This window comes from Schistocerca nitens, chromosome 5, assembly GCF_023898315.1.
Source record: "Schistocerca nitens isolate TAMUIC-IGC-003100 chromosome 5, iqSchNite1.1, whole genome shotgun sequence".
Lineage (NCBI taxonomy): Eukaryota > Metazoa > Arthropoda > Insecta > Orthoptera > Acrididae > Schistocerca > Schistocerca nitens.
This window is the reverse complement of record NC_064618.1, coordinates 553,182,617-553,326,795: the sequence shown is the minus strand read 5'-3', so window position 1 is coordinate 553,326,795 and position 144,179 is coordinate 553,182,617. Positions and strand designations below refer to the sequence as shown.

The following is a 144,179-nucleotide window of genomic DNA, read 5'->3' as shown; positions in this document are numbered from 1 at the left end:
TAACCACAAAATTCAGATACAAATAGCACATACAAGGTGTACATAAAGTCCGAGAATACTTTCAATTATTTATTACATAAGAATCAAGCATTGTACAGATATCATACGTATGTCATTTTGAAGATAAACCCTGAAAGTTGTTTTTCACGTACACTGCCACAGCATAGTTTGGTAATTTACCGATAGTCAGCGCTAGTCGCGAACATGGCGAGTTCAGGTGCAGAGCGAGCTTTCTGTGTTCTGGAGTTCCACAAAAACAAGTGTGCTACAGCTGTTCGTCAGATGTTTAGAACCAAGTACGGTAAGAAGCCACTAACAAGGAAGGCCATTTACCACTGGCACAACGAATTCGTTACGACGGGTTGCTTGTGCCCGGCAAAGAGAAGCGGATGTCCCAGAGTGAGTGAAGTGAATGTGGAGCACGTATAAGAGACATTCATAAGGAGCCCAAAGAAATCGGTGTGTCGTGCATCCCATGAACTCGAAATGGCTCCAGTGACAGTGTGGAAAGTCCTGTGACAGAAGCTGTCTATGAAACCATTCAAATTGGAGCTAGTGAACAAGCTCAATGACGACGACAAAGACAAGCGTTTTGAGTTTTGTTCGCAGTTGCAACAATTGAATGAGGATGGGGAATGGCATTGTTGACCGCTTAATTTTTAGCGACAAAGTCACTTGTCATACTAATGGCAAAGTGAACAGGCATAACTGTCGAATGGGTACAAAGCATCCACATGAATGCACTGAATTTGAACGTGATTCCCCAAAGGTAAATGTCTTTTGTGCCTCGTCACGTCGAAAGCTGTATGGGACATTCTTCTTCACCGAGAGCACTGTCACTGGATATTCGTACTTGGACATGTTGCAGCAATGGTTGTTGCCTCAAATGCAATCAGACTCTCCGTCCATCTTTCACCAGTATGGGGCTCCACCCCATTTTCATAGTGAAGTTCGTGGGTACCTGAATACGGAGCTACCGCATCGATGGATCGCCGTGCTACAGAAGGGGACAGCTGTTTCATGAAATGGCCTCCCTGATCGCCAGATCTCACTCCGTGTGACTTTTTTCTGTGGGGATACATTAAAGACCTGGTGTATGTACCGCCTCTACCACCTGATGTAGCAGAGCTCCGGGAGAGAATACGGGAAGCGGCTGCCACAGTCGACGATGCCATGTGGGAAGGGTGTGGCAAGAATTCGATTAGCCTACCATATTGACGTCTGCCGGGTCACTCTCGCATATCAAATGTTCGTAAAAAAAAAAAAAAAAAAAAAAAAAAAATCAGAGCTTCTCTTTAAAATGCAGAATATATGACATCTGATCAATGTTTAGTTCTTGTGCAGTAAATAATTGAAAGTGTTCCCTTAATTTATGTACACCCTGTATTTACTAACAAAAGCAGCGTACACGTGAGAAGCATCAACAAAGTCTGGGCTAATAGTCAGAGAGTTTTGTATAAGGTTCTGGTGTATTGCCAGCGATGATGTTTGTCGATACATTGTTCCCACAAGAATACAGACCATCGTTGCTGACCTACCCACTATATCCCTGAAGGTGGAGCTCCCAGTGACTAGCAAATCCACCCTCTTAAAATTTTCAGGGAAATCTCTGATCTAAAAGATGAGGTATCCTGTACTGGTGCAAATGTGGTCTCCGCAATAGGCAAGACCTCAAATTTGCTTTTAAGCTATACGAGGATATCCACGCCACCAGTAACCACTTTCGCTATCTGCCAGCACATTCACAACCTTGCCACTGTCCGCCATTCGCACTCAGGCGCTGAGACATCAGGGATCCCAGGTAACAGAGACGTTCAAAGTGCCACAGCTTTCGCTGCAGGTGCCTCAACGTCATCGCAGATCAAATCAAAGTATTTTATCTGTTGAATGTGATCAAGCAGTTTATAATTGTTCCCGGACCGTGGCAAATTCCTTCTGTATCTTTATACAACAGGCATTTCCTAGCCTTCTTTTATTGCATTCAACTCATCTGTGTACAAGGAAAAATGGACCAATAAATGAAGCCATCGCTACATGCAACCTAATTACTGTTGCTATCTGATGTAAGTTAACTCGGCAATGACTGAAACACAAGTACTGCACTGTTCGCTTATTCAGGTTGAGTTAGGCGAATGTGGGACTTAGGCAGTGTGTGAAACTATATGGCGGAAGTCAGACAACACTACACAGAGACTCGCAAAATACGCAGACAGCTAGAGATATCAAAAGGTCTACCAATATAGACAATATAAACGTCTACTGATTACTTTTGAATGGAATGTGTAGAATGTGGACTTGGACCAGACGCTTGATATCACTACAGTATGTCAACTGACGCAACAGTAACACTCGCGGAACACGGCTGCACCCTTATCTACTACTTGACCAGCATCTACCACTACTGCCATGCCAACAATTATTAAGATAATTTCGAATTTCATTAACATTGTGTGAACTTCCTCACATTAAGTATTGTTTGACAAACAATCCAGGTACTGTACTATAACATAAGCTTGGATAATATGGATTATGGAAATAGTGCAAGACAAGGCGAGTTTTGGAAACTTCACCTGAATTTATGGTGTATTAGCTTGGTGATAAAATGAGTTTAGGAACAGTTTTTTTGGTACAGATTAAGCCATAACACAAAAATTATATCTAAAGTTACGTCGGAAGGGGGTTGCTGCCTAGCCGTACTAAATCCGCAACTGGATGTTCGACCAGCCGCTATCTAGTCGTCATGACTATTCATAAAAGGACATGCTGATCATTTGGGATCTATCGATGCCTCTTTGGAGATGATTTAGAAGGAAATAAACCGTAGCTACCATGTGTAAGTACGTTACCTCATCATCTGTGAATGCGAAGTTTTATCACACAAGAGTCGCTATACAATCTTCCATAACAGCGATGGAACAATTCGGAAAATTAGTCGACTACACAAACAGAAACGTTAACAAACTCAACGTTGGGCAGCCGAATATCAAATGCGTTTTGTTTACCGCTGAATCAGATACGACATTTTTGAAGGATATCTTACATTGCTACAGATCAACATTTGTTTAATTATCTACTCTCTTCTACAGTGCCATTTTACAACGTTTCAATAACTTTGTTTTGTTGGGCACAGCTGTTGCACCACATTGATTGCAGCCATGTAAACAGTGTGTCTGCTCTTTAAACTCTGCAGAGAGCATCTTGTCCGACGGTGTCATAACGTTTGAGGCAGTGTAATAAGTGTTGTTATTTTAAGTGAAGTGATGGGTTCTGCAGAAATAAGGTACGCGTATTCCTTACAATTTTAGTATAAACTATGAAGTGTATATAGCTGTTCAACAACCCAAAAAGTGAGCGCGGAGTGGAATGTAATAATAGTAGGTTACTCAATGGCGTCTGCTAGCAGACTTTAAACGGTATGTGTGTTCAGTTCTTATTTTGGCTGTATCGCTGATCATGATGCAATGAGTCAATAACATTGACCTTCGTAGATTACTTTATGAAGTGCGTGAATCTATTTTAACTGCAGATTACATGACTGAAACTAATTTTCATACGTACGTAACATAAACAGTACAGTCTACTACTACTACTACTACTAAACGCTTCCCATGAATATGTTTTCAAAATTTGTGTATGCTATATATCAGTCGAATACCTCGATAGTCGTAATTTACCTTTATTCGTGATTGTTTGTGATGCTTGTTGAATTATTGTCGGTAACTGCTGTGTTACGTGTAATTAACCATTGAAGTAGTACACACACCAGTACCTGCTTTAGACGTTTCAAGTTTAATTGCAGTTAGTTAACTATTGAAGAAAGTATACACACCGGTACCTGCTTTTGACGTTTGAAGTTTAATTATTTTGCCCTTTGTTGTCAGGATATCACTTATAGTCACGCTGGTACATAAATATCTTCTAATTAATTCTTTATCAGTCTTAATCAGTTGTTAGATTCCGACATTTCTAAAAGTTGTAGTCGTCCAAAAAAGGGTTCGTCGTCATAGAATAGTGGTATTCTTAGATTGTGACAGTACGAGACTGCTTATTACCTGGGTTATCTTGAAATCGAGCTGGGTTCATTTTTTATCTTCGAGAAACTACAGAAATTTATAGAAAAATTGTTGTCACAGAAACATCCAATAAGAATGCGCCGAAAGCAATTCTGTATGAAATTTTGCCTTGGTTCCCTAAAGTGACTGATCTTAGTACCATTGCGAGAATTACACAGGGAAACAAACTTGTCGGTGAAATATAGATACGCGTGTTTGGTAGTGCCATCTATGTTTATGTATTTTTATAGCAATGGTGTGTCAAGAACTCATGAGAATTGTAATTTCATATGGATGTTTTTGGCTCCTCTTGGGTCCTTATCTTGCTATCTTACAATCGCATCCCATGTTAATGATTTTGATATTGTTCTGTACGTGTTCTCAACCTTTATTTTAAAAATAAATTTTTCTGTAACTTTGGCACATATATTTTACTTTTGTACTGCTATTTGCATCACAGAGAATAAAATTAAAAATATAAAAGAGCTGATGATCCTGCTGAGAAGTCATAATCTGTTTTGTATGTTAAGAATTTTTGTTACCATGACATCTCCTCATGTTTAGAACCGAGGAAGTATTATCAAATTTTCTGTAGTTTTCTTAGAAAGGCAAAGTCTTCTATTAAATTACATGAAAAATTTTAAAATGTGAAACTTTAGGCTTTAAAGCAGACTGACAGACCATGCAAACAAAATAATCACTCTGCCATAAGAGTTACATTTCTATGCAGGCAGGCCTTAGGTAATGAGAAGGCTAAAAATTACTATTTTTAAGTTCTATGTGTATTGCCATTTCTGTCTGAGGTTGAAGTTATATTCGACACATGTTGCAATGTAAAATAATTTATAAGCTAGTTAACAAATAATTGTGACTGATAGTGGTCCTGGATGCGTCTGTTTATAATTATTCTATATTTTTAGCATCAGTGTGCCTTGATGTTGCTTTCCTTGTTTGAAAGGGAAAATGGGAGGAAAGAAAGAAAACCAAAAGCTAGAGATTCTTTCACATATTTCATCAAAATTTTGTATTTAGTCGAGCCCAGTGCCCTTTGTTTTTTATTTGTCATCAGTGATTAGATCCCTAATTTTGTCATAACTATTAAATGAGTAGATTTATAATTGTGTGTGTGTGTGTGTGTGTGTGTGTGTGTGTGTGTGTGTGTGTGTGTGTAAATGCTAGAATATAAATCCACAAGTACAGGGTTCAAACATTAGTGGATTCTGAGATTTTTTGTGTTTGGCAATGTGAAAAACTCAGAGTTGCTCTTGGGTTCAAAGTCCATTTTAAACTGTATGTCTCCTTATAGATGGATGGGTAAATCAGTTTGAAGATTGATCCGTGACTAGTAAAGAACTGTGCTGTTCAAATTGTTAGAGTGCTGTTAATCTGTGCACTATTTCATGTGTACCTTGCTTTATGTACGGAAACCTAAGTCCACTTCATTGTATCAATAATTTCACAACAAAGTTAATGTGGTGTACAGTTGTGGTCAGTTACAGATTCAGTATGGAACAAGAACCACTGTGCTGTTCTTCATATACACAATGATTTGAAAAATAATGAATAAGCTGCAATTTGATAACTTAATTCTGATTGGAGTATCTTGTTTGTTTGGTAGTTATATACTAACTGTGATTGTGAAAGCCTGCAGTGCAGTTTAAAAAAGTGGGACAGTGTCAGAGTATGGATTCAGAGGTCTTGAATTCAGTCCCTCATCAATCCTGGAATTTTTATGTCACTTACATCTTTTGCCTATTCAGTGGGTGTTAGTATGAAAAATGCTGAGGAGTGGTGTGGTTTAGAATTCATGTGAAACTGTAAACTCCCTCATAACTAGCTAGGGAAGTTAGTTTGGAGGTTGGAGGAAGGCAGTGGCATACCATCCTCAATAGTTTCATGTCAAATAACTTTTGTAGCATTCAAACCAACCTTGGAATTGATAACTGCTTTATCTTGTAACATAAAGGAGCAAATATAAGGGTTTCCAACTACAGGTCTTTGTCATTGACTCTTCTAGATCCTTTGAATAAATGGGTGGATGACAGACTACAAATCTAAACATTTTGGGTTTAATTCTCAGCCAATCCTAAGATTTTTCTTCCGTCTGGCAATGATTTGCTTATGTGAAAAATGCTGAGTTGCATGATGATTCAGAGTCCATGCTAAACTGTAGATATCCATGTAATTGGCAGTGTGAGTCAGATCAGTGTTTTGTGGATGACAGAAACATACCACCTCAAACATGACCAACCTCAGTAAAGCTCTACCACATCCAAATCAACTATCAGGGTGAGGAAAGACATACTTCCTTTTTTTTTAACTTGCTTGTAGCAGTCTCTGCCCCTCCCCACTTCTCTCTCCCTTTTTCTCTTTTCAATAAAAGATATTAACTGATCTTTCATACCACATTATTTGATTCATTTCAAATGTGCATGCTTTTGATTGTAGTCATTTGGTACAGTGATGTTGGAAAATTATGCTTGACATCTTCATGGATGTCAAATGTGTAGGCTATGTTGCGCAGCTTAGTGCTGCAACTTATCCCAATGGCTGTTGTACTGGTCTAAAATCTGCAAAACATTGAGTAATGAAAACTGAGAATTACATTGCAAGTGAATGCAGAAAATACTTACTGAAAAATGTGTTTTGGATTTTCTTGTTTACAAGCCACTGAAACATTGATAGAGTTGCTTGCGTAAGAGTCTTTGAAAAGTGGGTAGAGTTTGCTTGTTTACGAGCCACTGTAACAGGGATAACCAGCTCAACACTGACAAACAAATAAAAAAAATCACAATTGGATGTGAAACTTCATAAGTTTCAAAAATTTATTTGTAGATTAAAGAAAGATGAAGAAAAGAGAAAATATACACCTATGCGAAAGAGGAAAAAAGAGAAAAACAAGCACACGAGGATTGAATCCCGGTCAGACCACGTTAATTTCAGTCTGCGTTTTGCGTAGCCTGCACCTCTCAGTGAAATGAAGATTTACTACAAATGACACGTGGTTCGGATACCAAATTACACAGCAGGTCCCCATTCCCTCGTTGGATTACTGGTGTAGATTAGGGGCACACAATTTGCCGAAGGTGGTGTACATTGCTCATCGGCGTGTAATGTCCAATACTTCATTCAAAAGCTTAGTAAGTTATTGTCTGTTTCTGAGTGCTTGTCTGATGCTCACTGTCTTATTTTTTGTAACATGTGATTTATCCCTTGTATATAATTTAATTATTGTTAGCCTACAGTTTTTGGGTGTTCTGTCCTCCTCAGCGGAAAACGTTTCGTTATTCACATACATTGACCTACTCCCTGCTGAAGCTTTGTTTGCTTTAGATCACTATGATGAAAGAGTATTGTTTACAGTTTCTGTAATCCTCTGTTCAGCCATCCAGATTTAGTAATCTGTAGTTTCTCTAATTCTTTAAATACAAATTTCTGTATGGTGCCTTTGTAATAGATACAGACTATTTCCTTCCACTGTGCTTTTTACGTCTGAGTGTGTGCTGTGTCCCTCACATTTCAGCAAGAAAAAAGTATCTGGATTTTTAAAAAATTTGTTTTATTATTATGTCACCAAAAAGGTCATTTATGAAACTTGAACTTACCAAATGTAAATGTAATTGAAAATGACCGTTGCTGTATACAAGCAACACACCAACTATAGTGTAGATACTTCAATGTGGCAGTTAGCCATAAATGTAAACAAATGAGAAAATAAACTGCCACTGGGAGAGCAGTGGTGTGGGGTGGTTGCTGAAGCCCCACCTCACTCTTGCAATGCTTGCAGTCTCCACCTGGAATTTGTACTTACGTGAAAGTAGAACTGACTGAGGGTCACAGGCATTGCTGATCTTTCTGAGTGTAATGGGACTTGTACTCAAACCCCATGGTAGACCAGTACTAGTCTCTGTACTCATTTCAGATCGAAGAAAGAAAACAATAAGCAACACACAACACAAAGTGAGGGGGAATACGTGCAACATTTGGAAATGGCTGCCATGCAATTGGTTGCTGAGTAATAATAGTCTACAAATATAAAGCCACACAATTCAGGACAGTGCTGCAATATCAATGCAGCTAAAGAAATAATTTCTATTAAGTTTGACTGCACTACTTGTTGTGTTGTAGGTAGCAAATATATCATCATCATGATCATAATCTACTGCCTGCTATATAGAGGCCTCCTTTAGATTACTACTTGTTTAACAATTCTCAGGTAGCATATATGCACCCATAAATTAAATTAATTGAAAAGAAAGTAATGGCATTGATGATTTAATCGGTGAAACACAATTCATGAAATTAAAGCAATGAAAGTTGCTCCCTTCATAAATACTGAACTTGCAATGTTACAGGTTGAGTAAAAATCTGTACCTTATCTGGGTTTGAATCCCAGTCTGCTATGAATTTCATTTATCAGCAAATGTGCATCCATGTTGCTGCTGCAAGTTTTGTAATTTTATCTCCCACCTTCCGTTAGGTTGTTGCCTTGGTCTTTTCGTAGTACCTTGGAACCCAGAAAAGAACTTCTTTGAACATATACAATTCATTCACATTCCTTCTTATCATGTCCATCTTGCCAACATTATAATTACAGTTACGCTACCCGCCCAGATAGCCACACACGTTAAATCCCCCTATTTCCAGGATTCCTATGCATTCCATCCTTAATTTGAATCCGCACAGTACATCAATGATGGGCCTGTGTGCCGGCCAGCTTGGATGTGATTTTTGGATGGTGTTCCACATCCCAGAAGGTGAATACTGGGGTAGTACCCATGTCCTCCTACACAAACATTTAGAACACTTCCTTGCACTTGCCCATAGAATTTAATTTAGACACAGGTAAATGGCTATCATTGATCCCGTCCTGGGGAAAGAATAAGAGACTGGTGGCTGTTGACAGATATTCTCCTTAAACCCATAATCTGCATCTGTAGCAGAATAGTTATGTCTTCCACTCCAGTCTGTCCTTGATCTTTTTGTTTGTTTTTCCTTTCTCTGCAAGTAACTCAATAACATGTAATTTTGCAATGTTCGTGGGGAAACCCTTAGTTTTTCAGTGGATGTCATGTTAGTGTGTGTCTCACTGTTATAAATGAAAACTGTTAATCCATACTGACTTTAAACTTTCAGTTTCAGACAAATTGCAAGTTTACTGTAGAAAATTCTATTTAGCTTACCAAAAGCACTCCAGGAAATTTTTCTTTTGTGTATAGTTATTTTACTGTTTGTCTGGCAGTTTTCCTGAGCTGCCCTAAATACAAAAAATCATCAGTTAGTTGTGACTTAATTGTTGATTTTGCTTTCTGATATGTTGGCTCTTGATTATTTTAGTTTCATTATAATTTAAGTTCTTCCACTTGTTGAAGTTTGTCTGTGTTAAGAGGCAAACAGCACACTGGAAGAATCAGTTCCTTGTTTCTCCAGGGCTTTCGTTCCTACTGAGTTGGGCACTTCCTGAAAATCTGTGAATCTGAGGCAAAGTTGTAACCCCTGCTCGTTATGCTGTTGAACTATAATTTCATTCATTAGTTGCAAATGATTCAGTGAGCTTTATCCACATATAAAACTTTCTTATTAATTTGCATGATTAAAATCCAGCTTTTTTTCTGTGTGGTTGATGATAATTTTACTGAATACCTTGTGCATTACAGAGCAGATGCCAGTGGGGCTTTTACTTTTTATTCTTGCCTGTCTCCTTTTCAGTGAAGAATTCCACTTTCAGTACTGGTCCAGTTTTGAAGAATAACTTCTTCCACAGACACTTTGTAAATTATTTTGCAAGTTCCTTCCACTGGTTAACATTTTTCCTCCACTGTTAACTGTTTCTGTGGAAACACTTCATCTCTAGCCACCTTTCCTGTCTTAATACCGCAACCCACATTGTACATATCATGTGGCATTACTTCCAGAATGCTATTACTTTCATCATCATCTGTCTTTGTTGATGATTCATATTGTCAACATTACAAGCATTTGATGGAGCTCCATTTGATATTTTATTTTCTTTTGCTCGTTTTCTACTTAGACATTTTTTGTGTTTTGATATTTTTTTGTGTTTTCTACGTAGATATTTTTTTGCCTATGCCTGTATAATTGCAGTTTCCTGAGACACTGAATTTGGTGATTAGCTCCATCTTGTACACCTCACTGTTCTTAAAGACATTATGATGATCTACATTTATGATTTATTGCCTGATGAATTCGTTTGTTTGTAGCACTGTATTTACACAACTTTGTGATCTATAATCACTTTAAATTGTGAAGTGGTTTTGATAAGTTAAACATCTATACAGACCTATACAGTAGGACTGGTATATTTTGCATCCTAAAATACAAGCAAATCACAACTAACATAACACTTAATATTAACACTCTAAAATAGCTGTTGTCCTGATAATATCACAAATATTATATATATTGAGATCAAGACATGGTGAATTTTCTTCCACCCCTTATATCATCCATTATTATGAATTAAAAATTAGTGGATACTGAGCCTAAAGAAACTCGAACAATTTCTAGGTCATCTGAACCAGCCAGTACTGCCCGGTGGTGGCTTTGTTCCATAACACAGTGATGATGTGGCGTGTGATGACATACATGTGCATATAGACAGAGTACAGAACACTGGCGATATGGTCAGCAATGTAACCCAAGATCTAGGTTGTGCCATAAGGTGTCAGTTGTTTGTGAGTTGGCCAAGGGTTATTAAATGCTTCAGTCAGTCCTCATTATCTATATAGGTGCTCATCGTACTGTAAACTTAATTTCTTGAATAGGTTATAATAGAGGGAAACATTCCACGTAGGAAAAAGATATCTAAAAACAAAGATGATGTGACTTACCAAATGAAAGTGCTGGCAGGTCAACAGACACACAAACGAACACAAACATACACACAAAATTCAAGCTTTCGCAACAAACTGTTGCCTCATCAGGAAAGAGGGAAGGAGAGGGAAAGACGAAAGGATGTGGGTTTTAAGGGAGAGGGTAAGGAGTCATTCCAATCCCGGGAGCGGAAAGACTTACCTTGGGGGGAAAAAAGGACAGGTATACACTCGCACACACACACATATCCATCCACACATATACAGACACAAGCAGACATATTTAAAGTTTGGGCAGAGATGTCAGTCGAGGCGGAAGTGAAGAGGCAAAGATGATGTTGAATGGCAGGTGAGGTATGAGTGGCGGCAACTTGAAATTAGCGGAGATTGAGGCCTGGTGGGTAACGGGAAGAGAGGATATATTGAAGAGCAAGTTCCCATCTCCGGAGTTCGGATAGGTTGGTGTTGGTGGGAAGTATCCAGATAACCCGGACGGTGTAACACTGTGCCAAGATGTGCTGGGCTGGCCGTGCACCAAGGCATGTTTAGCCACAGGGTGATCCTCATTACCAACAAACACTGTCTGCCTGTGTCCATTCATGCGAATGGACAGTTTGTTGCTGGTCATTCCCACATAGAATGCAGGTAGTGATATTTCTTCAGCGAATACAATATTGAGTCAAATTTACCCCAAACTCTTTGTCTTTAAATATGTCTGCTTGTGTCTGTATATGTGTGGATGGATATGTGTGTGTGTGCGAGTGTATACCCGTCCTTTTTTCCCCCTAAGGTAAGTCTTTCCGCTCCCGGGATTGGAATGACTCCTTACCCTCTCCCTTAAAACCCACATCCTTTCGTCTTTCCCTCTCCTTCCCTCTTTCCTGATGAGGCAACAGTTTGTTGCGAAAGCTTGAATTTTGTGTGTATGTTTGTGTTCGTTTGTGTGTCTGTCGACCTGCCAGCACTTTCATTTGGTAAGTCACATCATCTTTGTTTTTAGATATAATTTCTTGAATAAGCGTACTTACCTTCTGTCAATGGAGAGTTATGGGAAGTGATTAAAAAGCTTCCTTCTGCAAATGAAGGATTCAGTTTAAACAAATTTTTGTGAATTACAAACTACTGTAGCGTGATTTCGAGATGAACAGTACACCATTCTTACACCTCTATGATGCAACATCTTTGGGATAATTATTGGAGAAGCAAATGCTAAATTTATGGAAAGCTTTAGTAAGTTGGATCTGTGGATATTCACAACAATCAGCTAATGGTGTAAAATATTTCATTACATTGCAGAAAACAGTAGTACCATTAGCAAGCAACATGATTTTGGGTGAACAGCTCACAGCTCCAGGTACAGGGTGATTCAAAATGAATGAAACAAAAAGAAAGTATTCATGTGGCTGCAGTAATGATTTTATTTCAGGAATACACATAGGGAGACTGAAAGGTTAACTCTCTCAGTTCCTATGGTCATCTATAGCTGTTTGATTTTGGCTCCTTTTGTGACATTGTGGATGTCTATCCACTACTGCATTTCTTGCCAGATGCATTGCGACTTAGACCAATCAATGGAGTTAACCACGCCGACTATCCGACGCCTTAGCTGCAGTAACTCCTGCGGAAATGGGTGTATGCAAACCATCTCTTTCACACATTTTCAAAAGAAAACGATCCATGTTTGTGTACAGTCAGATGACCGGTGGGGCCACAACGTGAATACCCATCGTATGATCCAGCATGACTGATCCAACACTGTTAAAATATTCATTGAGAGGTGACTACTTACGAGGTTATGCCAGTGTGGAAGATATCTGTCCTACTGTAAAATGAAGTCTGCTACTTCTTCTGTCAATTGAAGTAACAACCAGAGAGAAAGCATATTGAGGAAGGTTATGCTATTAACTGTGGGAACTGTGAAGAAGAAAGGACAAAAGACACTGTGTTTGGTTATGGTGCAGAAAAGTTAAGTCTCGGAGAATCACATTCATTTTCCCGAGAGGTGTACTGGTTTTGTGTACCGCATATTCTTGTGTTATGCTTGTTAACTTTGCCGCTTAAGTGAAATGTGGCTTTGTCAGAGAAAATAAGCGTCTCAGTGAAACCATCCATCTCCATCTGTGCTGCAAGACCAGTGCATAATTGTTTCTCTTTTGGTTTATTGTCTGGTTTTAGTACCTATAACTTGTGAATTCTGTAAGCAGACTGTTGAAGCTTGCACAATACGCACCACACTGTTGATTGCAACACATTTACTTCTGTGATGGTACGATGCATGGATTTTCTGGCACTTCTTTCATAGACCGTAAAAATGTTTTTCACAACTTCATTTGGGACTAATGGTTGTACTGTGGTTTTCTTCTTGCATATGCACCCTGTCTCCTCTCATTTAGCAATGTTGTGGTGGTGTGGTGCCACGTAAACCAACTTAGTCCAAAAATGTCTATTGATGATGTTTGTGCATCTTCTGTGACATTGTACGCCTTTTCTATCATAGATGCCACCATTTTGACCAATAACACCAGAAATGGACAACAGCAGCAGTTTTCCATGTTTGATTGTTGCCATTATAAATTTTGGAAGTTAACCTTTCAGTCTATACATGTATTTCAGGAATAAAGTCATTACTGCACTCACAGGAATACTTTCTTTTTGTCGCATTCATTTTGAATCATCTTGTACGTATGTTATTTCTGAAACGGAAAACAACAGAGAACCCAGAGCCCTGCTGTATAATCCGTGTCATAACTTCCGTAGTATACAAATAAGCTCCACAATGTGTTTTAGGTTATGGGTAGATATGATGATGACTATGCTTTTTGTATTCTTGGACTGGCTGTCACATCAGGTGGTATTATTATTATTATTATTATTATTATTATTACTGTTATATTTTATCACATACTCATTATTAACAAATTAAAGGTCTAAATTCCTGTTACACTTCTATGATTTTCCACTTTACTATTATGTTTTTTCTTACTGTTATAACTTGCAAAATTGCATGTGCTGCTCTTTTCATCCCATAATAATGTGATTTACTTCCAGTAGTTGTGTATCCCTATTCTTCTCTCTACAGCAGTTCCACTGATAATTTAGTCAGTGACAGATGATTACCATATGACCCACATATCCGCCTTTTCTTTTTCTTCTCATTACTTTATCTAATAACTTCCTTTGTAGCCTTCATTTGTACCACCACATTTCAAATTATTCTAGTTTCTCTGTTCCAGTTTTCCCCATTATCAGCATCCCCATTCATATAGGACTGTCTTCAAAACGCATTATTTCTGAAATAAACAAATAGTTTCTATTCTTGAATTATATTTATTGCTTTTGTCAGATTATTAAATCAGGTAAATATCCAGGAAAGAGTGATAAACTTTTTTAGGCCACACCAGTGTTGGTAAGCATAATGCTTGTAATGAATTTGAAATTGTTATAGAATAGCAGAATTTTAAGTGTTGAATGTAATCTGTGGCTTACAACACAGGAAAAAAGTTGTAGTTACTACCGTTGTTAATCATTTTCATTTGAAGTGATTTCTGACCAGAACAGAATTGGGTGTAGTTCATGTGAACTCTGCACTTATCTTCAGGAACATTTATTTCTGGGTTAATCAGTTTTGATATGGTCACAGATGATAAAACAAATGGCACCTTTTCTTCTTTTTATGACTTTGATCTGTCACCACCACACTCCCTACATCAAGCACCCATCAAAATCATGTGTAAAGGCTTCCATTAGTTCATCAAAAAGTGGGAATACATTTTTGTCAAGTGGAGTGTTTTCCGTCCACTCCTGATATGGAAGTGTAAACCACACAGAGCAAAAGTCATTGTTAGCTGTGCTCTGAGCATATATCAGCAGTGTAAACCATTCAGTCCAAAAACAGAGCAGCATTGCTGTAGGTGTAGTGATATGGTGAGAGACTAAGCACTACTTGTGGTAGGGAACAAGTGCCGAGGCTCTCGGCTTGCAGGCTTATATCCATGTTAGTGGACATGTGCTGCACTGGCCTCGTCCTCTGCATCCAAGCAGGACGACTCGTGTTAGTGACGTGCAGCATCTCCGATGCTTGCTGAAGACAGGGATACTAAATCCCTCCCCTTTAATTTGCATGTAAGGATTACAACAGCCATTTTTATGCAGTTTTCTGCCAGTGAACAGGGAAGTGTAGCTAAGCTGGTGCTGGTGCTTGTGTTTCAACGCTATGTAGCTGTATCAGTACTGGTGCGTAATGACAAGTCATGACACTAACACTACTAACAATGCAAATCCTGCAGCACACAGTCTGAACAACATCATTTATAAGTTGGGTACCTGCACGGTAAATAGTTTCTTATCTACACTGGCTCAAGTAGGGAGAGTATAGTAATAACCACTCTGGTCAGGAAACTTCTTCAAACTGTGTAAATTATTGCTAAAGCACTTCTCTTCCCCTTCCCCTGCCCTCCGACTGTCCAGACACTGCCATCGATGTTTTAGAGCCTTAGGTAATCGCTTTTTTGGATCCATCTGACATTTTATGTGACTGAAGCACCTCAATCCCATATTGTGATACATCCAATGCAAGCATCAACCATGAGCCCACCGTATACGATATCAGGCATTATGCTAATTTCAGACAATCTTTAAAGCATTGAAAAGTCTGCTGACATGCTGCCAGTCACTCAAATTTGATAGCTTCCCCCCCCTCCAACCTGATTCAATGAGTGTGTGGTTTGTGCTGCTTGCAGTATAAGCTGACTACAGTTGTTCGAAGTTAATTATCATGTTGACGCCATGTGTGGGTGTGATATCTTTGCTGCTGAAATATTTAACACTGAGGGCAAAAAAGCTGCAGTTGTGTAACTGACAACATAAGCCATTTTCCAAGAGTTTTGTGAGGAGATTAAAGGTTCCTAAGGTGTTTTGCTTGTGTCACCCCCATTACATGACATTGTGTAAGTAATTGGTGCACTGCGGACCTCCACAAATCAATTGCTCCAAGTATTTCTGAAATAGGACTGGCGTTAGCAGCCCCAAAAAGTAAGTGATTGTACTGGAACATATTAAATGATGTATTTAAGAGCAGTAAATGTTTTGATTCACTATCTTACAGAGGTTGCAGATATGCATTTTTAAATCAATTTTTGAATAATATTGGTTTCCAACTAATTTTTTTTAATATATCCTTTTGACACAGTATAGAATAGAGATAAATGTGCGATTGAATGTTGATAATTGCTTTAAAATTGTCACATACGTTTATAGACTCATCAGACTTTTTAGTGACAACCATTGTTTCCACCAATTGAGTAACTAATATGGGGAAACAGCATCTGGTTCCTAGAGATTTATGAGTCCAACCTAAACAGCATTTCTAACTGCAAGTAGTAGAGAGCAAGCTCTTTAAAATTTTGGTACTTTCAAAGGTGTCTTAGATATATGAGCAGTAAAGTTTTGTACACAACAAAGGACTGCTTCAAAAATCTCATTCTGTGTAGCAGAGAGAGACTCAATATTGCTGCATGACACTGTTTCAGATTCTAAGTTGAAATGGTCTACTATTTTTGAACCAAATAGGTAATAGTGTGCAAGCTGAAAATGTTAAGAATGTTAGGCAAGTCTAAAACTATGAATTTTAGTACACATTTGACGTTTATTGTACTTAGCTGTAAGTGACAATTTTCCATAGATAGGAACTGCCCGTTGGCGATAAGACATGACCTGCTGCTGAGCCCTTTGCAGCAGTGATGAGTCAAGCTGAGCTGCCGATATGTCTCTTCATTTATCAGTGACACGGCAGCTCCATTTTCTGGCTGGAACTTAGCTGACAGGCCCAAAATGGTGCTTGCTATACTGTGCACAGCTGATGTAACTGCATGGAGAGACATGCCTTTGCTGTGCTGTGCTGTTACTTGAGCCAGTATGCAGCTTGTTGCCACATAGCTGCCAGTGTCCATGTTTGCCACACACTCAGCTGAGAGCAGTGCAGACAGCTGTTTCGTGTATAACATTGGGTGCAGTCCAGGCATGAATGTAGCTTCACTGTTGTACATGCTCACGCTTCAGCATTGAGGTGAAAGGACATTTTTTTCTGCCCATTGAGTATTAAGAAAAGGTATACTGAACACTGAGGGGGATCGTTACGATCAGTATACTTAACTCTCTCTTGAGACGTCAGTGATTTGGACAACCATTAACTCTGATGAGTCAGAATAATCAGTTGGTTGCCACTCGCATCAATGACTGACTACTTTTGATATTTGAATTTCATTAGTCGCTGGGCTGTGAAATATATACTTTAAGAGCTATGAACACCTAGTCGTCTTCTCTACTGTGAAATAATCCTCTTCTACTTAAGAAATGCCTACAGCTCTAAGATCTGCATTGTCTTTAGAGCCTTTATTTACTATAAACTTTTTCTTGTTTTGGTCCATACTACCATCTCTCAAAATATGAAAAGCAAAGAGCTTGTAGTAGGAGAGATTTGTTTTACAGTCGGAAAGATTGTAGCTTTTAAGATATGCAATTTAGTGCCCACATTGACTGGACTTTTTTTGTTTCAAATGATCATTCCTGTCATATTCCTGAATATTGACCATTCCTCCTGGGACACCCTGTAGATTTCTTGGACCAAGTCAAGAACCATAAATGCTCCTTATTGTGTTTTATTAGTGGATTGTTCGAAACAAGATTGATTGCAAAATTAGCAACAGTGACTTACAAGAAAGTACTTGTTTTGCCTGTTTTCCAGATGACACTGCAGCTAATGCAGTGGCAAAAAATAAATATGCCAGGATATTAATTTGTCCTCCTTCACTTTGTGTTCCTGGTTTAGTTCTGTGATATCTTTTTGTTTACTAGCTTTTAAGATTTCTCTTTGTGAGATGAAGTTTTGTTAAGTGAACAGGTGTTCACCACAAAATTAATAATCTTCCACAGATTGACTATCAAGCTTCTCTGATGGGGTGAAAAACTGTAATGTTGCTGGGTTAATTGTATAGCTTTCAATGGAGGCTTTGTTGGGGGAAATAAACCTTTGTTGCTTTTATTCAAAACTTTATCAGTAGGCCTATATCCTTATATACTCTTTCTGCTGTTTGTTTTTCCTAGATGCACAAACTTTATTCACTTTGCTATATTGAACTTCTTCCAGTTTTGCTGTCCATCCAGTTGTTATTTTAAGTTTTATTAGCGTTTATTAGTTTTGTGTATGTAAGACGGCTGATCTGTGCCATAACAGCCTGTCCACCACAATCAATAATTTTTCTGAGCCTCTCTTAGCTTTAGCCAGAAGAATTATGGACATTTTAATTTACTTATGTTAAGATATCTTCAATGCCTTACTATCCTGAAAGTTGCTGTAATCAGTGATGAACTTAATCTCATCTTACACCCTTTTGACATGAACATGTGTTTCTTGATTTTTCTGCATTATTTGTTTCCATTTTGGTATTGTAATTGCACCATAAGTTATGCCCTCAACCTTTGCTTTTCTTTCTTATTCACACTCATTATCCAACTCACTGAATATGTTTGAGTTAGGTGATAGCATTAGTAAAGTGTTTTAAAAACCTATATAGACTTTTCTCTGCCTGTGTTTGTCAACTTCAGTTTTTTATTCTGTTTTTGGTTTTGACATTCTTTAACAATTTCCTTGTTTTCTCTTTATACGAACTTTTCTGCTAGTTACAAATCTGTTAAATTAATTGTTTTGATTAATATAAGCTTTTCTTTTTTAGGCTGCTTGGACTAGAGCTCCAGAACATCTTCACACAAAGATGTGATGGTTGCTGAATGCTTTTGCATAACATTATTGAGAAATGTTGTTGTCTAATGAAAAACCAGAGTTCTCAAACTCTGGTGAAACCAGCTCGTCAGTGGATGAACAGTTACTAGAGAATGTCAAGCCTAACCTCATAAGTCTAACTTCATCTGGTTCCTATTCAAGTAATCTTTTTTCTGATATGGGAAATCACAATGCTGATAATTCTCCAACAGATCTACAAAATATGGTGGAATTACAAAGTCTGGACGGCCATGGAATTTCTCTTAAGGATGTAGAAACTTCCTTAGATTCGTTTACTGTTATATTGGAGGAACCAATAAAATATTCACAGACTAGTTTAAATGGCAATGCAACCAATTCAAACATTTTGCAAAGTGGAGAGGGCTCGCACATTTGTGCATCTCCAAGTAGACAAAGGAAACACTCTGTCAATACTCCAGATCTTCTAGAAAACTGTTCACAAATATCAGCTGAACAAAGCAATGGTGGAAAAACTCGTGCTGAAACATTTAGATATCTGAAACGAAACTGGTCATCAGTTCAAGATTTATCAACTCTGCCTTTTTATTCGCAAAAAAATGAACCTGAATTCACATATTTAACACATAACCCATGCCAGTCATCTACAACAATTTCATCAGTTCAGAAGTCTAAAGATTCTGGTTTGCCACGCTCGCTGAGTTGTCTTAGTCTGGGGAGTGGTGTCAAACCATATGATCATGTTCAGAGCAAAGTAAGAGAGTACATCAGTCAGATAAAGAAAACTGAATCAGAAAGAAAGAAAAATATAGAAATCTCTTGCAGCAAGAGGGAAGATGGTAAATCTTTCCATAGTTCTATTCAGCAGGAACCTGAAGAGGATTTACGGCATATCATTTGCAAATTACAAGAAGAACTGAATGATAAAAATAACATAATATCACAAATACAAGAAAACTATGATGCACTGCTAATGAAGTATGCAGATGCAGAAAATAGAATTGACAGGTTAAGATTCAAGGTAATTGATTCATCTGTTGAAGAAATAAGATCCCATAGAACACAAGATGATTTCAGTATATGGAACAATGAACATAGCAAAAGCTCTTTAGTAAATCAGTCATATTCTGAAAGAGCTGGTTTTCATGATCGTAATTTACATTTGAGGCGAAATCTCTTCCAACGTTCATTTCTTTCAGGCAGTAGTAGTCTGCCTTCTGCTGCCAACATGAGACCAAATGGCCAAGAGAACTTTCTCAGAAACCTTAGTAATGATGCCAATTTCACACCTGAACTTAAGACGTCATCAGATTTCCTTGCAGTAAATAGAAGACTGCAGGAGGACATAGCTTTGCCATTTTTGGCCATTAGTACTCCCAATCATAGTTTCAGCAAGCCAGAATCGTCAGCAGAATTCCAACAATTGAGTTTGAGAGAAAGTGTTACAGAACTCGAAAACATGGAGGACAAAGCGTCAGTAAACTGTACAGAAGACTGTGTCATGAGAAGAGAAGAAGAAAATCTTTCTTCTGAAGATATTTTGCTGAACTCTCACATCCCACATAACTTGTCTTTGGGAGAGACTAAGAATGTAGTCAGGAGTGGTGACCAAGAGACAATTGCAAACATCTGCAGTGTTGTTTCTGACCGATTGAGGGAAACAAAGTCATTTTTCTCGAAAGATTTTTCTGATAGTGAGGAACACAAAGCAAGTTCCTCAGAGAACTCAATTTTAAAGGTATGTTATACAAGTCTTCTCACTGTAGATAGTAAATTATAAGCATTATCATATATGAAGTGAGTTTAGGAAACTGAACTTCATTCATGTAAATTCACTGACTTATAATGTGATCGTTTTCCTCTTTACATGGTAGTGTCCTGCAGGGTCTGCACACAGTTCCCAACTAGTTTTATGTCCTGTGTAATGGTGCATATTTGGTGTAAGAATTTGTGCTTATTTTTTTCTGTTGTCTCAGAGTATTTTCTTATGATGGTTATTCAAATGAGGATGTTAAGGAACTGTGCCTGTGCAAAGTCCAACAGATAGGGATTGGGACAAAAAATTATAAAATAACAATACTGAATGTGCAACAGCATTATTGTGATAACATCATTCAGGAATTTTTTTTAACACGGTTGCATTTTGTGTCGTTTGTCATTGAGGGATGTATTAAAGTTGGAAAACATCACTGCCACAAAACATGTGACTTGTGATGACTGTGCTTGTATTCATAAGACATACGGCAATGGATCCAAAGTAACTCATTTTATACTGCTCATCTGACAGTGGTGGCACAAATTTTGCATCAAGCTGGTACACTTTGAGATTTTTATCAAAATCAAATGAGCAGGTAACTTACAAGTTTTGAGCATGAAAGTACACATTCTCTTAACACCCTTGGTACCAGGTGACATTGATGGGTACCCAAGTTTCAGCTCATCTTACATAGAAAAACTGCTTTTGAACAGTTAATGTGTGCCTTAACACCGTGTCCAACTCACACCTCTCTCTATGGGCTGACTACAACTTATTGTAAGGCTTTATTAGAATCTCTATTAATTTGACACAATACTTCACAAAATCTTCTTCTTCTTCTTCTTCTTCTTCTTCTTCTTCTTCTTCTTCTTCTTCTTCCATTGGCATTACATCCCGGAATGGGACTTGGCCTCCTTGGTAATTTTCTGCCATTCCTCTCTGGACTTCGCCGTGGACCTACAGTTATGGCAAACGACTCTGGCAGCGTCCTCTCCAACCTCGTCGCTTCATCTCAACCTAGGTCATCCTCTTGCTCTTCTTCCTCCAGGTTCACTGCAGCAGGCTTTCCTTGCTGGACTTGTCTCATCAAGTCGCATTACATGTCCAGCCCATCTCAGTCTACCAGTTTTATGAACTTCACCATATCATCATCCTTATAGCAGTCATGAAGTTCGTCATTCCTTCACCTTCTGTAGGTCCCATTTTCATATACAGGTCCAAAAATCCTCCTCAATGTATTTCTTTCATGTGATCCCAGTTTGTTTTCACCCTGATTCGTAATTATCCATGTTTCTGAGCCATAAGTAACTACTGGGTGTATCAGTGTTTCATAAAATTGGCACTTAGTCCCTCGTGATATAAGCTTGGATTTAAAATGTCACAACATTCCAAAGTAGCATTGGTTAGAAGCACTTATGTGAGGCATAATTTCAGAAGCGCGCCACTCACTCAAATGTCATTCCATCAAGGGTTGTTGTGGGCTGAAAGGGTTGATTAGTGCCATTATACATATATTTCGTCTTTCCTTCTTTAATTCTCAGGCCCATCTTCTCTTCACTCAGTTTTAGAGCTGAAAATGCACTTTTTAGATCTCTAAGTGTTCTGCTCATTAAATTAAAGTCATCTGTTTATCCCAGTAGTTGTACAGACTTATAGTAGATAGTTCCTCTTGCCTGAATACCTGATTTGCGTACCACTTTTTCAAACACCAGGTAGAAAAGTAGGCAGGAAAGCCCATCTCCTTGCCTTAGCCCAGTTTGAGTGGGAAACTGAGGTAGTAGCCGTGACTGCACTCGCACAGTACACTGGGGATACTTTAAGGTGACCTCTATTAAATGCACCAATTTTCCAGGCACTCAAAATTCCCACATAAAGTTTGGCCTGGTTTATTGTCTCATATGCAGATCTAAAGTCAGTGAAAAGATGGTGCACACCAACATTGAATTCATTGGTCTTTTCTACTATTTGTCGGAGAGTAAATACCTGGTTTACAGTTGACTTTCCTGGTCTGAATCCACATTGATAGCTTCCAATAATATCTTCTGTTTTAGGTGGAAAGTCTACTAAACAGGTTATTTGATAGTACTTTATATATATAATATTTAAAAGTGTTATGCGTCTGTAGTCGCTGCATTCAAATAGAACTCCTTTCTTATGCACCAGACACATTATCCCTACATTCCATTCTTCCGGTAACTCTTCCTTTTCCCAGATGAGGCACACAGTCTTGTAGATCCCACAATTTAGCTCAACTCCTCCAGCTTTCAGTAGTTCAAATGTTATGTAGTCAGTCCCTGGTGCTTTATTGTTCTTCAGTCGGGCAAATGCTTTGTTCACTTCTCCTTGGGAAGGGGGAGTTACTATGTCATCATCTTCTGGAGCAACTGGGATATCTTCTACTTATACACAGGTTGATGTGCGGTTTAAATGCTCTTCTCTCACTATTAATTTTCTGATAAAATTTTCTAACATCATTTATTTTTACAATTGTCTCCAGTTCTTCAATCTGCTTTCTTTCCCATTCCCTTTTCTTTCTCTGATGCAGTTTCTTCTCTTTCCTTTTATCTTGATAATTTATCAAGCATTTTCCTGTATGCCAGATTTTTCTCCCGACTTATTCTCACACTCTTCATCAAACCAGGAATTCCTCGGTTGTTTTCCTTCTTTCCCTGGCAGATCTTCTGCTGCTTTAATGACTGCATCCCTGCAATTGTTCCATTCCTGATCCAGGTTATCACTTACACTTGCGGTGTATAATGCAAGATTCTCAGCAACCTTCTCAGAGTATGTTTTAGAGATGTCTTCATTTTTTAACTTTGATACCATATACTTACTTAGAAGTGTTCCTTTGACTTTTCTTGTATTGGATATTCGAGCTCTTAGTTTCGCAATTACAAGGTAGTGGTCTGAATCTACATTAACTCCTCTGTAAGTTCGTACATCTAGTAAGTTTGAGGAATGCCTGCCATCAATAATTACTTGATCAATTTGGTTGAAGGTACGCTGATCAGGGCTACACCATGTTGCTTTATGAACCCTTTTGTGTGGGAACATAGTGCTACCTACAGCCATGTTACGTAACAGTGCAAACTGAATGACTCTGTGGCCATTGTCATTTGTCTTATTGCTGGGAGGTAATGTTCTTCTTTACCTGTCTGTGCATTGAGGTCTCCAATAATTATTTTAGTGTTATACACAGAACATCTGTCATAAGTTCTCTCGAGATTCTCAAAGAAGGTGTCTTTATCCTGGTCATCTGATACTTCTGTGGGTGCATGTACATTGATCAATGAGTAGTTTGAGAATCGGATATTCAATCTCATATGTAAAATCCTAAATGTTATTCCAGTGAATCCACTCACTAGGTGTTTAAATTTTTATCTTACTGTGAACCCTGTACCACATTCATGGTGGCTCTCTGAACCATGGTTGAAAATTATCCAGCCTCCCATATCAAGCACTCCATCTCCAGTCCATCGTATTTCCTGTAGGGCAGTTATGCATGCCTTGGTTTTATCGAGTTCATATAGCAGTGACCTCTGGGCCCCTGCCCTATACAGTGATTGTACATTCAAGGTTCCAATAAATACATCATGTTTTCGTTTGCCTTTAACAGTGCCATATCGTCGTCTATAGATCTGTCCGGCTTCTTTACTCTGAGGTTTCTGAAACAAGAATTTTTTTTACGAGAGGGTGGTGTTAGCCGCTTGCCCAGCCCCCAACTTGGAGGACCAGGATTTGTATGAGGTTTACTCCTTCACTACGCCTATAGTGCCCTATGTTGTGGGACACACTTTGTCTGGCTCCTTTGTCAAGACCACTCCCGTTTGGGTGAGCCTGCCAGTGCCTATGCTACCTCCGACACAGCTCTTGGCTTCATCGGAGCACGCAAACCCTCCCGTCTGGCACTGAAGGTACCTTCGATAAGGTGGTGTCCCATGGAAAGGTTTCTTCTTCTAGGGTATTGATTCGATCATGCTAAAACAGTCTTGTCATCACATGACACTACACAACACTGCTATGTCATATCTCCAGTGAAAATGTGCTAGCTAAGTTTTGTGTGGGCAGCATAAATAGCCTACAAAGAATGCAGCTGTGTTGTATTATTTACTGTAATGTATAGCTATGATAGGAGGAAGGCAATGGCAAACCACCTCCACTAAAACCTTGCCTAGTACAGCAGTGCAGATCTCCCGCATCGTCCCTTACGCTCTGTCGAGGAGTATGGGGCTTCATCACCACCACCATAGCTATGATGATAATCTTGTGGCTGAAGTTCTCTTTTTGTCCAATTTTGCTTCCTAGTATACGACATGAAAAAATGGTTCTGTCTTAAGCAAACACAATTCTTCTTGTTTTAATACCAGTACATCAATAGGAGACATTTACCCACTTCAGTGGTTTGTTTTATTTACTTAGTATTACATATTGATGTTTGAGTGGGTGATATTTGCTGTACAACCATTATTTTTCTCCAGTTTGTCATATGCAGTTTTTACAGGGAATTTAAGGAGATGGGACCTGGATAAACTGAAAGAACCAGAGGTTGTAGAGAGTTTCAGGGAGAGCATAAGGGAACAATTGACAGGAATGGGGGAAAGAAATACAATAGAAGAAGAATGGGTAGCTCTGAGGGATGAAGTAGTGAAGGCAGCAGAGGATCAAGTAGGTAAAAAGACGAGGGCTAATAGAAATCCTTGGGTAACGGAAGAAATATTGAATTTAATTGATGAAAGGAGAAAATATAAAAATGCAGTAAATGAAGCAGGCAAAAGGGAATACAAACGTCTCAAAAATGAGATCGACAGAAAGTGCAAAATGGCTAAGCAGGGATGGCTAGAGGACAAATGTAAGGATGTAGAGGCTTGTCTCACTAGGGGTAAGATAGATACTGCCTACAGGAAAATTAAAGAGACCTTTGGAGAGAAGAGAACTACTTGTATGAATATCAAGAGCTTAGATGGCAAACCAGTTCTAAGCAAAGAAGGGAAGGCAGAAAGGTGGAAGGAGTATATAGAGGGTTTATACAAGGGTGATGTATTTGAGGACAGTATTATGGAAATGGAAGAGGATGTAGATGAAGATGAAATGGGAGATAAGATACTGCGTGAAGAGTTTGACAGAGCACTGAAAGACCTGAGTCGAAACAAGGCCCCGGGAGTAGACAACATTCCATTAGAACTACTGATGGCGTTGGGAGAGCCAGTCATGACAAAACTCTACCATCTGGTGAGCAAGATGTATGAGACAGGCGAAATACCCACAGACTTCAAGAAGAATATAATAATTCCAATACCAAAGAAAGCAGGTGTTGACAGATGTGAAAATTACCGAACTATCAGTTTAATAAGTCACAGCTGCAAAATACTAACGCGAATTCTTTACAGACGAATGGAAAAACTGGTAGAAGCGGACCTCGGGGAAGATCAGTTTGGATTCCGTAGAAATGTTGGAAAACGTGAGGCAATACTAACCTTACGACTTATCTTAGAAGAAAGATTAAGAAAAGGCAAACCTACGTTTCTAGCATTGGTAGACTTAGAGAAAGCTTTTGACAATGTTAACTGGAATACTCTCTTTCAAATTCTGAAGGTGGCAGGGGTAAAATACAGGGAGTGAAAGGCTATTTACAATTTGTACAGTAACCAGATGGCAGTTATAAGAGTCGAGGGGCATGAAAGGGAAGCAGTGGTTGGGAAAGGAGTGAGACAGGGTTGTAGCCTCTCCCCGATGTTATTCAATCTGTATATTGAGCAAGCAGTAAAGGAAACAAAACAAAAATTTGGAGTAGGTATTAAAATTCATGGAGAAGAAGTAAAAACTTTGAGGTTCGCCGATGACATTGTAATTCTGTCAGAGACAGCAAAGGACTTGGAAGAGCAGTTGAACGGAATCGATGGTGTCTTGAAGGGAGGATATAAGATGAACATCAACAAAAGCAAAACGAGGATAATGGAATGTAGTCAAATTAAATCGGGTGATGCTGAGGGGATTAGATTAGGAAATGAGACACTTAAAGTAGTAAAGGAGTTTTGCTATTTAGGGAGTAAAATAACTGATGATGGTCGAAGTAGAGAGGATATAAAATGTAGACTGGCAATGGCAAGGAAAGCGTTTCTGAAGAAGAGAAATTTGTTAAAATCGAGTATAGATTTAAGTGTCAGGAAGTCGTTTTTGAAAGTATTTGTATGGAGTGTAGCCATGTATGGAAGTGAAACATGGACGATAACCAGTTTGGACAAGAAGAGAATAGAAGCTTTCGAAATGTGGTGCTACAGAAGAATGCTGAGGATAAGGTGGGTAGATCACGTAACTAATGAGGAGGTATTGAATAGGATTGGGGAGAAGAGAAGTTTGTGGCACAACTTGACTAGAAGAAGGGATCGGTTGGTAGGACATGTTTTGAGGCATCAAGGGATCACAAATTTAGCATTGGAGGGCAGCGTGGAGGGTAAAAATCGTAGAGGGAGACCAAGAGATGAATACACTAAGCAGATTCAGAAGGATGTAGGTTGCAGTAGGTACTGGGAGATGAAGAAGCTTGCACAGGATAGAGTAGCATGGAGAGCTGCATCAAACCAGTCTCAGGACTGAAGACCACAACAACAACAACAACAACATTTTTTCTGCTTCACAGGGTGGTTGAACTACGCTTTGTAACACACACTGTTTGTCTAATGATAATGTTTTCCTTATTACAATAATTTGAGATACGAGTTCAGGAGTTTATCATTTTGGACACACCCCATAAATAATAGATCTGCGGTAGTTGGAAATTGTGGCACCTGGTGAAAAATGCCAAAAGATTATTTTGTATTTTTCATGTTTGTGTAATAGAATTTAATTGTATTGTATGTAAATTCAAAACCTGTGTACTGACCAATTATCATTAATCCTCATTGCAGGTAAAGCAGTGGCAGGAATCCTTACCACCACCAGAACTAATAGAGCCTAGTTGTTATGACACATTGCCAAATAACTGCTGTAACAGTATCAAAGAAACTTCTAAAAATGATTCTACAAGAAAAGCAAAAAGAGGAAACTCAAAGACAAAAAAACATTATGATACTGAATTTACTTGTCTGGAAGAAATGAAACTTCCTAAACCTGTTCCTCATCAGATTCCATTTGCCTTTACAGAACACAGAAAGGATTCTCCAAATGGTAAAAACTTGCTTACCAACAGATCATTCTCAAAAAATTTAATCACCAACATTGGTTTAAGTTACAAACAATTCTTTCGAAGTGAACCAGACCTACGACTGATTATGAACAAGTCCAGTGTCGACAATGAAGCAAAAAGTCACTTTGGAAACATTATGAAAATTAGTTCTCATAGAATGCCTACAAACACTACAACCAAGAAAACTGGAGCAAAGACAGTGCCTGGCACTTATTGTGAAATTAAGCCTCTTCGCGTTGAACCTTGTTATTGTTGGGATAAAAGTGCATTGGATTTAGAGAATGAGTCCCATTTGAAACACTGTGACAGTTCCATAATGTTGCAAGAGAATAACATTTCAGAACATACTGTACCTCACCTAAAACTTGGAGATTTCATGGATATAAAGATGGATGACTTGAAACAGAAAATGGATGTAAATGATATCCATAATAGCGACATACCATCTTTCGTGTACTCACCCAGTACTAGTATGTCGTCTACTGCAGTTTATTCTGGCTGTAAACATAAGGATGTAGGGAAAGATGTGAAAACTTTTGAGGATTCTTCAACTTCATACAAAAATATACAACGTAAATGTACCTCAGTTAACAAAAGACCACGTGGTACTGTGTGCTGTTCGAAAACAGACAGTAACCAGCACAAATCTGCTCAGAATGGATCTTGCCCATGTGTGTGTCAAATGGATAATTTGTGCCATGATTGTAAAAATATTGAACAACACAAGAAATATGTGTTGAGTACACCATATTGTGCAGCTAATAGTTTTTGGCATAACTGTTGCAGCCATGTTGTCCCAAAGCACAGCTGTGGGGTTAATACTGAGACTACTTTACATACCAGGATGCCAGAACACACATCACACAAGTATTCATTAGTTCATTCTTTCTGTAGCTGTGGTGTCAACACTGATAAGAGAGATCTTACAGACTCTGCAACATTTCATGTTGAATTTGTTTCCAGAGCGAATGACACTTCTCAGAAGAAGAAACATGATTCGGGTGATCATAATGGGGTTGTAGATAAAATCCACAATAATTTTAGCAATAAAGTGCTATTTGTGCAGCATTCTCCATCTGCGACAAAAATGAGGTGCGTAGTGGTAAAGAATAAAATTGCTATCATTGTGTGTTGATTTCACTTCCTGTGGTTAACTTTTTAAAACAAGTGTGTGCAGTTACAGCGTTTCAAGCATTATAACACTAGAATTTAAATTTAGCAGATCAAGTTACTTTTATTATGGAGTGTTCATAAAAATATTTTCTTGCAGCAATGAGCAGAGTCCTTCAGCTGTTGCAGCCATTACAGATCAGGTTGGTACTCAGTCTTCAGCATAAATTTCATATTCTTGTGAATTTTGATGTTAAAATTATTTTAATTTTGATAATATAATATGTGGCAGACACAAGATAATTATTCAGCAGCAAAAATGACTGACCAATGTGTTTACATGAGAATGATGTTTTGACGCGTACTGTTGAATCAGGAAAATTGCAAAGCCTTAAGAAAGATGTGATAGTAAACCTGTAAACTTAGGAAACAGTGATATTAGTATTCAATTCTACACTAAACAAAATACAGTACAAGCAAAAAAGGAATATAGTGATTACAATTGTCTAAATCTATTTAATGCATAGCATACCTCAATAAGAATTACAGACAATATAAAAGAAAGTACAAAATTTTCATCTTTGTGCAAGCATAGCAAATCAGAAACAAGCATATTTTTAAATCAAAATCTTTGACCCTTTGGATTGGCTGTATTAGATGTATCAACACTGCGTTATGCTCTTGGCTATATACATCTGCATTCCTCACACTTGTGGATTTCTGTTTATGGGGTTGAGGTAAAGACCTTATGTATGTGTAGCCTTTGCTAAAACCACTTTCAGAACTCAAAATACGCATTTGTAATATGTACATGCTGGTAACTCCATATTTGCCTCAGAATGTATAGCTGAAATTTCTTAGATATTTCCTGTGTGACCAAGGGGTATCATCATACAGTCTACACATAAAGTTTGCAAAATAAATATATAAAATAAAAAAAATGCATTTTTGTTTTCATATTCTGTAACTCTTATAATTTTATTACTGTGCATTAAATAGTTACAGCTATTTGTAATTGCTATGTTCATTTTGAGTTGCCCTATATATTATAGGTCATGCTAACACGATACTTTTTCTGTTCGATTTTAAATACTTTCCTGAGGAGTTGAGGGAGGGTAAAAAGAGAAAGGCAGAAATAAATTTAAGTTAACTTGCCACTGGTAATGTAGAATATGAGTAACATTGGTACATTTTATATTGAGCCTACAAAACTGATTTAAAACAAAAGACTAAATTTTTTAAAGATCTACTATAAAGATGTAATGGAAGTTAGTAGGACTAAATTTGAGTTGTTTACTGTTCATTACACATGCAAACAGGGATGAAAAGGGGGAAACCGTAGTTGTGAAAATGGTATGGACAGGAAACAATTCCAAGTCTTGGCTGTGGAGCAGAACAGGCAACCAATGTTCTACACAGATAAACAGAAATGAAGTATTTATCTGCTTGCTTGATAAAGGTTGCAAGTTTAATAATAAAGTCACTGGTGATCTGACAAAAAAGTGAAGTACTCAGAAGACATGGTCAGATCTCAATGTAATTTCATACACGTACACATGATTGACAGGTAAATGATTAGAGATGCAATTCTCTGTGACACACCAGAGTACATTAGTGTAATTACCAGACCTAGTAGGGAATGCTGCATACTCGTAGGAGACAACATTATCAGCACCTGACAAAATTTGGAATTAACCTATTGTCTGTCTCCATTGGGCCAGCTGATCAGATCGAGCAATATTCAGGTTTGTGGAGCATTTGCATATGACAGTAGCCTGATGTTGGGCTGCATGGGAATGCGAGGGCAGGTTTACTCATTGTCAAGATTCCAGTCATATGAACACCATAAGGGAAAATCATCATTGTGGACCAAGCTTATTTTAATCTCTTCGCATCTGCTGCTGCCATCTGACAACAAATAATTGGCTTCCTGTAACATTCTTTTTCATCACGCACCATTGGTCAGAGACTAGCAGCAGTGAGATTAAGTAATAACTAATTACCATCCATGTGTAGTCTGCCTGGGCCTTTAACACTACAACACAAACTGCTGTGTTTGTAGTTGTTCTGTGACCTAGAAGCGTGAACTGCTGATGGATGGTGACATGTTGCATTGAGCAAGGAGTCACGGTCCCCAGATGACCACTGAGCATGGTGGTGATGAAGGGAGAAATCTCATTTTTCCAGTGTTTTGGAGAGACACAGTGTTCTTACTCCTGATGCCATGATGTGCAGAGCCATCAGGTATGACGTCAGGTCACGGCTGGTAGTGATCGAGGAAACTCCAACTGCACAATGGTATGCCACTGACTTCCTGCATCCTCACATTTTAAGTCTCATGCAACAGTACTGTGGTGCCAATTTTCAACAGAACAATGTACTTTCACACATGGCACATATCTCTGTGCCTACATGATGTTGAGGTACTCTCTTGGCCATCAAGATACCCAAACCTGTCGCCTATGGAACGTTTGTGGTACCAGCTTGTATGAAAACTCTGCCCAGTGCCAGTATCCGAGATATCAAAGACCAGTTACAAGAGTTCTTGCTTGCCTCAGGAGAGGATAAAATGGCTTTATGAATCAATGTGTGCTTCCAGGCCATAGTGAGAGCAATGACATACTAATAAGTGAGCTTATACTGCTAACTTATTAGTAATAATAGAGGGAAACATTCCATGTAGGAAAAATATATCTAAAAACAAAGATGATGTGACTTACCAAATGAAAGTGCTGGCAGGTCGACAGACACACAAACAAACACAAACATACTCACAAAATTCAAGCTTTCGCAACAAACTGTTGTCTCATCAGGAAAGAGGGAAGGAGAGGGAAAGACGAAAGGATGTGGGTTTTAAGGGAGAGGGTAAGGAGTCATACCAATCCCGGGAGCGGAAAGACTTACCTTAGGAGGAAAAAAGGACGGGTATACACTCGCGCGCACACACACACATATCCATCCACACATATACAGACACAAGCAGACATATTTAAAGACAAAGAGTTTGGGGTAAATTTGACTCAATATTGTATTCGCTGAAGAAATATCACTACCTTCTCAGCCTGTGGTTTTTGTTTTATTTCCGCCCCCCCCCTTCTGGATGCTTTGCTTGTTTCGTCTGCCATGCCAATGTAAGGAGTGAAGGTAACAACTCGCTAAATTGTAGAGGTGTTAAGTCGTCAACAGAGACTTACTGAAATGCACAGGTTAGGAATGCTAAACTGGTGTGTTCAGTTTGGCTATAGGCAGATTGTGCGCAGAAAATGAGGTCTGTACAAAAAATTCTGGAACTTTGTCCACATTTTTTTTTTATGTTTACCTTTAACTTATTGTGCATGGTCTCCGAAATACTCTCCTCCACAACTGATACACCACTCCCAATGCCATTTCCACTTGTGCAAGCAGTCTTGGTATGCATCTTGCTTGATCACGTGAAGCATCATCTGTGAATTTTCTTTCATCCCACGTATTGTTGCAAATCTTTGCCCTTTCAATGGGGTTTTCAACTTTGGCAATAAAAAAAGTACCCAGGGGCCAGGTCTGGAGAGTATGGAGGACGAGGCAGTGCAGTGATTTCGCTTTTTGTGCAGTAATCGTGCACCAACAGGGATGAATGTGCAGGTGCATCATCATGATGCAAGAGCCATGAATTGCCTCGCCACATTTCAGGTCTCACATTTTCTCGCATGCATTGCATCATGTCCCGATAGTACCATCGATTAACAGCTTGTCACTGTGGCATGAATTCATGAGGAACTAATCCTTCAAAGTAAAAGAAAACTATCAGCATGGCATTGACGTTTCACCAGACCTGATGAGCTTTTATTGTTCTTGGAGAACATTGTGAAGATTGAACCTTGGTCTCAACATCATAACTGTATACCCACATCTCTTCACCAGTTATGATTCTCTTAAGGAACATCATGTTCTCATTCACACGATCCAAAGGCAGTCTTCACGGATTGCAAGTCAAAGGTCCATGAGTTGTGGGATGAACTTGGTGGCAATACGATGCATTCAAGATGCTGTGTCAGGAGTTCATGACATGATCCAACTGAAATGTTACATTCTTGTGCAATCTCTGAGACAGTCAGTCTTTGAATGGCACGCACAATTCCATTGACATTCCTGACATGAGTGTCATTGATAGATGTCGAAGAGCGTCCTGAACGAGGGTCATCATTAACTTACATCCAGCCATTTTTAAACCGTGTGAACCATTTTTAACACTGAGTACAGCTTAAGCACTCATCACCATAGGCTTCCTGCATCATTTTGTGTGTCTCTGTAAAGGTTTTCTTGAATTCCACGAAAAATTTAATGCAGACATGTTGCTATAACTCTGCCATTTCAAAATTTGCAAACTGTGTCGAATGTTCTACTCAGTACTGCACTGAACAATAACTAACAGACATACAACAATGAAACTTCCAGCAGAACACAGGTGTGTGCATGGATGCCAACTGAATTTTGCACCAATGGTTTGTTGGAGCGAATTGCATTTGCATGTGTTGCATTTCACTCTGTTGGTGTGAAATTACGAATGTTCCAGAATTTTTTAAACAGAGCCCGTATAATGATGTTGAGTGTTGGGAGGGGCAGACTGTCAAGAGGAGGCTGTGAATGTAGTTAACTCATGAAGCAGGGACTAGTGAGGAGTGAGGTTAGGAGGATTATAAAATCGAAGGATGTGTTGCAAGGACAGTTCCCATCTACATAATTCAGAAAAGCAGTTGTTGATGGATAGATCTAGATGGCACAAGTTTTGAAGCAACCATTGAAATCTAGCATTTTGTTTTCAGCAGCTTGTTCAATCCTTGAGTTGTCACCTCTGCTCTTGGTTTCAGTCAAGCAGTGGCCATTCGTTTGGATGGGCAGCTGGTGAGTGGTTGTGCCCACATAAAATACTGTAATGAAGACACAGCAAAGCTGGTATATTATATGACTCCTTTCACAGGTGAGCCTGCCTCTGATTGTATAGGATGTGCCTGTTTTGGGACTGGAGCAGTGTGTCGTGAATGGGTGTATTGGACAGGTCTTGCACGTGGCTTTCCCAGGGGGATGACAGAAGTGTGTAGGGGTGGCAAAAGGATGGTTTAAGTTATTTTTTTGATTGGGTAGTTGGCACAGTACCACTTTGGGAGGGGTAGGAATGATTGTGGGTAGGATGTTTCTCATTTGCAGGCATGATGATAAATAGTCAGTGCTGTTGAAGGATACGATTCTGTTGTTCCTGTCTGGAATTATATGGTGTGAGTAGGGAGATGCTCCTTTGTAGTGGGTTCTTTGAGATGATCAGAGGATTAGTTCCTGTGTGTGTGTTTACGGCATGGAAAATCTGCCTGCAGACTAGGTACGTGGATTAATGCATGTGAGAAGGCTTTAGACTAGGGTGTCCAAGCTGCAGCCTGTGGGCCGCATGAATCCAAAAGCAAGTATCGATCCGGCCCAAGAAGTGAGCATCTATCACACAACTGGAAAAGAAATAATTATTATGTTCATGTGAATTTAAGATAAATTGAATATTTTTAATTTGAGGTAAGCTAAAAGGTTGGATATCTTTGCTTTAGACTTTCAGCATGCTGGCCAAGGGACTGCTTGTCACTGTAGTTTCACTGTCCATGGATGGCCAGACTATATTATAGTGACTTTTTGGTGTGGAATGCAAACAGAATGCTGGTACTGTTGGTGGTTAGTGCACTGGTATGGACAGAGGTTTAGGTGGTGCCATTAGAGATGTTAGTTCAAAGACCGGGGAGGTGGTTCACTGAACTGTGGAGGGCCAGGAGTGCATCAGATGGGAGAGCATATTTTGAGACTGTGGAAAGTATGTGTTGGCATTGGATCCATGTGTTGGCATTGGATCCACATCATGAAGATATCATCATTGAACCTGCGGTTTGAGATTTTGTATATTTAGGGGAAGGTTTCCTGTAGATGAGGCAACGGCCTTGCCGCAGTGGCTACATCGGTTCCCATGAGATCACCGAAGTTAAGCGCTGTCGGGCGTGGCCGGCGCTTGGATGGGTCACCATCCCGCCGCCATGTGCTGTTGCCATTTTTCGGGGTGCACTCAGCCTCGTGATGCCAATTGAGGAGCTACTCGACCGATTAGTAGCGGCTTCGGTCAAAGAATACCGTCCTAACGGTCGGGAGTGCGGTGTGCTGACCACACGCCCCTCCTTATCCGCATCCTCCTCGGAAGATGACACGGCGGCCGGACGGTCCCGGAAGGGCCACTTGTGGCCTAAAGACGGAGCTTTTTTTTTTTTTTTTTTTTTCCTGTAGATGACCAGTTAACAGGTTGGTATACAGGAGTGTGTCATAGCAGTGCCCATGATTGTGCTATGGATTTGTTTTTATGTGTTTCCCACAAAGAAGAAGTAAAGGTTCCTAGCCACCCAAAATCCCAATCATTTGTTTGGCCACCCATTGACAGAGCATTTGGAGTGTACAAGCAATCTGTCCTCCAGTATACTGAAGGTCTTTTTAAGGAGTTCACAGACAGTCACTACTCCTTGAACCTATTCTGTAAAGAGATTGCCTCTGCCATATTCATAGTTCCTTTGACCAACCTCAGGATTCAGTTGCAGAGGAGCATCCTCTCACCAGTCAATATCACCCTGCACTGTGACAACTCAATCATATCCTTCACAAGGGCTTGGGCTGCTTATCATCTTACACAGAAAGGAGGAACATCCTATCCACTGTTCATTTTGCTTCTCCCACAATGGTATTCTTCTGCCCATAGAATCAGCAACATATTCTTGTCTGTCCTTATACCACACCTACATTGACACCCTTGTTGTATGGGTTATACTTACGTGCAGTGGCAGCCGGTTGTCATTTGCTGATGTGCTACAGCACACTGTAAATATCACACTAAAATTATGCCATATCTCCTAGAACGTGAGCCAAAAATCACACTAAAATTACACCATTTCTCTATGAAGGCATTCCAAATTCGCACTAAAATTATGTCATTTCTCTATGAATGTGTAGTGGTATGCAAATAAAACAGGCAAAACATGTTTTTTAGTACTCTCTCTGACTAGAAGCAGAAGGCACTGTCAGATCCTGTGAAGATGGTCAGCCGCGCTACAATCAACTCAAAGGAGGGGTTGAGCTATCTGTTTTTGACTGTTCATACTCTGATGGACATCATCCCTGCCAGCACTACGTGTGCTATGTTGCTCACAGCACAGGGTCACTATTTTTCTTTGAAATTGCATGTAACAAATTGTGCAAGCATAGAGTAAGAGGGGTGGGGGTGGGGTGTTTGAGGAGCAGTTGCAGTAACAGCTCCATAGGCGAGTGATTAACTGCACCGAGTGGCAATTCGTTGGTCTGGGATTAGTTCCTGTTGCTACCAACATTTTTTCCCTTCCTCAGAATGTTAAACAGTTGATTATAAAAATTAAATATATTTGAACAGTTCAGTTTATATTGTGAAATTAATATAATGAATTTAGTTATGATTACACCCTTGTATGTCAAAAGGCTACAAATGGTTGTTGCATTAGACATTTACAGCAATAGACAACTTTTTATACATATAACATAATCATTACATTAACAAATAGAACTGTTTGGCCATGTCAGTTGTTAGCTTACAATTCCATGCTGCAGTCAAAAAATCCTTTTAATTCATAGAAGAGGGTTAGCAGCAAGCTATTTATTTAATGTTTTCCTAAATTCACACTCTGGAAGGTATTGTACCTTCTGCAGAAACTTCTTAAATAGTTTGTGGCCCACTAGCCCATAGGTATTGTTTGTCTTTGATAATCTATGTTATGACATCTGTATGGAACTATTATTTCTTGTGTTGTGGCCATGAATATTATTTCTACATTTTGCTTCATGTAGATTCTTTTTTGTATAGCTTAACACTTGGAATCTATACAGATTTATAACAGTCATTATTTTACATTCAGAGAACAAACGCTTACAATGTGCTTTATGCTGAGAACAGGTAATGACTGATTGCTTTCTTCTGCAGAAGTAATATGTTTTGAACATGGCTTGAGTTTCTCCAGACCATATGACAGGTAGTTTGAAAAAGTGCAAAATAAGATGTTTTAACATAAGCTTCTGGTACACATTTCATACGATCTGAACAAGTAAATTAATCTGGATAATTTAACACTAATGTATTTTATGTGTTGCTTCCAGGACAATTTGTCATGTAGGTATACCCGCAAGAACTTTATATAACAGGGATTATTAGAAGTACTTCTGTCCTTTAGGCGAAATACCATTTTTTGTGTTTGGTTCTCATTCAGGACAAACCCATTTGACCTGAACCAATATGACGCCTGGGCGAGTGTATTGTCAGTAGTTTCAGCCTTTTAGGTCATTCTCAAGTGGTTTTTTGGTTCTGTAATAGAAAACTATGCCTTATGTACTGAAATGCCAGCAGCTTTAAATTTGTTTTTTCTATTTGTTTTGGTTCACTTGTGAACCTCAGGAGGATAAAGTGAGATTTAAAGAGTTAGGTAGATCTCTTCTAAATGTAGATTTATCAGAAGGGCTTAGGACAAGGCTCCCTGATTTGGTTCAAACAATGTGAATAGAAGCCAGTGGATACACCTTTCAGGTTCTAAAATATTTTGCTGGGGTGGGCCAGAGGGAAAGGTAAAACACTATGGAAAGATTTGTGTATAGAGTAGAGGAAATTTCGAGCAATAGATCTCGGAATGGAGCAGTAACAGAATGGATAAGAGTGCTGTTTCTCAGTTTTGCAGCTGGGGTTCAGTTCCCACTTGGCCCATAATTTTTTCTTGCCTTTTATTTTATTTCTCACAATAATATGTGATTAATTATAAAATTTAAATATATTTAAACATTCAGTTTGTATAGCTAAAATCAATATATTGAGTTTAGTTACGAGTATTACCTTTGTAAGTTAAAAGGCTATACCCCACCACATTTTAGCACACTGGTAAAATTTTACACAGTAACTTCTGCACAGCCTTAGTGTAGGCATAACCATTCAACAGCTGTCCATCTTAACAGCCACCACCAAAATGTGGCAAAGTGTAGAGTTGTCCACCAAATAATACAACATGCCACTGAGCACAAAATGCTCGATTTCAGTGGCTGCTTCACAACTTGTGCCATTTAGATCGTTCCCTTCTCTGATGATGATTGGTTTGTGGTTGTGGCACTCAATTGTGTGGTTATCAGCACCTGGACAAAGTCCCAATCTTTACACATTCCAATCTCGCCACGTTCACGAATGATGATGAAATGATAAGGACAACACAAACACCCAGTCCCCAACCCGGCCAGGAATTTAACCTGGGACCCCTTGATCCAGAGGCAGTAATGCTAGCCACTAGACCAGGAGCTGTGGACTCTCTTCTCTGAATTATCAGAGGGACATTGTCCTTGCTATACATACTTTGATCCTGTAGTTCTCATTCTCTCAAACTTGACTAGACCCTGCCCCACACTCATTTCCACCCATGCACCATAACATAACTTCACTCATCCTTCCTCTGTTGTATTTTCCCCTCTCAATCCTCTCCTCCATGTCATTGTGTGCTGTGCGCACTTCCCTTGGCCTGCAGCCAGAATGAGCTCCTTGGTGCCATTTTCTATCCTCTGTGTGTGTGTGTGTACACACACCGTATAGCTTTAATTAAGAGGGGTTGATCCAAAAACCAACAATGTTCCCAATCTTGTTTATGTGCCTGTTGATGACTCACCAGCATCACAGCTATTTGATGAGTTGTTACCATTACTCCTTACATTATTTAAATTTAGTACTTAATAGGAAAAGTGTGCCAAAGTCAGTGAGAGTGCAAATAACAGTGATTCCGACATAGTTTCACAATGTAGGTATATACCTAACTTGATGGTGAAAATTGGAATTTGTTTGCCCAGTCACTTTCATAATTTCGGGCACTTGAGTTTGGCATATAGAATTTGTTTATATCTTCCATTTTTATAAATGTTACTTTTCAGCTGTCAGTTTGTAGCAGTTGTGTGCTTTTAATTACCTACTGTAGAAGATGTTAACTAATCTATGGGAAACTTCTGGGGGAGGTGGATAGAAAACTTAAAAAGAAGCAAAAAAGTTTTTGTTGTTACATGCTTGCTTCATTTCTGTATTTTTTCAGATTTGTTCAGCAATTACTTTTTCTTTTCAACTGTTATCTTCTGATGGCTAAACGAAATGCTCAAAATGTTTATCATTAGCTTTAAAGCAGGTTTGTAAACTCCGAATCAAGAATTGTCTTACTCACTCCAATATTCCAGGTGTCTGCTGTATTTTATGAAATCCTTCTTGAAGACACTGGTGAAAAATTTGAACATTCATAAAAGGTCTTGAAAATACTAGTCCTTTCAATCTCCCCAAAAATAAAAATCCAGCAGGTTGAGATCAGGTGACCAAGTGGCCAAGATGTTGCTGCCACATGACCAATCCATTTATTTGGGAAATGCTGACTTAAAATAGTACTCACCTGTGGAAAAAAGTGTGGTGGTGTCTCATTTTGCATGAAGCACCTGTTCTTATGTAAGTGTATTGGAATGTCTTCCAGCAAAATATTTAAATGTTCCTTTAAAATTTCACTCTATAATGCTCCAGTAAGTATTCCATGGAAAGTGAAATGTCCAGTTAATCTATCTCCAGTTGTTGTCACCTCATACATTAATGCTAAACTGATGTTTAAGTCCTATTTCCAAAACGATGTGAAAATTCTGGTCTCCGTTCCTGGTAAACTTTGCTTCATCAGTGAATAATATAGTGAACAGAAAGTGTTGGTCCTGAGCACACAACCCCAGTAACCAAGTACAGAAAGCTTTTCTGTGCTGAAAATCTGTTTCAGTAAGATCTTGCACTCTCTGAAAATGATATGGCTAATGGAGTTGCTCTCGTAACACTTTCCACACTGTCATATGACTCACATTCTGTTTCTGCTTGTTTTCTGATACTGCTGCAATTATTGTTCACAACATGAAGTACTCTATCATCGAAATCAGGTGTTCTAACACTATTTGGTCTTCTACAATGAAATAACCTTTCCTCAAAAGAGGCTGCTTCCACAAGGTCATATATTCTTTGAAAGGCCTTATTGTTCAGTAAACGTCTATTAGGAAAAATTTCAGCATACAAATGTCTAGATTCATATGCCTGACAATTTGCAAGTCTTTACATCAGTTGCATGTCTGTTATGTGCTGACTAGAATACATTTTAGCCAGAAATGTCCAGTACAATAAGAATACATCCGAGCAGGCATCATGCCCGTGACTGGAAGTCAGAGACAACACATTGCTCTCCAGCTGAGGTTGCTAGCACATGCTCATTTGGTAACGTCCACCTTGGAAATACCTGGTTTGATTTCTGGTGGGAGAAGAATGTTCAGTACACACTTAACACTAGTCCAATAAGAACTGTACACTAAGCTTCCTCTACTGATTGTGTTCTCAAAACCATGGCAGTTAAGATATATGTAAGAAAGCTTTGTCTTAACACCTTCTGAAACAAAAAGAAAAAGAAAAAATAACTTTGAAACCAAACTGGAAATTTGAAAACAAAAAGATGGGTATGATGCAAACTTGTAACAACAAAAAAGTATCTGTAACTAAGAAAATAGAAACTGACCGTATGCATATATGACCTTTTTTTTTCATCTTTGTAAGTCCTATATTCATCAGAGGTTTCCCATATATTAGTTAGAACTTTGCATATTAAAAAAATCTCTAACCTTCTGTGTTAGAAAGTGCATCAAAACAATTTGTTTTTAACTACATTTTTTAACTACATTCCATGCTAGACTGAGGTAATAAAGATTGGACGCTTTCTCCATGCTCCATCACCCTGAAGAGAGTGATGTAGGAGAGCATTTTGAAATGCTGATAGAGTAGTGTAAATTCCTACTTTTCCTAAAGCTTGATTTTAAAAACTACTACTTAAAAATTGTTGTCAGAAATGCTTGTACTCAAGCTCAGTAGTAAGGCCCCATAGGGATGAAGCAGTTGATTCACTGACTGATGCTAACAGGTGATTTTATTGCATTTTAGGGGTATTTTGATTATGAGATATATGTTGCAACCTCTAGATTTAGAACCCCAAGAAATTTTGTGGTTTTGCCAAAAATGTGAGCAGGCATGCTGTTTTAATAGCTCGGCTTCAACTTGCTTATATTGGGTCATTTTAGAAAAATTAGTGAAAAAAATACTCAAGCTCACTATTGCACTCTCATTGTGTTACCTACAATAAATGTGATGACAAATTAATGTCCATGTGCAAAACGTGTGTAACATTAGTTATTGCTACTTTGACAGTTGGTGAAGGCCCAGACATGATTCCCAACCAAACTCTTCGGGTCATATTGCTACAACTAGGTTTTGTTACAGTATTGATCTGTGGTGTTGAGTATTAATTTTGATATGCAAGTAGTGAAACTCTTTAAACAGGCTTTCAAAATTAGACCCATGTAGCTCATAAACTGACGAAGTGTTCTCAACATGCCCACAGCAGTGGTCATATGACTTGCACACACGACACAATGAGGCCTGAACACAGTGCAACAGGGTTCGCTGGTAGGTAGCATACCACCTGCACCTGGGCACATGTGAACTTTTGCACCTCAAGTAAAGCTGGCTACATGGTGTGTGCTTATTTAAGTGCACTTGATACAGTTGGATTTCCCCATTGTAGGGGATGAAGCCAGTGACATAATCTGTCCTGCAGCTGCTTCCTATACTCTGTCTCTGCATCCCCATTATAACTGTCTGTCCAATTGTTCCATTCTGCCAGAACTTCACATATACCATTCTAAGATAAGACATTTAAACTAAGTGCTTTTGGTTTGTGTACTAAGTATTTCACTGAATTGGAGAGATAATTATTAACAAGTCATTACTTGTTGTAGGATGCCCGTGATTTGGCGCAGTGTTTGGAAGAAGTAAATAACATAGCTAGTCTTCTCAAGGCTCAGTCAGAATCAATTATTGAAGTTGTTACAGCAAATTTGGCAGACCACGTAGGAAGTGGAGAGACTAGAGTTTTTGATGTATCTGGTATACCTTAAGCTTTTTACTATTGATTTTACAAATATTTATTGTATATCAGTATTACTATAAAATGATATTGTAGATTATTGTCTTGCTTATCTTAGATTTTTCACCATCTGGAATTGGTTGTTAAGCCTAATCTGAAATTTAATTATGTGGAAAAGATAGAAAAAAACTTATGCTGTTTTGAATTTGGGTGAGTGGAGGCATGAACGTAATGCTTACTGGTGTTAAACTGTTGTTTGGGCACTACTGGCCACAAAAAAATCAAAGAAATTACTATTATAATAAAGTCTCACTTAACTATGTGATATACCAAAGAAGTTAAAGTATTACAAAAATCATTGTATTTATCCAGGTGTGGTAACTACAGTTTCACACACGGGTTATTTATGTTTATAACATTGAGGCATGTGAATAAACAGTGACAACATGACATTTGATAAAGCATAGTGTAAGAAAAAGGGACAAAGGAACTTTCTTTAGGCTTTCATGGATTTAGGTTGCCCTTTTGTTTTACATTTTATGGAGAAGTGAGAGATTTCAGATTAAGGTAGTCTTCTTCTGTTAAGAGCGTGTAAAAGAATAACTTTCCTTTTTTGAATCTGAAATGGACCTGCATGGTTTATGTAGCTTCCAAGTGATGTAAGAATTCAGTGATCAAATTTAAAGACATGAAAAAAGTTGTACCAGCATTTTAAAAGAGTAACTGTTTTATTTCCATTTTTTGCCATTTCCTCCATTACACTGTTAGACTTGCCTTCAACACCTTGGCACTTTGTGATGGGTCACTATTTAGTTTCAAAAACGTGTTAGAGGTGGCAAAGTGAAGTGTGTTTTATATTGCAATTTGACACATTTAGCGTTTGCCATTCGTACAGTAAATATTCCTTGTGCAATACTGCTGTAATAGTTCGTAGTGTGTTTCCCCCTATACGAATGCGCAAAGTAAAACTTTTAATATTTCTGGTGCCATATTTTTTAGGCATTAAAAATTAACGTGATTTGCATGTATCCCAGCAAAATGTGAAAATAATTAGAACAAAAACTGAGGACACAGTTTCTCAGCATATATTGGATCTTTGTCCATCATATCAGATTCATACTTCTGCTCTTCCAGCACAAATTATCTCACTGTTTTGTAACTGCTGAAAAAACAGCAGTCACGAACTAAAGCGGGTCACCACTCTACTAATTTTAATTTGTGGAAATTGATGTGTCCCGTCCGAATAGCTTGTGGATGGTGAATGAGCACCATTGTATATAAAGGCATCGACCGTTGTTCAACTTGTTGCAGAACCTATAAACAAGCCTCACTCACAACTCATTTTCATGTTGTGATTAGGTACAACTATTAGTCTTTTACAGGTGCCAAGTAAGCAGTATGTGGTATGCATTTACCATTAATATTGTTTAAAAATATGGTACTTAAAGTTCCTTTTGGCCTTCAGGGGGATAACAGCACAGTTTAAACATGACAAAGTTCCTCGCCCTCACAAGTAAGCTTTTAAGCTTGCACTCTGCTCACCAGAGGTTAAATTTTTTTTTTCCCTCACCCACTATATGTGTACAATTAAGACTGATAAATCAGAACAGTATTATGATTGTGATATGTTTTTAAAATACTATTTATTCAAAAGACTATTTTGTTTTCATTTTATTCGTGTTATAATTATAGCTGATGACTTTTTTCTTGCCAGTTGTTTTACATTACCTGTTAATTTTATATAATACCTACTCAAAATTTTATATAAATTTTGTATTAGCTATAGTTGATGAATAAAGATTCATACACACTCAAGTTGTTACTAATTTTTGGTGGTGATTTGAGGCATCAAATGTTGTACTTAAAAGAAGACCTTATCTGTCAAAGTTATTTTTGTATCATTGAAGCCGGCCGCGGTGGTCTCGCGGTTCTAGGCGTGCAGTCCGGAACCGTGCGACTGCTACGGTCGCAGGTTCGAATCCTGCCTTGGGCATGGATGTGTGTGATGTCCTTAGGTTAGTTAGGTTTAAGTAGTTCTAGGGGACTAATGACCACAGCAGTTGAGTCCCATAGTGCTCAGAGCCATTTGAACCATTTTTTGTATCATTGAAAATAATCAATTTTTAGAAACACTGCAGGGGCATCTTCATTGCTTCTGCAGAGTGCAGCCAAGAATTGTCATGAAGATGGAAATTTGGGTTATGTGAGTTGCGTGACATCAGGTGAAATATCTAACCAGGCCCTCATACTTGGCAGGAGATGCTACATGCTCACTGTGCACTCAGAACTGAAAAGAGCAATGTGATGGAATCAACAGGCATACTACACACACACACACACACACACACACACACACACACACACACACACACTGCGCAAAGCTTCATCAGACTTTCACTGTGGTTTCCATTTTGCACCTGTTTGGACCTTACTCTCCGAATAGCCCCCATATGTTTGTTTGAACTTACATAGATATTCAGCGATCACAGGCCCTGCAGACCACGCGCTGCCTCCATTCCTTCCTGTTTTGGGCCCGGTTCCTCCAGGTGTCTTCAATTCCCAGGGTTGCTAGGTCCTTCGCCAGGTCGTCCATCCAGCGCTGCCTTGGTCATCCAATGGAGTGTTTGGTGTTTGGTTTCTCCACTAGTGCCATCTTCACCTGTCTTCCATCTGGCATACGGGCTACATGTTCCACCCATTGTATTCTTTTGCTCTTTATGTTCTGTAGGATAGTTGGTTGTTGCATCAGAAGGTAGATTTCCTCTTTTTCTTCCTCCTCCTTCATTATCAGTTGTCCAAAACTGGTCCCCATATCTTCCTCATTACTCTTCTTTCAAATATTAATAGTTTTTCACTTTCTCGCTTAGTCATGCTCCATGTTTCTGAACTGTACATTACTGTGGGGCATATCACTGTGTTGTAGGTTTTCATCTTAGTGTTCACTGAGATCGAATTAGAGCCAAGCGTCTCTGAGGAAATGCATGCATTTCATTCCCACTGCTATTCTTTCCTTGATAGCCATTTTTATGTTGTTGTCCGTGGTAAACCAAGATCCCAAGTATTTGAACTGGTGTACTCTCTTGAACCTCTTGCCATCTATCTCAAGAAATTCTTCCTGCTCGTCTTCTTCCTAATTGCATGAACTCTGTTTTGTCTCTATTCACTTTTAGCCCTACCTTCTGTGCATAATTGTCCATTTTCTGGTACATTTCTTTCAACTCGTGCTTTGATTCACTTAGTACTACTATGTCATCTGCATATGCAAGACAATTGAAGTTACCGTCTATCTCTACTCCAGCCCGTTCCTGTTGCCTACACTTTTTTATTACTTTCTCTAAGATGACATTGAACAGAACGCATGAGAGAGCATCCCCTTGTCTGAGACCTGTCTGTCTCGAATGTTTCTGATGTGGCTCCTTGGAAACATACTGCTACCTTTGACCCTTCCATACAAGCTCTCACCATTCTCACTAGCTTCTCAGGGACTCTGAAGTCACGCTTTGGGTGCTGTCATATGCAGATTGAAAATAAACAAACAGGTTGTAGATATCTTTATCATATTCCCAGTGTTTTTCAAACATGAAAATGTGATCTATTGTCGATCGGTTTGGTCGAAAGCCAGCTTGGTACTCCTGTATAAATGGTTGCAATTTTCTGAGGATAATGATGGCCAGCACTTTATACCTTACATTCAACGATTCCTCTGTAGTTACCACATTCAATTTTGCTTGCCTTCTTGTATATTGGGCATATTATAGCCAATTTCCATTTTTCTGACAGTGTATCGTTCTCCCATATCAACTGGATCAGTTTATATATCTCTAAGTGTAAGCTCTCGACTCCCTCCTTGATTAATTCTGATGTTATTCTGTCCTCCCCTGGGGCTTTGTTGTTTCTGAGTCCTTTGATTGTGACCTTCACTAACTTCCCATTCTTCTTCATTTTTCCTTTTGTGCGGAGTGTTTGGTCTGTGTGATTCAACAGTTCTGAGAAGTATTCTTTCCATCTTTAAATTCTTTCCTTGTCATTTATTAAGTTGCCATTCTTATCTCTTATGAAAAAAAGTTGGACTCCGAAATCCACATTTCCGATTTTTTATGTATTGGAAGAATTGCCTTGAGTCCTTGTTTTAACACTCTGCCTCAGCTTGTTCTAGCAAACTGGTTAGATTATTCTCTTCTCTGCTCTTAGGATTCGTTTTGTCTCCCTTCTGATGTTGATAAAATGTTCCCTTTTCTGCTCATTCTCCCTGTCAGCTAGCCACTTCTCCCTCATATGAACTTACCTACCATATTCCTCCATTGCATTCTCTCTCTTGTTTACTCTCCACTATCAAACTGATGAGTCCTTGTATCTTAATGTGTGTGCTATCAACAAATCCCTTATTTTATTCAAGTTGTGCCATAAATTTCATTTTCCCAGTTACTGGATCTATCCATCCAATCTTCAGCAATTTTCTGCAACACATTTTTGTCCCTTCTTGCCTGAACAGCTTATTGTCCTTATTTCACTACTGTGCAAAGCTATGTTAAACAGAATGGCAAATTGACAGAAACAAGTAAATAAATAAAGCCAATAGAGTGGCAAAAGTAAGCTAGAGTTCTATATATTCAGTTTGAAACAAGCAAGATGTGATGCCCTTACTTCAGGTAATGAAAATTGTGTGGATTTTCTCATTTAAGTTAAAGAAATAACATTGTAGCTAAGATTGTGTTATTAACTAATAAACTTTGGCAGATTCCCAATTAAATAAGCTACTGTGAAAGCAGAACCAATAACCAAGTCCCATTTCCCACTTATGCCTTTAAGTCCTTCACTCGTGCAAAGCTTAAGTCTCATCAGTTCAAAAAATTTACAGCACTTGAAAGTAACCATCACCCATTCAATTTTAAGCTATTTGTTTTGGTTAGCAAAGCTCCTGATGCTCATCTGACGCACACTGTCCACCAACGGTGCTGCCAAATTTCCATACTAAATTATTTATGTTCACAACTTCTTACAAATTTATGCCAGGAGGGCTATCATCATTTACACTGTTTTTGTTACTACTGTACATATTGGAATGTGTGTCTCATCACACTGGTCACTTTCTGACCTTACAAAACATTATCACATATGTACTACAATAAATATTAGTGGACATGTGACATGGTGCTGTCATGCACAGCTGTGAAAAATGAGATATATGAGTAAATATTTTATGTACGTAATAGCTGTGTATGAAATCAAAGCCTATTAATACATTTAGGAGAAGGGTATTGGACATTACATGCTGACTTTGTACTATGTGTAAATGTGGAGAACTTTTAGTCCAGCTTAATTTCGTAAATCTGTCAGTATATGTTCACTCTACGTTTCAGCTACTGTTAGATGTATTGTTTATGATTTTAGCAGTTTTGATTTACCAGTAGGATAATTTAAAGTGTTTTTTGTAATCGTTGCGTATAGAAATCTTAACAATTAGAAACTACAGTTTGCTTATTGTTGGAAAAGTGCTACATAGGACTTGGGATTGAGATTCACAATTTAGTATTATCATTTATTGTAAAAGTACATCAGAATTAAGTTCAGCATTTTTCTATGCAATATTTGGTCACTTGCCCTTTGCAGGCATCGTTATCATCCTTTCTCGATATTCCACATCATTACCTACTGAATGCATGCTAGTGTGTGTCTGTCTTGTTCTCGGTGTCCTGTACCAGCCACACTCAGAAAATTTCATTCTGACACCGCAACAATGTCAGTGATCCAAGCCAGGGTCCATCCAGGCTTGTAAATTCACAGTGTCTTCCTTATTGATATCCCTTTCATTCCACCTTGTACCAGATAACACTGTCCCTAGGAGTGAAACTCACAATTTTACCAAAATTCATCAACATCACAAAATATTTCATGTGCTTGTGGAAGAAAAACAGCCGTAATGACAAACTTTCCCAACTTCTAAATACATAAAATGTTGGTAATCTTTATCTCACTATTATAGGACTGCTTATATTTTAAGGACCACTTGTACACAACTATCATTAATATATTCATATGCTGCCTTATGTCCATATAAGTAGCATAAAAAAAAATTGCTTGAGCAATAAACTCATAAGGGTAATTGGTAAACATACTTTTATTTGAGGCATTTTAGCAACATTTTTTGGAACAAACTGCTTCTGAGAATTAACTGAACATTTATAAATGACCTTTAAAAACATGTATGTGTTTACAGTTTTCATGCTGCACAGTAACAAGGAAATATTTCAGGTTCACAAAAAACAAACTAATATGGGTCAATGGAGAGAATTATATCACATAAATAAAATAACTTCACTGAGTGCATGCCCAGTGATAATGTTCCCAGAATTACAATGGTATTCACAATTGAAACTTGCCTTCTATTATTCAGGTACTAATTGCATGGTTCAAAATGTTTAAACTTTTAGTGCCTAGGTTTTTATCTAATGCATTATTTTTTTTAAATTTGCTTTTGCCTACAATTGCCTACCAACCTTTTTTCCTGTGTTTAAGAAATAAAATGGGTGAGCCCCCCCCCCCCCCCCCCCTTGCATGCGTGTCATTCAGACACCACGAAGTTGTGCTAGCAGGACCTCATTGCGCCGGCACTCTATGGTAAGTTGCCGCACTGCTGCTACATAACGTCTTTGCTGATCTACAAGCCCTAGTAGTGTCTGGCTGAGTCGATCCCTTCGCTGCCGTTCTTCTGCACGCCGTCGCTCGACCTGCGAAGCAAATTCTGAACAAACACCATTTCCATTTCTCTTGTCTTAACATTGTTACATGTCACAAAAGGCAATTATGTGGGACACTTTTATTTTAGATGAGAGAGTGACATATGTTCATACGAGAAACAATGACTTGTCTAAAGTTAATACCAATTTGGAATCCAGTTGTAGACTTTGAAACAATAGGCACTATTTTAATGGCAGCTTAAAATACAGTTCAGGATAACTAGAAAAAAATCTGCAGTTGCTACTTAAATTTGTGAATAGTCTGATCAACATACCTAATTACATCATCTTACTTTACATGACACAAATAATTTTATGTGCACGCTGAAATGTATCTAGTGTTTGAGAGCTATTGTAACTTCTTTCTTCCTAGGCCAGATACGCACAATGATTGTGTGTGACTGCAAGACACAGTCTATTTTTACATCATCAGACTTGCCCATATATGCTTGCAGTTTTGCTGTGCTGTGTTCAGTAGCCGAGTCAGTGGGGTAAGAAATAGGGAGCAGTTCTTGGACACAGTTTTACTTGGGGAGCTGACAGCTGACCAGAACCTGGGCATTTCAGTTGCTTTCAAATGACCTACATTCATTACGCAAACAAACAGACAACGTGTTAACACGTTCTGAAAGAGGTAAAGAATTAAGAAGCATTTTGCTTACAAGTACTGTACTCCCTATGTGCACAAAATGGAAACGAGGCATTTAGGAAGACGAGAATTTATCTGTTTCAGCCCAGATGATGAAATCTATAGACAAGGGAATTGTGGTGATTTTTACAGCTGCCAGGTAAAGATGGTAAAGGATTTTGAAACCTCAACAGGGAAGAGACGTGTGGAATATTGCCCACAGCAGAGAATCTTAGAATTTCATTCTGTACGTCGACGTTGGTTTACAGAACTAATTGCAGGAGTGAAGAGGTTTTGAGGACGTGGGTCAAAGTGACAAAAGAGAGCTACTGGTCACACAAGGGAAAATGCTTCAGTGCTAACATACATGTTTGGATGACAATGGCCACATGCCAGCATGCATGAACACAAATATTGGCATGGAGCTCCTGCCAGGAAGCACTGGGACAGCTGACAGAAGAGCACAGTACAATTGACAGCCTTTGTGCATTTGCTGAAGCTCTTGGGTCATCATCTGACAGGTGATGTAGCTGTCTTTCCTGCTACTCATCAGGAAATCGTCATTATTGACCACCAAATTTGGTGCCTTCATGCCTATGCATTTTCTACTTAGACTGGCATAACTTATAGGCCTCAGTCACAGCACAATTGTCACATCCAAAGATGTCTGTCAGTTGCACTGGTGAAATATTGCAGGAATTTCACAATGACATCCAATATCTCACCTGAGAACTATTTCTAAAACTAGTCCACTGGGAAAGCCTCAGACAACACATCAGTTAATCTGTTGAAGAATGCCTTACTTAGTACAACATACTTGTTCACAGAACCTTCACAGTACAGACATTTCTTGAGTAGTTCCAGATTGAATTATTTTGTTTCCCACTTACGCTTAAAAGTGAATCATATTTTGCACCTCAAAGCCTATGTAATCTTCCTGTAAACACTTCCATAGAGGCAATTCATGGAACCTAAACTAAGTGCTTTGGAAAGATGCATTAACTGGAAGCCCATACTTCCAGAAGATTTGAAGGCAAGTTGTGAGAAAAGAATGAGTCTGCATTGCTTTCTTATAAAACTGAGCAATCTCATAAATTTTATAGCATTTTTCTTTGTGGCAGGCAGCTTTGGTTGATTTTGTGACTACTATAACTCACGAACATGTTTATATAGAGGCCCAGATTGTTCATCAATTTAGAACTGAACATGTTATATTGTCAGCAGTCAGTACAGCAGAATCTTTTGAAGCTTCTTTAATCAAAAATTGATATCATTACCATTGACAATTTAAGGCTACAGAGGAGGAAAGTTACAATGAAATGTGTTGTCTACATTAAGGTAATTATAAATGGAAAATGCACTTGGGCAATGAAAAGAGAGAGAGTTTAGACATGACTTTGTTGAAAAAAAAGCATCTCATGTTACACCTGTTATAACAGGAGAAGGTAATTTATATAACAAATACTTGTTACAAATTTAAATCCTACTTTGTCTAAATTTCAATGTTCTGTCGTATGTGATTCATCTTCTGGATTATTACAGTTGCAGTCCTAATCCAGCTTTTGGAAACTAAATACTGCATCTCTTCAAAACCAAGACACGGGTTTTTCTCAAAATTTCACGCGCCCAGTAGGGGGTCGTCTTGTATTTGCAGAATACAATGTGGAGACTTTCATTTCCTTACTGAACATAACCTCGAGGTTCCAGTAATCTGTAACTCTACTCTCTGTCATGCCTACCACTTTAACCCTCAACGTAAGCAAGCACTTTAAGCATTGTTGTATGATAGCAGGAACTGTTCTTTGTGGCAATTTTTTTATCAGTTGTTGTTTGACTTTGGAGATCCCACTTCTAAATTGTGTGACGTGGAACAGTGTGGTTCAACATCAAATTTTTGAACAGGATGCAGACATACTACGACACAAATTTCAAAATCATGTTTATTTGGCATGCAGAAGCAGCAAATAATTGTGCAACTTCGCTGAAGTATGGAGTCACAGGAGTCAATGTCTGGTGGTGAAAGGACAAAGAATGCCTGAAAAATGTGAAGTCAATTAGAAAAGCTTTAAGTCACCCACAGAGTGGATTTTTCAAAAATGTTGCAATGGAAATGGTGGCATTTATGCGCAAGAAACATAAAGAAGGAATGGCAGTTTCCTATGATATCAAACAAAATAAAAGTACATGAACTGTCACAGCAACACAGTGTCCAATTTAAAGCCAGCTCTGGGAGGTGTACAAGGATGGCGTGACGCAATGGACTTGTGCTGCAATGTCAAACATCCCTTACTCAGCGTCTTCCAGAATCGTATGCAGAGAAGCTGGTATCAGCGACACATTATAAGACTGAGACAGGAATGTGCTTCTCTCTTAGGGCAAATTGGAAATACTGACGAGACTCCTGTTTACTTGAACTGTACAACAATTGAAGAGAAAGGTGCCAAAGTGTATTGCTTTGCACTATTGGCAATGAGAAATTGCGAATCACTGTGATGTTCTTTGTGGTTGCTGATGGAACAAAGATGCAACCCTACATCATCCTCAATTGTAAAACTATGCTGAAGGAAAAGCTGCCAACTCTGTTGCAACAGGAAGGGATGGGTGCCAAATGAGTTATAGATTGGTTCTCCACAGCCTGGAGTAAGAGGCCAGGTGCTCTTTTAAAGAATCATGGAATGCTAATCATGATGTTTTCAAGGGTCATCTGACACCAGCAGTGAAGGCAAGAATCGTGGTCTTAAATACAGATCGTTTTTTCATTCCAGGAGAAAGGACTTTGCAACTACAAGTGTGTCATGTGGTGGTGAATAAGCCATTTATTTAAAGACCACCAGACAAAGCTGGATAGCAATTGAATTGTAGAGAGGATTCACACTGCTTGGACATACATATCCAGTGCATCATTGTGGATGGCTTTAAAAAGTGCTGTGTAACAAACGAATTAGATGGGAGTGAAGACAATCTACTATGGGATGCACAATAACCATGACAATGGCAGTGACACTGCAGATTCTGTTGACCATTCCAGTGAAGAGGAGAAGTGGCATCTGTATCTGACTATTGCCTCTGTACCGGTACTTTTACTGTCTCCTCCAGTTATCTGCAATAAGGTAACCATTTATAAGTTTTCAAAATAAACCTAATATGTTTATAGATGTTTTTCTATAATCCCTTGTTGAACAGTGGGGAGTTATCTCGCATTTGGAGCTGTCTTGGATGCGGAGGTATACGATATATTGTTAATAAAGGACAATCCTACATGTTCAGAAGAAACTAAAACTGGGATGTGGACCCTGTGGATAAATATTAATCATTCAGTAGTGAACATTTAATGTTCTACAACCACTTGATGATATACACACAGTGCATGAGGAAATTCTGTAACAGTTACATTACACACAGTAAAAGGTACACAATGCTGTGATCTAAAATAATTTTATGGAAACAGTTTCATGAAAAATAAGAAATTAGCCAGATTCCAAGTAGTTGCACACAACTGATTCCATGTCTAAAAGAAGCCCATTTTCTTAAGCTAGTCATCTATCATATTTTAACTTATGTCATCTGATAAAAATGACAATTTAATAACAGAATCATGTGACCCACCTTTGCTTTATTCTGCTTAATTCCTTCAACAATAGCATCAAATTGCTTCATGAACTGTTCTTTACCAGCAGGGGATGACATGGCCCTACAAATAAGTTTGTTCAATCAATACACTTTGTGTCTTATGCCTTTGCTATAATGTTGATTGCAACATATTTTAAAATCCAAAGAAATACACAAGGAACAAGTTATTTTTCCTTACAGATAAATTAGCAAAGTCTGTAATAAGCTTTAGATATTTACTTTTGTGTGTACAATCTGTTACTTACTCTGTGTAATTGTCAAGTATTGAATTTAGCAGTGTTAGTTCCTTGCTTGTATATAGTTTAGTGTCATCAAACGTGTTGTAGAGAGTGTAGAACTGCTTTGTCTCTTTATGTTTTGCTGCAACTGGAACATATAATAAACAAATGGCACTTAAATAACACATTTTGTAATGGAGAAATTAAAATTACACAGCAAAACATTTCAGGTCTTGTAAGGAAGTATTTCCATTTTCTGCAGTGTATTACAGATCAAATACTTCATGATAAAGCACAGAAAAACACTGCTTGCACATATACCAAAAATGCTAACACCTTCACAATCTCATATGCATTATAATGTCACCTGAACTCTCATCAAAGTAATCAATATAATAAATGAAGCATGTGGTCATAGAAAACTTATGTGAACCAGGCATCCACTACACAAAAAATACGACAAGTGAAGTTAATGTTGGAAGTAAACATTGCATTTGAATATAAGTCACCACATAAAATGACTCAAAATTTACCTTAAATTTTTCTCTTCAACCTAATACATAGAAAATGTCTCAATTAAACCACCTGCACAAACAACTCAGTTTTTGTTTTGTGTGACAATGGAAAGTTCTTGGTGGAATATATATAATGGAAGGTGTAAAGGTGCTCAATGGAGACTGAAGTCTTGTTTATGTGGCACAAGCATGCACAGCATTCACTAATCAAAAGATACTATTGTTGTTACCATTCCACATTAATTTGACTTAATGTGCAACTTGTGATTTAACAAAGAAATTAGAAACCTACTTTCAGGTTATGAACAATTTTTGGTTGTAGGTAAATGTTAATTACACTATTTTTTCCTTTCGTTCAGAGAACACTGCAGCTGTTATTGTAAATTACGATGTAGGAAATACTTCAACCAGCCACAAGTTTTTCTGAAATGATTTTACTGTACTGTTACTAGTTTAAGACAGAGATTTAGGAACCAAGTTTTAAATTGTAAGGCATTTCCAGGGGCAGATGTGGACTCTGACCACAATCTATTGGTTATGAACTGTAGATTAAAACTGCAAAAAGGTGGGAATTTAAGGAGATGGGACCTGGATAAACTGACTAAACCAGAGGTTGTACAGTGTTTCAGGGAGAGCATAAGGGAACAATTGACAGGAATAGGGGAAAGAATACAGAAGAAGAAGAATGGGTAGCTTGAGGGATGAAGTAGTGAAGGCAGCAGAGGATCAAGTAGGTAAAAAGATGAGGGCTAGTAGAAATCCTAGGGTAACAGAAAAGATACTGAATTTAATTGATGAAAGGAGAAAATATAAAAACGCAGTAAATGGAGCAGGCAAAAAGGAATACAAACGTCTCAAAAATGATATCAACAGGAAGTGCAACATGGTTAAGCAGGGATGGCTGGAGGACAAATGTCAGGATGTAGAGGCTTATCTCACTAGGGGTAAGATAGATACTGCCTACAAGAAAGTTAAAGAGACCTTTGAAGAAAAGAGAACGACTTGTATGAATATCAAGAGCTCAGATGGAAACCCAGTTCTAAGCAAAGAAGGGAAAGCAGAAAGGCTGAAGGAGTATATAGAGGGTATATACAAGGGTGATGTACTTGAGGATAATATTATGGAAATTGAAGAGGATGTACATGAAGATGAAATGAGAGATAGGATACTACATGAAGAGTTTGACAGAGCACTGAAAGACCTGAGTTGAAACAAGGCCTCGGGAGTAGACAACATTCAATTAGAACTACTGACGGCCTTGGGAGAGCCAGTCCTGACAAAACTCTACCATCTGGTGATCAAGATGTATGAGACAGGAGAAATACATTCAGACTTCAAGAAGAATATAATAATTCCAATCCCAAAGAAAGCAGTTGTTGACAGATGTGAAAATTGCCGAACTATCAGTTTAATAAGTCACAGCTGCAAAATACTAACGCAAATTCTTTACAGACGAATGGAAAAACTGATAGAAGCCGACCTCGGGGAAGATCAGTTTGGATTCCGTAGAAATGTTGGAACACATGAGGCAATACTGACCCTACGACTTATCTTAGAAGAAAGATTAAGGAAAGGCAAACCTACATTTCTAGCATTTGTAGACTTAGAGAAAGCTTTTGACAATGTTGACTGGAATACTCTCTTTCAAATTCTAAAGGTGGCAGGCGTAAAATACAGGGAGCGAAAGGCTATTTACAATTTGTACAGAAACCAAATGGCAGTTATAAGAGTCGAGGGGTATGAAAGGGAAGCAGCGGTTGGGAAGGGAGTGAGACAGGGTTGTAGCCTATCCCCTATGTTATTCAATCTGTATATTGAGCAAGCAGTAAAGGAAACAAAACAAAAATTTGGAGTAGGTATTAAAGTCCATGGAGAAGAAATAAAAACATCGAGGTTCGCCGATGACATTGTAATTCTGTCAGAGACAGCAAAGGACTTGGAAGAGTTGTTGAACGGAATGGACAGTGTCTTGAAAGGAGTGTATAAGACGAACATCAACAAAAGCAAAACGAGGATAATGGAATGTGGTCGAATTAAGTCGGGTGATGCTGAGGGAATTAGATTACGAAATGAGACACTTAAAGTAGTAAAGGATTTTTGCTATTTGGGAAGCAAAATAACTGATGACGGTCGAAGTAGAGAGAATATAAAATGTAGACTGGCAATGGCAAGGAAAGCATTTCTGAAGAACAGAAGTTTGTTAACATCGAGTATAGATTTAAGTGTCAGGAAGTAGTTTCTGAAAGTATTTGTATGGAGTGTAGCCATGTATGGAATTCAAACATGGACGATAAATAGTTGGGACAAGAAGAGAATAGAAGCTTTCGAAATGTGGTGCTACAGAAGAATGCTAAAGATTAGATGGGTAGATCACATAACTAATGAGGAGGTATTGAACAGAATTGGGGAGAAGAGGAGTTTGTGGCACAACTTGACAAGAAGAAGGGATCGGTTGGTAGGACATGTTCTGAGGCATCAAGGGATCACAAATTTAGCATTGGAGGGCAGCGTGGAGGGTTAAAATCGTAGAGAGAGACAAAGAGATGAATACACTAAGCAGATTCAGAAGGATGTAGGTTGCAGTAAGTACTGGGAGATGAAGAAGCTTGCACAGGATCGAGTAGCATGGAGAGCTGCATCAAACTAGTCTCAGGACTGAAGACAACAACAACAACAACAAACTAGTTTAGGGCATGAGCCAATCTTCGGATGTTAGTGTTGCCTTCAAATGTAAAACTTGCAAAGAAGTAAATGCTACTGTGTGACGATGGGCCAAGCTCAAAACTAGTATCGCACAATAAAATAATTTAAAAAAAAAAACTTGTGGCTGGTTACAATATTGCCTACAGTGTGATTCATGCCAATTACATAAAAGTATGCACATAAAAAAACAAATTACATTTAAACTTTGAGGATAAGTATAAAAACTGTTCATTTGTCAATGAACTTGCAGTCCTATATATGAAGGTAGTATCTGTTCTTTCGGGAACAGATACTACCTTCATATATAGGACTGCAAGTTCATTGACAAATGAACAGTTTTTATACTTATCCTCAAAGTTTAAATGTATCGTTGTATCGTTAATGTCAATGCTGAAATTGAGTCTGCAACCACAGAATACAGCTGGTCCATCTAGAAGGGCGTGTGCAGCGACAGATTTAATTGTATTCTTCTTCTTGTCAGCAGCAGATGTTGTCATTTCCACGTCGTCTATGGTTTTGTATATTGTCTGTCTTGCACGTCGCCGTTGTCGTCGGTAACCCATCGTGGCAGCGTTCAATGCAGTTGCCTGTGCGACAGCAGCAGCGCGAATGAGCAGCTACGCGGCGATCGCTCGCTTCCACGCGGCAGAGCGCGTGGCCTTGATAGGGACTTAGAATATTTCACAGTGCCAGCCGCGCGTTATCCCGGACGCGGGCACTAGTAATACTAGGTGCCCGCGTCCGGTTAGAGCGCCGAGTCTGCGGGCGGCTGGCGCGCTGCCACGATGGCGTGACCGCCTTATCGGCGGGGTCAAAGGTCAAGCGATCGGAGAGCTGACGTAACATTTTTCATAAATAAATTGAACTGTAGCGTAGCTTAAAACGGACAAGAGTACATCTAGAATCTGTCGGCATAGAGTTTGCAACAGCATGTTACGTCAGCAGGTAAGAGCATTTCTTAACAATGAACTGCCACAATGATGGGTTGCTCATAAGGAGCATACACATGTCACACTGCACCATTGGTCTCCAAGGTCACCTGATCTCACTGTATGTGTTGTTTCTGTGGAGGTTTGCGAAGCACTCCTACATGCCTCCTTTCTGTTTCTAGATGAACTGTAACACTGCATAGCAACAGCAGTAACTGCAATACTTTATCAGACATACTCCCAAATGTATGGGATGAGTCGGAATATCATCTGGATGTTTGCTGTGCATCTACATGAGGGCATATTGAACGTTTGTGAAAGGTAAATGAAAATTATGATTGAAAATGTAATTTTGAGAAGCATCCCATGAGTGTATACACACACAACCCTACTAAAATCAGATGCCTCTTCTGAAAGAAAATGTGACAATTAGCATACTATCAGATTCCCATGGCACTTACACACTTACAATCGAGGGAGCATCAGACAAGTTTGGCAAAAGAACAAATCGACAACAGCTTTTCCAAGTACAAGTAACAGTACACCAAATTGATGAAAGCCAACTGTTACATGTATTCAGCAGATGTAGTTATACTCATTACTGAAAGTGCTTTGTGATTTAAGAAGAACAATTTGTGTACATGTGAATATGTTTTTTTCTTGTTTATTTAAGTACAACTGAGGCAAGATTAAGGGCGCCACTGCACTGGGATGCCATGGCAGGTCTTCTGGCAGAGATGCCAGACAGAAGCAAGGGACGTAAGGGGGCCTCCCGCACTTGGGATTTACCTGAACTTGCAGCTCTGCTGGCAGGGCAGCTGCTGCGAGGTTCTGCCGGCAGGTATGCCAGACTGGCGGTGCTGCCAGTGAAGTATATGGTGACCCATGGCCGCTCCTACACCAGGTCACCAGCAGAGCTGCCAAGCGCTGCCTGCCACTCACACGTACCAAGTTTTAACTGCTCATGTGAGCGCTGTGGATAGTTTTGACACCAAATCTTTTATCTGTGAGATTCAGATGAGATCAGCAACTTGAGACACCCAATGTCAGAACTTCTCAAAATTTGAACTGGAAAACAAAGTGTTGGAACTACGAGGGTCATAAATGAAGTTCAATTCGAAGAATAAGCCTCTCCACATTACAATAAGGTTCAAACAACTTACAATATTGCACTTTCTGTACTCTGTATGGATGGAGATAATGGAAATTATCAATCCTCCTTTTCCTCACAGCCTATTCCTGATGCTGCACTATAACCACAAGAGGTTTACACCACAGACAAAAAATGTTTACTATCCGGGCTATGCGAGTTTTCCTCAGAACCTACTCCCAGACTGAAATAGCATAGCTACATCTGCAGAAGCAAGTTATGCTAACAGACCAAATACAGACATGCAAGAATTATTTTAAGAAAAAAGATATTTAAACAAAGAAGACAAGTTCCTAACATCTTGTCTAAAACATTTGTAAATTTACTTTCAGTTTACAATAACATACTTTTCAAATAAAAATTGAAAAGCTCTTCTGTGTATATTTTATAGTTGCAACTAACACTGCGACTATCACTGCAGACAACAAACAATTAGCTACCGAGTACACAGGTCACAAAAATCTTTTCCTCTAGTGAGATTACTTTCCTTAAAACAGTGATCTTTTTGTCAATCTTGGGAGATCCCCACTGCCTCATCAAATGAACAGAATGACATTCTGAGAATAGTGGAAAATTTAGTGCTGTAGTTTCTTAAATCATTATAAGGTGTATCAAATGACTTGTTAACATCAGATCAGCAATGAAGGGATTTGCTCAGAACTACTTTTTCTACATTCCCTATTTCAAACTTGCACATAAAGCTTGCAGCTCTTCTACTGAGCGAAGACTGAAGGCATTCCTCTGGCGCCTCTGCTAGTGTCTTGTGCTGCCAGACCTGAGCGCTGCCAGCAGAGTGGCCAGCAGACCTGCTGTGGTGTCCCAGTACAGCAGGGCCCTAACTCATAAATTTAATAGTACAAATGTTTGTTGACAGTGAGGGTACATATGTGAAGCAAACACTAGAAACCGTGATAGTAAAAATACGAAATAACAGATTTTTAAACATGATTTCTGCAAAGTATTTGAAATTGCATTACAGATATTGGAATAGTTTAAATGTTACCATAGGCAAGGAGATAACGAAATCTGATTGCAGACCTTGGTTATATAGTTCCAGGAAACGTCGTTGGTATTGTGCCAACTCAGCACGGCCTGGCACTTCATCCAACTGTCTCTGCAATGCTGCTATGGATCGGTTTCTCTTTGCCAATAAAAGTCGCAGTTTCTGCACACGCTCACGTTCCTCTTCAAGTTTCTGTGCCACTTTTTCACTATCCTCATCAGGAGAGGTGCTTTCCTGAGCTTCTCTTAAAAAACAAGAAATTGAAACTGTCACTAAGAAAATATTCTAGTCTACAGACTAAGAACTGCAATTAATTTTACTTTCTGTATAATCTAACTGCCAATGAATACCATAACGGATAATAGAGGCAAATCAACATATTCTCTGGATATTTGTGCTGTGATTACAAACTTTCTATATTTGTGATAAAAATAAATATTTGGCTTTTTCCACTGGAATTAAACTAAATCTGTTACTGAATGAAGATCTGTGCTCAATAGATTACAGTATCTTGATGATTCTGTATAATTTTGGCAAGCAATATGATGAATCTTCATGAATTCACAATAAAATGAGTCACTATAAGAAACTGTGAATAAGTTACGCAATTGTCATAGGACAGATTAAACAATAGAAACTTAGCTGCTGAATTTGTACATTTAAATCAGAACAGTGACTACGCACAATCAAAATGTACATTATGACACATAAATTCATACTCAAGATGCTACAAGCCCAGATAATTCAGTTTAGGAAGGTAAGCGCGCGTGCACGCACGCACGCACGCACGCACGCACACACACACACACACCAGTGGGATCACAAATAGAAATATGAAATTGCTTCCATGTACAAACAAAAAGCAAACGAATATGAATATCAATTAGTTTGGCCAAGTTTCAAATTCGTATATTCCTTTTTTGAACAGTCTCCTCTGAATTTTAAGCATTTTGTCCAATGTATGTACCATTCCTAGAAGGGATACTGGAACCTATCTTCTCATACTGCCTTCAACATCACCAAGGCCTTTTTCAAAATAGCTTCTGATGATTCAGAATGCTTGCTTTCAGCAAAAGGAAAAGAAAATGGCCACATATTAAGTGCATTTTCTGTCTAATCACTTTGTTGCATCAAAATCAATGCACAGCTGTCTTTAAACTGTTTATGAATCTTTACATCCAGTAACTGTAATATCTTTACGATTCACAGTCCGTTTGTGAGAATTACAGATATTGTATACCTAGACCTTAATGATATTGTTGTCAAGTTCTGTAGAAATGTAAAACTAGAGCAATTGTTCTGTAGAATCTCACAATCTCTTCACCAGTTTCAATCCTAGTTCTGCCTTAAAAAACTTTTGCATGAAAAATGACAACTGCTTTCCACAAATTTCCTCCTCATTTCTTATAGCTCTGGTTTACAAGAGATGTTCGGTTACTTACATCAACTCTGTTTGAAGAATCTGGCTTCTTGATCTTTTTGGTAATGGAGGTGTTTACAGACTCTCATTTTTTTCTGCAGAAGCCAAAATAAAATATTTTTGTATTACACTTATAAAATAATTACGGTCACAAAATGTTGTAAGCTGGAGCTGTCCACATGCTCATTGTACACATTAATAAGTAAATTATTATTTTTTCTTTTCTCTCGCGTAACTTTCATAAATGAAATTTTGAACACTTTCAAAACGAATTTTTACAAACTGCTCTGAAGCAGTTTTGAATCCTACTTCTTCCTAACAGCAAAGGTGTAGTTGGTTTTCCTGAATGCGAACACACATGAAAATTATTTATCTTATAGTTGTACTATATTTTAAATTAATTTTAATGACATGACAACAAAAAGTGTTGTACTTTGGCTTCTATAAAATAAAATATAACACGTCGCCTGGCCATGCTGAATGATAACTAACATCAAATTAGCCAGTATTTAAGCCTTGAGACTCAAAATTGCAGAACTGCTGACACACAATTTTTTAAAAATGAAAAAAACTTCACCTCTGTTTGCCCTTGTCCTCAAAACAGTTGGGTCCCTCTCATCCTGGATTCTAAGGGAACTGCCCTTCCCTTCTAACCTTGTCCAATCCACCCCTCTTTTCTCCCTGATGAAGCAACTAATATCTTCAAATGCCAGAAACAGTTTTTTCACTTCTAAATATGTATTTTGGCAGTACTGAAATTTCACCTCCTGAACACTACAAATTCATATTTTCAGCATAATCTCCATTCAATGTGATGGCCTTACGCCACCTTACTGGAGGATCTGTATGACCATGCGGTATCACTCTAATGGTTGATGTCAGAGCCAACATCTTGATGCATCAATAACTGCCGATTATCCACGTATTGCTTCCCACAGAGTGCATCCTTCATTGGGCTTAACAGATGGAAGGTGTGATATCTGAGCTGTAGGGTGGATGAGAAAGAACAGTCTAATGACACTTTGTGATCTGCTCTTGGGTGTGCAGACTTGTATGAGGTCCTGTGTTGTCATGGAGAAGAAGTTTGTTTGCATCACCTGACATAAGAGTGTCTGTATGTTTGTGGGCAGCTGGCACACAGGAGATCGGACACTTCTGCGCAACTTTATTGCAATGAGGACAGACACCTTGCTCAACAACTCACCATGCTTTTTTTCATTGTCAGGTCTTGTAGTTATATAGCACTGCCACCTATCAGATCATCATGAAACTATAGGGGTTGAAGGGGGAATAATCCTTGATGTCCCACAATTATTCCACATTTTTTCCAACTGTAACTGTCTGGGAAAATATGTGTTGCATTACTTATTGGACGGTCCTCATAATAAATGCCTACTTCAGTTTGCCAGTAATTGATTGAGAGCTGAGCAATGTATTTATTATTATCAGGGAAGAAAGAGATTCATATGAAATGTTATTAAACATGGTTCAAAAGTTTTTGAGTTTGCAGCAGAGTTGTCATTTTATATACACAAAATATTTTAACAGCTTATCTAGTTGTCTTCATCAGGTGTCAAGCACAGATATAACTGTTCATCATTTTGACACCAACCAAACTATGAATGGTGCATGCTGTGCACCACCCAAGTGAATGTTTTCCACAGCCGTTAAACAATACAATAGCCAACAGAAATTGAAAAGTAACAAAAATGCAATGCCAAAACATAAAAAAATAGGTAAGCTGAAGGCTACAAGACAATATTATTTGTCCAGAGCAATAGGAATTATCTATGAGCAAAGAGCGAGCACAGAAGTTTTCTGACACAGTTTAAGCAAACTAAGTGCCAGATCCCACATTTAACTTAAGCTGAAGCCACTGTTGCCTTTGATTACATTGTCTGCAACTAATTTTGGTTGTCTCCTTTACTGCTCTGACCCAGACATTCATCATCTGTACCACAATGATGGTATCTTCATGTTTAATTTTATATTTACAGGAGAAACAATCTAAGTTGACAGCTGATTCAGTAGGCTGCTTGAATTGAGTGTAAAACTTGCGTTCTTTATATCTTTGTTCAACAGTTTTTATAGTTTATCCAGAATCTGACATTCCACATACGCACACAATATTGAACACGCCTGGTTTTCAGAGTCCAACACAGTGAAACCCCTATTTTACATTTCCGTGTGATCCACACCTAAAAAAGGCAAAACTGAGGGGTTGGGGTTGGGTTGTTTGGGGAAGGAGACCAGACAGCGAGGTCATTGGTCTCATCGGATTAGGGAAGGACGGGGAAGGAAGTCGGCCGTGCCCTTTGAAAGGAACCATCCTGGCATTTGCCTGGAGCGATTTAGGGAAATCACGGAAAACCTAAACAGGATGGCTGGATGTGGGATTGAACCGTCCTCCCGAATGTGAGTCCAGTGTCTAACCACTGTGCCACCTCACTCGGTACAAAATTGAGGAAATACAGAATCAAGGAACACATTAAAACCCCCAAAACACAAGTAAAAACATACATAATTGGCAGATATGTTTAAAAATTGTAATCCTCACCAATACATTATACAAAATCTGTAGAATTGAAGGAAATGAAAAGTACAATGCAATGTTTATACAAAAATGAGTGGCAAAAAATTGCAGATATTTAACAGCAAGTGAAAACTCGCCATAAAATTGAAATTGATATCTGTGTACAAGGTAATCAAGCTACTTTCCAACATGCTATGACTGCAAATTATACATCAAAACATATGTTTTTGGGACATCTTTCCTTTGTGTTAACCCAGAAAAAGCAAAAACTGTTGAACATGGTGAATTAAACCGAAAACTGTGAAGTATGGTGAAAGGCATTGGAATCTAAAATCTAATGTGTGTGTGTGTGTGTGTGTGTGTGTGTGTGTGTGTGTGTGTGTGTGTGTTTTGCTTCTGTAGCCAATGGCAGTTTAAATGGGTAGAGTAGACTTCAAGCTGTGTACACACTAAGCTTGGAAGGTGTTTTTGGAACATGTTTCTGGCTACTTGATGTGGACACCATTTGGAAACATCTTTTGAAGCACGAAAACATGTATCCCTATCAGTGTCAGTACAGATCAAAAGAAGCAATGTTTCAGGTGCCTCACTGCTGCATGGCATTAGTGTATGTTTATATGTCACATTGTGTCATCTGTTGTATGCAGTTGTTAGGTGTTTATGTTTTCTCTTGCTATAGTAAGTTTTTCCCGAAAAAAAAAAGAAACTCTGTGAATAAAGCAGCAGACTGTTGAGTTGTTTTTGTTGTACCAGGCTGATGGCTGCTTGTGGAATATATGAAGCAAGCAGTAGAAGAACAGCAATAAAGCAAGACGCTCTGCAGAAAACTGCTGCTACATTTGGTAGAATACTAACAAAGACTGTGTAGAAAAGAAAATAAGGTCATATGTCACAGTTCATTTCAAAATGTGAAATAAATATTGAAGGCTCTGGAATGAATCTCCTGTTGACAAAAAACTAAGACTAACTGCATGTCTGGTTGTAAATGCTTTCCTGAATTTTTTTTTTAAGAAATGGTGATATCATGTTTGCCAGAAATTCAAAATTGTTAGATGATATCCAAGTGAAATTATGCAAACTATAGCTGTGTTCCATATTCAGTTCCCATATGTAGCAAGTTTTTCCCACCTGTTGTTCTATAGTATGTTTTCACTCGCCAAAGACGATGACTGTAAGCACCAACAAATTGATTTCATACGACAACTAATCCAATTTTATTGACCATTACCAACTACTACATGAACTCTTCATCAAACTAATATCATAGTTTTAAAAGCAATTATGAAATTCTTTAATAAATGCATCATTATTCTCTACAACTACAAAACACTGAGAGATACTATGGCCTTCAGGTCACACGTCACAATAAATTAATAAAAAAAAGAATGAACATCAACAATGTCTTTCATTTTGTTTGTGTGACCCTTCAAGTACTAATAATGCAGCAGCACATATTACAGTTTCCTTGTCTCTAGACATGACACAACACAGCAGGCAGTACAAAAACAATACAACAAATAGTGTTGCTGACAATGTGAATACACTGAGAAATGTTTGCTGACGTTGTGCACAAAAACAGACACAAGAAACAAAGTTCAAAACAGATTTAGGAAACATTTCCAACAGAACCAGGTTTCCAATGGCAGTGTGCAGCTTCACACTACTTTCCACAGTGATGACATTACTAGTGGGCTTTCAACTGTCAACTTTTGCGAGCGCTTGTGAACAACCACTGTGTGAACTGTGTGAATTTCAATTGTTTATTTCCTTCATAGAGTGTGACATATGCATGTAGTATGCTGTTTATAAGCAACAGTGCATTGGAAGTATATCACAAATACATCACACTTATCATTAAATGTCAATTAATAAAGCATCAATGATGTAAGGCTTGAAGAGATTTTATGATAACTAATGCACAAAACAAAATTCAGAAGAATAAGCTCTAGCAAAATGGATAACATTATGGTTAGCTGAGTTCAAGGTTATAGATTCGCAACTCGTAGTTTGCGAAAATTTTTCTTCAACTTAGCATTATCATCATGTTCTTGAACTTTGTTATGATTGTAATACAATATGTTATGCACTATTTGATGTTATTAAGCATTTCTGTATTGTTAGAGGATGAAATAAATATATACTTGCCTGTTTATTTCCTAATGTACGGTGATATCAGAGTGCGTGGTTAGGCAGAAACCTACGAGGACAGATTCAGTTGCTGCAAGTGAAACGATGAGCAATAACATTCACATTCTTCTTTGTCACAAACATTTCCCATGTTGTAAAACCACATATATATTTCTCTAAATAGTTCTTGCTGCAACCGAGATTCTCCTGTCACTAAGACAGCCATAAATATCAACTTGGTGCTATAGCAAAAAATCGATAGCCGCTTCCTGCAAAAAGTAGTGTGAAACGTATTCGACCCATCACTGTGCGGTGTAGCTAAACATTGCAAGCTGTCTTGGCAACACCGATTACGCATTACGTCAAGCATTTCCTATCTCACATCTCCATTCTCTGTAAAGGCCTAAAACATTCCCTTAACTCTTATGCCACCACCCATGGTGCGAACCGTCTGCCCTTTGCACCACTTATAACTTGTTCAGTCACATCAAATGTCAACAAGAAGAAAATGAAACAAAGTCAAGCAAGATGTCAAATAGGTGTGTACAATCGAATAAACCCTTCTAGTAAGAAACATAAAATGGGGGAATTTTTAGCACTGATCTTATGGGTTTTTCACAGGGGCTACAAATTTATGGTGTAAAATCACGAAAAACATAAAATCAGAGAACTTAAAATCAAAGTTCCACTGTATTACCTTTTACGCAACACAGTAGACCTATTAGTTTCAGCGGGTGGATCAATATACATAAACTTTCATCAAGAAAGTCTGAACAATCATGGTATTAAACATATTTCTGTACTAGTCTATGCATCAAATCAGCAACAGAAGTTACCCCTCCCCTAGCAGCTGTTTATTTTACATTGCAGGAGCAAGGTAGCATTGCATACACTATAAAAATTGGGCGTTTAAGAAATTTCAAGCACATTGCTGGCTTTGGCACCTGAACAACGTAAGGATAGCACTGGTCACATTGATAATATTACCTGATGGCCAGGTACCCTTAAAAGATACTGCCATTTTGTTCAGAGCTCTGTTGTAATTATTTTTTGTAATTTTAAAAAGAGAAATCAGATCTCCGGGCAGGGACTACTCAAGAGGACGTTGTTATCAGGAGAAAGAAAACTGGCGTTCTACAGATCGGAGCGTAGAATGTCAGATCCCTTAATCGGGCAGGTAGGTTAGAAAATTTAAAAAGGGAAATGTATAGGTTAAAGTTAGATATAGTGGGCATTATTGAAGTTCGATGGCAGGAGGAACAAGACTTCTGGTCAGGTGAATACAGGGTTATAAATACAAAATCAAATAGGGGTAATGCAGAAGTAGGTTTAATAATGAATAAAAAAATAGGTGTATGGGTAAGCTACTACAAACAGCATAGTGAACTCATTATTGTGGCCAAGATAGACACGAAGCCCACACCTACTACAGTAGTACAAGTTTATATGCCAACTAGCTCTGCAGATGACGAAGAAATTGATGAAATGTATGATGAGATAAAAGAAATTATTCAGGTAGTGAAGGGAGATGAAAATTTAATAGTCATGGGTGACTGGAATTCGACAGTAGGAAAAGGGAGAGAAGGAAACATAGTAGGTAAATATGGATTGGGGCTAAGAAATGAAAGAGGAAGCCGCCTGGTAGAATTTTGCACAGACCATAACTTAATCATAGCTAACACTTGGTTTAAGAATCATGAAAGAAGGTTGTATACATGGAAGAGCCCTGGAGATACTAAAAGGTATCAGATAGATTATATAATGGTAAGACAGAGATTTAGGAACCAAGTTCTAAATTGTAAGACATAACCAGGGGCAGATGTGGACTCTGACCACAATCTATTGGTTTTGAACTGTAGATTAAAACCGAAGAAACTGCAAAAAGGTGGGAATTTAAGGAGATGGGACCTGGATAAACTGACTAAACCAGAGGTTGTACAGAGTTTCAGAGAGAGCATAAGGGAACAATTGACAGGAATGGGGGAAAGAATACAGTAGAAGAAGAATGGGTAGCTCTGACGGATGAAGTAGTGAAGGCAGCAGAGGATCAAGTAGGTAAAAAGATGAGGGCTAGTAGAAATCCTAGGGTAACAGAAGAAATACTGAATTTAATTGATGAAAGGAGAAAATATAAATCCGATTTGAACATAATTTAAGTAGTCCTCTTTCTTTCTCTTGACGTGAGGAAGGAACAGATGAAGAAAATTATATTTCACGATTTTTCTCTAATGTTTACTATTTTAAATGTGAGAGTAAAATGTCACACCAAAATGAATTAATTTAATTACCAAATAGTTTGTTTCACTATTGTTGTACTCATTAACAACAGTTTTTGGTTTTACCATTGTTACTTTACATAAATTGTTTATATGATATGTGCAACTGCTGAAGGTAAGCTAAAATTGCAATTTATTTTGTTTTGTATCACATTTACAGAACATATGTCTATCTCGAAAACATAAACAGGTTCCTTCCATTGATTAACAAAATAAATTAATATTTACAGTGTCCATAATTTTGTGCTTTTCATTTATAATCTACCTGACTTTCCACTGCAATATTGTGAAAAGGAGAGATAGCTACTCACTGTAAAGATGACACGTTGAGATGCAGACAGCCACACTGAAAACACTGTTATATGTAAATTTCCTCAGAAAAGAAAAATGTTTACAGTGAATAGCAATCCATCCTTTTCATAATATTGTTGTTACTCCAACCTGGAATTCCCTATGTTTGACTTTCCACTGCTTCAAGAATGATATTCATTGCAGCTTAATTAGCTCTGATGTGCATTATTTTTGCGCAATACTTTCAGGTCACAGCAGTTATGTCCTGTAACTTTTATACCTCGTTTCACAAGGAAAAAAAGGTCAACAGCTTTCTTAAAATAAGCATCTTCTCTACATGACCAATAACAACAGTAACAAACAACAAATAATTAATGTTTAAATTATGATCCCGAAACTGTGTCCTATACATTACGTTGTATCAGCATTTCCATTTCTAAAATTAGGAATGAACCAAGAATACACAAAAAAAGCCCAGGTAACTATAAATAATGTATTACATTTGTCTACTTAGCAGAAAATAGCAGCACTGGTGCAATAGCTTACCTAACCATTTGTTGTAAGCGAGTGAGCTCAGATTTACACTGTTCACGGAACTGCTGTTCTTGCTGTTTTAAAGTTTCATTTATAACCACAAGGGCTTGCAGCTTTTTCAATATACTGTAAAAGCAAAATCAACTTCTTATCCACGATATAGTTTGAAATAAGAGACTAATCTAATTGCAGAAATTTACTTTCAGTGCCACGAGTCTGTCAGCAAAATGATAATCATAGACACATGTCTGCATCTGATGAGTACTGTGTTTTGTACATTTTGTAGTGTCTGACAAAGGAACTACTAAATGAGATACCACATTGCTACAATAAGGGCTGTCCACGTAACAAATATAACTGTGAGAAACAGAATTACAGGGTGATTTTTTCCACCGTGTACAAACTCTAAGGATTAATTGATGAGAGGATATGGAACAAAAAAGGTCTAATGAACTTATGTCTGGAAATGCATTGTTTCCATGCTAGAGACCATTTCTACATCTACATCTACATTTATACTCCGCAAGCCACCCAACAGTGTGTGGCGGAGGGCACTTTACGTGCCACTGTCATTACCTCCCTTTCCTGTTCCAGTCGCGTATAGTTCGCGGGAAGAAAGACTGTCTGAAAGCCTTCGTCCACGCTCTAATCTCTCTAATTTTACATTCATGATCTCTTCGGGAGGTATAAGTAGGGGGAAGCAATATATTCGATACCTCATCCAGAAACGCACCCTCTCGAAACCTGACGAGCAAGCTACACCGCGATGCAGAGCGCCTCTCTTGCAGTCTGCCACTTGAGTTTATTAAACATCTCCGTAATGCTATCACGGTTACCAAATAACCCTGTGACGAAACGCACCGCTCTTCTTTGGATCTTCTCTATCTCCTCAGTCAACCCGATCTGGTACGGATCCCACACTGATGAGCAATACTCAAGCATAGGTTGAACGAGTGTTTTGTAAGCCATCTCCTTTGTTGATGGACTACATTTTCTAAGCACTCTCCCAATGAATCTCAACCTGGTACCCGCCTTACCAACAATTAATTTTATATGATCATTCCACTTCAAATCGTTCCGCACGCATACTCCCAGGTATTTTACAGAAGTAACTGCTACCAGTGTTTGTTCCGCTATCATATAATCATGCAATCAAGGATCCTTCTTTCTATGTATTCGCAATGCATTACATTTGTCTATGTTAAGGGACAGTTGCCACTCCCTGCACCAAGTGCCTATCCGCTGCAGATCTTCCTGCATTTCGCTACAATTTTCTAATGCTGCAACTTCTCTGTATACTACAGCATCATCCGCGAAAAGCCGCATGGAACTTCCGACACTATCTACTAGGTCATTTATATATATTGTGAAAAGCAGTGGTCCCATAACACTCCCCTGTGGCACGCCAGAGGTTACTTTAACGTCTGTAGACGTCTCTCCATTGATAACAACACGCTGTGTTCTGTTTGCTAAAAACTCTTCAATCCAGCCACATAGCTGGTCTGATATTCCATGATTTATTCAATCACACTTTGTTACAGAGAGTACGGTCTAATACGTGCTGTACCATGCAGCCACAATTACAATATGCATGGTTTCCTTCTAGAGGGTGGTTTCTCATATGTCATGACCTAGCATCCTCTCCTGCCATAGTAATTGGTAATGTTGTGCCCGATTCACTTCTCTTGCTGACTCACCTTGTAGTGGATGTGATACAGCATTGTACACAATGGTTCCATATTCGAACTGAGAACTTGCTGATATGGTGTTTACTTGTAGAAAGGCAAATAGCAATGGGCATTAAAGATTTGCAACAGTGTTTCGCCATTTGTCTGAGACAGGGTCATTTCAGGAAGCAGAAAATCATGAAGGACATACCCCAAATGTTTGGATACCAGACTCTGAGGAAAAAGTGATTAACACTGTAGAACGCGACTGCCATGTCAGTACCAAGCAATTGCCCCCCAATACAGGGTAAGCCAGACGACCACGTTGCACATTCTCGATGAGAATTGTTACTAAAATTATCACTTACAGTATGTGTAGAGCTTACTAGTGACAGACTTTCCACCTCAAGGGCAGTTTTGTCACTGGTTTCTTCATTAGGTAACCATGATTCTAGGATTTGTGTAATCCATCCTATTCACAGATGAGACCAATTTTACATGGAGCCGTATCTTCAACTTCCATAACAGTCATCTGTAGGATAGTATGCAGAACAGCGAATCATCGGCATCGGTGCCATCCGAATGTGAGAGTCGGGATAATTGGTGACCATATTTTGGGACCAGTCCTCCTTCCATGCCACCTGACAGGCCGAAACTATCAGTGTTTCTTGCAGGTGACTTTGCCACCCCTACTGGAAGAAGTGCCATTGTTGAATCCGAGGGTAACAGCCCTCTTTGCTGTTAATGTCCAGACACATCTCAATTGTGTTTTCCACTTGCATGGCCTGCTTGTTTACTGGATCTCAGCCCACGCGATTTCTGGTTATGGGGCCATCTCAAAAGTATTGTGTATGCAAAGCCCATTCCAGATGTGGAGACACTGAAGCAGTGTATTCATGCTGCCTTTGACACTGTTCCGATGCAGCCTGGCCTATGTGAACATGAGAGACAGAACATGCTATGGCATGTACACGCATACATTGAGCCACACAGAAATAGTTTTCAACACATACAGTAACTGTGGCTGCATTGTACAGTGAGTATTAGGCTGCAGTCTCTGTAACAATCTATGACTGAATAAATGATCTCTAACATGGAAACCATGCATTTCCGGACATAAGTCCATTAGATATTTTTTGTTCTGTATCCTCTCATGGACCAATCCCTAGAGTTTGTACACATTGGAAAAAAATCACCCTATATAACACAAACAATAAATTACAAAACGTTAGTACTCAACCAAAAAACATGACTGACAGATAAACTCGTGCTTTCTGAAATGTCTGTTCTCCTTCTATATGAAATGATGGGGAGTAAATGATGGGATGAGGAAAGAGGATTTGTGGGTAGTGTAGAAATCATCTCAACAGAAATCTAGCATAAGTAGAAAGAGAATGAAATGAATAATGGTAGTGGTGTTGGTGAGGTGCAAAAAAAAATATAGATACTAATTGTATGTATATATATACAACAAACTGTTGCCTCATCAGGAAAGAGGGAAGGAAAAATATATCTAAAAACAAAGATGATGTGACTTACCAAAAGAAAGCGCTGGCACCACGATAGACACACAAACAAACACAAACATACACACAAAATTCAAGCTTTCGCAACAAACTGTTGCCTCATCAGGAAAGAGGGAAGGAGAGGGAAAGACGAAAGGATGTGGGTTTTAAGGGAGAGGGTAAGGAGTCATTCCAATCCCGGGAGCGGAAAGACTTACCTTAGGGGAAAAAAGGACGGGTATACACTTGCACACACACTCATATCCATCCACACATATACAGACACAAGCAGACATATGTCTTTAAATATGTCTGCCCGCGCCCGCACATGCGTGGATGGATACGCGTGTGTGCGCGAGCGCACACCCGTCTCTCCCTCCCCCCAAGGCAAGTCCCCCCGTTCCCGGGACTGGAATGACTCCCCACCCTCCCCCCCAAAACCCACATCCCTTCGTCCCTCCCTCTCCCTCCCTCCCCCCCGACGAGGCAACAGCCTGCCACGAAAGCCCGAATTCCGCGTGCATGCCCGTGCGTCCGTCGACCCGCCAGCACCCCCATCCGGCAAGTCACATCATCCCTGCTCCCAGATATATCTTTCCTACATGGAATGTTTCCCTCTATTATAACCATATATATATATATATATATATATATATATATATATATATATATATATATATATATATATATATATATATATATATATAACAAAGATGATGTGACTTACCAAATGAAAGTGCTGGCAGGTAGACAGACACACAAACGAACACAAACATACACACAAAATTCAAGCTTTCGCAACAAACTGTTGCCTCATCAGGAAAGAGGGGCAGGAGAGGGAAAGACGAAAGGATGTGGGTTTTAAGGGAGAGGGTAAGGAGTCATTCCAATCCCGGGAGCAGAAAGACTTACCTTAGGGGGAAAAAAGGACAGGTATACACTCTCACACACACACATATCTATCCACACACATTGGTGTCTGTATATGTGTGGATAGATATGTGTGTGTGTGCGAGTGTATACCTGTCCTTTTTTCCCCCTAAGGTATGTCTTTCCGCTCCCGGGATTGGAATGACTCCTTACCCTCTCCCTTAAAACCCACATCCTTTCGTCTTTCCCTCTCCTGCCCCTCTTTCCTGATGAGGCAACAGTTTGTTGCGAAAGCTTGAATTTTGTGTGTATGTTTGTGTTCGTTTGTGTGTCTGTCTACCTGCTAGCACTTTCATTTGGTAAGTCACATCATCTTTGTTTTTAGATATATTTTTCCTACGTGGAATGTTTCCCTCTCTCTCTAGAGGGAAACATTCCACGTGGGAAAAATACATCTAAAAACAAAGATGATGTGACCTACCAAACGAAAGCGCTGGCACATTGACAGACACACAAACAAACACAAACACACACACAAAATTCAAGCCTTCGCAACAAACCGCCGCCCCACCAGGAAAGAGGGAAGGAGAGGGAAAGACGAAAGGATGTGGGCTCCAAGGGAGAGGGCAAGGAGTCACTCCAATCCCGGGAGCGGAAAGACCCACCCTAGGGGGAAAAAAGGACAGGCACACACTCTCTCTCTCTCACACACACACACACACACACACACACATCCATCCACACACACACACACAGACACAAGCAGACACATTTAAAGACAAAGAGTTTGGGCAGAGATGTCAGTCGAGGCGGAAGTGCAGAGGCAAAGATGTTGTTGAATGACAGGTGAGATATGAGTGGCGGCAACTTGAAATTGGCGGAGATTGAGGCCTGGTGGATAACGGGAAGAGAGGATATATTGAAGAGCAAGTTCCCATCTCCGGAGTTCGGATAGGTTGGTGTTAGTGGGAAGTATCCAGATAACCCGGACGGTGTAACACTGCGCCAAGATGTGCTGGCCGTGCACCAAGGCATGTTTAGCCACAGGGTGATCCTCATTACCAACAAACACTGTCTGCCTGTGTCCATTCATGCGAATGGACAGTTTGTTGCTGGTCATTCCCACATAGAATGCATCACAGTGTAGGCAGGTCAGTTGGTAGATCACGTGGGTGCTTTCACACGTGGCTCTGCCTTTGATCGTGTACACCTTCCGGGTTACAGGACTGGAGTAGGTGGTGGTGGGAGGGTGCATGGGACAGGTTTTACACCAGGGGCAGTTACAAGGGTAGGAGCCAGAGGGTAGGGAAGGTGGTTTGGGGATTTCATAGGGATGAACTAAGAGGTTACGAAGGTTAGGTGGACGTTTCGTCTTTCCCTCTCCTTCCCTCTTTCCTGGTGGGGCGGCGGTTTGTTGCGAAGGCTTGAATTTTGTGTGTGTGTTTGTGTTTGTTTGTGTGTCTGTCGACGTGCCAGCGTTTTCGTTTGGTAGGTCACGTCATCTTTGTTTTTAGATGTATTTTTCCCACGTGGAATGTTTCCCTCTATATATATATATATATATATATATATATATATATATATATATATATATATATATATATATGGTTATAATAGAGGGAAACATTCGACGTAGGAAAGATATATCTGGGAGCAGGGATGATGTGACTTGCCGGATGGGGGTGCTGGCGGGTCGACGGACGCACGGGCATGCACGCGGAATTCGGGCTTTCGCGGCAGGCTGTTGCCTCGTCGGGGGGGAGGGAGGGAGAGGGAGGGACGAAGGGATGTGGGTTTTGGGGGGGAGGTTGGGAGTCATTCCAGTCCCGGGAGCGGGGGGACTTGCCTTGGGGGGAGGGAGGGACGGGTGTGCGCTTGCGCACACACGCGTATCCATCCACGCATGTGCGGGCGCGGGCAGACATATTTAAAGACATATGTCTGCTTGTGTCTGTATATGTGTGGATGGATATGAGTGTGTGTGCGAGTGTATACCCATCCTTTTTTCCCCCTAAGGTAAGTCTTTCCGCTCCTGGGATTGGAATGACTCCTTACCCTCTACCTTAAAACCCACATTCTTTCGTCTTTCCCTCTCCTTCCCTCTTTCCTGATGAGGCAACAGTTTGTTGCGAAAGCTTGAATTTTGTGTGTATGTTTGTGTTTGTTTGTGTGTCTGTCGACCTGCCAGCACTTTCATTTGGTAAGTCACATTATATATATATATAAAAGGTGTACAACTTTGCTTCTGCCATTTTTTCCCCGACATTTCAGGCTTTAATGAAACAAATTGGTTACACAAGTATCATTCAAAGTATCGCTGGCCACTACTTTCTCCCATCTTTTGGGCAGTGTATGAATATCGGGTCGAAAAAATTGTTCATCTTTTGAAGCTATCCACGAATTGATCCCATTTGTGACTTCTTCATGAGATCGGAAGTGTTGGTCAGCCAGGCCATGCACCATTGATCTAAACAGGTGATAGTCAGAGGGAGCAATGTCTGGAGAATAAGGCAGGTGGGGTGCATTTTTACCTCTTTTGCAACGTGGGGTCGAGCCTTGTCATGCTGCGAAATCACTTAATCGTGCCTCTCACTATATTGTGGCTGTTTGTCTTTTAATGCTCTGCTCAAATGCATTAATTGCATTTGACAATGAGCACCTGTGATTGTTTCACTTGGTTTTAACACCTCATAGTACACAACGCTGAGCTGGTCCCACCAAATGCAGAGCATGATCTTGGAGCTGTGAATATTTGGTTTGGCTGTCGATGTGGAAGCATGGCTGGGATATCCCCATGATTTTTTGCATTTAGGATTATCGTAATGAACCCATTTTTCGTCCCCAGTCACAATGCGATGCAGAAATCCCTTCCATTTTTGCCTCTGAAGCAACTGTTCACAAACACACAAACGCCGTTCAATGTCTCTTGGTTTCAGCTCACACAGGACCCAAGTTCCTTCTTTCTTAATCATACCCATAGGCTTGAGACATTTTGAAATGGCTTGCTGTGTCACTCCCACTAATCGCGCCAATTCTTCTTGAGTTTGACGCGAGTCTTCACTCAGCAATGTCTCCAATTCTGCATCTTTGAAAACATTCTCTCTTCCACCACTATGCCAGTCTATGATGTTAAAATCACCGTTATTGAAGCGTTGAAACCACTCACGACATGTTATTTCACTAATAGTGTCATTATCATACATACTTGAGAGCATTCAATGAGACTCAGCCGCTGTTTTCTTCATATTGAAACAAAACAGTACCACCTCCTACAAATGACAAGAATTAGGCTCATAAACTGACATTTTCAATCAAGAACATCTTTATGATGCAGACACAAATCAACTAATGTTTGAATGAAGTTATGTTGACTGAGGTCCAAGCTAACTGCCCGACATCTGCGATCCGTTTCTTTTGACCACTACTTACCGCTGTCGCCACCTATCGACAAATGGCGGAAGCAAAGTTGTACACGTTGTATATGATTATAACTAGTAAGGTTAGAATCTTTATATATTTAACATTAATTATGATGGAAATTGTAAGAGCAGTGGTAGCAGGAAGAAGAAAGGAGAAAACAATAATATTGGTAAAATAATTATTATCTTGCCACAAGCTGGAGCTGTTCTATGCTAGTTATACACTTTAATTAATAAGTAACTTGTTAATATAATTTTTCTTTTCTCTTTTGTAACAGTCATAAGTGAAATTTTGAACGCTTTCGAAACAAAGTTTTATGAGCTTGCTTGCTTCTTTCTAACAGCAGAGTTGTAATTGGTTTTCCTGAATTTGGCCACATATAAAAATTATTTATTTTAATTCTGTGGGCCTACTATAATTTACATTCAGTACTACAAAAGATGGCAAATAAATAAAATTAATCTGTTAACCAAACTGGTGCAATACAGTGTCCTGAGAAATGTATTGTGGATCATGCCATATAATAATTCTTTGATAATAATGTTACTTATGTAGTAGTCTAAAAAACTGCAAATTTTGCCACTAAAATTTCAGTTCATTCAATTGCCATAGGATATTAGAAATTCATACTGGAGCAGTTGACATAAAGGATTATAACTGGATTCTCCTATCAACCACTGTACTCACCTCCGAACACAAGAAAAACGTTTGAGAAAACCTCACTTCACTAGTACATAAGTCCCAATCAAACTGTAATCATGTAACAAGACTTTCAACATCCAACAAACAAAAGAGATAATGACAGTTTTGTCAATGATGGGTGTAACAAGACATCCTGTGAAACATTCCTACACACCTTCTCTGTAAACTACATAGAATACGTGGTTCAGAACCACACTAATGATAGAAAACCATTAGATCTAATGGCAACAAACACAACTGATCTCTTTGAGGATGTCCACATTGAAACTGGTATCAGTGACTATGAAGCAGTAATAGCAACAACAATTACCAAAGTACAATGGGCAACTGAAACAAGTAGAAATATTTATACGTTCAGCAAGCTAGATAAAGAAGCATCAGTGTCATGTCTCAGTGAGGAATTTGAAACCTTTAGCTCAGGACAGTAGCATGTAGAGGAACATTGCTCAAGTTTAGAAGAATAGTTCACCTTGCAATGGATAGACATATATGCAAAAGAACAGTTTGTGACATGATGGGCCTTCCATGGTATATAGTTACTGCAAAGAAACTTCTAAGGAAACAGAGATTACTGCATAACAGATGTAAGACAAAATAGAGGACTACAAAGAGGGAGCTGTTGAATGAAATGTGTTTGGCTGTCAACAGAGCAATGTGTGAAGCCTTCAATGACTACTGCAGCAGAATATTGCAGAAAGATCTTTCACAAAACCCTAAGAAATTCTGGTCATACATAAAGACTGTTAGTAGCATAAAAGTTAGTGTCCAATGACTCAAGATGATACAGGAACTGAAATTGAAGGTATCAAAGAAAATGCAGAAATATGGTTAACTCTGTTTTCAAATCTTCAAAATCAGGAGTACTGCCCCAATTTAATTCCTGTATTATTGAAAAGATCCAACTGGTAGTAGGGAAGACTGACGCTCAACTTTGTTCTGTTGGGAGAATTCTGGGTAAGTGCAGCTCATCCATAAAGGAGATGGCTACAGAACGCTAGTGTGACACATTCTTAAGTACTATTTAAGTATTTGGGATCCCCATTAGGTCAGACTGACGGAAGACCTCCAAGTATAAAACTTCCTGGCAGATTAAAACTGTGTGCCGGACCGAGACTCGAACTCAGGACCTTTGCCTTTCGCAGGCAAGTGCTCTACCAACTTAGCTACCCAAGCACGACTCACGCCCCGTCCTCACAGCTTTGCTTCTGCCAGTACCTCATCTCCTACCTTCCAAACTTAACAGAAGTAGCTCAGTTGGTAGAGCACTTGCCCTCGAAAGGCAAAGGTTCCAAGTTCGAGTCTCGGTCCGGCACACAGTTTTAATCTGCCAGGAAGTTTCATATCAGCGCCACACTCCGCTGCAGAGTGAAAATCTCATTCTGGAAACCTGCAAGTAATTCAGAGGTATGTTGGTATATTTGTTACCCATAGATTTGATCAGTGTATAAGTATTATGGTGTCCTTTCTGAACTCAAATGGGGATCCCTGGAGGGAAGACAATGCTCTTTCTGCAAGGCACTATTGTGCAGACTTAGAGAATCAGCACTTGAGGCCAAATGCAGAACCATTCTACTGCCACCAACACGCATTTCATGTAACAGATATGAAGATAAGATGCGAGAAATTAGGGCTCATACGAAGGTTTTTAAACAGTTGTTTCTCCTCGCTCTATCTGTGAGTGGAACAACAAAGGACATGACCAGTGATGGTACAAAGTACACTCTGTCATGCACCGTACAGTGGTTTGTGGAATATGTAGGTAGATGTAGATATTAGTGTCAGTGGTGTTGAAGAGCAGCTGAAATTATTAAAATTTAACAAAGATCCAGGGCACTACAGAATGCCTATCAGATTCTACACTGAATTTGCAACTGAGTTAGCTCCTCTTAACTATAATCTACCATGCATTCCTTGAAAAAAATTGTACCCAATATTTGGAAGAAAGCACAGGGTACATCTGTCTATGAGGAGGGTAGCAGAATCGATCCACAAACCTACTGCCCAGTATCGCTGACATCGATTTGTTGTAGAATCTTCGAATATATTCTGAGCTCAAACAGAATGAAGTATCTCTAACAGAATGAGCTCCTTGCCAACCAGCACGGATTTTGAAAACATAGATCACATGCAACCCAACTTACAGTTTTCTCATGAGACACACTGTAAGCCACTGAGCAAGGCAATCACATAGATGCAGTACTCCTTGATTTCTGAAAAGCATCGTTGCTTATTATCGAAAGTACAATTTTATGGGGTATCAAGTGAAATTTGTGACTGGATTGAGAATTTTTGGGTAGGGGCAGCACTGCAAGTTATCCTGGACAGAGAGTAACCAACAGCAATAGAATTAGCTTCACATGTGCTCCAGCGAAGAGTATTGGGACCCTTGCTGTCCATGTTTATGTTAATGAACTAGCGGACAATATTAAAAGTAACCTAAGATTTTCTGCAGATGATACAGTTATATGTAACTAAGTACTCTCTAAAACAACCTGCAAAAATATTCACTTAGATTTTGATAAGATTTCAAATATTGGCAACTTGCTTCAAATATTCAAAAATTTAAAGTCATTCTGTTAATAAAACAATAACATGTAGTATCTTTAGACTATAATATCAGTGAGTTACAGTTGGAATCAGTCAACTCGTACAAATACCTGGGAGGAAAAATTTGAAGGGATAAGAAATGGAATGATTACATAGTCTCAGTCATAAGTAAAACAGGTAGTACACTACAGTTCATTGGTAGAATACTAGAGAAATGCAATCAGTCTACAAAATGACACATTCAAGAATAATGCTCAATGTGTGGAACCCATACCAAACAGGACTAACAGGGGATACTGAACGGATACCAAGGTCAGCACGAGTGGTCACCGGTTTGTTCAACCTATGGCAGAGCGTCACAAAGATGCTTAACGAGGTGAACTGACAGACGCTTGAAGATAGACATGAACTATCCTGTGAAAATTTACTTAAAAAATTTCTAGAACCATGTTCAAGTGATGAATTTAGGAATATATTTCAACCTCCTATATATCACTCTCCCAGGGATTGTGAGGACAAGGTTAGTCTAATTACAGCAGCAATCATTCTGACTATGATCCATATGTGAATGGAATGGGAGAAAGCTCTAATAATTGGTACAGTGGGACATATCCTCTGCCATGCACTTTACAGTGGTACAGATGTAAATGTAGATGCAGAAGAAACTTCGAGAATGTCCCCTCATCATGAATTTTCCAATATGATAATAGCTGTCACCATGGAGCTTGTGTAGTCAACAATTATCCAAACAAAAGAGTGGCCAGTCAGATTTCAGAACCTTAACATTCTGATGCATGTATGAAATTATCTTGACTGACAGCTGGCTGGCTTCATAATCCAATATTATGAGGCTGTGAGAGTTGCAAAGTGTTTCCTGATATAAAAGACAAACTTACTGACTGACATGGTTTATGTACATATTAGCAGCATGTGGCATTACTATTACATTTTCACTTCTGTTCAGATTGAACAAACATTGTGTAACGGCATTAAAGCAGCTCATTTGCTACTCTCTGGATTGACATATCTTTTTACAAAATATGCCTTTATTTTATTGTTTTTATTGATGAACTGTGTGTGTGCATTGGCTCCATTTAGCTATAATTCAACCATCCGCGCCATTGTTTTGCGTTGTTTACTCTGATTTTGATTGGTCTTCAATTTACAGTAAGCAGTGTACTTTGGTTCTTTCAACACATACAGTTAAGAAAACTAATGACACCATAACAGCATCTGGTACAGTTATACAGGAGGAAGGGGAGAACCAAATACACTGAAACATTCAGCAAATGGATACAACATAGTCAGTGACACTTACACTTGGTTCTCCTCTGTTTCTAATTTCTCCTTGTCTGCAAGTGCTGTCTCAACTTCTTCTTTGGACTCTTTCAACTGCTGCAGACGTTGTACAGCTTTGTTCATAGCCTCTTGTGCTTTCTCTTGTTCAGCAGTCAATTGCATCACTTTTTCCTGCAGTGCTGCTTTCTGGCGATTTACAGCCACCAAGGTTCTTCCACTTGGTACTGGTGGTATTGCTCCAGAAACCTAAGGTAAAAACAGGGACGGCAATTTTAACAATTACAAACTGTAATAACAGAGGCAGTATCAATTATGAAACAAAAATCAACAGGTCACATACAAGGCAGGAACAATGTGTAGCAGTTCCAATTCTGTTTTAAAGTAATGCAATGTTATATCTTCTCTCTAAAAAAATACTTGCATTAATAATTTTATCAGTGACTGAATATCTCTTCTTAGACAGCACTGGATGAGCTGTATGTTCCAACATTTGTACACTGTCAACAGACTGTCGACAAATTGTGAGCTTGAGAGGGGAAAAATATTATTAGATTTTAACATCCTACTGACAAGATCATTAGTGACTGAACACGTGCACAGAATTCTGAACAATTCAGGCATGACTTTTTCGCAGTGTGCACTAGTGCAAACCATTTCTGTGTGTTTCCCATGACTGATGTACTATTTTGGTATGTAGAAAACGAATTCAAACAGGGAAATAAAGTGTTTCTATTCATTTCATTTAATATATTGTCTTCTTCTACATGTGAGAAATGTGTTTTAAAAGTTTGTTTGAGCCTTTTTGTTGTGCTTTGTTGTGGTAGTTGCATTACAATCAACTATGGACAGAAAGACCTAATCTGTTCACCAACAAGTACAAGGTTTTAACAAATCTTTATTTGATTATATTTTTACTTAGGAGGTACTTTTCCCTCCACAATACATATTTAGCAGCATTTGTATTATCTATTGCATACCTCTCGTTCTGCTTGCAGTTCAGCATATCGTTCAGCTGCCTGGGCAATTTCTTGGGCTTGCAGGCTGACTATACTACCAACAACTCCAGCAGTTACACGGCTCTGTCAATTATAAAAATAAAAGAACATATTAAACACCTTTGAAAACTACTTAAATACCCTGAGTTATGAAATAATGACACAAGGAATTCATACCATTCAAACAACAGTGTAGAAAGCAGTTTTGCAGACACACATTTCTTGGCATGAAATGGAACTTACTAATGAAAGAAATGCTTAAAGAGTACAATCTTGTGCTTTTATGCACCATGGTTAAAAGTCATTTTTCAATGCTTTATACAGAAGGCCAAAACTAAACTGAGCTACTAACTGCACATCATTCATAGCAGCTGATAAAGCATCCTGTGGGATACCTTATGTATAGTTTTCCTGTCCCTTATTCCAGTACTACTTCTGAGTTTTACTTTCAACAAGTTCCTTTTCTTTCATACAAAATCCTTCAAACTATGTTTTTCAGTCTTTCATGTTCACCACACCTACCTTTCATATCTGGTCATCCATAATCTCAATGTAGTTGTTAGCATGTCAATCAATAATATATCGTAGTGAGAGGTCACACCTACAACCCCCCCCCCCCCCCCCCCGCCCTCTTTCCCTCCCCTCTGCCCTTCCACACTCCCAAAATTCGATCATCCACCTACCAAGACCCTTTGATTCTAGTGACAGACTGGTTTAATATTACCTTAGGCTATGTAGACTTTGTGTGTAGGTGTGTAGCATACACCTTGCAGATTCATACAACATACACTGACCAAGTAATCCAGACAGTCAAACAACTGTGCAAGGAGTACTAGTGCCATAGTTCTAGTAAATGTAAGAGAATAGATGCAAAGGATTACAGCTCAACATTTATACAGCCTCTCTGTTGCAAGATCTTTGAGTACATTCAAAGCTCAGACATAATGACACTAAATGAAGAAAGATACCATCTTCAAACAGTGTGCACAAGGCACTACCCACATGAAAATGTTACAGAGATGTTTAGAGAACTCCAATGGTAATTGTAATATAAATGTGGCAATGTTTACATGAAACCCTGCTCGGTGCTTTAATGGATAGGTACACTGTGATAACAGAACTAATGCTCCTGTCATATGCCTCTTGTAGGGACCAGCAAAATAAGACAAAGAGATTAGGATGAGTATATAAAAGACACACTGACAGTCAATTTCTCTTACTCATATGAATCCAGTTGGCCAGTGAATGGCTAATATTGGCATGAAGCACCTTCCACCAAGCATTGTATAATGGTTTGTGGACTAAAATTTTAGATGTCACCACACATACAAACTGTATAACATAGCATCACTGAAGTAAAAGCAGTTAATTATGAGACATACAATTTCTTATCCAAGCAACAGTTTACTGGGGCTGTGATCTAAACTCACAGTGCTGACACTTCAATAAATTAAAATAATGGACTCCCATTGAGCAATGCCTCAAAATCTGCCTTACAGCTTCTCAAAGCCCACATTTGGGTGAAGCGGGACTTGCTGCTGATAGTGGAATAAATGTGAGCAGAGTTTTAACTAGACCTGGCAAGCAGTTTTTAACTCCGACAAAACTGTAATTTGGCAGGCCTTCAGTACACCTTGTTACCTAATAATGACAGCACAGTACATTAAAGAAATACAATAAGATTTCTACGATTGTAACTGGCTGTGGAACTGAGAACCATTTGTGCCTATAATCATCTCTTTCTCATTTACGCCAAATGTATGTATGATTCCAGGCCACTGTACACCAATACAACTGGCCCCTTCTTCTGCTGACCATTTTCTTTTCCAGTTTCCCTTTCATTACAGGGCCAAGACATATTCCTTGTCCTCTGATCAGCTACATTTCAACTGTGCTGTTTGAGACTTTCCCGATGAAATAATTGCTTCATTGATTCACGGGCATTGTAATGCATAATGTTGTGGAAACTGCACAATATTTCAACAAGACAGCTGCTCATCAACTTCAGGTGCTTACTGATGTGTTGCTGCAGTGGCTCACTGATATATATGCTGTCTCACTAGAAAATTGCAGGCGCCAAAGGGTGGGGCTATAAGGCCATCATAGATGACATCTCCCATAGTAGCTAACCTTTTTATGGAAGACTTTGAGGTAAAAGCACTTCAGTCAGAAGTGTTGAGACCTAAATGTTTCTGGAGGCATGTGGACAGCACCTTTGTAGTATGGCCACATGGAGCAGAAACACTTCTTGCATTTCTGGAACACCTTAACACACTCCATCTGTGCATTTGCTTCACCACAGAAGTGGAGAAAAATGAAGATCGCCCATTTTTAGATGTCTTGATCTGCAAATAGAAGATGGTCCCTTGGGTCACAGGGTCTGCCATCACCCATTTCAGTGCAGTGACTTATTATGAACAGGCGTTCATAGGACTAGAGTTATCTCAGATGCAGGGAGCTTATCAGTCGAATGCGGTCATCTTCACTCTGTGTTTGTGCGAAACAGGTATTCTGATAAACGGATTCGAAATGCATTTCAATCTGCAAGCACTAAACTTCACAAACATCCTGAAGACATGGAGAAATCCACAAGAATGGTTTTTGTACCCTATGTCGGTGGCATGTCCTTTAAGATCAGCAGGTCGTTCAAGAAACATCACACAAAATGCGTCTTCCATGCTCCAGCATGAGTTCAAATGATGCTGGGTTCTATTAAAAGACAAACTATGTCTAAGAAGGCCAGGGATATATAAAATCCTGTGCCAGTGCGGAAAATCATAGATTGGCCAGACGTGTTGCACTGTTAAGGACAGATGTGCTGAACACAGATGTCACACCATACTGAGTAAGCCAGAAAAGTCTGCTGTTGCTGAACACTGTCTTAACATGGGACATAGCATGAACTACGGAGACACAAAGATCCTTTTGTCTGCTTCCACATACTGGGACTCCATCATTAAAGAAGGAGTTGAGGTACACATAAGTAAAGACCTGATTAACAGAGATAGAGGATTTCGGCTCAGCAAGGCATGGGAACCAGCATTGGCATTACTAAGGCATCATCAACCCCAGGCAAATGAATCCCCAGTCCCCACACTGAAACTGGTCACCAACACACTGTCCACATGAGCACTGGGCTGTGATTTGCGGTTGCACTTTTCCCATGTCATGCATGCGGAGACCGTGATCTGTTTCTCCAACTCTATGATTCATCGACAATGACATTATAGCCCCATGCTTTAGTGCCTGCACTTTTCTAGCAAGGCAGTGTATATATTGGTGAGTCACGTGAAGATGATGAACAGCTATTTCATTGAAATATTGTGCAGCTTCCACAACATTATCTGACCAACACCTGAACCAACCATACATTTCATTTCAAATAATAAGCATTTATATGAATTACATGAATTCTTGGTGTCTGTTCTTTTGGACATGTCCAAAGGAACAGGTACCTAGCAGAATCCACAGCTGTGATACATTATATGCAAATAGAAGGTGGGGGGGAGGGGGGGGGGGGGGGGGGGGGGGAAGGGGAGAGAAGAGAGCAGTGGCAACGAGTAAAAATGTGTGCCAGACTGGCATTCAATCACAGGATCTCCTGCTTACTAAACAGGTGCATCATCGATTGTGCCACCTGGGAAACAGTGTTTATCACAACTGTGCAGACTACCTCGACATACCTCTCAGCCGACCCACATTCCCACCTAGTGCCACTTATCTGCAGTCCCTGCCCATTTCCTCCATACCCGCTACTCTGAGGTTCCCGCAGGATGTCAAGACGTGCTTGTGCATCTGCACTGAAGAAGGTCGATCCACTGCCCGTCTAGGCAAAACGATTATATGAGTGCGTAATGTTTGTTCTTTTAGACATATCCGATAGAACAGATACCACGCATTCATATAATTGTTTCGCCTCGATGGGCAATGCATCAACCTTCTTCAATGCGGATGCACAAGTACGTCCAACCTCCTGCTGGAATCTCAGAGTAGTGACCATGAGGAAAATAATTGTGTGTGTGTGTGTGTGTGTGTGTGTGTGTGTGTGTGTGGATCTGATGGGCGCCCAAAAGCGAGGTCATCAGTGCCCTTACACTTATGAAAACAAACGAATGTGGAGATAAATGAAAAGTGTTTGTACACCCATGCGCTTGAAATGACCACACAGTCACTCTGCATCACATGCACTAAAACCAATTATGAGAAAAGAGACCTAATCAAGGAATTAGAGCACAGAGAAAACAAAACACAGTAGAACTAAAAGAAAATCACAGGGAACGTGATTGGCTGACCACTTGCAAAAAACTAGGGTGAGTCAGCCACTCTTTGACACATTAAGAACAGCTCCCTAAAATCTTTCAAAAATGTTGGACAATTCACAAAACTTTAAAACCCTAACCAAACTGTTTGATCATTACATAAAATAGACGGCAGATCCGCTAGCAAATCCTCTGCAGTCTGCTGGTCAGCAAATAAAATGCAGTCCAATAAAATGTAGCGCACTGTGATCTGCACCCCACAAGCACCACACATTGGAGGGTCCTCTTGCCGGAGTAAGAATCCATGTGTCATAGGGTTGTGGCCTTTGTGAAGATGAGTAAGAAGGACCTCATCTCGCCAACATGGCTGGAAGGACGTACTCCATGGCTGAGTTGTGGGCTTTATGACATGGAGCTTTTTATAGGTGACTGTCAGCCACTCGTGTTTCCATCTACACATGACTGTACCTAAACAGCGAGGCGTTAGCATGTGAGGGGATAGCACACCAAAATACCAGAGGACCATGACATGCCTCCTTGGCTGCTTGATCCACCTTTTTATTCCCCGCAATTCCAATGTACCCACGTACCCAGCAGAAAGACACCTCCTTCCTCAGGAGGGCATCCTGGATATACTGGATTACTGTACCTGCTGGATACAAACACTGGAGACAGTAAAAGGCACGCAGAGAATCTGAGTAAACGAGAAATCTAACAGTTAGGAGAATGTCTCATCTGCTCCAGTGCTCGCAAGATCGCATATAACCTCCTCAGATCACGCGTGTCGTATACGACACACCAAATTGGTGAACTTTGTTTAGCCACAGCTCCGATGTAACGCCAGAGACACATGTCTAAGTAGTTTCCCAGACGTCTGCGAGATGTCAGCATGGATTCCTGTGAGTTTTAGCGGTCTGGCGCGTGAAGTGACGAGTGTGAGCTTTGTTTCCTGAGTGCATGCGTGAAAAGGCGGACAAAATGATGTCGAGATTTTGTAAGTACCCATCTATGTAAAGTTATTTACATTTTGTGTTACCTTAACGTGCATAATGTTTGACGCAAATACTAATGCTCGGTATGTGAGCATTTTAAAACCACGAAATATTATTTTTCACTGTACTACAAAAGGCTTTGTACACGTGTGTCGGATAGGACACATCAGATTCTCAAAAAAACCAATCAAAAAAATTTTTAAAGAACAATGTTTCCTTGCTAATATCAACCATAACATCAAATAAAACGCATTTTTTTTAGCAAAATTAAATTTAGAGGGTAGAGGATCTGAGGAGGATAATTCTGTGATGAAGACGGTAAATTCTGGAGGCAATCTGACCTTGACAACACAATCCAGGAAAACGACAGAGCAACCAACAGAGTCCCCCTGATTAGACCCATTCACAAAAACAGAGATCAGAAAATATCAAATAAAATAAAATTAAAAAAATAAAAACATTAAAAATGGAAGTAGGAGTTCTATCTCTTCTGTACCACACCAAATCTAAAATCACTCTGGGCCTCTCCAGTAACCAGGGCAGCAGGCAGTTAAAACCCTGGATTTGGGGTCATACTGGCTTCACACCGAGTGAGTCCATCACATGTGACATGCGGATCCCAAATGCCATTGTGGCTCATGGACGGTTGGAAAACAGAGGTTCCAGAGGTGGACGAGCAACAGTATGGTGTGCGAGTGAAGTTTTAGCTGCAACAAACTTACACACCTGACGCACCATGAGAAGCTGGTGCCGGACGGCAAGTGGCAGTTCCCCCGCCTCGACATAGATGTTAGGTATGGAGCTGATCCGATAAGCACCCATAGCCAGCCGAATCCCCTTATGATGGACAGCGTCAATGATCCGCAAGTAAGAAGGCCTCACTGACCCATACACTGTGCAACCATAGTCCAGCTGCAAATGCACAAAAGCCTGATAAAACTGAAGGAGATGTGCACTGTCCGCTCCCCAAGACCTGTGGCTAAAGCACTTGACAATGTTCAGTGCCTTCAGGGTTCTGGCTTTCAGGTCTCTCATGAATGGTAACCACGACAATCGAGAGTCAAAAATGAGGCCCAGAAATTGCACTGCACCTCTAAAATGTAGGATGGTGTTTCCCATATTCAATGCAAGCAAATTAAAAAGATGACGAGAATGATTAAAATGAACACACACAAACACACTCATCTGAAGAAAACTGGAATCCCATCTTTGCAGCCCACTCTTCTAACCTCCATGCTTGAAGTTGCAACTGATGGCTCACTGTTGCAACGCTGGAGGAGGAACAGAAAACAGATAAACCATCTACAAATAAGGAGCACTGTACACAACTCCTTACCGTAGATGTAATACTGTTGATGGCTATGGCAAAGAGGGTAACACTTGAAACACTGCGCTCTGGAACACCATTCTCCTGCTCAAATTGATCAGAAAGCGTGTCACCAACTTGGGTCCTAAAAAACCACTGAGACAGGAAAGGCCTTATGAAGATAGGGAGGTGGCCACAAAAGCCCCACTGATGCAGCTGTGCGAGAATACAGTCTCTCCAAGTAGTATCGTGTGCTTTACTTATATTGAAAAATATGCTGATACAGTGATGTTTATGAAGGAAAGCCTGCTGAATATCTGGCTCTAGGAGGGTCAGTTGTCGACAGTGGAACGAAACCTTCGGAATCCACACTGAGAGCGGCTATGGAGTTGCCTGGTTTTTAACAATCACACCAGATGACGGTTAACCATTTGCTCCAGGTTTTTTCCTACACAGCTCGTTAAGGCAATACTCTGATAACCACTGGGACATGTGCAATACTTTCCTGGTTTGAGGAGAGGGATCAGAATTGCCTCCCTCCACGAGTTTCCTGTCTGCCAAATTAGATTAAAACATTTCTGGAGGATTTCCTTTGATGCCACCGGAAAATGTCGAAGCAGGCAGTACTGGACTTGGTCGTGACCGCATGCGGTGCCACGAATCTCAGTCAGTGCCGATTTGAGCTCCCACATGGAGAAAGGGGAGTTGTAGGCCTCAGAACTGGTGGACCTGGAGTTGAACTTTTCCCTCTCTACAGTCGCACGATAGGGATAACACGCTGGATTATGGCTTGCATTGGCAGTAGTTTGTGCACAATGTTCGGCCAGCATCTGAGCAATGTCTCTGGGTGTTGTTTGGAGGCACCCCTGTTTCAGCACTGTTGCTATCAGTAAACAACTGCGTTTACCAGAAATTCTCCAGATGGTTTCTCATACTTTTATAGAAGTAGTGGAATGATTGGTGGAATCCAGGAACACTTGAAATGACATTTTCTTACTCTTCCTAATGATGTGTCGGGCACTGGCACTCGCAACTCTAAAGGCCCTAAGGTTGTCTGCTGACAGTCGGCATTTCAAATGTCAAAGAGCTGCACGCCTTTCCCGGGTCAGAGAACGGCACTCATCTGTCCACCAAGGTACTGGCCGCCTCCTAAGATGACCTGAGGACTGTGGGTTGAAGAAGTCAGCAGCACAATGGATCACTCGTGTAATGTGGTCCACCCATCCTTGGACTATGTCCCACTGTTCAAACACAACCAGCTGGCTGAAACGCATCCACTTATCCCTGCTGACCATCCATCTTGGGGGCTTAACTTCAGGTGGTGAGCCACTTAGTAGGCAGATTGGGAAGTGGTCACTGGAATGAAGGTTGTCAATGACCTCCCACTGAACAGAGTCTGCGAGGGTGGGAGAACAGAGAGAGAGGTTGATGGCTGAGAATGACCCAGTAGCAGTACAGACATTTGTGTGAGTACCCGTGATAAGGATGCACAGCTCGTGAGTTGTCCTGAGGCCCCTCCAAAACCCGACCACGAGGGCAAGTATTGGTTAAGCCCCACAGGACATAATAGGGTACTGAAGTCTCCCAGGAGGAGGAATGGTTGTGGGATTTGTGTGATAAGATCCCTGAGAGTCTCAGAGTCTAGTGCATCTTGCGGAGGTAAATACAGTGAGCAAACAGTGATCCTTCGACAAACATGAATTTGAACTGCAACTGCTTGCAAGTCAGTAGCCAAGGGGAAGGCAGAGGAGTGGCGCACATTAGTGACAAACACTGTGACACCTCCCTTGGCCCCTTCCCTTGACAGGTCATCCTTGCAGTATAGTGTATATCCCTGTAGCACAGGGACATCTGTATCTTTAAAATGAGTTTCTTGTAAACAAAAGCACAAGAGACATGCCTGTGCTAGGAGTTTCAGTTCCTCCACATGGGTCCTGAACCCATTCATGTTCCACTGTAGTATGGAAGCCACGTTATCAGCGCAGTTTTAATTTACCTCTATCTTTGCACCGGGGAGGTGAAACACTTTAAGAGCAAGGGGGAGTGGAGGAGCTGCCTGGATTCAAGGCATGTGACTCCATGATATCCTCCTCATCAGTCAGACAGGGAAGAATGATTTCTGATGGCACTTGGGACAGCTTTTGACCTGAACTTCATAAGCCTTTCCCTGCACCCTGTCCCTTCGAGGATGAGGGAGAAATAGCACACTGAGAGACACTCTGCTTTTCTTGTACCTTCTGGATGCTCCCTGCGGAACTGTTGTTGATCTTTCCTGGTACAGCTGCCTGGATTTTTTTATAGAGGTTTACCCTGTCCTCACGATCCGGGCAGTCAAGCCAAGGTCCCCATTCCCTGAGACACATGTTCCACCAACGTGTCACACAGCCCAGAGGTTACAATGACAGAGGATTGGCGGCGCTTACTAGTCCCCAGCTCAGGAACCCCGGGGTCGTCAAGCCCGTACCCCACAAATCAATGCTGAGCCCCGTTGAGGAAATAAACAGGGACAGTGGATAGGTGGCACTCAGTGGGAATGTGGATCGGTTGAGAGGCATGTCGAGATAGTCTGTGCATTTGCAATAAACACTGTGTCCCAGGTGGCGCAGTGGTTAATGCACCTGCTTATTAAGCAGGATATCCTGGTGTTTGAATCCCGTTAGGCACAAATTTTCACTCATCAGCGTTGATTCCAAATAATATCGTGATGCAGCTGAAATTGGTAAGCTCTTTCTTCTTTCTTTCCTTTCTCCCCCCTTCACCTTCAATTTACATATAATAAGAATTTAATCATAGATGGGCTACTTACAGATACATCACAAGTGTATAAGCAAGATGGTTGGTTAGTTTGTTGGGTGGGTTTGTTGGCTGGTTGGTTGAGGGGATTAAGGAAATTAACAGCAAGGTCATCAGTCACTCAAACCAGGGGCAGTTCATCTGAAATTAATGATGTCTGCAAAGTACTTGTTCTGATGATGAAAGTACGCAGGAACAGCAAGACTGAGGCAATGAAGCCAATATTTAAGCTAAAGCTGAAACAGAATTTATGGAGAATTGTAGTATGGATTGGGATGGCAAGTACATCAGAGCAGATGAGGAGTCTCCCAGGACTCACCCAATGGCGAGAAATGCCCCACCCCATATCCAACCACAGTTGAAGACCCTGAGTAGATGTAACCTATGAGTAACATTGTTGGATCATCCAATTACGAATTGAATCAGGGCCTGGGCCATATCATGAGATGAGGCGAGAGCCTGAAGTAGTTTCCAGTCAATGAAAGGTTCGTTATATGATATGGCTGGGCAAGGCTGAAGCATAGGGGATTGGCTCCAACTTGTCATTGCTGCAGTACAGAGGTAGCCAGATAAGAAGAGGATGCCAACGCTGTCGCAACACGGGTCGCAAGGTGTTCAGCAAAAACCAATTCATCAGTACAAAGATCACCCTGAAGGCCAAGATCCGGAACATTGTTGATCAGTGGTGGCCCAGAAGGCTACAGAGTTTGGTCCACACCTGCGACAAAGAGGAGTACATTCCTAGAGAGGAGATTTAGTGCTCTCAGCATTCCTTCTTGCTGTTTTAATTAGACAGAGAGCCTTAGTGCCAAGTAACTAAAAAGTGGAAAGGTTGGTCTGTGAAAGATGTCACTTAAAGTGTTGCAGAGCTCTTTGATGATCAAGAACAGCTATTGCAATATCTTTGGTCCACCATGGCACCAATCGGCAGTGGAAGGGACCTGTAGACAGATGAATAGCAGTTCCAGCAGTGTGGATGATTGTGTCAGAGACTTCTTGCACAACCTTGTCCATGGAATCTGACAGAGAGGGGACAAAGGTAACAGCAGAGTCATACAACTGCCAGGTGGCTCTTTGAAGCACCTCACACGGTACTTGGTTCATCTAGCGGTGGCAAGAAAGCAACTGGATCACCAGAAAGTGGTCAGTATCACAAAGATTGTTACGCAGTGACCAATGCAATGAAGCCACAGACTGGGGTAAGAGATTGTTAGCTGCAAAGATTCCATGTTCAGCACTGAACTGGGTAGGAGTATCATTATTGAGGAGACACAGATCATGGTCAGTAATAAGCTTGTGAAGCAGACGTCCCTATCAGACGAAGTGGCACTCCCCCCACAGGGGGTGGTGTACATTGAAATCCCCAAATAGGAGGAAAAGGGGTGGGGGGACTTGTTGGATTGAGGTGATCAACTCAAGGTAAGTCAGTGGCCTGCCTGTGTGAATGTAAACATTGCAAATGGTGATTGCTGAGGTTTTTGCCCTTAAACCGCTATTGCTTCCAATGTGGCACCAAGGGGAATCCACTCACTGACATCAGTGCAGACGAATGTACAGACCCCTCCAGATGTCCTCTAAGGGTTCTGACAGAATGCATGATAACCATAGTGTGTTGGGGAAAACGCATCGGTGTCGTGCATTTCTTGTAAATTATCGCAAATTGCAGAAGAGGAGGAAATAAGGTGGTGTACTTCTGGCAGGTGATGATAATATCGATGATCATTCTGTGGAATCGTAAAGTCACGGATGTCCAGGCTAGGTGTGAAGGGGCTACGAGAGCTGGTGATGTCACAAGATTCCTGCCCGTCACTCATAGGGGTGGAACCACATCAAAGGGTAACGGTTCACAATCAGACGGTGTGGCGGGATCTGGTGTGTCAGGGGTTACTAGAGTAGGCTCATTCCGATTCTCCTGCTCCTCCTCCTCCTATTCCTCCATAGTCTTTGGTGTCCATGATTCTTGCAAGGGCCTACATGCAGTTAGCTCAGCGACAGATGAAGAGCACACCTATCTCTCCAGGGTCAGTTCAAGAACATTTTTCCACACAAGTGACATATTGGTGCCCCCCCCTTTTTTTCCACCCTCCCTCATACATTAGTTGCCATTCCATGGGTTCTTTGCCAGGCCTTTAAAAATAAATTCATATCTAGTAAATTTGTAAACTAATTATGACACACACTGCATACAAATTTTGCTCTACGAGAACCCCTTGTGGTCCTCTCAGCTTGGTGCTCCAAGTGTCTTAAATTGGCCCTGTAGCTCCCATAAATTCAAAGCTGATGTAAAACTTGGTAGGGGTCATAACTTCCAAAGCTGCTGTTGGTGAGCGCAAGTGAAAAGAAGAATGTAAGTGACAGTAAGACAGGTGAATGCCTACATGAAGAAAAGTGGCAGGCCATTTTCAGAGAAGCTTTGAAAATTTCAGGACAGAGGAAAAGTTGATGCGTGGCAGAAAATTTGGTACTTCAGGCCTATCAGGAGTCCAGACAACAATGACGTCTTCTACTAAATTTTAATTATACTAATGCCCCTTGGAATGCAAGAAAGACACCATTCATCACCCTCTGAAAAGTTTCAAAAGGAGAACAACAAGTCTGATTCTCTTGCCCTCTCAGGGGGCTCCTGCCCCTTCTTGAGAATTTGTGTAGTGAACATAGGTCCCCAAGCTACTGCAGAACTTACTTTCTTTTCTGTGCTGCAATCTCTCATCTCTGACTGTCTTTCCTTCTCTTGCTGTCTTTCTAATGGTAGCATCCTCTGATGTCAACTCTACTATTTTTTTAGGTTCTGCTTGCCTTTCTTGGAATATTCTTTCAATCATTACCTTTTGGCTGAAGTAATTTGTGGTTCCCTTATGGACCTGGTCTTCAGTTTTCAAATTTTTCTGTAGTGTGGACCAACTGGGGGAAACACCTTAAATAACACCTAATGCATGCAGTTTTCAAGATCCTCTCACACAGTTCCTGCACAATACTTGCACTTCAATGCCAGCATGGTAGCTTCATTATGTACACTTTCAGCTGAGCCCCTTGACAACACAGGATTGCACTACTGATGCCTGAGTCACTAGTCCCCACATGTGCCAAGGAGTAGATGCCCATCTTTCTTGGGCATCAGTATTCTCAGCAATGTCCATCATGCCAGATGGCCTTTGCTGTGGCTGGGTGGTGTCCATGGGGAGAGCCCTTAATCAGAATAGGTGGCATGTTTTGCACATGAAACATGTTAAATTACATCAAAACAATGGCCATTTGTACCCGGCCATCTCATCAGATGGTAGCTTTCCCTACTGTGGCAACCTCATGAGAAACGGCACAAGCCAGACATCTAGGAGCGAAACAAATTGATCAGTATTTAGTACATACTGATGGGGATACTTTTACTGCAACGAATACATTATTTTTTGTTGAACATACCGAAGATAAATTTGGAGAAGTTGGGTCACTGGGAAAAATGTGCACTGGATTGCTATTGATCAAAGTCTCCTCTGCTGCACAATCTACATCTGGGTGACAAGCCAGCGACCATTGCCTTACACAAGACTGTTGTCGTGTGTGTGTGTGTGTGTGTGTGTGTGTGTGTGTGTGTGTGTGTGTGAGAGAGAGAGAGAGAGTTGGCCGAAAGCTTTGTTTGACAGTCTTCTTGCTGTGCCTATCTACAACTCAGGATCTCCGCTATATGGCGAGTAGCACCTTTTCATAATATTGTCATTTCAAACTCAGACATAAATAAAAATGTCCTGAATGCCATTAATAATTGCAACAAACCAGTTGTGTCTTCCCAGCATAAAATATTTTACCATTAATTCCTGAGCAAAAATGCTGCTTTCTTCCTCACAAGATAAGTTCTATTTCTGACAGCTTTATCTTAAATGTCAAGTTAATTTGCAGTAGAGTTGTAATTCTGTTCAACAGACATGCTACTTGATCATTTACTTCAGTCACTTTTCACTTACATTTCAAAATAATTTATTTGTTTCCTGAGATGAAGCAGTGATTCGCACAACCTAACATAACACAACAGAAACTTCCAATTCACAAAATGTAAGACATTGTGTATTAATTCAAACTAGTTTCTCATTCTCAGAGTAGAAACATTTGATTAAAAAAAAAAAAACTGTTGCAAGACCTACTGCAGCTTATTACATTCCATATTCATGCATGAAGAGATAAGAAACTTCAATATTAGAAACTGATTCTTTAAAAATGATTTACTGCTTCAAATAGTACAGTTACAAAGCAACATCACTCTAAACTGTGTATTATACAGTTGTTATATATTACAGTAAGAAATGTGCTGCTCTGAGAATTCTCTACAAGGGGGATAAAAATCAGTGACAAAAGAAAAGCTACTACCACGAGTAAGCAGACCACCTACAATATAGAAAATCCACATGCATCATCTTTTGCCTTTTAAGAAATAAAACTGAAGAAGGAAAGTATACTTTCTTTCATCTTAGTGATACAATAAAATTACTGCACTATGACAATTTTTAGACAAAAGTGCAGAAACCCCAAGGCAAGGATTAAGTAACAGTTACGCTACACACAGAAACAGATAATTTCTTAAGTAATTAAGAAATATGTGGATATTATCTGTGCTTACCTCTTGTTCTCCCATAGATGACAGGTTGTTCATTAATTTCTGGATTTTTTGCTGTCACACCATGCAAAAAGATCAAAAATATCTACAGTGATTGTTAGCAATTAATCACACAGAAGATAAATCACAACTATACAATGTACACTGAGAATCATGCCTAACACATATGTTACCTCCTCAAGTTTTCGAGTTTCTTGAACATCAACAGTACGTTCCTGACTGCTTTCATCAGCACTGATACCCTGAAAGAGAAAGATTTTGAAATAGGAATGGAAATACAACATTCCATTTTCTGACAGAAAATTACAAGAGTGGATTAAAGACACCATAAATATGTCCAATATAAACAACACTACTAATAACACTGCTATATATTATTAATCTAATGATACATTTTGCAAAAAATAACTGAATAATTATAACAGCAGCAAATGCCATCATTTCATCTACAAATGCTGTCAAAGTAATGAATACAAATAATGAATTAATGATTTTCAAAAAGTATCAGAACACTTTAATGGTTTTTTTAGGGGATGGGGTGGGGGGAGTGATATCTTTCTTCATGAATGATTTTGCATACAGTTTAACTTAAATTACAAGAAAGTGTATTTGTATGAGGGTTGCCCAGAAAGTAATGCACCACATTTTTTTCTTCAACAATTCTTTACTGAGCATAATGAGAATTTCACACACACGGAAGAATGGTGTTTTATCTTCACGCCCCATTTTTCCACATAATGTCCATCCCTTTCTATGGCCTTCCTCCAGTGTGGAACAAGAGCATGTATGCCCTGTCGATACCAATCACTGTCCTGGTGGCGGAGGCAGTGCTTCACTGTGTGAATCAGCTCCTCATCACCGTCAAAATGTCTTCCACGAATACCCTCCTTTAATGGCCCAAACAAGTGGACGTCCGATGGGGCTAGGACATGGCTGTCAGGTGTAACAGCCGTGGATGGTCTTCCCAACTGCAGCAAATCGTGGAGCTCTGCCGAACCGCCTTCTGATGACCTCACCTTCCATTCCCAGCGATTAACTGTACTTCTGTCAAGAGCAGACACTCCATAGACTTTGCACAAACATTTGTGAATATCCTCCACAGTTTCTTTCTCCACAATGAGAAATTCAATGATGGCATGTTGCTTGTAACATACATCACCTACAGACACCATTTTAAAACTGTCCTGCAGCTACGCTATGTGTTGAAAGTGATGGAAACTCGGCGTGCTCACTAAGGAGACTTCAAATAATACATACGTAATGTTTTGCATTCATAGCATTGTTTTCAGCTGAGAAAAAAATGTGGTGTGTTACTTTTTGGGAAACCCTCGTATTTAATACTGATCTTTGACTTGAAACATTTTGCAAACAAATAAAAATATATCCTTACATGCCATATCCACTTGAAATTATCTTGAAGGAGAATTTCCCTTTGCTTATCTGGTTTCTCATGTCCACGCAATACTCAGAGTGCAACATAATGTTTCAAAATATTGCTCCCTAAGTACTGATCAGAAACAACAAGTTTATCAGAGGAAAGGAGATGTTTATGATAGACTGTTGATACAAGCTTGACATTGGAGAAACAAATATGTCCACTTAGTTGTATCACAAGCAAATGAAATTGTGTGGCTTCATTGCAAAACACTGACCATGGATTTCACATTTAACATGAGTGCTGTCAGTTTATTTTTTTAACACTGTAACAAAAGAAAGTCCAGTTATGAGGCTGTGAGCATTATGTATGTGAAATAAATAACTTCTGTCTGAATCACTGAAGAACCTTTCATTCCAACTGGCATGTTTTGGCTATTCGGTACATAGAATTCTCTAAACAAAGTTGAAAGTTAGTGAATAGGCAACACTGGTATCTGGTTTGGGGGAATAGTACATCCCATCAGATACACCATGGTGGAGTAGATCTCTCAATCCAGCAGCACAACCCAACACCACATAATTTATGACCAAATACCATACAAAAAATACAAATGAACTACTCCAGACGAGACTTACTGCTTCTCATATCCCAAAAGCAAGCTTAGCAACAAAACTAAATCATTCAGTGTCACAAAAATATGAACTAGGCAGCTGGTTACAGAGGAAATATATGCTGACTTAATAACTCTCAGGTTTTACGGTTATTTCTTGGACTAATTCTCAGTTTGTTTGGGGTAATTTGCATGAGGCAGTAGTTTCATCATGCTCGGTATCCAAAGTCCCAGCTGACAGTAGCAATTGTATGATTTGAGACACAATTATACGGGAAATTTGTTTGTTACAGTCATTTTTTTACACTAGTGGTATCCTTCTATCAGGATAGTATTTAACGATATGGTGCTCTTTGGTCCCACAGTTTTTGTAGCCCTTCTTTAGCATCACTTGTGACATGCTTTAAGGGTGCCCCAGAAAAACAAAGTAAGAAGCATTTGACAAAGTAGGTTTGCACAATATATTCAGCTTTACGTACCCTAATTTGTTTCCATAGCTGTTATAAAAGAACAGACTAGTAGTTACTTCAAAATAGAAATGAAAATGAGTAATGGAGAAATATATGCTACTGTCCCCTTACTTCAACCAATGTGCTTGGAAGCAACTCTCAGTTTCCGAGTTCCAGATCATGTGTATTCTACAGCATCAATTTTACTAACCAAAATGTTTCAAGACTTCACATGTATTTAAATATATCTTTGTTTTCTTTTGCAGTGCATTAATTTCCTGAAGCCAGCAACACTGTATCCCTCTCTAACATCTTTGTTAACAGAGGCCATAAAATGCCAGTATATTTAAAGTACACAAAAGTAGCTAAAGATGATGAAACATTAAGTATCAGTAGCTGTTCTGTATTCATACCACAAGGAATATGAACAAGGAAACTTAAATTGTTGAAAGCAGCACAGATTCAATGACAATCATTGAGGCCTCGCAACATGAAAATAACAAAATGCCAACTAATCTTCTGATTCTCTGCCAAAGCAACTTACTATTTGGACTGAGAATGACAGTATCACATCAAGGTCAGGTTCAATATAAAAATCGGTTGACAGACCCTACATGTAACATCAGCACAGGAATGAAAAGTGTTGAAAAATCACTCTGTTTGTGTTTGATTTTTTCACATAGGTGATCCAGGTGATCCTTGCACAAAAAGTCCACACACACACACACACACACACACACGTGTGTGGATTCTTGTCTTCTTAAGTTACCCCAAATTCATCAGTTAGGAATACCTGCAGAAGTGTGCATTTGTGTGTGTGTGTGTGTGTGTGTGTGTGTGTGTGTGTGTGTTTTTGAATGTATGAACATTTACTCGAGAAAGAGCTAGAGCTCAAAATCTAATGTGAATATGCTCCACACATCAGCCCAACTTAGGCAAGTGGTTGCCTTTCACTTATTTTACATATTATTTATATTGTTAAATATTCTTCAATGGACTAAAAGCAGTGATGCTGTAAATATGACTTCAAAGATTTTGCTTTCATGTTTTCCAAAAGTTCATTATAAAGTTTGACTTCCATGAGCAAGGAACCATTTTCATACAGGGATGTGTTGATTTGGGTCAAATGCAAATTTTTGTTTTATCTCATACAGTGATCACAAATTTCACAGGAGGAGTAGTTCAATGCAGTAACAGGAAAGTGGTTAAAGTTAGTGATCACACAGTATGTATCTGATGCTTGTAATTCTTTGTTTACAAAGACAGGGCATAATACTCACTGATTCTGTTCCAACAGGTACATCAAACATCTTTATGCTATGACCATATTCCAATAAAGTACTGTAAACAGATGTTTCCTCATCTTCAGGTGGTGGCCCCTTTCTCCGGAACCTTCGTTGTGGGTGGTAGAGTTCCTGGAAGAAACAATATAAACGGATTTTTAAAAAATATGAACTGGAAATGGTATAAACATAATCTAATTTAAAGGAGCAACTTATAAAACTAAAAACAAAGGTTTTGATACAGCAAACCTTCACACTCAGAATATTTTGGGTAATACTGGCTCGCTGCTTTAAAGTGGTTTCCTCTTCTGCTCCACCATACTGTTTATCAAATTGACTGACCGCATATGAACGCAAGAAATCTCCAATCTCAGCTCTTGTTTCCATTGATTTTTTCACTAGCCACTAAGGAAAGAAAATCAGATGTTCAGTCTGAGTCTAGAGTGTTTTCTAGCAATTTATTTTTGTAGCTGACAGTAGTGAACTTACCTGAATAACAGGAAATATGTGGATAAAATCCAATCCTTGAATTTGGTGAGGCTCAATCTGGTGAGGACATTTCATCTCTGGTAGCACCGCAACAATTTTTTCTGTCAGTGCACTGTAATGTGATAATTTGGCAAATCTGATGATTGATTATACTGATACTTTTGTTAGAACTCTTACACTACTTCAGGCCCCAAATCTTCAGAAACATTCCAATCAGCACCTTCAACACTAGCCTGTCTATCCTCTCTGCCCATCCTCCCTTTTCTTGGCAAAGTCTGAGTATTCCTTTCTTTCATTAATCATTACCTAGCATCCTTGAGCTTAAGTGTACTAATAGCATTAGCTTTCCACGTAATTATTAACTTTGATTTTGGTTCTCTTACAAGAGTTCTAGAAATTTTATTTCCTTTCAAAGGCACCATCCCTAAGACTATGGATCCAAAATAAACACAAAATCAACAGAGCTTAGGAAAAAAAAAAATCATGACTAATACTTATAATATTAACAATACCAGAGAAGGAAAGTTGCTACTCACCATATAGCGGAGATGCTGAGTCGCGATAGGCACAACAAAAAGATTCACACAATTAAAGCTTTCGACCATTAAGGCCTCTGTCAACAGTAGACACACATACAAATCCCATTCCATTCCAGTAATCCAGCAGGATCTCCAGTCACTACTCGAATCCTTAGGCCCATCCCAGAACCTCTCCCCAGAGTCCATCTCTATACTTACCCCTACCACTCCCCGCACTCCCACCTTCTACATGCTTCCTAAAGTCCATAAACCCAACCACCCAGGATGCCCCATTGTAGCCAGTTACTGTGCCCCCACTGAGAGAATCTCTGCTCTCGTAGACCAACACCTTCAACCTATTACCCGGAACCTATCCTCCTATGTAAAATATACCAACCATTTCCTCGACCGACTCTCCACAGTTCCTGTCCCTTTACCACACGGTGCCCTGCTTGTCACTATTGATGCCACTTCCCTGTACACTAACATTCCTAATGCCCATGGCCTTACTGCTATCGAACACTACCTTTCCAGGCGCCCTATGGATTCCAAACCGACAAACTCCTTCCTAGTCTCCATGACCAACTATATCCTCATCCACAATTACTTCTCCTTAAAAAGGAAGGCATTACCTACAAAAAAATCCACAGTACGGCTATGGGCACCCGCATGGCACCATGTTATGCTAACCTATTCAGGGGCCATCTAGAGGAATCCTTCCTAAAAACCCAGAATCCTAAACCCCTCATCTGGTTCAGATTCATTGATGACATCTTTGCTTTCTGGATTGAAGGCGAGGACACCTTATTCACATTCCTCCAGAACCTCAAAAACTTCTCCCCCATTTGCTTCACCTAGTCCTATTCAACCCAACAAGCCACCTTCCTAGATGTTGACCTTCACCTCAGAGATGGCTACACCACCACCTCCGTCCATATCAAACCTACTAACCACCAGCAATACCTTCACTTCGACAGCTGCCACCCATTCCATACCAAGGAGTCTCTTCCGTACAGCCTAGCCACCCGAGGTCGTAGCATCTGCAGTGACGAGCAGTCCCTCCAAAATATACCAAGGGTCTCACTGAAGTCTTCACTGACTGTAATTATCCTCCCATCCTTGTACAAAAACAAATCTCCCATGCCTTATCTTTCCAGTCTCCCACCACCTCCCAAAGTCCCAAGTCCACATCCACAGTTCAGTCACAAAGGAGCATTCCCCTTGTAACTCAGTATCATCCGGGACTGGAGCAACTGAATTACATTCTCCGCCAGGGTTTCGATTACCTCTCATCATGCCCTGAAATGAGAAATGTCCTGCCCACTATCCTTCCCACCCCTCCTACCGTGGTATTCCACCGTCCACCGAACCTACACAATATACTCGTCCATCCTTACACGACCACTGTTCATACCCCTGTAATAGACCTAGATGCAAGACCTGTCCCATACATCCTCCTACCACCACCTACTCCAGTCCGGTCACTAACATCTCCTAACCCATCAAAGGCAGGGCTACCTGTGAAACTATTCATGTGATTTACAAGCTAAGCTGCAACCACTGAGCTGCATTCTATGTAGCCACGACAACCAACAAGCTGTCTGTCCGCATGAACGGTCACCGACAAACTGTGGCCAAAAAACAAGTGGATCACCCTGTTGCTGAACACGCTGCCAAACATGATATCCCTCATCTCAATGACTGCTTCACAGCTTGTGCCATATGGATCCATCCCACCAACACCAGCTTTTCTGAATTGTTCAGGTGGGAACTTTCCCTGCAATTCATCCTACGTTCCCGTAGCCCTCCTGGCCTCAACCTTCGTTAGTCACAGTCCTCACCCATCCAGCCTCCTCCCTGTTCCCATTCCAGCACTACACAGCCACCATTTCACCACCACGCCCAGTTTTTTAATTTATTTTTATTTCTCTCCTTTCTGCTACTTACCCCCTCCCCCCTCCACACCTTCTCTCCTGCCCTCCGTCTAAACTGCTACACTTCACTGTCCGCCACTCCCACCATACTATCCCTCTCCCTCCCCACCACAGCCTCCCCCTTACCCCCACCCAGTCGCCACTCCCATCATGCACTGGCTGCTGACAAAGGCCTTAATGGCCGAAAGCTTTAATTGTGTGAATCTTTTCGTTGTGCCTATCACGACTCAGCATCTCCACTATATGGTGAGTAGCAATTTTCCTTCTCTGGTATTGTTACATTCCATCCTGGTTTTCCCATTGTTTGACTTATAATATTAAAATAGAGAAAGATGAACATTTCACAGCAGAATCTGACAATATCAACTAATCTAAAAACAATGTCAGTACAGGACAGAAAGGCAAAGAAAATGAAAGGAGAGATAAGTGAAGCTAAAAGGAGCAGGAAGAGGATAACAGAATCAGATGGAGGAAATTGAGGTTTGAGACTAGCAATTGTTTACTCCAAGGAGCTGCGCAACCTCCTGCATATACACTACTGGCCATTAAAACTGCTACACCAAGAAGCAGATATAGACCCACATCACAAATTAGTATCGATGAAGTTTGAGAGAATCGTACAGAAGGATCAGTGTGAGCAGAAGTGGGATAGTAAAGCACTGAGGAATGATGAGATGCACTTGAAGTTCGTGGTGTGGATGCTACAATAAGGAATACTACAGAAGGAAGTTCAGCTGAAGAGGGGTGGACATCTCGGAAAAGAGCCTTCACAGATGTTGCAAAGACAAACATATGTACTAGGAAGGTAATTGTGAAGAAATCTTAGGTCACATATGAAATATTTCAACCGTTCGAGGAAAGAAGGAAGTACAAAAATGTTCAGGAAAAGACAGGAATACAGCAATATAAATCACTCAGGAATGAAATAAATAGTAGGTGCATGGAAGCCAAAGCGAAATGGCTACAGGAAAAATGTGAACCAATCTACACTACTGGCCATTAAAATTGTCACACCAAGAAGAAATGCACATGATAAATGGGTATTCATTGGAGAAATATATTATACTAGAACTGACATGTGATTACATTTTCACCCCATTTGGGTGCATAGATCCTGAGAAATCAGTACCCAGAACAACCACCTCTGGCCGTAATAATGGCCTTGATATGCCTGGGCATTGAGTCAAACAGAGCTTGGATGGTGTGTACAGGTACAGCTGCCCATGCAGCTTCAGCACGATACCACAGTTCATCAGGAGTAGTGACTGGTGTATTGTGACAAGCCAGTTGCTCGGCCACCATTGACCAGACGTTTTCAGTTGGTGAGAGATCTGGAGAATGTGCTGGCCAGGGCAGCAATCGAACATTTTCTGTATCCAGAAAGGCCCATACAGGACCTGCAACATGCGGTCGTGCATTACCCTGCCGAAATTTAGGGTTTTGCAGGGATCGAATGAAGGGTACAGCCACAGGTCGTAACACATCTGAAATGTAACGTCCAGTGTTCAAAGCGCTGTCAATGCGAAAAAGAGGTGACCGAGATGTGTAACCATGGCACCGCATACCATCACGCCGGGTGATACGCCAGTATGGCGAAGATGAATACTTGCTTCCAATGTGCGTTCACTGTGATGTCTCCAAACATGGATGTGACTATCATGATGCTGTAAACAGAACCTGGATTCATCCGAAAAATGACGTTTTGCGATTTGTGCACCCACGTTCACCGTCAAGTACACCATTGCAGGTGCTCCTGTCTGTGATGCAGCGTCAAGGGTAACTGCAGCCATGGTCTCTGAGCTGATAGTCCATGCTGCTGCAAACGTCGTTGAACTGTTCGTGCAGATGGTTGTTGTCTTGCATACGTCCCCATCTGTTGACTGAGGGATCAAGACGTGGCTGCATGATCCGTTACAGCCATGTGTATAAGATGCCTGTCATATCAACTGCTAGTGATACGAGGCCATTGGGATCCAGCACAGCGTTCTGTATTACCCTCCTGAACCCACCGATTCCATATTCTGTTAACAGTCATTGGATCTCGACCAACACGAGCAGCAATGTCGCGATACGATAAACCGCAATCGAGGTAGGCTACAATTCGACCTTTGTCAAAGTTGGAAACCTCCTTACACGAGGCATCACAACAACGTTTCACCAGGCAACGCCAGTCAACTGCTGTTTGTGCATGAGAAATCGGTTGGAAACTTTCCTCATGTCAGCACGTTGTAGGTGTTGCCACCGGCGCCAACCTTGTGTGAATGCTCTGAAAAGCTAATCATTTGCATATCACAGCATCTTCTTCCTGTCGGTTAAATTTCGCGTCTGTAGCATGTCATCTTCATGGTGTAGCAATTTTAATGGCCAGTAGTGTACTTCATACCTGTAATCTCCTGGCCTCAACGTTCACTAGTTCCATCTGGGTAGCAACCCAATCTCTTCCTCTCACCCTCAGCTGAGTAGTCATTTTCCATCCTATTCCCCCGACTGCAGGACACATCTATCTCCCCCTCTATTCCTCTGCCCTTCCCTCCCTCTCCCTCTCTCTATCTCTCCGAAATTATTACCAGAATTAATACAATTTTGCCTTTGTTGCTGAAATCCAACTGTCTCTCCTTTTTCTGCCTTCCAATACTTCTCTACTATCTCTATACACCCCCCCCCCCCCATGTACTCACCCACCCTCCCAACCATCTCTCTCTCTCTCTCTCTCTCTCTCTCTCTCACACACACACACACACACACACACACACACACTCACTCACTCACTCACTTTAGTTTAATTTCGTAGGCATCTTCACATAATAATTATTGGATGGTTGTATAATTATCAACTTACATTTTCTGCCCTATTGTAAAACTGTCTTGAAAAAGCAAGTCAACGTCAACATCAAAATTACATGTTTCAATACACCATGTCATCCCTCCTACAACCTGCAATAATGAAGATTACATATCATTAATAAGTAATATCATCTTGTCAGTCACAAACAAAATCCTGATATACAGAATTTGCAAAAACAGACCTTATCAAATGGTGAAAGTCCTTTAATTCGAGCTCGGAAATACCCAGCTGCTACAAGAAGATCAATTATTTCCTGAAATTTCAACTTTTGCTCTTCATCATCCCGTACTTCAACCTGTAGAAAATTAAAACATAAGTTTTGAAAGTTCAGCTTCGTTCTCAATACTGCAAGGTAATTATAACAGCTTGATCATAAATCAGAGAGATTCTTATAATATATTAGGTTTGCCACTTTTATGAAGCAGTAACAAAGGAAATTGTTTTCATTTGGAATAACAAGTACAAAACATTACATGTTTGCAGAATGTTTCTGCAGTTATTCTCACAATCCAATGTTTTCCTGTCCCCCCCCCCCCCCCCCTGTTATATACATATTGTACAAATAAGGATCACACAATATCATGCCAGGGATTAGCAAAAGTGGCTGTTGGAACACTCCCCTTGCAACAACTGCATGACTCCCCTCAATTTTGTAGATTTCAGTCATCAGAGAATGGAAAATTCATGTGGTGCCCACGTGTTTCAAACAAAACTCATCCAACTTTGCCATCGAATGATGCTGTCTGACATATGTATGAGAAGGTCGTGTACAGTGCTTTAATAGGTGCTAACTTGAAAGAAAAATTTTAGTCAAAATAACACCAATGGCACAATGCAGTACAGCAAAAAGCACACAAAGGTTTCTTTCAATCAATATAATATTTATGTGGAACAAAAAACCAACAACAACGTATAAAAATACTGCAGTGAAATAGTAGCCATGGTTCCATTCTTTAGCATTGTGATGTGTGGAAACCCACTGGGCTATGACCTAGACATCTCTGACATCAGTATTCATTGCACGATGAGCAAATATGACGCTACAGTACACTATTGGCAAGTGTGGCTGCCAGGGGGAGATACCGTGGCTGTGCACACTTCGCATGACGGCTGCCCAGGCACTTCCCAGCACCACCTGAAACAGGCCATCTACATATACAATCGCCACCCAATGATCACCCTCAATCTTATCTCACTCATCGTGCTATTTACTAAGTTAGCTAGAACTGTACAGTACCTATCTTGTAACATGACTATACCATACATTGTTTCCACTGTGAACTATCGTCCTGTGAGATCATTAAATACATGGAGGTGCCGTCTCATATTTTACGCAGTGAGTTACAACATAAATGATGATGTTCTTGGGCATTTTTCATGTTCATTACATAACCGTGGACCCCGCACAACAAGCTACCTTACCAGTTATGTCGATGGAATTCATGTTACAGCACTTTCTTCAACACCAGTTAGAGGGTCAGAAACGTCAGGAAGCCTTGTTCTCCATGTTGCTCTCCTGGCTATGTGCTATGACAAGGTGGGAGAGTGGGATGTGCACGACTAGCACCTCCAGAGCATTTTGCCGCATTCCAGGTAAAGGATCCAGCAGCCGAAAAATCGTTTTTCCTGTCACTGATCTCACCCAGTATGTACCAGCTTTTGTGCAAAAGTCCCCTCTCATGGAAACAACACAATCTGTTCTCTACTAACTGCATATTTTTATTGACACTGACATGTCATTGCATCCTGCTTGGAATATTTTATCAGTGCCATAAACAGCCTAATCAGTCATACAATTCTGGGCAGCTGAAATGCAGGGACTCAATAGGGAAAGCCATTCTGTGACTCCAGTACATAATGAATCGTATGCAGAGAAGATAATTAGGGACGTAATCAATCGGGCAGCTCCAGATAGGGAGGTGTATCAGAAACTCTACAATCTTAGGGCCCTACTTTGAAAGATAATTTAAAATTGATCCAATCTTTCAAAGTTTTCCTGGGCACAGGCCATTGATTAGAATTCTGAGATGTGAGGATGACTGTCACGTCAGACCCTGGAAAGGGATCCAACTTTGCCAACACAGCAAATGCGGCAACAGTAGAGCACAAACAGCGCAGCACTCCATCTCAAAACCAAGGAAAAAAGTCTTGGTCCCCTGACCAGCTGTCATATCCATTGTACCTGAACACGTGTCAAAGAAGACTTTCCCAACAGGTGGGCACAGTATCAGACATGCTGGAAGGAAGGACATCTCATGTCTGCCTGTCAAACTCTGGAGTGCCTCTGCATCCCTGTTAAACACTTAAATGTATCTCCAGCTGGGAGCACCTCCCTCTCAATTCACAACTCTACATCTACATCATATTCTGGAAGGTACCTAATAGTGTGTGTGGCAGAGATTTCATAAGATGTAGGTGGGACCAAGTAATATTGCCTGACACTTCCCAGAAAGTGCTCTCATGAAATATCGAACAGCAAACCTCTCAATGACTCACAATGCCTCTCTTATAATTCCTGCCATTGAGGTTTCTTTAACACCTCTGTAATGTTCTCAAGCTAACTAAATGATCTGTGACAAAGCACACTGTTCTTCATTGTATTTTTCTCTACTCTTCTATCAGTCCTGACTGGTAAGGATTCCAGGTACATGAACAGTACTCAAGCATCGGTTGATCAATTGCCTTTTATGCCACTTTGTACATGGATGAGTTACACTTCCTTAAGATTCTTCCTCTGAATCTCAGTCTGGCATCTGCTTTTCCTGCTGTTTTCTTTATGTAGTCATTCCATTTACGGTACTCCTAGATATTTTACCACATATACTGTTTCCAGCAATTTGACATCGACAGTTTAGTTGTGCAGCAGTGGATTTCTCTGTCCTATGTATGCGCAATATGTTACATTATTTATGGTAAGGGTCAACTGCCAGAAACTGTACCATTCATCAGTCCTCTGCAGGTCATTCTGCAAAGCAATATTGTCATCTGGCATTGCTACTTTCTTACAAATAACCACGCCATCTGCAAACATATCTCAAATAGTTTCTGGTGCCTTCTACTAGATCATTTACAGGCAATGTAAACAATAATGGTATTATCACACTTCCTTGGAGTACTCCAGAAATTACACTTACATCTGTCAATTTTGTTCTGTTAAGAGCATTGTGTTGGGTTTTACCTGCAAGGAAGTCTTGAATACGGTCTGCTAATTGGTAAGCCAGCACTACAGGATGGTGTCAAATGCTTTTGGGGCATCATCAACATGAGTACCTTTGTCTACAGTACTATGGATCTCATGGAGGAACAGAGCGAGCTGAGATTCACAAGATCTCTGTTTGCAGATTCCAAGCTGATTTTTCATCTCCAAAAATGCCACAAGTCTTGAGCATAAAACAACAGTTTGTCATCAACAACATAGGGCTACAATTATGTGCATCTATCCATGACCCTTCTTGAAAACAGAAGTGACCCGCACTTTTTTCCAGTGCTAGTTAGCTTTTGTAGCTCCAGCAGTTTATGATAAACTGCTGATGGAAGAGGAGCAAGTTCTTTTGTATAGTCTGTGTAGAATCGTATAGATATCTCATCTGGTCCTGACACCTTTCCACTACTAAGTGATTCTGTTACTTTTCTATTCCGCGATCGATTATCTCAATATCTACCATTTTTGCATTTGTACGATGATTCACATGAGAGGCCATGTTACAATCGTCTGTGGGGAAATAATTTTAGAAGAGTGAATTCAGTATTTTAGCCTTCTCTCTGTTTCTTCCATTTTGGTGCCAGCAGGGTCACTGAAGGAATGAATAGAGAATTTCGGCTGATAATTGATTTTGTGTAAAACCAAAATCTCTTGGGGTTTTACTCAGCAGTGTTGTGAAAATTTTACTTTCAGAGTCACCAAAAGGCTCTTTTATTGCATCCCTTGAGCCCATTTTCACTTTGTGCAGCCTTTTATTTTTGGCAGGTAGGTTTTGACTTCTCTTGAATCCTGATGAAGCAGTTTCCTAACACAATTATTAAATGACAAAGGGTCTTTCCCATCCCTTAAGATGCTCAGAACATATTTGTCTAAAGCATATTGAATGATGCTTTGGAATTTTTTCCATTTGTGCTCCATATCTTCATCCTCAACACTGAATATTTGATACTGATTACTTAGATACACTACAATTTGTTCGCTCTCACCTTTATTAAGCAAAAATATTTTCCTACCTTTCTTAACAATCCTTGTAAAACCCATGTTCATAGCTGCTTTGATATCACTGCCTTATGATCTTCCTCTACATTAATTGATTAAAGAAGTTCAGATGTGTTTGTTGGCAGGAGATAGAAGATGTTACCTAAGCCTGACTTTAGTGGCATATAACAAACAACACATTTCACTCAAACGATAACTCATAATCACAGGTATATACAAAAATGTAGTAAGAGTCTTCACCTTCTTTGTGGTTCACAGCATGGATGATGAGAATCTATCCGGCCTTGGTGCTTTTCCAGTTTTTGACTTTGTCATCAATGGCTCAGTCCACCTGGTCTCAGAACAAGTACCATTTCAGGAATTGGAAACCCTTAGTAAAGAGTACCCAGACATTTTCTCTGTGGGTCTAGGCAAAGTGAAAAACTTTATGGCACATATTACATTTAAGATATTAGTGCACCCGTGCTTCTTCCACGCATGATCCACTGCGTGATGCCATCCTTCTCGTAGTCAAAACAAATGGCATGCTTGGAACAAGAGTACCATAAGACTGTTTAGCCAACAGTCCTGTAGTCTCAGAAATACTCCATGTCTTCCAAGCCAAAATGTTAGCATCTGGAAATGCTTCAAGGCCACCATAATCTGCTTGATTGCCCCATACAACAGCAAGTGTCAACCAGGTACTACCTCCAAACACTGCTTGTACATCACAGGTAAAGTTCAGATGGAGTCCACGAAAAAAATTTGGACCTCCATTCAATTGCTGTTTATTAAACTGCCCAGCCAAGTCAATATCAATCGCCTTCAAACTGCGATACACTGGTACACTGCGCCGCCAGCAACGACGGTAACCACGTCGCAGAGGCATTGCTGTGGCACGTTAACACAAGTGAACGTAGCAAGCCAACGCCCAGCGAGACACCCAGAGCTATGCGACCGCACTCCTCGACATTCGCAGAGCGAATGACGCTCCGAGCTGCGGTGCAGCTGGATCCCAGTAGTGCTTATCGCAACCACAACTTCCGGTCGCCACGCGCTAGCACAGCGCCAGCGCGCCTTATCAGCCCGACCGGAAGGTACCTTGACAGCCTTGAATGTCATTGAACTCATGTCTGAAAGCGAGTTGGCAAAACTTTTGGTTATTGTGAAAAAACTGTCACGGAAACTCTGCCCATATGGAGACTTTGGATGGTTGGTTGTGTTTTGCTTCAGGGCACAAAAAACAACTGGGTCATATGCGCCCAAGTCAAAACTATAGAATACGAAGACAGAGAGGAGTTAAAAAAAACAACTGTACATCAGTCTCAGTTGACATAAGAGAAGACATCTAAAAACTGGGACATGGGGAAAGGGCTAAAAAAGACACCATACAGAAATGGAGGTCCAAAAATAAAAATTAAATGGCCTTCATCATATTGCTTTGGCGGATAAAAAGTAAAATGCGGTTAACAGCCCACACATCATTTGCTAAAATGGCCGATAACTCAGACGGCAAGTCCAAAAGGGAACGTATACCGTTAAAAAATGGGCACTCTGTCAGGAAATGGCAGACAGTTAAATCTTGGGCACAATGTGAACAAAGTGGTGGGGTAGCGCCGCTTATCAAATGACGATGGCTAAAAAGGCAGTGGCCAATATGCAGCCAAGTTAAAATGATCTACCGGCAGGAGCGCCGAGAGGAGGTTGTCCAAGCCACTGGGAGACGCTTAAAAAGCCAGAGCTTATTCCCGTGAAGGGAGAACCATTGGCGATGCCAATAGCGTCCTGACAGACAGCAACACAGAGATCACCAGAAGGAATATAGGAACTAGTGGGCTGAGGTATGAGGACTGCAGCCTTGGCAGCAGCATGAGCAGCCTTGTTTCCTGGCAGACTGACATGACCAGGAACCCACATGAACATCACAGTGGCTACACCAAGAGTGAGCAAGTGACGCTTTTCCTGGACCCACTGCACTAAGGAATGGGCGGTGTACAGCACACAGACTTTGAAGGGCACTGAGTGAGTCTGAACAAAGGACACAATTGAAAAGTCTGTGTCGCCGGATGTACTCCAAGGCCTGATAAAGGGCGAAGAACTGGGCTGTACATACTGAGCAGTGTGCCAGAATCTGATATTGAAAGACACGGGCAACAATGATGAAGGCACACCCAACCCCACAGTCAGTCCGAGAGTCACCAGTATATACAAAGGTACTATCGCGAAGTTATACGCAAAGGCCATGAAACTGAAGCCGTTAGAGCGAGGCTGGAGTAGTGTCCTTAGGAAGCAAATGAAGGCCAAGGTTAACATGGGCTGCTTCATGGAGCAAAGATTGTGAAGAGTTGACATCCACCGGGAAAGTTGCAGCTAGTGAGAAGTTAAGCCACTGTAGCAAGTGCCGAAGGAGGACTCTAGGAGGTAACACAGAAGAGGGATGCGTCCCATACTGGCAATCAAAGGAATCATCAAAGAAGGAGGCATAGGATGGGTGGCCACACATGGCAGACAAACAGCATGCATACCTGCTGAGGAGAAAGTCATGGCGGTAGGACAGTGGTAGTTAAGCAGCTTCACCATACAGACACTAGTGTAAAAAGTGCCAGTGGCCGAACAGATGTCACAATGGTGGATAGTGTCGAGACAGTGTAAGAGGGATGGACGTGTAGACGCTTAAACAAAGCACCCATACTCAAGTTTCAAACGGACAAGGGACCAATACAAATGGAGGAGGATGGTTCGATCGGCACCCCAGGAAGTACCACTGAGGACATGTAGGACATTATGAGGAACCATGTACAGCAGGCTGCCAGGTAAGACACATGGGAGGACCAAAAGAGTTTCCTATCGAGTTTGAGCCCCAGGAATTTTGTAGTTTCAATGAACAGAGGGGAAACTGGCTCAAGATGTAAAGATGGTGGGAGAAATCATTTGCGCTCCGAGAAATTCATACAGACGATTTTGTCAGTGAAAAAACGGTAGCCACTCTTGATGCTCCAGGAGTAAAGATGATCAAGACATCACTGAAGACGCCGCTCAGTGAGAAAGATCCATGGAGAACTGCAATAGATGGTAAAATCGTCAACAAAAAGGGAGCGGAGGTGCCTGGCGGGAGACACGCCATTATAGAGTTAATGGCGATAGCACAGAGGATGACACTCAGGACGGAACCCTGAGGCACACCGCTTTCCTGGATACAGGTGTCTGACAAGACAGAACCCACACGCGCCTTGAAAACTCGGTCTTTTAAAAATTAATGAAAGAAACAGGGTAGGCAGCCAAGGAAGTCTGAGATTTCCGCAGAAAACCATTCATGACAAGGGTGGACAAAGTAACGAGATGGTCAATTGCAGAACACCGTGTTCGAAATCCACACTGTGCATTCGTTAGTAAATTGCAAGACTGGAGCCACCATACCAGCCGGGCACGAATCATACATTCCATAACCTTGCAAAAACAGCTGGTGAGAGAGATGGGGCAGTAGCTAGAAGGAAGGTTTTTCTCCTTACCCGGTTTAGGTATGGGTATGATGGTGGCTTCAAGCCAAAGTCTGAGAAATGTGCCCTCTGCCCAGATGCAGTTGTACGTGTTAAGCAGAAAGTGCTTGCACACAAGAGAAACGTGCTACAACATCTGAATGTGGACAGCGTCTGGCCCTGTGGCGGAGGATCAGGATGAACTGAGAGCATGATCTAGCTCCCTCATAGGAAAGGTGGCATTGTAGCACTCCAAATTCTGAGAAGAGAAGGGTACTGCCTGAGCCTCCTCCGCTCGTTTCAGATGGAGGAAGGCAGGGTGATAGTGGGAAGAGCTCGAAACTTAAGCAAAATGGCAGCTCAAGGTGTTGGAGATAGCAACAGGGTCCACGATAAAATCATCTGCTACTATCAGGCTGGAAATTGGTGAATGGATCTTGGTCACAGAGAGCTGTCAGAGGTTGGCCCAAATGACAGAGGAAGAAAATAAACTAGTGAATAAAATCCAGCTAGCTTTTTTGCTATCCCAAAGAATACGACAACACTTTGCACACATCTGTTTATAACAAATGCAGTTCGCCACTGTAGGATGACAGTTAAAAACATGGAGAGCACATCTCCATGCGCGAATTGCATTGCAGCATGCCTCAGTCCACCAAGGGGTTAGGGCAGAGCATGGTAAAGAGGAAGTGGGAGGAGTGGAATGTTCTGCAGCAGTAAGGATAATGTTGGTGTGATATTCCACCTGGTCATTACAGCTGCGGAAATCTTGTTCTTCAAAGGTTACCAGGGAGGAGTAAAGCCATAAATCAGCCTTAGTAAGCTGCAATTTGGGTGTGCATGCACATGGGGTAGGAGTCAGCAAACGGATAGCACATGGGAAGAGGTCGCTCGAGTAGGCGTCAGAAAAAAGGGACCACTTAAGATGATGGGCAAGCTGGGTATTGCGGTGTGAGAGGAGTCGGAAAGGAAAGTTGGTGCTTCAGCGTTGAGGCAGAAGAGGTTGAGTTGATTAAGATCAGCCAAAAGGGCACCTCTCTGACAGGTTCTGGGAGAACCCCGAAGGGGATGATGCACATTCAAGTCACTGAGTAGCAGAAAAGGGGGAGGTAACTGCCCAATAAGCTGAAGGAAGTCTGTCCTGGTGACATTGAATGAAGGGGGGCTATAAATGGTAGAGAGGGAAAAACTCAGCAAATGGCAAACTTTAACAGCTTGCAGATGGATAGTCAGGGAGGCGAGTTGACTATGAATGCCATTCCATATGAGTAGCATGACGCCCCAATGAGATGGAATGCCGACCTCAGGGAGGTCAAAACAAACCGGGAAGAAATGTGAAAGATAAAAGCTGTCATGAGGGTGCAATTTCGTTTCCTGAAGGCAGAGCACAAGGGGTGCTGCAATGCTAAAAGCAGCCGTAAATCCTCTTTGTAGGACTGAAGGCTGCAAATGTTCCGTTGGAGGAGAGTCATGACGAGAAAGAGATGTAGGGGTGTCACCTTGGCGGCTGCTGAGTGACAACCTGTCAAGATTCACTGCTACACGGCACAGAAGCAAGAGGATCCTGCGCTATGGAGCCCCAGAAGCATCGGCTTGCTTGTGCTGTCGGTCTGAGGAGTCAATGCCAAAAAACCGCTGGTGGTGCTTACCGGCGACACGGAGGCTGGCTGGGCTAAGGTATCAAGTGGCAACACCGTCAAAGAAGATCTTCGAGTCAATGAAGGACATTTGTCTTTGGTGGACTTTTTCGAGCATTTCCGGTTAGAGTAAGACTCAGATGATGTTTGGCTGGATGGACGTAAAAAGTCCTCAAGGGAGTACTCCTTCTGTCCTTGCCGGCCTACCAATTGTGTAGCCAGTGGCTTCACCCCTTGGGGTGAGAGTTTAATGGCTTGTTGCACTTCTGGATGGGGGGATGGCTATGCTACCTTGACACTGGGCAATTTCACAACCTCAGAGCCGAATTTGAGGTCGCATGTCTGCATGGCCATGTCCTTCATGGTGCAAGAGCTGGCAAGAACAGAACTGCAAGTGCCAGACAGGAGAACACAAGGTTTGCGACTAGCCAATAACTTGCGTGCGACTGGGTAAGGCACTTTTTCCGTTACCCGAATCTCTTGGGCAGCCCACTCATCAAGATACATGGGACAATCGTGAGAAGAGGCAGCATGGCTGCCATTTCAGTTGATACAGAGGAGAGAAGGGGGCGGTTAATCACCCTTTTGTGTATCCCAAATACACATTACACATTTGGCTGTGTGTCGACAAGAGGTTCTAGTGTGGTTGAAATGATGACACTGGTAGCAGTGCATCGGGTTTGGAATGTACAGCCAGACTGTGACAATTTCATAGCCTGGCTTGATTTTGGATGGAAGCACGACTCTATAAAAGATGAGAAAAAAAGTGCGAGTGGGCACTAAGGAGGAATCTACCTTTTTCATCACCCGATGGACGGCAATGACACCCTGATCAGAGACATCAGATTGGATTTTAGCCTCGGTTAGACTGTTGAGCAACCTAGTGTAAAAAACACCACAGGAAGAATTCTAAGTTCTACGGGCCTCAACACGAACAGGGTAGCTGTGGAGAAGCAAGGAGGCAAGCAATTCTTGTGCTCGAGTATCAGAAGTAGTCTCCAAAAGCAAAGTGCCATTCCACAAACGAGAGTAGGATTTCACAGGGCCAGCAAATGCTTCGACACCTTTCTGAATAATAAATAGATTTACTGCAGTGAAGGACTGACTGTCTTCAGTACGTGAGACCATGAGGAACCACGGTGCAGTGGGAAGGGTCTTTGAATCATTAGCCCCACTGCAAGGAAATCCCCCACGATTGCCAGAGTCTTCAATGGTGCGCTCCTTTCACAAGGGGTGCACCCACCTTAGGTGATTGTTCACACCTCAGGTCACACCTCCTGAACACCTGAAAGAGGGACCAATCAGCAATTTGGGAAGGTTGCAGCTCAGGCAATCACCCTTCCCTGGGCCTGGCCTGTACCACGTGGTACGTGTGAACCCTACCTGTCGATCTGGGGCTGGGAATTACGCATTACCAAGTCACCTGTTATGTCAGACACATGGGCCAGCCTTCAGGAGCACACAGGGAGGAGGAAGGACGAGATGAACCTCAAACGCCAAAGCGGAGGAACGAGAGGAGAAGGGAAAGAAAGAAAGGAAAAGGGAGCGAAAAACAGTGGTGAGACTTTTCTTACGTCAGTGACAGACAATGCACAACTTTCCCAATAACACCCAGCATGTTCCCCAAGGGAGGGGAAAAGAATAGCAAGTGGATAGACATGCAGCATGGAAAGGAAAAGATGCTGCAAAGGCTGGGGCCCTGTGGTAGCCAAGCATGAACCTGACAAAGAGTGCCGAGCCCCCTGGGAGGATGTGGAGACTTTGAGGTTACTGTCAATACCCAGTTGGAGATTGATGCATATCCCATTCTGAAGGCAGACAAGATTTTACCTGCACTCACGAGAGTCCAGTATTTTTCAAAGGGCGCTCTTTCTGAAGCTTACTTAAAACTACTCCTAAATGAGTAATCACAGAAAGTCCTTGTGGTCAACACAACACAAAAATTACATCATTTCAAATCCTTAGTTTTCAGGGTGGCCAGACCCCAGCAATCTTTTGAAGGTACCTCAGGCAACTGCTGCTGCATGTTCTGGGCTGCATAAATTACCTAGATGACACTGTGCTGATGGGGGCCACAGCATAAGTATGCTTAGGGAACCTGAAGCAGCTGTTGTACACCTCCACTCTGTAAGACTCGAATTCAACCTAAAAAACTCCCCCCCCCCCCTCTCTCTCTCTCTCTCTGTAACTCTCTCTCTCTCTCTCTCAACCATCAAGGGAATACCTAGGACATATCATCTCTAGCGATGGTATTAGGCCCACACATAAGCTGGTGAAGCAATCACTGCACTTCTTTGAGCAACAAATTTAAAGTAGTTCAATTCCTTCTTCGGAAAAGTAATGTGTTACGGACAATTTATCCCAGATGTAGCATAGAGTCTGCACATGCTCAACAATCTGTGAAAGAAGGGTGTGCGTTTTGTTTGGTCACAGGCATGTGAACAGGCATTCAAGACCCTGAAGCACACACTTCTACTGGCACCATGTCTCTCAAAATTTCAACCAGGCGAACAACTAGAAGTGCCGATGAATGCCTCTGAATGGAAAGTGGGGGCCATCCTGGAACATAGACACTCATGCGCATAAATTAGGGATAATGCTGGTGAAACAACGCTCTGGTGGCGGTTTGCGGGTTTAAATCATCTTTGGTATGACCATGCGGTGCATTTGACCTGCAGTTGTCGCAAGGTGGCGCTGGCAGCAGTCAACATGTGCAGAGGTGTTTTGGTGCATGTCAGAGTACGGTGCAGCGAGTAAGTGTGCAGACATTTCCAGACATGCTAATGGTGACTGTGTGTTGAAAATGGCTCAAAGAACATATATTGATGACGTTATGAGGGGTAGAATATTAGGGCCACTGGAGGCTGGTCAAACACAGTAGGTCGTAGCATGGGCCCTCCGTGTGCCACAAAGTGTGATCTCAAGCAGACAGAAAACGTGTCCAGGAGCTACAGTATGGGATGTCCACAGTGTACAACAGCACAAGAAGACCGATATCTCACCATCAGTGCCCGCAGACGGCCACGGAGTACTGCAGGTAGCCTTGCTCGGGACCTTACCGCAGCCACTGGAACAGTTGTCTTCAGACTCACAGTCTACAGACGACTGAACAGACATGGTTTATTTGCCCAGAGACTTGCAAGGTGCATTCCACTGACCCCTGGTTGCAGGAGAGCCCTTAAAGCCTGGTGTCAAGAACACAGTACATGGTCACTGGAACAGCGGTCCCAGGTTATGTTCACGGATGTGTCCAGGTACAGTCTGAACAGTGATTCTTGCCGGGTTTTCATCTGGCATGAACCAGGAACCAGATACCAACCCCTTAATGTCCTTGAAAGGGACCTGTATGGAGGTCGTGGTTTGATGGTGTGGGGTGGGATTGGAGGAGTATCTTGAAAAAGCTGCCATCGTGGAGGAGTACCTTGAAACAGAAGATATAAGGTGAATGGAGTGGCCTGCCTGTTCTCCAGACCTAAACCCCATCGAGCACGTCTGGGTTGCTCTCTGTCAACGTATCGCTGCACATCTGCAAACCCCTACGACACTTCAGGAGCTCCGATAGGCACTGGTGCAAGAATTGGAGGCTATACCCCAGCAGCTGCTCGACCACCTGATCCTGAGTATGCCAACCCATTGTGCGGCCTGTGTACGTATGCATGGTGATCATATCCCAAATTGATGTCAGGGTAAATGTGCAGGAAACAGTGGCGTTTTGTAGCACATGTGTTTCGGGACGGTTTTCTCAACTTATCACAAATACCGTGGACTTACAGATTTGTGTCGTGTGTGTTCCCTATGTGCCTATGCTACTAGTGCCAGTTTTGAGAAATGCCATGTTGTGTGGCACCACATTCTGCAATTATCCTTAATTTATGAGCATGAATGTAGATGTGAACGGTTCTGAACATCAGATCCCATTTGCATCAAAGACACTCAGTGCTGTGCAGAACAGATATTCGCAAATAGAAATAGAGACTCTCACAATCTTCTTTGTGCTGAAGAAATTTCATGTATTCCTATAGTAAACAAAGTTTCATCTCATTTCAGATCATAAGACAATGATCTCCCTCTTCCATACTGCAGCAAAGCTACCTGAGAGGACTACCATCTACTCCAGTGCTAGGCACTCTTTCTCAGCAGATACAATTACAACATTCCCTTCTGCAGTATCACTCAACGTGCCAACATGGACTCTCTGTTCTGCCTCCTGATGGGCTCTTATCCAGAGTTCAACCAAGATAAGATCTTGTGCTTCCAGTTGGACAAAGAGGCTCAACTGGTGGTGGATATTATTCCCTTCAGGGTGGACCATGTGGTCATGGTCATGGATATCATCTTACAGGAGGTTCGGTGGTAAATACAACATGTCTGGCTAGACTTCATACCCAGTTGGGACTCACCTACTAACTACAGATCACCAGCTTCCTCAAGATAGTCAAGCCGGAACCTTTCCACCTGACAATCTTATGGCTCTTGCACCAATGTCACTGGTGTATCTTGTAAACTAAACTGATCACCTGGCACCATTTGTACTGGTCGGGCATCGCGGGCAGGTCAAATATCTTATACACAACTGTCACCAGTGTGAACAACACCAAGATGCTCCCCACCAAACATTCTCACCGTGGTCAATGCTCTCACGCCTGAGGGAGTGGGTTCACATTGACTTCATGGGTCCCTTCCTGGGACCATCTGGCTGATTGTCCTTGATGTGTACTCCAACTTTCGGAAGGTGGTCAACTGGTGGACCATAAGTGCAGAGGCTATGGTCACGGCATTCAGCAGAATTTTCACCTCTAACGTTTGTGTTGAACAATGGACCATAGTTTCGGTTCCAGATTTTTGGTGAGTCCACAATCAAATGGTGAGGTTGAAAGACTGATATGAATCTTTAATACACAGATGAAGAAAGATGTGGCTGAAGTTCCTCCAGCTGAAACTATTTTGAGTTCCTAACAGTTCACAACAACAGTGAGGAAGAGTCCGGTGCAACTTCACTATGGCCATTGTCAGGCCCGCATGCTCCTATATCTCAAACTGCCAGCGCCTCCTGGACCATCAGCAACCCTGTCTTCATGCTTATGGTTGGGCAGCCATGTGTGAGCACAGGGCTCCTGACATCAAGGCAAGTGGAATCCAGCAGCACTGGGGATGCTGCATGTTCACTCCGGCCACAGGGGACCGGATGGTGACACATCCTCAAAATCAGCTCCACCTGTGTCAGGGGCCCCAACCACTGCCACTGCTGCTGCCTCCAGGCCCTCTAGCAGACACACATTACAGCAATGCTAACTTTCATTTCTCTTCTGTCGGACCCTCTGCTATCTCCCCTCATACTCCCACACTGTTCCTGCTCTCTGGTTCTCTGCTCAATTCACCAATCCCAGCCATCTCCCTCTGTTTATAGTCCACTCAAGGTGGACCAGATGTCAGAAGAAGATTAGACTGTGGTACCGGCCTTACCCCACAATTACAGCTCTCCTATGTGCCTGGTCCTAATGTGGACATGGAGTCCAGCTTTGGAGTCACCAAGACTCTGGCAGTGCTACCAGCCAGGGAACTTCTGGCTGTATGCTTGTATCCACTCCAACTGAGAGCTGGTAAAACTGGAGGAGCCGTCCTATACTTTCAAAGACATTGACCTGGTTCAGAGCACTGCCCGGGTGATCAGCCGGGCATGGGTCAATTTGCCGAGATATAGCTTGTTGCTTTCCCAAGGAAGAAGGGATGTGGTAACCCCCTGGGATACCACTGAGATGTCAGCACAAGCTGATGTCAGACACCGTTGCACAACTGGTAGCATACGGCATTACAGTTATTCTGTGTTCACTATTGCAAACCGTGGCTTCCATGGGGAAACGCTTTGGCCAAGTGAACATGCACGATGGTTGTGCACACACCTCCCAGTGCCACCTAAGACCCACCGTCTGCATACGAAATCACAGCACAGCAACTATCCTCAGTCTGCTCTCACTCATCGTGCTAGTTACTATGCTAGCAAGAACTGTACTGTACCTGTCTTGCCATGTGCATAATCCATACACTGTATCCATTGTGAACTATTGTCCTGTGATATCATTAAATGTACTTATTCTGGAAGTGTCGTCTCAGTTTTTTACGTTGTGAGTTATATCACCATGTTTAATGTATTTTAGTGTGAATTACTAGATCTACTGGAGCAAAATACTCTATTACTGCTTATCCGTCAAATTACAGTACTATATATCTAAAAACAAAGATGATGTGACTTACCAAATGAAAGTGCTGGCAGGTCGACAGACACACAAACAAACACAAATATACACACAAAAATTGAATTTTGTGTGTATGTTTGTGTGTGTTTGTTTGTGTGTCTGTCGACCTGCCAGCACTTTCATTTGGTAAGTCACATCATCTTTGTTTTTAGATATATTTTTCCTAGGTGGAATGTTTCCCTCTATTATAACCAAATTACAGTACTATTTTGATTACATGAACATTTAAGCATTCATTAGTTATGCATATTAGTTTAAGCTCTATACAATACAGGAAATACAGGTAACCTGCTCCCTGAAATTAAAATAGATAAATATGCCAGCACAGTGAAACACACCCAGAAGCTGTACTGTCACATACTGATAGATAACTGGATATAAAGAGACAGAAAGAGAGCGTAGAAACATGTTATTGTGTGCACTAGTCTTAGCCAAAAGAAGGAACATGGAAGATGACAGTTCATGTAATTTGTTATTTCTTAACTGTCCTTCCAAAGAACTAGAGCAGCTGAAAATTCAGTATGCAAGAGTAATTTCAAGGAATGCCAGCTTCCTTGGATGTTTTCTTTCAGGAATTTATTATCTTTCAAATTTGCAACATGGCATACACATTTTTCCAGTCTCCCTTAGTACAAAGGGCGTTCAAAAAGTTTTGCACAATCATCTCTAATTTTTTTTTTTTATTTTTTGCAGGAGGAGAATGAAATTTTTTGTGAACATACTTGGAACATTTAGCTACAAGTTGGTCTATAAAAGTATTTTCTTTTATTTACAGGCGAGCCATAATGGACAGTGTAGTAGATGTCAGGTTGCAACAACGGTCGGTGATGGAGTTCCTCTTCAAGACCAGCAATGACTCTGCCACATCGATTCACAGGAAGTTGCTCCCTGTTTATGGGGAGGGCACAGTGGATCGCAGCAGTATCCAGCGGTGGTTGCAGAGGTTTAAAGAAGGTGATTTCCCTCTATTGGAAAAACCATGATGCGCTAGACCATCAACGGCAGTGAGTGATGTGAATAAGGAGACCATTGATTAAATCATCCAAAATGGCAGAAGTGTGACAACACGGCAGCTTGCTGAAATGACTCATTTGTCATTGGGTAGTGTGGTATCACTGCTACGGTCACTAGGGGACAGAAAAATCTGTGCATGTTGGGTGCCTAGATTATTGACAAGAGAAATGAAAACGATGAGGAAGAATGTGTGCAAGAGTCTCATGAAGACCTTTACTGAAGAGTGGAAACAGTGTTTTGACAGTGCCATTACCCAGGATGAAACATGGTTGTTTTTATCTGAACCTGAGAGCAAAACCCAATCCATGGAGTGGTGTCATCTGTGTTCCCCTGGGAAGAAGAAACCAAGACTTTCACGAACAGCAGGCCAAAAGGTGATGGCCTCCTTCTTTGGGGATCAGTGTGGTGTTATTTTCATTGACTTTTTGGAACCTGACTCCAAAATTAACCAGGACCATTACTGTTTGTCATTAGACAAGCTGTGACGTGTCTCAAGACCCACAGACCACAGCTTCAGGGTCAGATTATCAGACTACACCATGACAATGCCAAACCCCTTACGGCCCTTATGACGCAGGAGAAAATCAGAAAAATGGGTTGGAAAATTGTTCCTCATCCTCTCTACAGTCCAGACTTGGCTCTGTCTTATTTTTTACCTCTTTGGTCATCTGAAGGCCCACCTGTGCGGTAAAACATTTGATAGCGAGAAAGACTTTATTTCCTGTGTCAAGTGATGGTGTAAAAGTCAATCCCCAAAATTTTACCAAAGTGCATTTACATCATGTGTCACGGCTGATGGACGCTACATTGAGCAGGCTCAATGTATAGCTAAATGTTCCACAAATGTTCAAAAAAAAAATTTCATTCTCCTCCTGCAAAAAATAAAAACATTAGAGACGACTGTGCAAAACTTTTTGAATGCCCTTTGTAACATTGTCAATGGCTTCCTCATATAAATTCTGCACATATTCAATTTAGAATGTGCATTATTTGGACATTTCCTTTCATTTGCACCCATATATTTTCTATTTGGTTGTTTTGACAATGGTAAAGAGATCATCACCTCACACAATTGTGGCCTGGTTCTGCTGCCATGCTGTCAAATTCAAGCTGTCTGTAAGGTCCAATACACACAGAAGTGGCACAGTGTGGGCATACGGCATTGATGTGGTGGAGACAAGATACTGTTCTAAGCCACCTCCATCTTAACAAATGAAGTAAGGTGGTAAACCTTTCGCAGCCACGCCACCACTGTGTCCGGGGCATCATTTCCTTACACGGAGGCGGCTGGAAACAATGACACTTCCCCGCCAGATGTCTGTGGCACACCACTGTGTGTACAGTACATAAAGATGCTTTTGACACCTAAGTACTTCTTCCATTTTCTCCACTTTAAAGTAGAAGCCCAGTCTGTGCCTGCTCAGCAGCCACATTCGCACCAGTGAAAGTAAGGGAGACTACTGAAATAATTAAGCAGGCCAACAACTACCAAATGTCATCAAGACATAAAAGAACGTATTTCAAATATACTGGTATCCAAAATTAAAGCAACAAACCACTATTTGCCTGTCCTATGTCTACTTCATGATGTAATCATACTAACTGTTTACAATTGTGTTCTGCACAGAAGATGGCATTCTGGTCAGTGACTAACAACACCAACAATGATGTCAGGGCACCTATCAAGTGCGTAGTGCCTGCCGGGTAGTCCAAACCCACAATCTTTGTGTACACAGTCATAGATGGTGCTGTATGTGTACACAGTCATAGATGGTGCGGTATCAAACAGTGAAGATGCCTGCAGTGGAGAGACACAGGAAGAATAGAAGCAGGACAGTCACAACCTGATGTGGCCCGAAGGCTTAAAATAAATTGTTCTGTTGTTTTTGGGATGTGGCAACAGTTCATACAGACCAGAACTGTATTCTGAAGAAAAGAGCAGAGCCTACCACATGTGACAAGAGAAAGAGAGCACCGTTATTTCACAGTATGGGGGTGTTGGCACTGCTTTAGTACTGCAAGGCAGCTGGCATCTGACCTCCCGGCATCCACTGGACTTGTATTGAGTAAAACGGCATATAGAAGTCTTCTGTGGAATGGCCTTTATTGTTGGAGCCCTGCTGTATGTGTACCTCTGATCCATTTTCACAGAAGGGAATGTCTAGAGTGGAACTGTCAACATGCCATCTGGCCAGTCAAACAGTGGGCCAATGCTCTTTCCACAGATGAGTCCTGATTTGATCTGTAGTGTGAGTCTCAACTTATTCACATATGGAAGTAATGTGGAACACGATTTCAAAGCAAAAAAAAGAAAAGTTCAAATATGTGTGAAGTCTTATGGGACTTAACTGCTAAGGTCATCAGTCCCTAAGCTTACACACTAATTAACGTAAATTAGCCTATGGACACACACACACACACACACACACACACACACACACACACACACACACACACACACACACACACACATCCATCCATGCCCGAGGGAGGACTCGAACCTCCACCGGGACCAGCCGCACAGCCCATGATTGCAGCGCCTTAAGACTGCTCGGCTAATCCCGCGCGGCTTTCAAACTCTAACATTGTGGAAAGAGACCGATACCGAGAAGGGTCCCTAATAGTGTGAGCAGGGCCCATGTTGACCACTCGAACACTTCTTCATGATAACATATGTTATTGAGTGGGGTCCCCCTTTAGCAAAACACTAATTTGTATTTGTCCCAGACATGTATCACTGCAGTTGCAGTATCATCAGTGGGTTTTCTTATTGTTATGGCTACTTACCACATGGTGTCATTTTCCTGCCGTATTACATTTTTATAGTGTCTGTTTTTCTTTACAGTTTGCCACCTGCAAGGTTTCTTTTTTCGTCATCTCCTTCATTGCCAAGTTCAGTGTTTTGAGTTGTCACTGTCTATCAGTATCTATAGTGTTTTGCTAAAGGCGGACACCATTCAAAAACATGTTATTGTTAAAGCAAACACAGACAAAAGAGCTCCAACATCAAGATGACTTCTTCATGAACTTCTACAGTTGGATCGGCAAGGTTTAACTGCTGTCAGGTATCGTGATGGGATCTTGGGACCTCATGTGGGGTGGTTGTGAGGTGCCGTGGGCCCAGGCTTCGTACTGACAGATGATAATGTTAGACTTCAAAGAGCACGGATGGTTGATGTTTTCCTGGAAACAGAAGAATTTGCACACATGGTGTGACCTGCTTGCTCATGATTTGAATCCCATACAGCAAATCTGGGATGCAGTAGGGACACAGCTCGCATCACATTAGCATCCACCAACAACTCTCCGAGACTTGCGAGTGTCTCTGCAGGAAGAATGGGCGTTATTGCATCAACTTGAGATTGATGACATCATTTACAGCATGCAGCATCATTGTCAGGCCTGTACTGGTGCCAGTGGTGGTAACACCCCGTACTGAACACATTAACCAGTTGTCAGAATGTGTGTCTAAATCCGTTAATTTAGAAAAAATTGAGAACATTTTGGTCTATCATTATGCATTTTGCAGTTGAATATGTTCTGTACTGCTTACATTGTTTCTACTTTACTGTCACCTGTTTATATTGTTTTGTAGCAAAATAAATGCAACTTTGCAAAATTTCTGTTTATTGCTTTAATTTTGGACACCAGTATAGATAGCATGCTCCAGCTGGACATATTTCATTAACTGAGCATTCCATCATAACAAGTTAACATTTTTGAGCTCTGCTAATGGCATATTATATGAGCCAGTGGCATATCTATTTGCAGGTTTTTATAAGTGTCCTCTCTAACTCTTTAATATCAACTGTGTTCACACAGCAATATTTTTCATCACTTCTTCCTCATCTGCTACACCTGAGCCCTGTTACCTTTTTCAATAAAAAAGAGGGGATTTCTGAATCAAATGTGTTATTTTTAAGTGACAGAGTCATAATTTAATCAGTTCAATGTTCTGTCACTTTATATATTAAACTTATGACACTGTCACCAAGAAGCAAACATGTAATTGAAGTGTACTTCATACCACAATACACAAAAGATTATGAATACATACCTGTACCTGATATCTGACTTACAGTTTATAGTAATTTTAAGGTGTGCAGATCATACAAGTCATACCAGGACTGCTGACACACAGTCTACCATGGAACTATCATTTTACTGATTTTCTTTAATGTTTCATCCCTACACAATAGGAATGAACCAGGAGATAGATGATGTGATGATGATGATGGTGATTTAAGGGTGCTCTATGGAGTATTTCGCAGTTTACATGCTGAATTTGAATGTATGGATGAAATTTCACTTTCCAGCAGCCAGTTTGAAACTTCCTGACAGATTAAAACTGTGTGCTGGACTGTAACTCAATGCTGGAACCATTAATTTTCTCAGTCAATCGCCTGAGAGATAAAACAGCACTATTGTTGTTGTGGTCTCTGAGTGGCCTCTACCTTTCCCAGAATCATACATGCTGTTACAGATTTGCATTTCTCTTATAGTCATTTCTGCTTTGCCACTTTGTACTTTATGACAATCTAATTTTTTTGATGTCTGTATTCCCATTTGCATGCATCATTTCCTACATTTTTGTATCTTTTCCTTCTGTCAATTAGATTCAATATATTGTGTGTTATCCAAGGACTTTGCCTATTTGACCATCTGCTGCCTGCACTATTTCATCTCACAAAGCTACCCATTTGTCATCTATTCTACTCCTTAGCACTATTTCAGTCAACTGTTGCCTAATGCTTTCTTTGATTGTCTCAACAACCTCTGGCTCTTTCAGTTTATCAAGTCCCATCTCCTTAATTTCCTACATTTCCGCTATTTCTTCAGTTTTAAGTCACTGTCCCCATCTGCCACTGGAAATGTTTTGCAGTTCAAAATCTCTGTCTTACTATTAGAACCACAACACTGACTCTCTGCTGCAGAATATGAATACCCTGTGTGGCAAAGATCTATTTATGCCAAGACTGTGGACACTGCCTTGAACAAAGCTTGCAGGTTAGTCACTGGATGCCTAAAACCCACACCTGTTGAAAAGTTATTGCATTTTCAAGTATTTTTCAAGACGTCACTGCTGATCAAGAACAATTGACAGCTGAGGTCGTTGAAGCTCAACCACTATTTGGCCACCAACACTCTCAGCATGGGCTGAAATCAAGCATAAGTTTCCTCTAGACATCAAGGTCTTTGGAAGTACCTCCAGATAAGGCAAGACTTGATTGTGGAGCTCCAAATATTAAGAGTGGATGGAACCGTGTGAACATCTTCAATCTGGTTACAATGAGGACTGGGGTGTTTGGAGGTCCCTTAAGCAAATAAGAACTAGTGTTGGCAAGGCTAAGTCATCTTTTAAGTCATGAAAATTCATATCTGGGGATGGGAACTGCAAATATGTCCGAGAACAAACAGTCATCCATTGTGCCTCTGTTCATTTTCAATCTCAGAACAAGTTTTACGACTTGCCAATGACAATGCCCTAGGTGTGGTTCAAGTTTGGAGAGATGTTATCTGAATGTAGATTTGTTCAACTGCTTTGTCTTGTTAATTTATTTTTTATAATCCATGTACATATAACTATGATTTTATGTGAACAATTATACATTTAATTGTATACATTTAGCACAATTCTGACATGAGCAAAAAAATAAATAAATAAATAAAAATTGTGTAATCTACCTGAAACTTTCCATTGTCTCCAGGTCTCTCTTGCATACACAGCATTCTTTCATGATTCTTAAATAAATTGTTAGCAAGTATTAAATTATGTTCTGTGCATAATTCTACCAGGCAGCTTCCCCTAGCCCATGTTCTACTATTTTTCTCAGATTCCAATACCCATCACAATTTCCTTCCCCTTCAGCTATCTGAATTATTTCTTTTACCTCATGAATATTTTCTTTCAACCACTCCATCATCTACTGAGCTAGCTGATATATAAACTGGTACTACTGTCGTGGATGCTGACTTTGTCTACATGGTGGCTATGATAATGTGTTCATAACCAATTTGTTGCACCTATAATTTCTATACATATCAAAATTTTGTTTCAGTATTGTATTAACACGAAAATTCACCCTCCATGAACCATGGATCATACCATTAGTGTGGTGGCTTGCGTGCCTCTGCAATACAGATAGCTGTAGTGAAGGTGCAGTCACAACAAATGTGTTTCTGTTGAAACTGTGAACAGCTGAAAGCAAGGGGCAACTCCAGCCATAAATTTTCCCAAGTATATGCAGCTCTGTTATATGGTTAAATGATGATAGCAACCTCTGGGATAAAATATTCCAGGGGTAAAACAGTCCCTCATTTTAATCTTCAGGTGGGGACTACTCAGGAGAATGTCGTCATAAGAAGAAAGAAAATTGGTGTTCTAGGATTGGAGTGTGAAGATCACTTAACCAGACATATATTAGAATATTTAAAAAGGGGAATTGATATGCTGAAGTTACATATCATGGGGATTAGTGAACTACAGTGGCAGGAGGAACAGGACTTCTGGTCAGACGAATACAGGGTTATAAACACAAAATCAAATAGGGATACTGCAGGATTAGGTTTAATAATGAAGAAGAAAATAGGAATGCAGGTAAGCTACTATGAACAGCAGAAGAGATTGAAGAAATATATGATGAGATAGAAGAAATTATTCAGACAGTTGAGGGAGACAAAAATTTAACTGTGATGGGGGATTTGAATTTGATAAGGAAAAGGAAGAGAAGGAAAAACTGTAAGTTAACGTGGGCTGTGGCGAAAGAATTGAAAGAGGAAGCTGCCTGGCAGAATTTCAAATGGAGCACAATTCAATCATCACTAACACTTGGTTTAAGAATCAGGAAAGAAGGTTCTATATGTGAAAGAGACCTGGAGACATCAGAAGGATTCAGACTGATTATGTAATGGTAAGTCAGAGATTTCAGAACCAGATTATAAACTGTAAGGTATTTCCAGTGTCAGATGTGGACTGTGACCACAATTTATTGGTTTTGGACTTTAGATTAAAAATAAAAAAATCTGCAAAAAGGTAGGAAATTTGGGAGATGGGACCTGGATACGCTGAATGAACCAGACATTGTTGAGAGTTTCAGAGGGAGTATTAGGCAATGACTGACTAGAACAGGAGAAAGAAATACAGAAGAAGACAAACGTGTAGCTTTGAGAGATGAGATAGTGAAGGCAGCAGAGGATCAAATAGGTAAAAAGACAAACCCTAATCAAAACCTTGGATAACACATGAGATACTGAATTTAATGTATGAAAGGAGAAAATATAAAAATGCACCAAATGAAGCAGACAAAAAAGAATACAAACTTCTACAAAATGAGATTTGTAGGAGGTGCAAAATGGCAAAGCAGGAATGGCTAGAGCACAAATGTAAGAAATTATGTCTAGAAGCATATTTCACTAAGGCAAAGAGAGTTACTGCCTACAGGAAAATTGAAGAGGTGTTTGGGGAAAGTAGAAGCAGATGTGTGAATATCAAGAGCTCAGATGGTCAACCAGTCCTAAGCAAAGAAGGGATAGCTGAAAGGTAGAAGAAGTATACAGAGTCTCTATGCAAGGGAGATGAACTTGAAGACAGTATTATGGAAACAGAAGAGAACACAGATTAAGATGAGAAAGGAGATATGATACTGCAAGACAAATCTGACACAGCAATGAAAGATGTTAAGTCAAAACAAGGTTCCGGGAGTAGATGACGTTCCTTCAGAAATACTGACAGCCTTTCGAGAGCTAGCCATGAAAAAACTCTTCCCCCTGGTGTACAGGATGTATGGGACAGGCGAATTTCCCTCTTTTGAGTTCACATAATAACTCCAAATCTAAAGAAAGCAGGTGCTGAGAGGTGTAAATATTACCAAGCTATCGGTTTAATAAGTCATGGTTGCAAAACACTAACGCGAATTCTTTACAGAACAATGGAAAAACTGATAGTAGAAACCTCGGGGAAGATTGCTCTGGATTCTAGAGAAATGCAGGAACATGCAAGGAAATACTGACCGTATAACTTTTCTTAGAAGATAGGTTACGAAAATGCAAACCTGTGTTTACAGCATCTGTGGAGTCAGTGAAGGCTTTTAACAGTGCTGACTGGAATACTCTCTTTGAAATTCTGAAGGTAGCAGCTCTGGGTAAAATACAGGGAACAAAAGGTTATTTACAGCTTTTACAGTAACTGGACAGCAGTTATAAGAGTTGATGAGCATTAAAGGGAAGGAGGTGCAAAGAAGGAAGTGATACATGGTTGTAGCCTATTGGCAGTGTTATTCAATCTCTACACTGAACAAGCAGGAAAGGAAACAAGAGAGACATTTGGAGTGGGAATTAAAGTTCCTGGAGAAGAAATAAAAACTTTGAGGTTTGCCAATGACATTGTAATTCAGTCATGGACAGCAAAAGACTTGGAGTAGTAGTTGAACGGAATAGACAGTGCCTTGAATGGAGGATATAAGATGAACATCAACAAAAGCAATACAAGGATGATTGATGTAGTCGAATTAAATCAGGTGATAATGATGGAAACACAGATTAGGAAACAAGATGCTATAAATAGTAGACAAGTTGTGTTATTTGGGAAGCAGAATAACTGATGATGGCCACAGCAGAGAGGATATAAAAGGTAGACAGTCAATGCAAGAAAAGTGCTTCCAAAGATGAAACTTTGTTAATACTGAATATAGGTCTAAGTGTCAGTAGGCTAAGTCTTTTCTGTAAATATTTGTATGGAGTGTACCCATGTATGTCAGGGAAACATGGATGATAAATGGTTTGGACAATAAGAGAATAGAAGCTTTTGAAAAGCAGTGCTGCAATGCGGTCATTAGAGGTGGAGCATAAGCTCAGATTAGGGAAGGATGGGGAAGGAAATTGGCCATGCCCTTTCAAAGGAACCACCCCGCTTTTGCTTGAAGCAAATTTAGGGAAATCACATGAAACCTAAATACAGATGGTCAGATGCAGGTTTAAACCATTGTCCTCCTGAATACAAGACCAGTGTGTCAACCACTGCACCACCTCGTTCGGTGTACTATTACTGGTAGGAGCTGAAAATATGTATGATATAAGCCTAAGCAACTAGGAATGGGAGATGTCAGTTGTGGTCTGCCGCTTAAAGACTATTGGTTGACTGATACACACACTCAGCTCTTAAAGAAACCTACCGAAATATGATCTTTTGCTTAAATACTTTTAAGCCCAGCATGAGCATCCCAGAAATCACAGAATTCATTGTAAAACTGATCTTCACTCAGGTTAAGATTTAATTTGTTGCTAATCTTTAAAACATACTGTCATTGCAGATGAAAATCTACTTGTTATTTAAGTAAAAAACTTGTAAGCTGATTGAATGCATTGTTCTCAGAAAAGTCATAGTTTTGGAACAAATAATCAATCCATTGTGACAAGAAAGATGGTGCATCATTTTAAAAATTCAACCTCTCTGCTTTTGGTAGGCTTCCTTCTTCCAGGACTTTATGAATGTTCTTTCCTAAGAATTTATCTTGTTTCCGGCTCTCTGGTTTTCTCTCAAGATCTCTAATTATTCTGTCAAACTCAAAAGTAACTGTGCTGCTTTCCAGTTCTCTAACAGGAGTTTGAATTAAGAGCAAACTATGCTACAGAAAACTTAGATAGCATTCAGGAAGACAATGTTCAGTTTCTTCAACATCATGTTCCCCATGTGATGTCATAACCTGCCAAATCAATCTCAATCAATCATCTTCACTCTTTAAAATAAAATAGGCCTTTAAGGGAGGCCAGCAGTATACAAGTCTGTCAACTGTAGTAAGTAGCAAGACCCACCCTGAATAAATGTGTCATAATATTTCCTTAAAATCCATCTCCACAAACTGTGAAAAATCTCTCTCTGACTGAACATTTGATGCAGAGGAACCAAATTCAATATAGATTTTGAGAAATAATGTCTCTACATCATAATCAAATGTTTAAGATCATATTTTACATTATTATTTATGACACGCCAGTTGCGATTAGCTATCAAAATGGATGGATATTTGTTTTTTAATAACACAAAAACCGAAATATTTTTGCCATGGTTCACTGGAGGTTTGCCAGCACTGTATGCAGATAATTTAGCCTTTTAATTAGCTGTGATAATGACCTGCCAATTCATAATCTTACATCTGTCACTTACAATGCACAAGGCATTTTCATGTCCAGATTTTGTTGTTTGCTGCCAGAGTTTAAACACCACTCAAATAATGGGTTACTGTAGTATTGAATCTAATGAAAGTAATGATTGTGAAAAAAAGGCCTGCAAAGCTCGTGTCACCATGAGAAGACACTGTCTCGTTGAGAGTGGTGGTTTGCCAGGCTCGGTGCACAGGCTGGATATGGAGTTGGTTCAGTAGGCACTGCATGCCAGCCTCATTCCCTCACTAGATTAGATTAAGTTTTCGTTCCATAAACCCAAAAAATGAGATGATTCTCGTGGGTGTGGAACATGTGGGAAGCATATAATATCTTTTGATACACCATATGCAGTGCAACATATTCTAATAGGTGCATTAAAAAAAAACTGCAGGAGTCAAGCCATGTCACCTCTCCAGACACATTTGTAATCCGTCATGATGTTCAGTATTTTTTTGCATGAAATTTTCAACTCTGAGATGTGGCAGTGAAACCAACTTTTCATCAAAACATAAACCCAATATTCTACCAGACTTGTTAAAAAATTTTATGTAATATTATTCATGCAGTATTCTGGAAGTAGTTCTGTGAATGATTAAAACCGGCACAATGTTTTTTTCTTACCCATTGTTCCAATCTCAATAACAACAACTAAAATTGGGTTAAGGAGTATTTTACTTTTAAAGTTAGGCCCTAATGGAATTTGGTATGTTGGGTACAGATCTGAAAGTGAAGTTAAATTTCAATACAGATTATGGTTGTGTCGTTTCAACAGCTTCACCATTGACAAGCTCTTAAACAGAAGCACGTAATTCGAATCAAATGTGTTACATAAATCACAAAGTCCATATTGATATGAATGTTGAATGTAATCTAATTAGAAACAATATATGGGAATGTAGTGCTGTGACATGGTACCAGATGTCCACATTATGTCCCCCAGTCGTTAAATAAGTTCACCGCCGGTAAATTAATTTAATACATAACAAAATGTGCAAAATTCTCTTTTACCTCAACTTCATTTCCATCTGCATCAATTCTCGTTGACATTTTATTTCCTGTTTTTGGCTTAGAAGTAAATACATTTGCGGCGACAGACATCTTCATATAACATTAACAATTAAATAATTCCTAACAATCAACGTTGAGAAACTGATAACACAAATAGAAGCAAAATTTCAAATCTTGTAATTTTCAATGTTTTGACAACTGGCTTCGTCGGCTACGCTGTGCACACCGCGTCTTATTGACATTTATAATCGATGTTCATATCGCTGCAATATATCGACGTACAGTCAACCGGTGTAACATTTTTCCCCTTCTTGAAAATACTCTGAACAAAATAAATTACACAGCACAACAGACACATTTGGTTCTTGACACTTTTAACTCCCCTAAAATTACGGGCCCAGTTAGCCTGTCAAGAAGTCTGCCGTCTGTACTTTTCCCAGGCGTGCTGCCCCGTCGTTTATCTTCGTTCATGTGTGTGTTCTCCCAAAGCTGACATAGGGTCGCCCCACATTTACGCTTTTTCAGCTTTCACAAAATCTCAGGAAATGTTTGTGGTGTATAAATCGTATTGGCTGATTACGAAATTTAAAGTTGTTTTAACAATTTTTAACTTATTGCTATTATTATTGTAATTAAATTTATTTATTTATTTTATTAATTACTTCTAAGCCAAAAACAGGAAATAAATTGTCAACGAGAATTGATGCAGATGGAAATGAAGTTGAGGTAAAAGAGAATTTTGCACATTTTGTTATGTATTAAATTAATTTACCGGTGTTAATGACTGGGGGAAATAATGTGGAAATCTGGTACTGTGTGACAGCACTGCATTCCCATATATTGTTTCTAATTAGATAATTAAATAACATTTAACATCTATAGGTACTGAGTGCTTGGAACAGTGAAAATGTATACTAATTTTGCGCTATTCGAGTAAAATTTTGATTTTAATACTAGTGCAAAGTTACACCCATTAACTTTACACCAGTCTGGAAAACAATAATTTTCTTATGACTCGTGCTCTGGTAAATTTAGATCTTGCAGGAAGGAAATCAGGTGTTAATAAGAAATAGAAACAAACAGTGTTATTCCAGTATTGCAGGTTTACTTTGAAATCGACCTGGCATTGTTCAAATCAAATAATTGTCGCCAGGTGTTTTTTTCACGAGGACCACGACAAAGACAGGCCGCGGCGCGTAACTCACGAAGCTGGGCCTGAACTCGGTCGCACGCTCACTTCAGGAGACAAAATGCGTTACTAAATCTGTTAAATTGCAGCTGCGCGTGTATGTACTACCGAGAATTGCATCTTCTACTGGAATTTTCTATTATGAAGTCTTACTGTTCAACAGTATTATAACAAAATTTAAGATCAATACTCGATGTAAACGGTAGAACGGCTCGTTAGTCTCTTCTGCTTAACAGTCCCCATTTCATATAAGAAGAGGTGCCTTATGCAACTGATAAACATTTCGGCATGCTTTTAATTTTATTGTACCCCAGTACAGCTGTATCAAATTGTAAGTAGGCTTATGGATTTCCGATCATTGTAGGACTAAAAACAGTTAGACTCTATAAAGCGGATTCGTTTGTACGTACACACCCAGTTACAAGTGGTTTGCTGCTGAGCGAGCGCAGGCCTACCTTCGAGACGCGCGCGCCGCGGCCTGTCTTTCTCGTAGGCCTCGCTTTTTCCACAGCCAATGCAATAATGACCAATTACAAGACTAAGACCTTGTAAGACAGAGGGAAGGACAACTGAAATACTAACTACCGGGTAATAATCTGTTGCTTTTGGCACAAAATAATGAAAATAGCCGTTTGAAACAAAAGTAGAACCGTTAGTGGAACAAAGATTCCCTACTTGGTATAAAGTTACCCTAACTGACTGTATGTCCAGTGCATTACGATAATAATAGCAATAAGTTAAAAATTGTTAAAACAACTTTAAATTTCGTAATCAGCCAATACGATTTATACACCACAAAGAGTTCCTGAGATTTTGTGAAAGCTGAAAAAGCGTAAATGTGGGGCGACCCTAACGTGATGTCAGCTTTGGGAGAACACACACATGAACGAATATAAACGACGGAGACAGCACGCCCAGGAAAACTACAGATGGCAGACTTCTTGACAGGCCAACTGGGCCCGTAATTTTATGGGGGTTAAAAGTGTCAAGAACCGATTTTAAATGATGACTCCAGAAATGTACTACAGCCCCCCGCCCCCCTCCCCACTCACAAGTATCGCTTCTGTAGTAATCATGACGCCTAAAATTAGATTGATTATAGCGCACACAGAAGCATTTGAATACCTAGTCATTTTTCTTTCGCTCCCTACGCGAATAGAACAGGAAGAAGTTCTAATTGTTGGTACAGTGGGAGGTACCCTCAGCCATGGACTTCTCACTGGTTTGCAGAGTATGAATCTATCAATAAGTAGCATATCTATGGAAACCGGTCCACCTTCAGTATATCTTAGAACTTAATCGTCCTTAATTTACATCCTTGTGATATTACAGGCTCCAGTTGTGTACATGCAGAGACCTGATCTACCTCAACAGCTAAAGCTGATTCTACTTAAGACAAGGCTTGTTAATTAACAAAAAATCCTATTTTTTGTACTATAAGGCACCTTAATTCTTAGTAATGTACTCAGTCAGGTACCGAACTCTGGATCCCACATCTTACTTAGAAGCTCACGCTGGGATCAGAGATGATGGGGGATTTTAGGTCATCTGTTTCTTTGTACATGAGTGGCTACATATGAGAGGGAAACGGCGATGGGGTCAAGCTGAGATTTTTCAGGTTTCTATGGTTAGAGACAGTATAGAATGACTTGGATGAAAAGGAAATGAGACTCTAGGTTGGCTTACTGGTCTGTGTTTTATTGCTTCTTCATGTGTTTACAATGAACATGCAGAAGAGAACAGATACTAGTTTATAGCTTCAGTAAGTGTAAAACACCAGATTCTATTACTCTGATCGAACATTTAGGTTCAAGTACTCATTACAATGAAAGTGACATTCAAACTGTAGACAAAGGTACGATGGAAACAAAGAACCATCGTCCAGAGGTACATACAGGCAAGCTTTGCAAGTCCTTCTTGGTGTACAAGCTTAACTGAGTATAATGCTCACTCACGTACTACCTGCTGGAGGCTGTTGATCATCTAAGGCTCCTATGTGAAACTCTTCTCAGTCTGGAACTCTCCTCTGCCTGTAACCCTGCCTAGCTTGACGTTTGAAGCCTTATACATACGGCATTTGGGGCTATTTGCTTACAGATGATAGGTACCTGCGTCGTTTTTACCCGTGATTCCCAATCAGTGAGCACGAAATCAGCAGTTTCGCCATTTGGATACCTCTTAATGGACTGTCGAAAGCGGCTTGCACTATGCATCTCAACCTAAGGAACAAGGCTCACTACTATTAGTCATACTTAGACGATTTTTCCTTTTTCCCTGGCAGCGCCTTGTAGGTGGATCATTAGAACATCAACACTTCTCTCTCTCTCTCTGTCTGTCTCCAACCGAATAGGCATCAAAAGGCCCAGCAGTATCGACGAACCACTGTGTTTTTCCCAGCCAAGCATCACAGGATGTGGATACAGAGGGGCATGTGATCAACACACTGCTCTCCTGGCTGTTGTCAGTTTTCGTGACTGGAGCTGCTACCTCTCAGGCAAGTAGCTCCTCCATTGGCCTCACAAGGGCTGACTGCACCCCACTTACCAACACTCTTGGCAGACCCAGACAGTCACCCATCCAAGTGCTAGGCAAGCCCAACAGCGCTCAACTTCGCTGATCTGACAGGAATTGGTGTCACCATGATGGCAAAGTCGTTGGCAATGCTTCTCTACTAGACTTCATTAAACATGCTAAGTTTGCACTATACAAATCACATTACATATTCACCATAATTAGACAGCTCATCTAGCCCTACGTTTAACCTACTTCTTACACACTTACTTTAACGTCAGAAAACTCAGTCTACTTTATACTACTACATAAGCCTCTTACATGGTTGCAAGATGTTCTATGATTTAAATCTTGGCATTCCTTAATGCATTCAAGCAGAGACATGCCCATAACGTGTATACATGCACGTGTTCAGAAGATATATTCGATATAATACATATAATCCTATTATGTGCATGTGCACTGTATATCGGCAGACCTGGAGTGGTTTAATTGATGAAGTCAGGGTCAAAGACTTGTATCGCATCCCTGCGGTGCTTTCAGCGTATTGCTGTTTTGAGTCAAGCGCTACATGATGCAAAAACAAAAATCCCAGCCATAAGACACTGCTGCCACACTGCTTTGCATTTAATCTTGTCAGTGTTGTCCCGTGGTTTACAACTACCATACTAGAAACATAGACTAAGCACTAGGACTGTGCACACAAACGGAAAAATAAAAGAAAGCTCCGCCCACAACTCAGGCACTCTCTAGACGTCAAACCACATATCTGCTAGTGCAGACACTTGGAGAACACTTAATCTTATAACATATATGTTGTACCAGAGCCAAGGTAGCCCCTGAGGGCCGACAACCATATAACACCACAAAGGACGAGGTTGTCTATGCTCAAGGCATTCCCAAAAACACGATGGTAAACACTGGCTATTGACATACAAGATAATGGAAACAGACATGCCGAGCACTACTTCCTGCAGGGGGAGCTCGAGCCACAGCCTACAGGAAATATCACAATGCCAAAACCTGATTGGCTGGAGACTGCTATTTAGGGACTAGAACCAGGCCCGAAGTTCAATTCACGCCAGATGTCGACCTCGTGTACTGCGACCGTTGAAGTTTACGTCTTCGTCTCGGAATTGGACTGTTACTAGTGTGTGAGAGTGTTACCACGAACCTTTGTGGAAAACTAGAAGTGAACTTTTGTTTCCCTCAATTAGGAGACTTTTTTTCGTTATTGTTACCTTTCGTTTATATGTTCAGTCATCGACCTTGTGAACTTACATCAATAAAAATTGTGTTTGTGAAAAATTGCCAATTGTCAGTCACAACACTACATGACAACAATAAAATAATTTCTACATTAACCTACTATTTGTACAACATACATGCTCTTGCCTATGTTTCCCCAACATACACTCGCCTTAATTCTTGACAGAAAGGGAAAATAGGGGACAGACACCAAACCAGGAAACATGGAAGCAAGGGCCCCATGGGAGGGTGCAGTAAACAAAATGGAAACAGGAACCCCATGAGAGGTTGCAATAAACAGAGATTGCTACTTACTTACATTGCTGATTATCATAGCACCTTTGCCAATCCAACTGCTGTCACCCAAAAATGTAGTGCTGCAGCAAGGTGAACAGTCTCTTGTGCCCCATATTGGGCGCCAAAATATAGTAGGTCACTGGGTGAAATGATCACTATGGAGGTGTGGAGGAGCCATTCCTCTACTGGTCAGGATGACAATGGCTTTCTCACCTTGTGAATTATGGATTTGATTGGTTTGCAAGGGCTACAGGAGTTTGTCAGAGGTGAGAATCGCTACAGCAAGATAGAAGACCTGCATGTCAACTCTTTATTACTCTTACAAGCTACAGCAGTTACTGGCGTGCACTCTTGTCCAATGGCATAGCCCAGCATTGACCTATCGTGTCCACGTTCCACAGGTGTGGTCAGATGCCGTTCTCATGTCCCAAGTTGGCAAGAAATGGTGTCACAAGGATGGCGGTAGTTGCTGCCCTAGTAGTGCCAAAGCCTTGCATTGGTGGCATTCTTCGGCAGTGCTGCATCAGATGTGGCAACCTTATGTTGTTGTTATGTTGCTGGTTGCGTAGCTGTGTCCCACCTAGCTGAAGCGAGTGTTGTGTGCCGGCTGGCTTCCCACATTTTGGCGAGTCGGAGGGTACTGGCTCCACCTTCTCGCCATCTTGTGGTGGCCTGCAGTGGCAAGAGCATTGGTGGCTGCATGGCGGAAACCAACACACAGAGGACTCCAATATGAAGCCCATCAGTGTCGACATCCCAGCCTGGCCAGATGGCCAACTTTACAAGACAAAGTAGACCTCGTTTTGGTTGAGGTCATCTAAGCAGCCCACCATGTGCTGCCAAAATATCTCAAAATGCTGGTTAATGCACCAACAATGGACAGCGCTGCCAGCTTGGCGTAAGTGCTAAACTTATGGATATTGGCCAGCGTTTGGATTTCAGGATCGGGCCTGTTCTACTATATAAGCTTGAGAAATGTAGCTTTTTATTGTACAGCACTGTTTTGCCTCCTTACGGACAACAAACCATTCTTCTTGCTGTTTTAACCACAGTACAAGCTCCCAGATGGAATGGCACTGTGTTTATAGCACTGATCCTTGTTCCTGAGTAATTTTTCCTGTTAAATCCACTACAGACTCATCTCACACTGTATGAATGCAGATGCCATGTTTTGGCTATTTGTGGATCCCAGCATCGACTTTGATAGGCAGGAGATAATCCGTTTGCGCTAGACTAGAACCTCCACGATAACATCAGCGAATGTCCTTTGACAGTATGTGTAGTCGCAGCAGCTATGAGTGAGGATCCTCTCTTGTGCAGAGTGATTCAGACAGTCTAGCGAAGACAGACGGAACATTATCCTGTTGTGAATCTTCAGGTTTTGGCGGCGCAAAGACTGTTCCATTAAGTTTCGGGTGTGCAGCCGTAATAAATCTCCTTCTTCTTCTAATATTTCGGCTGTATAACGTTCAGCCATCTTCAGAGTGAGCCGCAAGACTGCCGTTCCAGTTTTTTTCCCTTTATTGAGTTTCGATTCCCCCTAAATGGGGCGGGCTGGCAGCAGCTTATTACGCCGCTCTTCAGCCTACAGAATTTGTTTTAAAAAGATGAAGATAATAAAAAATAATATCAGTTGGCGATAAAATCGGTGACTTAAAGGTAAAATGGCAGAAAATTCTGGAGCTTAAAACATAAAACACAGGGTTGATGATGCTAAGAAAATACACAGGAAGCAGAAAAATAATAGACAGACAATTAAAAAACACGGCGACAGTCTGAGTTCTGTTCGCAAGAGATATAAAATGCACACCCAGCGACAGCATGATTTCTGTTCGCAACACTGTGGAAAGACGCACAACACTGAACACTGACTTAAACACTGCACTAAGAAGTTGGCACAAATATGACATACCACATCCGAGAGCAGGTGGGGGGAAACTGGTCAGATGACGGGAAAAAAATGGGGGGAAGGAGAGGAAAAGTGAAGGGGGAGGGGGGAAAGGAGCCAATGGAAGATGAGGATTCATAAGAGGGGTGGGGGTGATGAGCAGACGTGCCAGGGAGTGGGGAAGGCAGAGGAGGGGAGTACAAAAGGACTCGGGGGGGGGGGGAGGAGAAAGGAGATAGGGAGAGGGTAGGCGGGGAGAAAACACAGGATGGAAGGGGGGAGGAAGAGGGAGCCCAGAGAAAGGACGGAGGAAAGGAGGGGAGTGAGGATCAGAGTTGATAGGAGGGATAAATGGAGGGAGAGAGGGCACCATCTGGGAGGGGGAGTTGATGGAAGCCACCTTGGGAAAGGAGATGTAGGGTGTAGAGATGGAGGGTAGGGGGGATACAACAGTGAAGACGTGGCAGGGGGCAGGGATGGGAAAGGAGAGGAGCAACCAGGGGGTGGGGGGTTCAAGGCGGTGGGAGGTGTAGAGGATGCGGATATGTTCGAGGAAGAGGAGCAAATGGGGGAAAGGAATGAGATCATAGAGGATCCGCGTGGGGGACGGGAGGCGTATACGGAAGGCGAGGCGGAGTGCATGACGCTCAAGGATCTGGAGGGACTTATAGAATATAGGGGGGGGGGGGCAGATATCCAGGCAGGACTGGATGGAGTGGAGTAAGGATTTGTAGGTGTGGAGGATGGTAGAGGGGTGCCGTTCCAGTGCTCGCTTCGTCCCTTTATACTGTTGTATCGCGCGACTGTGCATGCGGCCACAGGTGCAAATGCGCCAGAGACGTTGGTCGGCGGCAGAGACGTGCATAATGCGCGAGTTGTATCTATGACTCCGCAGTTGATCTGTGTTGGCATATCGATATATCATTGTGAGCTGCACTGTGACGACGTCTTTGCGAGTTTATTACAGCAAGTGCCGGATTCCATGATTGATCAAGATTGAAACCACTATCTCTATTAATTAAATTCGTTGTCAAGCGAATTTCAATTGCCTCCTTCACTATCGAGTCTCAAAAGGATGATGTAGTTGCCAAAATTTCGACTTTGTCATGCAACATACTGTGACCATTATCAATACAGTGCTCTGCCACTGCCGACTTGTTAGGTTGTAAAAGTCGTGTGTACCTCCGGTGTTCTGTACATCTTTGACGGAGCCTACGAGTGCAGCTGTCTTGGGTGGAGGACGAAAAAACACTTTTACTTTGTGTCTGCCGAGAATGCGTCCTATTTTTGATGAGAGGCTACCCACACATGGTAGGAAGGCCATCGATTTAAAGGTTTCTTCATCTTCTTCTGCTTTCTTTGTGGCCTCTTTCGGTTTCATTTTCAGTGCCCTCTGTATTTGTTGTTGAGAGTACCCATTGCCTTCAAACACTCTTTGTAAGTGGGAAAGTTCATCCTGCAAACTGCTTTCGTCAGAAATAATATGCGCTCTGTGAGTCAAAGTTCGAAGAACACTCATTGTCTGGGCAGGATGGTGACAGCTATTCGCACAGCTATATAAATACAGATCAGTGTGCTTCAGCTTCCTATACACTTCATGTCCCAAAGTGCCATCCTCTCTGCGCCGAACCAAAACATCCAAGAATGGAAGGCATCACTCCTTTTCAATTTCCATTGTGAACTTTATTTGATCATGGTGGAAGTTCAGATGTCTTAAGAAGTCTTGCAAGTTGTCTTCACCATGGGGCCAAACTACAAAGGTGTCATCAACATACCTCCAGAATACCGTGGGTTTCAAGTCAGCAGATTCAAGCGCCTTCTCCTTGAAGTCCTCCATAAATAAATTGGCTACCAGAGGGGATAAGGGACTACCCATGGCGACTCCGTCCGTCTGTTCAAAATATTCGTTGTTAAATAAGAAATATGTGGAGGTCAGAACATGTTGAAATAAAGCTGAAATCTCTTTGTCAAAACTTCTTTCAATAAGTTGTAGAGATTCTGGAAGAGGAACCTTTGTAAATAAAGCCACCACATCAAAACTATCTAATATATCAGACGGATTCATTTTCAATGATTTCAGTTTACTAATGAAGTCAGCCGAGTTTCTTATGTGGTGAGTACATTTTCCCACAAGAGGCCTCAACAATGATGCCAGATGTTTGGCAACGTCATAGGTCAGAAAGCCTATATTGCTCACTATGGGGCGTAGAGGAACATCTTTCTTGTGGACCTTTGGTAGTCCATGAAGTCTAGGAGGCACCGGACCACTTGGTTTCAATCTCCGAACAACTTCTGGTGGAAAGGGAGAACCATTCAGAAGCGAGACAGTTTTCTTCGCCACTCGATTAGTGGGATCCCTGCTGATCTTTCGGTACATGCTATCACTCAATAAATTGTACATTTTATCATGGTATTCGTCCCGCGACAATAAAACAGTAGCATTATCTTTATCTGCTGGGAGTACCACCGTCTGAGTATCCAGGCGAAGCTTGCTTAGAGCAGCCCTTTCTGCCACAGATATATTGCTCCTTTGTGGACGAGCCTTGATAATTGCCCGGCATGTTTCACGTCTTATTTCCTCTGCTGAATCAGAGGGAAGTGGTCGAACAGCTTCTTCAATGGTGCTGATAAACGAAGGCAATGGCAGAACCTGTGGCGTGGGTGCAAAATTCAGTCCCTTACTCAAAACCATCATCGTAGCATCGTCCAAATCTCTACCTGTCATATTAATAACAGGGCGTCGAATAACAGTTTCTCGCTGCGATGTCATCTTCAGTCGACTAAATTTTGCAGTCTGTCGGGATGTGGCCACCTCACGAATCCAGTCTGATTTGGCCCAAGTAGTACCATCAATCCAATTCCAAGAATCATAGGGTATCTCCACAGACATCTTCAGGGCAGGCGATAAAGTTCTTCAGAAACCAGGTCTAATTTTCGGGGAGTAAAGTGGATCCTCTCCTTAACAATAGCAGAGCCAGCTTTTGTTAAAATCTTATTCATAGTCGTCGTTTTTATAAAATGTACTAATCTGGCAAACTTCGGAATTATGCCCTGGTCACGGCACCTTAGTAAAAAACTTAAAGAGCTCAGTAATCTCGCTCTCAAGTGTCGAAGCTTATCCAATCGTCGAACACATAAAACCATCTCCTCCCCGCAGAGGTACTTGATGTGAATCTTCAGGTTTTGGCGGCGCAAAGACTGTTCCATTAAGTTTCGGGTGTGCAGCCGCAAGAAATCTCCTTCTTCTTCTAATATTTCGGCTGTATAACGTTCAGCCATCTTCAGAGTGAGCCGCAAGACTGCCGTTCCAGTGCTCGCTTCGTCCCTTTATACTGTTGTATCGCGCGACTGCGCATGCGGCCACAGGTGCAAATGCGCCAGAGAAGTTGGTCGGCGGCAGAGACGTGCATAATGCGCGAGTTGTATCTATGACTCCGCAGTTGATCTGTGTTGGCATATCGATATATCATTGTGAGCTGCACGGAACGTTATCCTGTTTGGTCAGAGTGGCACTCTGATTGTTTCTGAAGCTTCATGATAGGTTCTACATAGTAGAAGATGTCCTACTGCCAGTTGCAGAAGATCAGAATTGCCACATTGTTGTCCCACCATTATTGAACAACACAGTCTCCACTTGTTGCATGTGTCCCATTGGAGGAGATCCCAAATGAAAGCACTGTCCCCAGGGGTGTATATTAGCCAATAACTGATTCTGCTTTCAAGCAAATGGAACATGCCTGTTCAGCATGCACCCAGAACCAGGTGCCCCTATCACAAAAAAATTTCTCCATGAACTACCCAGAGCAATCATGGCACTGGGTGTATGTGGACTTTGCTGATTCCTTCTTGGAGGGACCATGTTGCTATTGATGATAGACACATGTCAAATTTACCATATGTTGCTCAGTTGTCCTCCAAGACTTTGCTTGCCACAATTCGGGCTTCATCTGCCATTTTTACTATTAAGGGTGTGCTGCTCACCTTGGTCTTAGACAACAGTTGCTAGTTCGTGTTGGAGGATTCTGAAGCATTCTGCCACTGAAGCAGAATTCAGTGCCTGACCATCACACCATTCCATCTGACATAAAATGCAGAGGTCGAGCTGATGGTCAGGATATACACTATGTGATCAAAAGTATACAGACACCTGGCTGAAAATGACTTACAAGTTCGTGGCGTCCACCATCGTTAATGCTGGAATACAATATGGTGTTGGCCCACCCTTAGCCTTGATGACAGCTTCCACTCTAGCAGGCATATGTTCAGTCAGGTGCTGGAAAGTTTCTTGGGGAATGGCAGCCCATATTTCACGGAGTGCTGCACTGAGGTGAGGTATCAGTGACGGCCGGTGAGGCCTGGCACGAAGTCGGCGTTCCAGTACATCGCAAGGTGTTCTATAGGATTCAGGTCAGGACTCCGTGCGGGCCAGTCCATTACAGGGATGTTATTGTCGTG

The 144,179-nt window shown here is 40.6% G+C and overlaps 2 protein-coding genes across 4 annotated transcripts; one reads left to right on the top strand and one right to left on the bottom strand.

Moving 5' to 3' along the window:
* The first annotated feature begins 3,162 nt into the window (after positions 1-3,162).
* Positions 3,163-43,518, top strand: LOC126259767 (uncharacterized). Of its 2 annotated transcripts, none has more exons than XM_049956771.1 (5): positions 3,163-3,280; positions 18,616-20,379; positions 27,303-28,672; positions 28,851-28,893; positions 41,576-43,518. In XM_049956771.1, exons 2-5 carry the CDS (start codon positions 18,697-18,699, stop codon positions 41,732-41,734), a joined length of 3,255 nt encoding a protein of 1,084 aa, XP_049812728.1. In that variant the 5' UTR covers positions 3,163-3,280; positions 18,616-18,696; the 3' UTR covers positions 41,735-43,518. The 2 variants fall into 2 exon arrangements, with proteins under 2 accessions (XP_049812728.1, XP_049812729.1); XM_049956772.1 differs by lacking the exon at positions 3,163-3,280 and adding an exon at positions 3,425-3,554.
* A 4,285-nt stretch (positions 43,519-47,803) lies between these two features.
* Positions 47,804-132,837, bottom strand: LOC126259737 (coiled-coil domain-containing protein 93). Of its 2 annotated transcripts, XM_049956723.1 has the most exons (15): positions 132,592-132,836; positions 105,043-105,156; positions 104,856-104,950; positions 99,565-99,676; positions 99,325-99,480; positions 99,073-99,207; positions 95,529-95,597; positions 95,359-95,409; positions 81,385-81,486; positions 80,427-80,653; positions 68,410-68,523; positions 59,252-59,460; positions 52,944-53,064; positions 52,675-52,759; positions 47,804-48,431 (listed from the first exon to the last, which is right to left on the bottom strand). In XM_049956723.1, the coding sequence occupies exons 1-15, from the start codon at positions 132,685-132,687 to the stop codon at positions 48,270-48,272; spliced, it is 1,848 nt and encodes a 615-aa protein (XP_049812680.1). In that variant the 5' UTR covers positions 132,688-132,836; the 3' UTR covers positions 47,804-48,269. The 2 variants fall into 2 exon arrangements, with proteins under 2 accessions (XP_049812680.1, XP_049812681.1); XM_049956724.1 differs by lacking the exon at positions 95,359-95,409 and having other exon boundaries at positions 132,592-132,837.
* Positions 132,838-144,179: the final 11,342 nt, after the last annotated feature.

Bases quoted from the DNA above. Each gene is read 5' to 3' on its own strand.
- LOC126259767 (XM_049956771.1), top strand. From the start codon at position 18,697: ATGTTGTTGTCTAATGAAAAACCAGAGTTCTCAAACTCTGGTGAAACC. The intron at 28,673-28,850 runs GTGCGTAGTGGT...ATTTTCTTGCAG, and splicing joins CCATCTGCGACAAAAATGAG to CAATGAGCAGAGTCCTTCAG. The intron at 28,894-41,575 runs GTTGGTACTCAG...TACTTGTTGTAG, and splicing joins TTGCAGCCATTACAGATCAG to GATGCCCGTGATTTGGCGCA.
- LOC126259737 (XM_049956723.1), bottom strand. From the start codon at position 132,687: ATGAAGATGTCTGTCGCCGCAAATGTATTTACTTCTAAGCCAAAAACA. The intron at 59,461-68,409 runs GTAAGCTATTGC...TTGTTTTTTAAG, and splicing joins CGCTTACAACAAATGGTTAG to AGAAGCTCAGGAAAGCACCT. The intron at 53,065-59,251 runs GTCTGCAATCAG...TATATGTTCCAG, and splicing joins CCTGGAACTATATAACCAAG to TTGCAGCAAAACATAAAGAG.